General features: G+C 35.5%; 16 protein-coding genes and 4 pseudogenes across 19 annotated transcripts; 7 read left to right on the forward strand and 13 right to left on the reverse strand.

The window, feature by feature from the left end:
- The first annotated feature begins 3,299 nt into the window (after nt 1-3,299).
- On the forward strand, nt 3,300-10,003 carry LOC125193882 (CCR4-NOT transcription complex subunit 10-like). The gene is made up of 6 exons (XM_048091816.1): nt 3,300-3,802; nt 4,279-4,365; nt 5,569-5,733; nt 5,829-5,915; nt 5,998-6,069; nt 7,695-10,003. The coding sequence occupies exons 1-6, from the start codon at nt 3,608-3,610 to the stop codon at nt 9,621-9,623; spliced, it is 2,535 nt and encodes an 844-aa protein (XP_047947773.1). The 5' UTR covers nt 3,300-3,607; the 3' UTR covers nt 9,624-10,003.
- A 506-nt stretch (nt 10,004-10,509) lies between these two features.
- On the forward strand, nt 10,510-11,303 carry LOC125193883 (putative cytochrome c oxidase subunit 6b-like). The gene is made up of 2 exons (XM_048091818.1): nt 10,510-10,858; nt 11,055-11,303. The coding sequence occupies exons 1-2, from the start codon at nt 10,565-10,567 to the stop codon at nt 11,076-11,078; spliced, it is 318 nt and encodes a 105-aa protein (XP_047947775.1). The 5' UTR covers nt 10,510-10,564; the 3' UTR covers nt 11,079-11,303.
- Nucleotides 11,304-12,631: 1,328 nt separating this feature from the next.
- LOC125191886 (uncharacterized protein At2g24330-like) lies at nt 12,632-16,051 on the forward strand. Its single transcript, XM_048089314.1, has 6 exons — nt 12,632-12,798; nt 13,282-13,545; nt 13,749-13,893; nt 14,742-14,851; nt 14,999-15,416; nt 15,515-16,051. Exons 2-6 carry the CDS (start codon nt 13,285-13,287, stop codon nt 15,802-15,804), a joined length of 1,224 nt encoding a protein of 407 aa, XP_047945271.1. The 5' UTR covers nt 12,632-12,798; nt 13,282-13,284; the 3' UTR covers nt 15,805-16,051.
- A 1,061-nt stretch (nt 16,052-17,112) lies between these two features.
- Nucleotides 17,113-17,947, reverse strand: LOC125193667 (36.4 kDa proline-rich protein-like). Its single transcript, XM_048091508.1, has 2 exons — nt 17,276-17,947; nt 17,113-17,184 (listed from the first exon to the last, which is right to left on the reverse strand). The coding sequence occupies exon 1, from the start codon at nt 17,902-17,904 to the stop codon at nt 17,287-17,289; it is 618 nt and encodes a 205-aa protein (XP_047947465.1). The 5' UTR covers nt 17,905-17,947; the 3' UTR covers nt 17,113-17,184; nt 17,276-17,286.
- Nucleotides 17,948-21,345: 3,398 nt separating this feature from the next.
- On the reverse strand, nt 21,346-24,510 carry LOC125192110. The gene is made up of 3 exons (XM_048089566.1): nt 23,867-24,510; nt 22,358-22,542; nt 21,346-21,967 (listed from the first exon to the last, which is right to left on the reverse strand). Exons 1-3 carry the CDS (start codon nt 24,321-24,323, stop codon nt 21,497-21,499), a joined length of 1,113 nt encoding a protein of 370 aa, XP_047945523.1. The 5' UTR covers nt 24,324-24,510; the 3' UTR covers nt 21,346-21,496.
- Nucleotides 24,511-24,757: 247 nt separating this feature from the next.
- LOC125192644 (heptahelical transmembrane protein 1-like) lies at nt 24,758-27,068 on the reverse strand. The gene is made up of 4 exons (XM_048090268.1): nt 26,674-27,068; nt 26,471-26,563; nt 25,766-25,814; nt 24,758-25,674 (listed from the first exon to the last, which is right to left on the reverse strand). The coding sequence occupies exons 1-4, from the start codon at nt 26,964-26,966 to the stop codon at nt 25,006-25,008; spliced, it is 1,104 nt and encodes a 367-aa protein (XP_047946225.1). The 5' UTR covers nt 26,967-27,068; the 3' UTR covers nt 24,758-25,005.
- A 4,194-nt stretch (nt 27,069-31,262) lies between these two features.
- On the reverse strand, nt 31,263-38,951 carry LOC125193722 (probable sucrose-phosphate synthase 1). The gene is made up of 13 exons (XM_048091587.1): nt 38,627-38,951; nt 38,443-38,532; nt 37,397-37,638; nt 37,038-37,101; nt 36,172-36,867; nt 34,727-34,840; nt 34,459-34,590; nt 34,176-34,352; nt 33,517-33,570; nt 33,376-33,438; nt 32,348-33,274; nt 32,095-32,222; nt 31,263-31,815 (listed from the first exon to the last, which is right to left on the reverse strand). The coding sequence occupies exons 1-13, from the start codon at nt 38,807-38,809 to the stop codon at nt 31,557-31,559; spliced, it is 3,129 nt and encodes a 1,042-aa protein (XP_047947544.1). The 5' UTR covers nt 38,810-38,951; the 3' UTR covers nt 31,263-31,556.
- A 16,453-nt stretch (nt 38,952-55,404) lies between these two features.
- LOC125194425 (aluminum-activated malate transporter 12-like) lies at nt 55,405-58,265 on the forward strand. Its single transcript, XM_048092627.1, has 6 exons — nt 55,405-55,773; nt 55,852-55,992; nt 56,065-56,337; nt 56,423-56,538; nt 57,281-57,424; nt 57,516-58,265. Exons 1-6 carry the CDS (start codon nt 55,473-55,475, stop codon nt 58,131-58,133), a joined length of 1,593 nt encoding a protein of 530 aa, XP_047948584.1. The 5' UTR covers nt 55,405-55,472; the 3' UTR covers nt 58,134-58,265.
- On the reverse strand, nt 57,134-61,021 carry LOC125193648 (annotated as a pseudogene).
- On the reverse strand, nt 59,021-59,968 carry LOC125193647 (annotated as a pseudogene).
- On the reverse strand, nt 60,890-62,115 carry LOC125194429. The gene has a single exon (XM_048092631.1). The coding sequence runs from the start codon at nt 62,021-62,023 to the stop codon at nt 61,061-61,063; it is 963 nt and encodes a 320-aa protein (XP_047948588.1). The 5' UTR covers nt 62,024-62,115; the 3' UTR covers nt 60,890-61,060.
- Nucleotides 62,116-63,602: 1,487 nt separating this feature from the next.
- On the reverse strand, nt 63,603-67,029 carry LOC125194426 (bifunctional purple acid phosphatase 26-like). Of its 2 annotated transcripts, none has more exons than XM_048092628.1 (10): nt 66,927-67,029; nt 66,268-66,441; nt 65,919-66,119; nt 65,624-65,735; nt 65,168-65,394; nt 64,715-64,853; nt 64,404-64,624; nt 64,202-64,323; nt 63,953-64,114; nt 63,603-63,851 (listed from the first exon to the last, which is right to left on the reverse strand). In XM_048092628.1, the coding sequence occupies exons 2-10, from the start codon at nt 66,430-66,432 to the stop codon at nt 63,788-63,790; spliced, it is 1,413 nt and encodes a 470-aa protein (XP_047948585.1). In that variant the 5' UTR covers nt 66,433-66,441; nt 66,927-67,029; the 3' UTR covers nt 63,603-63,787. The 2 variants fall into 2 exon arrangements, with proteins under 2 accessions (XP_047948585.1, XP_047948586.1); XM_048092629.1 differs by having other exon boundaries at nt 63,603-63,842; nt 66,927-67,028.
- Nucleotides 67,030-67,678: 649 nt separating this feature from the next.
- Nucleotides 67,679-70,704, reverse strand: LOC125194428 (monogalactosyldiacylglycerol synthase 2, chloroplastic-like). Its single transcript, XM_048092630.1, has 9 exons — nt 70,475-70,704; nt 70,030-70,311; nt 69,351-69,523; nt 69,110-69,271; nt 68,888-69,029; nt 68,577-68,801; nt 68,439-68,501; nt 68,273-68,347; nt 67,679-68,193 (listed from the first exon to the last, which is right to left on the reverse strand). Exons 2-9 carry the CDS (start codon nt 70,291-70,293, stop codon nt 67,930-67,932), a joined length of 1,368 nt encoding a protein of 455 aa, XP_047948587.1. The 5' UTR covers nt 70,294-70,311; nt 70,475-70,704; the 3' UTR covers nt 67,679-67,929.
- Nucleotides 70,705-80,404: 9,700 nt separating this feature from the next.
- On the forward strand, nt 80,405-88,221 carry LOC125193191 (annotated as a pseudogene).
- Nucleotides 88,222-89,772: 1,551 nt separating this feature from the next.
- Nucleotides 89,773-91,878, forward strand: LOC125193189 (triphosphate tunnel metalloenzyme 3). Of its 2 annotated transcripts, XM_048090946.1 has the most exons (3): nt 89,773-90,514; nt 91,385-91,436; nt 91,688-91,878. In XM_048090946.1, the coding sequence occupies exons 1-2, from the start codon at nt 89,910-89,912 to the stop codon at nt 91,404-91,406; spliced, it is 627 nt and encodes a 208-aa protein (XP_047946903.1). In that variant the 5' UTR covers nt 89,773-89,909; the 3' UTR covers nt 91,407-91,436; nt 91,688-91,878. The 2 variants fall into 2 exon arrangements, with proteins under 2 accessions (XP_047946903.1, XP_047946904.1); XM_048090947.1 differs by lacking the exon at nt 91,385-91,436.
- A 1,345-nt stretch (nt 91,879-93,223) lies between these two features.
- Nucleotides 93,224-95,021, reverse strand: LOC125191885 (phosphopantothenoylcysteine decarboxylase subunit VHS3-like). The gene is made up of 3 exons (XM_048089313.1): nt 94,764-95,021; nt 93,806-93,852; nt 93,224-93,729 (listed from the first exon to the last, which is right to left on the reverse strand). The coding sequence occupies exons 1-3, from the start codon at nt 94,854-94,856 to the stop codon at nt 93,399-93,401; spliced, it is 471 nt and encodes a 156-aa protein (XP_047945270.1). The 5' UTR covers nt 94,857-95,021; the 3' UTR covers nt 93,224-93,398.
- A 1,758-nt stretch (nt 95,022-96,779) lies between these two features.
- Nucleotides 96,780-97,331, reverse strand: LOC125196032 (multifunctional methyltransferase subunit TRM112 homolog A-like). The gene has a single exon (XM_048094380.1). The coding sequence runs from the start codon at nt 97,329-97,331 to the stop codon at nt 96,963-96,965; it is 369 nt and encodes a 122-aa protein (XP_047950337.1). The 3' UTR covers nt 96,780-96,962.
- A 4,728-nt stretch (nt 97,332-102,059) lies between these two features.
- On the reverse strand, nt 102,060-104,840 carry LOC125196030 (putative F-box/LRR-repeat protein At5g02700). Of its 2 annotated transcripts, none has more exons than XM_048094377.1 (5): nt 104,530-104,840; nt 104,025-104,086; nt 102,813-103,664; nt 102,593-102,736; nt 102,060-102,523 (listed from the first exon to the last, which is right to left on the reverse strand). In XM_048094377.1, the coding sequence occupies exons 2-5, from the start codon at nt 104,064-104,066 to the stop codon at nt 102,167-102,169; spliced, it is 1,395 nt and encodes a 464-aa protein (XP_047950334.1). In that variant the 5' UTR covers nt 104,067-104,086; nt 104,530-104,840; the 3' UTR covers nt 102,060-102,166. The 2 variants fall into 2 exon arrangements, with proteins under 2 accessions (XP_047950334.1, XP_047950335.1); XM_048094378.1 differs by having other exon boundaries at nt 104,494-104,840.
- An 11,472-nt stretch (nt 104,841-116,312) lies between these two features.
- Nucleotides 116,313-117,642, reverse strand: LOC125196031 (multifunctional methyltransferase subunit TRM112 homolog A-like). The gene is made up of 2 exons (XM_048094379.1): nt 117,489-117,642; nt 116,313-116,888 (listed from the first exon to the last, which is right to left on the reverse strand). The coding sequence occupies exon 2, from the start codon at nt 116,850-116,852 to the stop codon at nt 116,484-116,486; it is 369 nt and encodes a 122-aa protein (XP_047950336.1). The 5' UTR covers nt 116,853-116,888; nt 117,489-117,642; the 3' UTR covers nt 116,313-116,483.
- Nucleotides 117,643-118,570: 928 nt separating this feature from the next.
- LOC125193661 overlaps nt 118,571-122,660 on the forward strand; it is a 4,707-nt pseudogene continuing 617 nt past the window's right edge.

Raw genomic sequence — 122,660 nt, forward strand, 5'->3', positions numbered from 1 at the left:
TATTAGTTTTCACTCCGATATAAATACAGTTCATTGTATAGATATACTTTACCAGTCCAGAAAGAGGTGCAATATTAAAGACGACATGAGTTTTGATGAAATGTTAGGTTTATATTTGGTTGGTGGAGAAAGTGTCGCGTCAAGGGCAAATAGTGAGTTAAGATAGTGGACCGTGAGTGTTATTTTCGTAAATCAAGTGTACTGCGAAAGGGCATGTAGGGAGGATTGAAAAAAAAAAATTACACTCTCTTCAAAAAATGGGTACATTTGTATAACGAATTCACTACATGAAAATTTGCGCTCGATATAAATACAACTCAAATAGGTACTTCACCCGTCCGCAGTGAATTAGCTAGATACATTTATATGACCAATTCACTATATAAATTTCACTAGATATCAACACAACCATTAAAAAAACATAGTTTATCAACTGATTTTTCAGTCGGTAAACATCAAAATTTTGTCGGTAATCATGATTATCAACGGGTTATTGACGGATCAATCATGTCAGTAATAATTCGGTGTAAATAGAAACTTCACCCGTCGACAAATAGTGTGTTGAGATAGTGGACCATGAGTAGTTATTTCGTAGATAAAGAGTAACGTGAATCGGTTAGGATTGCTCAGGAAGGAAAAATCTCATATGGACGAATGAAGTATTTATATACTGGTAACAAATTGTAAGTTATACAATTACTCATCATAGTATTTATTGATTTTATGAAATACAATCCCAACATTACAAAATATGGATGTAATAAAAGGAAGTAGATCGATGGAAAAATCATCCCATTTCCCCATCACATGGAAGCATGTGGGCATGCATAATCTTGGCACTAATTTATTTGGGCAAAAAGGGTATGGGGTGGTTTATGGCCCCCCAAATTCATGGGTGTTTTTGTGCATCATACATACTAATATATATTATCTTTGCTAAAAATAAGTGGGAGTGAGGTAGATGATGACAAAAATACTTCTTACATCTTCTTCTGAAGTTCTTTCTGTGTACACACGTTCATCTCTTTGTTTGCTTAGTACCCAATGTTGACGTGACAACTGGTCACACTACTACGGTAAAAAAAAAATACTACTCCATATAAATGTGGTGTGTGTCTGTGTTTAATTTTATGTTTTACATGTGGGTTTATTTGTTTTCATGCTTTTGTAGATATGTACTAGTTGAGATTGCATCGTGAGAGAATAATTTTTGGGCCTTCAATAATGGGGTAGGATCGTTTACGGAGGATGTGTTTAGCTAGAATATTGAAATAAATTACAAGAATATCTAAATCAAAATATCACTATGTATACCAAATGTAAAGGAGTATTAATTAATTAATTGATTGGGACCCTAGTCCTCTTTTTCAGTTTTATTTGTTTGTTCATGTTCACATTTTGCTTCGATTAGATATAGCAAGATAATTAACTTAAGATATGATTTTTGGACCCATTATCATAGATAAACATTTTACTATCCCACAAAATTTATGGACTAGTTAAATGACTGAAATAGAGGATTTTCGGGTTGAGGTATCAGGGATGAACGATGCAACATCTCACAAAATTTATAAGATAGTTAAATATCATCGGAGTAGTAGATTTTGGGTCGGGTTTATGCGGGCTTTTTCTTTTACTCGAGTTTCTGGTCAAAACTGTGATTAAGACTCTCTTGATAGCTAAAAAAAACATAGATAAAAACCTTTTACTTGACATACTCCAACAAACCAAACCAATAAATATTTTTAATAGTTTTAGTTTACACTATAGAAATGAGTTTTTACATTACCTCATCTCTCTTCTATCAAGTGGAAATGTTGTAGGTATATGACAAATGATAATTTTGACTCATTTGAATATTTGATCTTCTTGAATTGATATATTAGTGTAAAGGGTGGGCCAACGTAATTAACGCAAATGAAGGAGTAGTATTATTTACTTCCTGTCAATGGATTAATTACTTGTTTTTTTATTAATGAGTATGTTTTTCAGCACTTGCTAGAATAATGATTATAAAACTTGTTAGGTTCATTTAAGAAATTAATAAATAAGAGTGCAAATTTGTCAATGAACTAATTAACAAATCGTATTGCACATATGTAAACATTACAATGCAACGGTAAATCAAGACCCACTCGTTATTCAAACACACGTGCATTCCAACATCAACCACAAGCCTACGATACGTAACAACACAAAGATTACACAAAAATTCATTTTCTAGCTACATACTAACAACAAATAGTTCTTCTCCGAGCATTGTAGTCATATTAATCCACTTTGGTTAACATAACCACAAAAACAAATGACAACTTTGTGGAGAACTTTATCACACCTACAAATAAATGACAAAATCTTTTGTTAACAACACAAATTTGAATCTATTACATATTCCCAAATCCTCAGCCTATTTATCGTCCACCTTATAAAACACACCCTTATTGTTAGCGACTGATTTGTGTTCACTTCAGAAAATTGACTATTTGCATGTTCTTAGGTTTGTATTCATTTTGCTTTTGTTGATAGTGTACATGTAATTTCTTCTTTCTAAGAACCAAGAGAAATCGCGAGTTTTGAGATTTTTGGTAGGATTAGCGGATCACGAAACCCGTTTTATTAGTCGGATGAGATGCATTGTAATGAGGACGCATGCTTATATGACTATTTTAGCACCCGAGAAGAATAGGCTCACGATAGTGGCTGATCTACATAGCGACGTAGGCTGCTTTGACTGACACCAAGATTCATCCTCTTAAATAAAAAACTCTAGATCCCACATTGTTTGCCTTCACTGAATCGTTTGCCTTCACTGAATCACAACCACGTGACAACCACATCGCCGCTAGATCATTATCTATTTTTCAGCAGATTTGAATCGTTTCGTTTGCCTTCACTGAATCACAGCCACGAGACAACCACATCGCCGCTAGATCATTATCTATTTTTCAGCAGACTTGAATCGTTTCGTTTGATTGTCTTATCATGTCAAGTTCATATCATTATCAAATTGTTGTCGTGTCGCATCAACACAAATAAGATCGCATCATTAACAAGTCGTGTGTAAATTTGAATAAAGAAGATTAGGGTTGTGTTTGGATTGTTAATTTCAATTTAACCTTTAAGAGTTAGTAGGTCATAAATCCAATAATATTTCAATCAGCATCATTTGTAAGCTATTATTTCAATAATATGACCATTAAAGAAAATAGGATTCACTATTCTATGAGAACAAGTAATTGTGGAATGAATTTGTTGAGTATTAATGAAATTTAAAGTTAGATAAAGTGGCTCGATTTATCTTTCTAGATTTTCTCACTCCATCCCCAATTTGCTCAATCCATCTCTGCCTCCACACTCTCTCTCACTCAAAATCAACGCATCGCAAATCGCAATCGATACATACATCCACACTTTTCTCAATTCAAAACCATGTTTGTGTATGTATATCTCCCTCTCGCAACCTCCTGAAGCCCGCATTCATCGCTAGGGTTTAGTCGTTTCCAGCTCAGGCGCACTCCGACTTCAATTTCGAATTCGCAGCCGAATTCAGCAGTAGTGATTGAGGGTTTTTCACTCAGCTAGGGTTTGCTCATCGATCTGCGTGCCAATGGATTCCCCCTCAGCGTCAGTGGTATTGAATACTAGGGACGGATCGCCGTCCGCGGCGGTGGGTGAGGACGACGGTGCTCTGTTCGCGGAGGGTCTTGCTAAGGAGGCTGCTGTGCTTTTTCAGAGTGGAAAGTTCGCGGATTGTTTGAAAATTTTGAATCAGCTATTGCAGAAGAAGGAAAATGATCCGAAGGTTAATTACATTCTTGTGATTCTTCTAAGTTGTAGATTTTAGATGAAATGATTATCGCCTGACTGCTTGGGTTTGGGTTAACCTTCTGATTGCTTGAGTTTAGTTTTAAAATTTTCTTTATTAAAGAATGGGTTCGGTGCACTTAATTGATAGGAAATTCCTGTTCCCTTTGGTTAACTGAAGTCGATTTGAGAATGGAGGAGAAACCTTTTTCTTAATGGCACTAATAATTCGTATTGAATAGCCTGTTGTTCAAACTGTGGTAGCTCACCAGCTATCTTGTACTTTTGATAGTGGATTGCTGAATTTTATAAGAAATTATTGGAACACTTCTACCTGGAGATCATATGAAAAAGGAGTCCTGAGTTTGCTTTTAACAGATTAAGAAATAAAGTATAACCAAAATTCCAGTTTGTTTGATGTGCATTTGTATTTTCTTTTGTTATTTGCTATCTAATTTCGTTATTACATTTTAGGTGTGTCATAATGTTGCCATTGTGGAGAGCTTACAAGATGGATGCTCAGATCCTAGAAGGCTTATCAAAGCACTCGAAAAGATCAAGGTTTGTGTTTAAATGACACTTTCCACCATCCTCCTTGGTCCCTACAAAGTGCATGGGATCACTTGTGCTAAGGTCTTTGTTACATGAAGCGTGAGTGAAACTGACACTTCAGTCAGATGAAATCAGCATTTCTTTGTCTATTAATTTGGTAGCCATTAGTTAAACAAAGTGGGTTTGATTCACTCCTACCAGAATAAGTATGGTGTGGAAATTTCCCATATTGAAATGTACTGAAAATTCAGTTGGTATTGTCATACACACAAAACACGCCGTGCAATCTGGGGTTTGAAGTCCGTATTCAATAGTTAGAGACTTGGATGAAATGATTAGCCTGCATGCATGAGTTAAAGGCTCCAGCCATGTGACTTTCTGTATTTGGCTAGTCACCTTAAGTCTTATACAGTTATACCGCAGTGGTAGTGCTACAGAGAATTAGATGTTTGCCTGGTTGCTGTTTTTTGACCTGATAGAAGTTTGGTTACACATGCTACTCACTTCAATTGGACAAGCTGACTTCCTATGCTGGATATGGGGAGTGGGTGGGTTGGTGGATGTCTTTGTTGATATATTACTTCAGGGATGATATTTCATGGTTGCAACTTGCAACACTTTTTTTATGATATGTGATGGATGTGGTCAGGTGCCGAGATGTGAATTATATGGATGATTGATATGTTACTGGTCACCCTATATATATTTATGGATACTGGTGCGTTAGTTCATGCATGCTCTATTCTGAGTGATTTTGCTGGAATACTTATGTAAACATGAAAATGCACCCAACAGGGTGTTTCATCTGTCTATGTATTATACGCTTTGCATTTGTTTGTGGTGCTTAGATTGTCTTATCTTGCAAGAATATCATGTCAATTTATCAGAATTTATGTATGTGTGCTAAATTTAACAAAAATCACTTGTTACAATGTTCTACTATTATTCTATATAAAGTCCTGTGCTGCAGAATTTGCATTTTGCCATACTGGACACAATAACTCATCTTTTTAAACTTGTTACAGATCGTCATCTTCTCATATTGCAATAGGCGGTTTGGTCCCTTCTATATGGTGTTTTACTATAAATATAGAAGTTACCTCCATATTTTGGTTTTTATGATTTTATCCTTGTTCTTTTTTCTTTTTTCTTTTATCCTTGTTCTATTTACTTCTTTTATCTCCAATTGATTTTGTTTTGCCCTTAATTTAGGAACAAAGTGAAGAACTTGCTTGTGCATCTGGAGAACAAGAGGTTTCCAGCAACAATGGAAGTGAACACACTTCCAGCATTAGAGGAAATAATACTCCCCGGCATCCTATTTCGTCAATTGTGTACAATGATGGATTAGATACCTCAGTGGCAACTTTCAACATAGTATGTCTATGTTTATACTTCATATTGGCATTTTCTTGTTCCTTGAAGTTTAGGTTGCTTTAATTTCACCTATCCATCCATGGATCTGACTGCAGGCAGTCATCTGGTACCATCTTCATGAATACGCAAGATCGTTCTCATATTTGGACACTTTGTATCAGACCATTGAACCTATTGACGAGGTAGCACTTGTAAACTTATTGCAATTATCATATCTTGATGGCTTTTTTTTCTCCTGGTTAAGTTTTATGTTACCACATGCAGGGGACAGCTCTCCGTATATGTCTTTTACTGCTTGACGTCGCGTTACTTTCTCATAATGCATCAAGATCTTCCGTAAGTTTATCTACATTGAATTGAATGTGAACTCTCTATAAATGGTACAAACGTATTAATAAATAGTTTCAGTTTTTAAGATTAAAGGGGAATAAGCAACAAGCTGTGTTCTATGGCCGAGTGTTCTTTGATTTTGGAAAAAATGAATTAAAAAACAGAAATAGTCTTAATCAATTAATGTTTCATTTTTAGTTCAGAATTTTGTGCTTAATTATACATGTGTATATATGATTAGGCATTTCATTGATCTCAATTTGAAACCTATGTTACCTAACCCTTCATGGAAAATATTTAAGGTTAAAGGAATTTAGTTCGACCCTAAATCTTGCAATTCAACTTACTGACTGACTGTGAGAAATGCTCTGTATTTTATTGAACTTAATGCTTAATCATTTGATGTGCTGAAATTTGTTAAATGTAGTTGAAATGCCAAATGTAGCAACGGGCTGTAATGCTATGCTTTTAAACATCAGAATTTTCAAGTTTGTATAAACTAAAGTCTCTTAGATAGGGTTGTTCCTGTTGACCGCAAAGAAACCTAATATGTCTTATAAGTATATTAGCTGAGTTCTAGCTAGCTATTAAAACAAAAGTTACTGTTGGTATATCTGCATGATAAACTGGTTTTTTTTCCTTTAAAAATTGCTCTATCTGTGCATGCATGTATCTTTTAGTTGTTTCTTTCAAATTTCAATTTTAAAGTGCATCATTATGTTTTGCTTTATATCCAGCATCTTTTCAGGATATTGTTCATGGACATGGAGACTGTATTTTGTGGTTGGAAGATGCATATGAAAACATTTCTACATGCATTGTTGGGAAATGATAGTATATTTTTTAGGACAATTTTTTCTCTGTAGATGTTTCGAACATTGTTTAGATGTCTCTGAAGGTGCAATATAAGTGGAAAGATGCTTGTGTTTTTCTTACATCATCTGTCTATGAGCCCAGCAACTAGTATCTCCTACAACACTTAGTAAATGCCTGTTTTAATATTATGTATCTGCCTCTGATGTTTCTTGCAGTAATGCTGCAGTTGTTTTAAAACTTATAATCATGGATCAAAGATTCCCGAATATATGTTACTGAATTTAAGAACAGCTATGCCTATGAAACAATTGATTGTTTGTAGGTAGAGATAGAGGCCAAATGTAAACGTAGCTCTCTTGTTACAAGATTCTTTCCCTTTCCTTTCTGATGCTGAGGAATACTTACACTGTGATTGAATGGTGCTTAATGGAGGAGGAACATCTTATGAGCTGATGGCTTTACCAGTTGGAAATTCTTTGTTTGCAATATATGGCTATATGATAATTTGAATCTGCATGGTTAGATTATTTTTGTTTGGCCAATCTGCTTTTTTGTGCTGTATGGATAAGCCTTTAATTTAAGTTACTTTTTTGTGTAAATATCTGTGATGAGAATGCAGTATTTTTTATAAGAGAGGTGTAAGACATGCAGTCTGCCTCCTGATTTGTCAGTTTTCTGCAAAGTATGAATTCTTTTGGTTGAACTGGGATTTACCTTTTTAAATGGCACTTTCTCCCTTGGTTGAGCTGTCTTATTCGATACTCGTCTTTGCAACTTGATTGTGAGTAAGTAGGATTTTTTGTTTTTTTTTCCAGGATGTGATAAGCTACATAGAAAGGATTTTTTTTGTCAGTAGTCCGGGCAATCAAGCAGATAATGGATCCTCGGCACACCAGCAACCTCTATTAGTTTCAAAATCTACGTCACTTCCCAACAATTTGACCCTTCATGATGGTTCTCACCATGATTCTACTCCAGATGATTCCTTAACCAGAACATTATCAGAGGAAGCACTTGAAGATGAACCTTTGCCTGTACTATCCTCTCTTGACATAAGTGGACAGAATCTTCAAAGACCTGGCATTGTCTCTGCTAATGATCTTCAAAGAATCCAACCAGAGGGTTCAATATCAACTGCTGATTTAAGGCTTAAGTTACACCTTTACAAGGTTCGCTTTCTGCTCCTGACCAGGAACCTGAAAGCAGCCAAGCGCGAGGTGAAGATGGCTATGAATCTGGCTCGTGGCAAAGATTATCCCCTGGCTCTCTACCTAAAGTCACAGCTTGAATATGCTCGTGGAAATCACCGGAAAGCAATCAAGCTGTTGATGGCATCAAGTAACAGCATCGAGATGGGAATCTCTAGCATGTACTACAATGATCTCGGCTGCATCTACTACCGGCTGGGTAAGCATCATACATCAGGAGTACTTTTTTCCAAAGCCTTAAGTAATAGCTCAGCTGTGCGGAAGGAGAAGCCTCCAAATCTTCTCACTTTGTCTCAGGATAAATCCCTCCTGATTACGTATAATTGTGGTATTCAATCATTGGCCTGTGGCAGACCCTTTCATGCAGCTCGTTGTTTTCAAATGGCAAGCCTTATCTTCTATAACAGACCTCTTCTGTGGCTAAGAATTGCTGAGTGCTGTTTGATGGCCCTAGACAAGGGACTGATAAAGTCTTCCTCTGCATCTGCGATTTCTGAGGTTGGAGTCAATGTCATTGGCAAGGGGAAATGGCGACAACTTGCTCTAAGATACGGTCCATCCAATGGCCATGGAACATATGTTGGAATGAACAGTTCAGTTAAAGGTGATGGCAAACAGCCTGATCTCTCGATGGCTCTTGCCTGGCAGTCTCTTGTCAATGCTTTGTTCTTATTAGATTATTCGGAAGTATTCAAGGCTGATAAGGCTCCTGTTTCTGAGGAAAAAGAGTCGGGAGAGGCACCTTTATCGCAGAGTTCAAATCTCAAGAATGCCACTGGCGGTGATCCCAAAGCAGCTACTGGCTCAAGTCAAGCTATTGCCAATGGTGAAGCGAAAGAGCACAAGGGTGGACAAAATCTGTCTGGCACATTGGCCAACTCCATCCTTGATTACGAACATATTCGCATGAAGGAGAACCTGATGATAAGACAAGCTGTGCTGGCTGATTTAGCATATGTAGAGCTGGCACTAGGAGATCCTTTGAAAGCCCTTTCAACAGCAAGATCTTTACTAGAACTTCCTGACTGCTCAAAGATGTACATATTCTTAGGCACCATATACGCTGCAGAGGCTTTATGCCTGTTAAATAGGCCAAATGAAGCTGCTGAGCATTTGCTGGTGTACATGCCTGACGGTAACAATGTCAAGCTTCCATATAGCCAAGAGGACTGTGAGAACTGGACAGTGGAAAAAGTGTCCGACACTGAAGAGTCAAATGGTGGCACAACACCCGTTGTTACTCCTCTCTCAACGGCAGATGAATCCCTAGCCCCGGTGTTTTCCAGCCCTGAGGAAGCTCGGGGACTGTTTTGTGCAAATTTTGCTGCCAATTTTGCGCTGCTGGGAGACTTTGAGCAGGCTCAACGATTTCTAACCATGGCATTTTCTGATATACCAAATAGTCCCCAAGCTATTCTTACTGCAATTTATGTTGATATAAAGCGCGGTAACACTCATGATGCTCTTGTCAAGTTGAGACAGCACAGTGGAGTTAGATTTGTTCCTGGGAATCTGACGTTGAACGGAAGCTGTTGATGGGGTTGTATTTGTTGTTTTCGATTCGTTGTCGAATCAGGTAGCAGGTAAGTTTTGAGGATCCTTGGAATAGGGATTTGTACCATATATATAGTTCGAATTCAGCAAATAAGTATGTTATATTTTTTTTCCGATTTCTGAGTCGTCGTCTGGTAGAGTTTAGCCATGGTGGTGGGTGGCTTAGTTGGTCCGATGCAAGATCCTGCTTGATAGAGTTGAAGGTGTAGTTTTGTTGATTCATAGTGATGTGCTTTTAGAGGTAGATTTGGGTGCCTTAGAGTAACACAGAGAGAAATGACTCGAGCTCTTAATTTGGAAATGAATATGCAGAAACATTCTTACATAGATGCATGCTGCTATTTGCAGACTTTTTTATACCATAGCTTCTCTGATATTGGGTGGATTTTTATTTATTTTATCAACATCTTTATATACTGAAAATGTGATGATACTGATACAAGTAATTAAAAGTGGATAGTTGTGGTGATGATTAACCTTGATTATGGTGTTGGTTCATGTTTGTAGCAAAGAAGCCTTTAACTAAGATAGCTATAAACTACTCCCGTTCGCGAATAGGGTCCTGTTTTTCTATTTTACTCCTTCCGTGAATAGGAGTCTTGGTTTACTTTTATCATATAGGGTAATAGAGTTCCATATTCCACTAATATTTCATTTAAAACTAATACTAAGTGAGACTCATATTTCATCCATTTTTCTTCACCCACTTTTTATAACATTTCGTAAAACTTGTGCCGCCAAGAAATAGGACTTGTGATTGCGGACTAAGGGAGTAACTCCTTAGAATATGCATGGGTCTGGTAAGTGACACGTTTAAGATGGAAAAGGGCCAGATGGCTTGAAAACAAAAGAAATCATCATACACCTCCTCTCTATCATAAACATTAGCAACATTGAACGAAGAAAGTGAGAAGTAAAGAAAAATGTCAGGATCGACGATGGAGCCGCACGACAAGATGAGGGCGCGCGACGTGAGCAAAGTGGCGAGAGGCGAGCAAGCCCCTCGCCCCCCTCAGCGCACCCCCAACGTCTCGCGCCCCCCGCCCCCTTCCTCCACCACAACCCCTGAGGAGAAGGAGGCAGAGAGCACGTCCAGCCAGAGGCGGCGTTGCTACGAGACATACCACGAGTACCAGAGGTGCGTGGAGGAAAAGGGCGGTGGCGCGGAAGCTTGCAAGAAACTGGCTGACCACTATAAATCAACCTGTCCTGATTGGGTACCGAACACTCCCTTCGTCTAATTTAGTGGAACATTTCTTATTCGTCACGAGAATTTATGCAGTTTAATAATATTTTTGTTTTAGAAAATGTCTCAATTAAAAAGCGACCTTAGAAAAGGAAAATGTATCATTTAAATGAGACCGATTGCATACTTTCAAACCTTTTCTTATGTTTGTTTCAACCACACTGCAGATTGGGAGCTGGAGTATTAAGTAAAAGTATTGGCGGACGAATCGAAAAGGAAATTAATGTCTCGTAATGAGGGATGGAGGGAGTAATTAGTAGCGTTGGTGTTGCCTCAAAAATTAGCTTCACCTCCTTCATGTTAGTAATACATATGTGTTGGGGTGCAATCAAATGTCCCTACTTCTCTATCTTTTCAGTTTATTAGTTTCCTGGTATATATATTATCAAGAGTGGCAAGTCGACTTAAATTTTGAATTTCTTTTGTGACTCGAATTTTTTTTGCACCGATGTCCAATAATATATCGGAATTGTGTCCGGTCAAAGAAGTTTAATCTGACTATATGAATGATAAAGAATTTAATTTTGTGAAATTAAACCATAAGAGATCGATCTACGTAAATTATAATTGTAGTACATTCAATTTCTTTGAAATCGGTTTCCAATGAATAACATATATATGTAAAATCGTCGTACATTCTATTTCTTTGAAATCGATTTCCAATGAATAACATATATATGTAAAATCGTCGTACATTCTATTTCTTTAAATAGATTTTATTACTTAAGTACTTAGTAAAATATTCCATCAAAATTTGTAATACAAGTGATGAGCCTGTATACATGAGAAACTCAAAAGTAAATGAGGAACTGAAAAAAAATTTGAATCCAAAATACATTGAATGTATATTTAGTTAGTTTTCTGGAAAATCTAAAATAAACTTTGATTACTATATGTAATTATCTATTTAGTTAGAAATACTTAATATTATTTTAATAAAATATAATACTCCCTCCGTCCATAAAAAATAGAGTACAATTACTATTTTTAACCATTCACAAAAAATAGAGCACATTTTTTCAACAAATAATAACTATACACATTATTCTATTAACACTACTTCTCACTTACTTTTTCTCATCTCTCTTACTTTTTTATTTTTCCTTGTCATCTTACTTTATCAATTCTACAGTAAAACCATTGCCATACACAAATTGCTCTATTTTTTTTTTTTTTGGACGGATGGAGTATTTTTTAGAAAACCATATACTAGTAGTATATAGTACTCCCTATAGTAGTATCAAACAATTAATTTTGATATTCCGACCTTTAGGTTTCAAATAAATTATTTTGGTCCGAAATTTGAAATTAAAGAGAACGAAAATATTATCTGAAGATACAAAGAATCTTATTCAATTTTATGTACAATTCAAAGAATCTATCTCTAAAATAAAATCGAGTAAATTTTAGAATTTTGTAAATCTGAAAAGTTAAGCAAACGGATTTTATGAATTTATATAAATGGACCACACGGCGGTCTTGTATTAAATTTTAATTTGGAAATAACATTGAAAAATTATTACACTACTAAACTAGGAATTCTTCAATTCTAAGGTATAAAGTGATATCTGAACACATTTATTTATATGGAGTACAAATTTAAAAGTGACAACTCGAAATAAAAAGTGTGGGAAAGTACTATATATTTTAGTCATAATAATCATAATAATATTTTCCCCAAAAAGTATTTTAAAAATATTATTATTTTAATTAATATTGTTGATTACATGCTAAGCAGTTGGCACATGGTTCTCCTCCGATTTCAAAAAACAGGTTAATGCTGCTTTGAATTTCTCTCCGCACCGTTTCCATTGAAAGATCTTCAACCTAAATCACGCACTTCAAATTTCGCATCGATTTAGGCTTTTCTCTTCACATCGCAATTCAGCGCCAGCTCCAATCGCCGCAAAGGTCAGAATTCAGATTATCGCATTGATTAGGGTTTTTTGCTCGTTTTTCGCCTCGATCGGGACATTTTATGCGCGCCACTCTCTGCGTTTGTTTTATGATTAGTTGGGTTGGAATTTGAGTGATTGTGAAATTTACATTTCACGGAGTAGTTTGAATTTGGGGACTTGTTTAATTATTGTTGAAAAAAATTGAAATTTTCCTTCCATTTCTGTTTGATCCTGGTGGTATCTCTAGTTGCTTCTTCTTCCTGTGTTTATACTGTTTCAAATAAGTGATATTAGCTCAATCGTTGCTCTTACTCGGTTTTGTGTTTTGTGGATGAGTTTTAATTTTTTTTTAAATTTTTTTTTCTCTGGAGTGAGTGGTCGTGTATCGAATTTGTTGTTGAAATTTACTTTGGCTGGTCGTCTGTTTCTTTGTAATTGTTGCGGAAGGATATGAACAGTGACTTGGAAGTTGAAATTATGGTTTATTGTATAGCAGGGGATGGCTGCAGATCCGAACAACGATGTTAAAGAGTTTACCTCAGCGACAGATGCTGAGGTAACAACAAAACCGGTGAAGAAGAAGAAAGGAGTGTTATCAAGATTGTGGGGTGCGATATTTAGATTACATCGGGATGATTTTGAAAAGAGATTGCAATATATATCCAAAGAAGAAGCCACTATTCTTTCGAGAATTGCAAGACGTTCAAATAGCTGGCGGAGAATGACTAGGAACCTGATATTATTCTCACTTCTTCTTGAGGTAATTGGTTTTATTTGTTATGGTTATCAGTGTTATGGTACCACTGGGGGGGATTGTCTGGTTTGGAATTCTTCTATTGTTTGGGGTTGAGGTGGATTCGTTGCTGGCGGTCTGTTGTTATAATTCCTATGTTCTTTCATTCTAACTGGCAGTCTATTATTATAATTCCTATGACTTATAATGGACTCTCCATAACTTCTCAGGCAATTGCATTAGGTTATGCTATCATGACCACTAAATCTTTAGACTTGGACTGGAAAATAAGGGCATTGCGAGTCTTACCAGTCTTTCTGCTTCCAGCATTAGCTTCCATTACTTACTTCACTCTTAGAAGCTTCACAAGGATGTGTAAGCGTTTTACTGCTCTTTTCTCCCGGCATCTTTCTCTTTGTGTGTGTTTGCTTGCGTGTATGTGTGTTAGTATTTTCAGCTTTTGTTCTATGCTTGTTGGAAGTAAAATGGAAGTGTCCCATTTCAGATATCTGTAAATGTGTCCTACTGCTACATGTTAATATTTACAATGGCGTTATCGGCATGATTCTGGTAGACACCTGTTATAATAGTCTAGCTAATTGCAATAGTTGGCTTAAAGATTTACCATTGTATAATTGTTAATGGTTCAAGATTTCATTTGATGTGGTGGTCAGTTTAAGATTGGACAATAGCTTGTAGTTTAGGACTGTTGACCTATGGGTATGGTTGACCTATGTGCTTGCTTTTTTCAGTAAGAGGAATATATGTATGGTTTGTATGGAGTCATTGGCTAGGATGGCCTATTCCCTATTTTGTGTAAAACATACAAAATGCTCATCAGGTTGTGATGGATTACCAACTTGAGATTTATGCGGGATTAAACTAAAGCTCCCTGCATATCGTTTGGCTTAAGTAGCTTATGGTTTCTACTTTCCTCAATGATTAAACCTAGACACTTCAGGGTGCTATAAATCAAATTAACACCCTGATCCTTATGTTGATTTAGCTACAGTTCCAGGTCTGGTTTCAGCTTTTTCTGGTGTCCTGGCCACTATTACTATTTTGTAGAAACTCTTGCCTCTGTTATAAATAATCTGTTATTTAGATTTCACGCTTCACTTATCACTGATAGTGCTTCTACTTTAGTTTTCAAATGAGTATTACAAGCAAAAGTAATGTTGATATGATGTGCCTTTATTTACTGTTCTACATAAATCTTACAGTTGATCAGAAAGACAAAAAAACACTTGAAAAGCTTCGAGCTGAGAGGCAAGCAAAATTAGATGAACTGAAAGAGAAGACGAATTATTATACTACTCAACAGCTGATACAGGTAGGGTGACAGTATGCTGATTACTTAAACTTTGTTCACATAATCTGAGAGTTAATAAAAACTCAATTATATAATGGACTGCATGTCCATCTCCAATACTATCTCATCACATATGTGTTCCATCATTGTATAAATTCTTCAATGCAGAGGTACGACACTGATCCAGCTGCCAAGGCTGCCGCTGCCACAGTGCTGGCGTCCAAGTTGAGTGCAGATTCTGGTCTGAAACTATACATGGAAGATGAGTCTAATCAGATTGTTTCTACTGGAAGGGACAATGACATGGAAGTTGCAAGAACTAGTGGACTACGACATAGGAAACCATCCGCTAGGAATACCAGTACGGAAAATGCATCCACAGCCCATACCGGGGAAGAGATGTCCTACCATGGTGAACTTGATGGCACCATGACACCCCAGCAACACCAGATGGCTGTACAGCATTACACTCAAACAGGTTCAACGCACGATGGGGGATGGATTGCTCGATTCGCTGCTTTACTCGTGGGAGAGGATCCGGCACAGTCATATGCACTAATATGTGGAAACTGCCACATGCACAATGGTAAACAGCAACCACTTTTGTCTTTGCATGTAAATAGCATCTAGATTGAATCAATGTGGTGTTGTATAATGAGCAATCTTTTGCATTCCTACATTCAGGTCTGGCAAGGAAAGAAGATTATCCATTTGTTACTTACTACTGCCCACATTGCCAAGCCTTGAACCAACCAAGGCACTCTGAGCACGGCTCTGGTTTAACCACACGTACGACCTCTGGTTTGACCACACGTACGACCTCTGGTTTGACCACACGTTCAACCTCACCTACTGCAGCCTCCCCGGTTAAGGAGGAGGCAGATGTAGTACCAAATGCAGGTGGTTCAGTAGGGGGTACAGTTGCTACAAGCGGGGACGATGTGACTGCAGCAGATGCGACTTCCGGAAGCTGAATTTCAGATGAGTCTAAGCCCTCACTTAATGTGGATTTATATACATGAAGGCTGTTCAGGAACTATTTCACCAAAGCAAGAGGTTACCTTATTTTTCTCCCTTATATAACTAAGCGTGTTGTAAACGTAATTTGAGTTGTGCAGAATTATATACTGTACATTTTTGTTACCTGAGTCTGTGAAATGTCATCTTGAGACAACTATTTCTGCAAATGGGCGATCGAGAGTACAATTTTTTTTTTGCTAATTCTTCGTTTGCTTTATCGATACGTATAAGAGGTTTTCTACTTTTAGTGTTTCGTCCGTCTCAAGTTAATCGTTTCATATTTTTAGGGGACATCCCAAACTAAAAAGGTCATTTCATCCAAAATTCATAATGTTAAACTTCTATTATATTCTCTGTGACTTTATTATCTTCACTTAATATTTTATTCTCTCTTTAATTAATTCATTAAACACCATTTTCTTAAATTTTCTTGGCAAAATAACTGTCTTGATTAACTTGGGATGATACGAGTGTATATTTATTATATATTCTGCTGAAGGACAACGATAATGTGATAAATTCACTCATTTTTATTTTTATTTTTAAATTGATTACTTTAATTGGATGCATTTTGATTTGAATTCGATTTTTATTTTATTGAATTATATTAGTTGTAATGGTTTCAATATTGTCAATGATGTTACATGAATTCTAATAAATTGTTTGAGAGTGCGTATTTTACTTAACTTTATGATAATTTCTCTTTTTCCATTTCATAAAATTTGTAACAAGTCAAAGTGAAGTATTTAATCTTGAAACTGTATTTTGTGGACGTAGGGTAATAATGAGGGACATAATTAAGAGAACATTGTGGGGCTAAAAAAAGAATGAGTTAGACAGTTTATTGGACACCTAAAAATAGCAAATTGGGTCAATAGATCACGGATGAATAGAAGAAAGAGTAATAATCTATAGTATACTATTTACATGAAGTAAAAAATTTATTTAAAGTTGATTCATAGTATTTTCAATTATTGCAATTAAGACCCAAATTTATAAATTGTTGAAATCTTTAACGTGAATTCGAACTTTAACTCAATTTTGTATTGCAGGTTCAAATTTTCTAGTAGAAAAAGAAAAGAATAAAATGGAAAAAGAAAATCGAAAGCGTAATATTAGGCACCACACATGGTGAAGGGGCAACGACAAAGTATATATACCCCATGCATGTCTGACAATACTGATCCCTATCAATTTCATCACGATCAATCTTTCAATGAACAATTGCAAACTAAACAATTCAACAAACATACACCCAAATCTAGCAATCAACGAAATGGAAATTGATTAATGTGACATCCTCTCATGTCAGATACTTCAACATTCCCACAAATCTGCATTATTAATGTAAGTATAGAGATATTATTAAAAACATATATAGCTAAATTCATAAAATGGAGATTTTTATGTATGTGTAAATCTTACAATGGGATGAATTAGAGAGAGCAAGTGTAGCCGCGCGGCGGAGTCTTGCCGCAGGTGACCAAGAGCTCCACAGCTAAAGGAACGAAGATTTCGAGGTTGACCGCCTTCACCTTGAGGGTGGTGCAGAGGCACGCGGCGGCTTCTACCTCGGCCAGGCCGGAGATGATGGGGCAGCACTCGTTCACGGCGGGGTCTCCCAACACCACGTGCACCAGCCCTCCTAGAAGGTCCACGCATGCGCCCAGCTTCAATGTGTCGATGGGGCACGTGGCTCCCTTTGAGGGCGATGGCGTAGGGCACCCGCCCTTGCCCTTGCCCTTGCCCTTCGGCTTCCCCAAAACTGGCGGCAGAAGTGGCAGTTTGGGGATGCCGACTGGCGGGAGGGGCAATTTAGGGATTCCGACGGGCGGGAGGGGTAGTTTGGGGATGCCGACGGGTGGTAGGGGTAGTTTGGGGATTCCGACTGGCGGGAGGGGTAGTTTGGGAATTCCGACTGGCGGGAGGGGGAGGTTAGGGTCGGTGGTGGGGGAGGGCTCGGAGCAGGAACCGCAGTCGGGTTTGAGGAGGGAAGCGGAGGATGTGGAGAGGATGGAGATGAGGAGGAGGGATAAGATCTTCAAGGAAGCCATGGTTGAAGATGGAGTAGAGATGGGGATGATGAAGAGTGGAGTGGAGTGGTGTGTTACATATATAGTGAGAAAGTGTGAGTGTTTGGAGAGTACAAACCCTAAAAGCATAGCATGTGAAGGGATATAACCAATGCCAAAACATGCTAGTTGTCAAATGTCATGCTAATTCATTATCAATCAACTATATAGATCTCTCCTAATCCTTGTTTGATTTTCTAGTGTTGTGTCATAATCAGGAAACGGAACTTGTGGGGTTGAACACAGGTTGTCGCCGGCGCCAAAAGAAGGTGCGTGGGAGTGGGATTATAACCGATGACAGACGAAAAATGCAAGTGAACCTCAACCTCGAAGATTTGAAGTGGAGTTGACGACAAATTCAAAAATCGAGTTTTATAGAGTTTTTTTTATCCTTATGGGTTGACGGTGGAGTCTGTTAACCGTCAACCTCACCTGAATCTGCCATTGATTAGCATGTTTCTATTTTTGTGTAGCATGCATGGATCTTCGAGAACCATATTTTTTTTATGGTTTTTCTCACTTCCTCTTCTCTGATAAATTCATTGTCTTAGAGTTCATTTTGTTAGAGGATTATGTTTGATTTATAAGATTGGATTTCATAACTTAATTTTAAATGGATAATTATATAATAATAAATTACAATCACTCTTGCAACTAAAATAATCTCACAACTTAATCCTATATGAATAATCGTAAATACTGAATCATAGCAATCAAAAAACAACGAAGTCAGTTTATACGCAATCGTGAAGCCTTGTAAAATAAATTAAACGCGCGGCTATTAGCCTATTACCAATTTACCTAACAAAAAATCAACTCGTATCAACCAATAAAACTAAATCAACTCGTATCAACCAATAAAACTAGTTCAATAAATATATTCATTGTATCAGTGGAGAATTGAATATTTGAAAAGCTTCAAATTAATAGATTAGAGATGCATGGGTAAGGTATGAACGTGATTGCAAAAACGCATAAACACAAAAATTCGAAGTATATATATAGTTATTTGATTGACTTTGATTATTTGAATAATTGATCATGAGTAGTTATTTTCATGATTTAAATTACAAAATAGTAAGGTACCCATATTAGATAGGAAAAACAAAAGAAATTTATGATTGTTATGTGAAATGCCAGAAGGTATTATCTTGATGGTTACATCATACATTCCATCACAAATAATTACATTGACTCTATTTTCAATTTTTCATCATGTTCTAATTAATATCTCTTCGCTCATTCTATAATTGACCTTTAGTTTCATTTTTATCATTTTTTTTTATGTTAAAGTGAAGTTCAATTTGTTTAAATCAAATTAACTAATTAAGTCAACATATGGTATAAAAACCAGTTTGTTTATAGCATATACTATTATTTTAATATCTATTATAACTACATTTAGGAAAAATAATAGGAAAGTACTAGATATAGGAAAAATAAAAGGAAAGTATTTTTGTGTGCGTGAGTTGGGTTAGCGATAGAGTGGATGATGTGAGATCAAATGTCTCATATTTAAGTTCACCGTGATGAGACCCTTAAAATTTCTATTTATTTATCAATAAAAAGAGAAAACATTTTTATTCTTACAAATATATTCGAACAACTAAAGTAACAACAATAACAAACATCTAGTAAGACTTGGATGCTAGCAATTGATTCAATCTTTCTTGGATTTTGCTATTCTGATATAAGCCATCAACTCATAGTTTCCTTACTATGATTAATTAACTTATTACCCTATTTAATTTATAGCTTCTAGCTAGCTTTTTGGTTGTATGCATCAACTGATCAACATGCATATATTTGACATATATTGGGCCCTCATGAATGTGTATATAATATTATCTATCCAAGATATGCTAATATAATTGTTAAGATTATCAATCATGCATGATAAATATGACATGAATACAATTATTTTATTCAATTTAAATTTGCACTCGATAACTGTAATAGTGGTATTATTTTTTAACTTTTGTAGCATATTTTATTCGCTTGTAAATATATCTTTGTTATTTTATTGATAAAAAATATAAAATGCGTAATTTTATGCAAACGCCTATATGCTTCCTTGAATTAATACTCTCTTTCTATGTATGTTCAAAATTCTGCATTCTAAACCCTAAATCTTAAATCTCAAAACATATAAATGGAAATCAGTAATATTTTATGGAGTGGTATATTATATAAATGGAAAATAATAATGTATGCAACTTCAGTCCGTGACTATGCATGTGTTTGAGGCCCACTTACATCCTATGATAATTTAATACTATTGTATATGTATATATGTTCACAATAATACATATGATGATATGAAGTGTTTGATTAATTTAGGGTGGGGGATGCTAACAACTCATACTAGTGGTAGATCATCTGTCATTTTTGTAATCTTCTCTCTGTATTTCTATTTTTGTAATTTCATTTTTATTTTGTTCCATGTAGTCAAATCTATGCTATAAAATTCCCCATTTAATCATCTATCATTCTGTAACTATTCAATTTGTAAGTCCTAGTAGAATATAAGTCTTATTTTGATAGTAAAATTCGAGTTAGTACTATATTTCATTAAGATAATATTTACGTGTTTTATATATTTACCATTCATATATATAGTAAAAGTGAAACGAGAGAAATAATAGCGAACAAACTCAATAGTGAAGATTCCGTAACTTAAATTCCGGTGCAACGTAAAGAAACATACTCCCCCGTCACCAAAACAATAGGTCTAATAGAGGGTGGGATGAATTTGAATAAAAGTTGTTGGTCTATTATAAATGAAAAAAATATCATCTTATGGGTAATATTGGTAGTATATTGAGAGTGGAGAAAATGATAGGGATGTGAAATGATAAATAAATTGATAATAATGAAGATAAAATATGTTGTCGGACAATGTCTATAAGTTAAAAGAACGAAAATGGCAAATGTAAACTATATTTAGGGAGGATGGAGCAATAAAATGTAGAGAAATTTATCATTTCTTTGATAATTATTTATGTTTATTGATGCACTACAAGTATGGTGTGGAATTATTGATTTGACCAAATCTCACTTCGATAATGCACTACAATACAATAGTACTTTAACTTTCCAAGAACCTTAGCCTTGTTGTACATTTCCCTATATAGAACCTGAAATAATTTAAATGGTCTACCTCCCACTTATAGTCTGCAAATTTTTTCTAAGAAAACGTTGTTTTCAGATTTTTATTAGTATAATTTTACATTTTATTAAATTTAAAAAATCACCATTCCTTTTTTGTTCATTCATTTCTATTCTATGAAGTCAAATCAATTATCAAACTTATAATTTTTTGAAATACGTATACAATCAATCTACTACACTAAAAATTGATGATTTTATACAAATTTAACAAATACATATAATCACAGTTGACAAATATAAGCAACATTAAAATGATAAGAAAGAAAGAATCTGCAATTTCTTGACATGTATTGTGATGACACCCATCCACCTTTTGATTATCAAGGTAGCTAATTTATACACAAATGTAAAAGTTAAAAAAAAAAATAGGCAGGGAGAAACAAATTTACACATATGAGACGTTTCACACTGCTCCCAAGCTGTCGAAATCAGTATCATCCACGGTGAGCCAGTCATTCGAGTCTTCACCTTCTGATTCTTTATCTTTCGAGACACCTTGGCCTGCGTTCTGCTTAGGACCCTGAGATCCAGAGCTCTCGTCCAGTTGAACCCATGTTTTGTCGCTCGTTGATGCTCTGCGTGCAGATGATTGCTTCTGCGATGGATCATCATCTTCGTCATCTTCAAGATCACTAAACGAAACATCCTCCTCGTTTAAGGATTTCTTTTGAGCATCAGTTGGCGGATGTGTCTCAACTGCCTTAGGCTGATGGTCGGATTCAGGTTCAGGTTCTTCAACGGTCTCTCCCGGTTTAGTTGGATTTACAGTCTCGGTGGATGTATTCTTAGTATCAGATGATGCAGGGCCTTCGGAGGTTTCTTGATCATTCTTATTTTGAAGCTGCTTCAAAAGTGTCTCCCTTGCTTCGGCAACCTGCAGAAAACCAATCACTTTGTAACCGACAAATATGAAGAGAGTGTGTCAATGATGAACAACGAGCGTAATATAGGAAACGGAAGGAAGCTGACAGACGACGTATGAGAGCACGTAATAAATCACTCATACCATAATCCATATGCATAACAGCCAACTCAAACATCTCAAATTTTCTTTTCAATTACTATAAGACATCGAAACAGCTAAATATATAAACAAATAACATGGTTTTAATCTCTTACCATCACAAATATAATGAGTAATGACCCTAGAAACACAATTTGATGATAATTCTAATGGCTTAAACATTGTGATCATCTGATGTAGGTTCCATAGCTTTCAACAGAAAGTAAATCAATAGTACTAATTAACAACTCTAGGGCTTGCCTGTGGAGTCGAGAGAAGCTTCAGATCTTCTTCATTCAACCTGGGGAGAAGTAGAATAAAGTAGATAAGCCAAAACTTCTCCGTGCTCATTTGAGTGCAGATTATTTGCCTCAGCGTCTCAAAGTCGGGTACTAAATGTTCAATATTTTCCGCATGTTCTCTCTGATAATCCGACAAATGAAAATCTGTAATAGAGTATCTTAGTCAGCACAAGGATCATATTCCACCTTAGTAAATTAAAGTGGTAGGTTGAGCTTATAAGGTTAAGCTCCAACTTTTCAATACACACAACATACACACGCAAACATTTTATGACATTTGTGTGAGTACCACTAGTATAGATACCTTGCCATTGGTCTATTCAAATAATTATTTAAGTCACACACATATTCATCGATATCATAACACCACATAGCTGACACCCAAATATGTGTGTCCTTCCTAACTACATACCTTTACATAACCGCATCATCACCTTCTAAATCCCAGAAGCCAGATATGCTTACCATTTTCCAGCCCAAATAATTTGGTAAATATTCAATTGGAATTCATTTGTCCTTCCTAACTACTACAAACCTACTACTCCCTCCGTCCCATCCTAAGTGACACATTTTTCTTTTTGGAATGTCACTCCCTAAATGGCACATTTTTCTTTTTGGGATGTCTCACCCTAAATGACACATTTTTCTTTTTGGGATGTTTCACCCTAAATGACACATTTATTAAAATAGAAACATCACTCTCTTTACTTTTTCTACCTTTTACTTTATCATCTCTCCACTTAACTCACAAAACAACACTACATAAAATCTCGTGCCGAAAAGGAAATGCTCCACTTAGAGTGGGGCGCAGGGAGTATAACTAAATCATCACCTTCTAAAGCCAAAGCCAAATGGCACTAATATCCCAATCTATGTTAACCTATTACAACCCAAACACTTCGGTATTAATCCAGTCACCTAGACCTCAACAACTGAAACTCTTTAAGCTGAACACCAAGTTTCAATAACTACAAAACTGGCCAACATATTTACTCGTCAATCAAATGACATGTTTTTTTTTAACACGAACCATCATCTGTGACTTCATAACTCTAAATTCATCCGTGAGTTCACAATTCTAAAGTTCGAGAAAATCAATTACCACACGAATATCAAAATGCACGTGCCAGTTTCCTCCACAATGTATCTATATATGCTTATACACATAAACCGGCAATCTCTCACACTTTTCTTAGGACTTCTTAACCTTCGAATATCTCACGAAACAATTGAATAGAGACGTATTCGAGCAAGCTCAGCATCCATTAACCTCCCCATATCCAAACACACACATAAAGAAAGATTCACAAGAATAAACACATATCAATGTCCGACCCCAAAATTATCCAAAATCATTCCTCAAAGATTATAGGAGTAACATCAATAACAAACAACATAGCAGTTATAACCATGAAAACAAGTAAAAACCATAAAAAATTAAAACTTTTCCAAATAAAATTAGCATTACCATCAGGCAAGGAAAGAGGGAAATCAGTCCACAGCTCCCGCCGCCTCGAGATTTTCGAAACAAAATCCAAAATCTCATCACTAATTCCCAATCCATCTTCCTCCTCTTCTTCCCCATCATCACTCCCATCATCTCTATCACCGAGTTGATTCTGGAGCTGCAGCAGATTTGAACTAATCTTCGATGAAATCAACGACAGCCCTGATCTGAATGTGCCCTGAATTTCAGCCAAATCACTCTTAATCCCCTCAATTGTCTCCGATGAGGAAGCCGCCTCAGACGCCGCCGCCGCCGCAGGGGGAGGCGCAAGAAAGGCGGCGACGCCGCGGAACACGGCCGTGAGATCATCCCTAGCGGCGGCGGTGGGGCTTTTCTGGGGTGGGGGATGCTCAGGCGGATTGGGATTGTCATCGCCGTCGGAGAAGGGATTGAAGAGTTGAGGGATCCAAGATGACATTTTTCTTCAATTCTTTTTCAATTTCTGATCGGTTATTGCAGTGAGTTTTGTGATTTTGTGATAACTATTGAATTTTTAGCTGTTTGAATCGACGGATTTGAGTGTATCAGTGAGGAATCTGATCAAAGTTGAATTCTTTTTTGTGTTTTGTTACGATTGTGCGAAGATTTTTGGGGACTGTATCTCTTTTTGCTTTTTTTATCGGTATTTTTACAAACATTCGTGCCGTTTGATTTAATTAACTCATTATTATATGATTATCTCTCAAAAAATATAATCTTGCAGATAAAACGAATCATTGATATACAAAATAATCAATGAAATGAGCATGTAAAACACTTCTTTTTCACCATAAAATTCTAGAGGTATTAATTAGTGTGTTCTCGTAAGATAAAAATTCAATCTTGATCGTTGTATAAGATAAAAATTCAATCTTGATCGTTGTCGCTAGAATGTTTAACGACGAGAAAAAGTCCACTATTTAAAATTGCAACTCAAATACATTTGTCGCTAATCAAATGTGTTCCAACCTTACCTAATTGCTAACGACGATCAAATTATCGTCGCTGGCCCGACCCGACCCGATTCTCAAGCAACTCAAAGTTGCACTTTAGACCTTATAAGTTATAACCACATACATAGTAGTATATGGCAAATAATAAATAACACTAACAATAGTACATCAATAACCAAGTTTGTCACACCCCATTTTACTCCTATACCTCAAGAAAATATCAGCAGCACCATAATGTGCCAAAGCCCCCATCACCACAAACACATGGAATAACTGGTGGCTCTGCCCCGCCAAGTCGAACCACCCGGGCCACCACCGCTCGGGCGCCCGGCTCAAGTAAAACACGGTCCCGACCAAATACGAGAGCGCCATCACGCCCTCGTACGCGAGTATGACATTGCGGTGAGGATCACTCCAGTAGACCACCGCGGCATGGATGGCCGGGATGATGCCGAACAGGGCCATGGAGACGAAGAGGAGGACGCGGAAGGAGCGGCATTTGCCAGACGAGAGGGCCGGGGTGAGGAGGGTGATGACGGTGCAGGCGCCAAGGACGGATATCCCGGTGAGGTAGACGACTTGCCAGTGAGGGGTGCATTGGAAGATGTAGTACATGGGGGGGAAGTAGGAGGCGATGATCATGACGGTGATGCCCACGTAGTCGAGGTTGAGGAGCTGCGTGTTGAGGCGGCGCGAGTGGCAGCAGAAGAGGTGGCAGAGGCTGCTGCAGAGGAGGCAGAACATGGAGCCACAGAGGAAGACATAGAAAGGCCAGCTTGGTGTGGTTGATTTTGTTATGTCCATTTTTTGGTTCAAGTCTATTACATTTTTTGTCCCCTGCTATTGCAAATACAACTTTGTTAGTCTGCTTCTTTGTAAGAAAAATAAACAAGAGCAACAAATGGTGATGATGAAGGTGAAGGCTTACAGCTGAGAATTTGTTGGAGATGTTGGCTTCTGCACTTGATGGGAATTGCCTGTCATGAAATGGGATTACTAAACTTGGTGAAGGCATAAATTAAGAAACATAAACATTCTTGAAATTGGATCTTACATAAGTTGAGTTATCAATGTACATCAACATTTAATCAAGAATCTGACTAATTGATTGAGAAATTTGGGATGGAATCAAGCTTTCAAGTGCAAATAGTTACAACTCGATGAATTTAATAGACCGTTTCAGAAGGCCCTAACTTAAATGGCTATAGATCAAACCAGGGACGGACGTGAAAAAAAAAACAATGGGCTATGTTTTCTGAATATTATTTGAAAATACTATATCTTCTGAGCGATTCAGATCATTGATAGAGGATGTTAAGGGCTTAAGCCCCTTGACCCCTTACCTTGTGATCGAACATATCCTTTTTACAGTGCGATGGTTGGTTATTCATACCTCACTTTAGAGTAATGATCAACTTTATTTCGTTTTATCTTTTTTCCCAAAATCTTATATCTCGGTTTTCTAAAAGGTAATTATCTCGGTTTCGTAACACAAAATTCCTTTTCATCCTATCACCGACAGAAGCAAGAGTAACAATACAGTTTATAACGCTACAAGGGCGAGTATAGCAAGCAAAATCATACGAAAATAATCATTACAGATCCATCGGAAGGGCGTCACAATGGGACTTACATAGCAAACATTGTGATGAAATCTGCAACCTCATAAACATGCATAGCATTAGCAACAGTCAATCCCACAAACAACAACAGCCCAATCAAGTGCCTGCAACACCAAAACATATAAATCAAATCAACATTAATTCTTACATAAAACAATAAAAAAAGTAGTAGTAGTACTAATTAAGACAACAAAAAAAGAAAAAGTGTACTCACGTCCAGACATTAAGTGTCTCATTATGCCATCGAAACAAGCTGAAAAAGGCCAATTTAAGAGGCCACTCAGACCTGTAATACCTCAATATATACTGATTATCCTTCATATAATCTGGCAATTCATGAAAAGACAAGAGAGGGTATGATGTTTTCCCTTTGTTCTTGTTCTCATCTTTTTTGCTGTCCAAACAACATGTGATGATTCTGTCTTGATCCATAGTGGCTTTGGATTTTCTCTTCAAAACGCAGGCTTGTTGATTGCTTCGGGTGGTCATGGTGTTATTTGGTGGCATGAATTCTTGGATTCAGCCACAGTGTGAAAACCATATTCATAGCTCTTGAGAGAGATTGGGGGTTGGGGTGGTTAGGTTGGAGTAATAACTGCACAAGAGGCTGATCAGCAACTGTGCCAACAAGCATCATTTAAAGTATGAATTCTTTTTTTATTTTCTTTGTTTATTTATTTATTTGAAGTGTGAAATTTTGATGGAATTTTTGACTTAGTGGTGAAGTAGATTGGAATTTTTTGAGTGAAGGGGTTTTTGTAGTATTTGTTTAGAAATTCTATAGAAACTTCATAGTTGTCTAGCAATAGCAATCAATATTACATACATGAGATTGATATATAGGAATGAGTATGGATTCGTGTAAGACAAGAAAAGTTGCACATATATAGAGAGAAAGTTGTGTTCATGTTAGATCATTCTGGTATTATAACCGAGACTGGATATCGGTCTTTGGGTGTGAATTATAGACGGACGTGATTGTGACACATGGTGTCGATGCATATTTAGTTGGAGAGATGGGAGCATTTATTGAGCGTGGGTTGTGCTGAAGTATGATTTATTGTTGTATCGAAATATAGCTCATTGATGTGCTTGATTTATATTTTGAATAGTTGATACAGTCGGTTCATTTCGGAATAGAATAAAGGGACAATTAAAGACAATCAAATACAAATTCCCAGCCTATTACAATTCCAAATCACACACATTTTAAGCCAAAATTTCTTAATCACAAGACATAACATCCATAATCCATCCAAAATACAAATGAATAGACAGATCCTCAAAATAGTTAGGAAATAAAATAGTCAAGTAGCCAGGTCTGAACAAAGAAAATAATTTCCATAAAAGAGTGCATTTTTCCAGTATGAAAGATACATGATTAACCAATCTTTTTTGTCATCTAAGAAATCGACCTACTACCCTCAGCTCTTCCTGGAATAATTTGTTTATGAGTGGATATAACTGGAATAAGATTACCATGGTGTGACCATATTTGAAGTTCAAGAACCCATATAAATTTATATAGTTAACAGATAGTGACTTAAAATGAATTATAATTTTGAATAATTGGGTAATACCCGATAATTCTCACATCTCAATACCCGAACCAATACTCGATGCCCATTTTTTTGGATATCGGATATCCATTACCCAAAAATTTAGGATCGGGTCGGATTTATCCGATACCTGATATCCAAATTATCAGCCCTAATAACTATAGATATGGTTTGCTTGAAAGATGTAGGTTTTCATTTCATGTGATTAGGTCATCGATAAGATTCAATATACTATAATGTGTTGGTATCATCTTATTACATGTAAAAGTCATGATTTTGTTTGCTTTTTTCCATACCCAAAATATATAGTTATATACAAATAGATTGATAAGATCAATTGCTTCTATATTTCTTTTTATGTACATAAGTGAAGCTATTGGGATTCTCATGGTGGTTGATCATTTATGATTAGGAGAATTATTGGATCTAAGGTTTATTTGTTTCTTGTTGATTTGGAGACTATATCAAGTTCCCACTATACATAGAAAAATATATTGTTTCTTTTATCATTCGTTACAATATATGCTATTTATATTATGCTTTTGGGATCGATTATATCAATTATCAAGCAACGTATGATAAAGGGAATTGCTAAATTAAGTAGTATTCAATTATTTTGAAGGAAGAAATTGGATTTGGCTCTATTGCTAATTAAAGAGTCTTGAAAGTAATATTAAGACCAATTTTGGTTGGGAAATATATGCATTTTATTAATCATTATAAGTCTTAATTTTTTAAGTAACAAAAAGTTAATGAATTCTGTTGATTGTTTTCTGTCTGAGCAAAATTAAGTGGTAGTTGAGAATTGTTGATCTATTTAGTTAGGAAACTTAGTTGAAACTCTATTTTCGCGATTTAATTATATTAATTTAATTTGAGGAGTTGGTTTAGTTGTTATGATTGTAGATTTGTAGCTAAGTACTGACTTTGTACTTTGTGGTGCAGTTATTAATTAAAACTCGAAACAAAATAATTCTAGGATTTGGCAATTTGATTTGTTTCTTGAAATCATTATCAAACCGTCACGAAACCACAATAAATAAAGTCAGTCAACATCTAATTTGAAGTTCACAATTTGCAAATCATGATGGTTACAACATAATTACATATGACAGCTTTAGAAATTTAATTATTTAGAAATAAATCAGTAAAGTTACTTGTGTACGTATAGGTTTGTGATCAAATACTAGCTATTATGTACGTATAGGTGTGTGATCAAATACTAACTATTTTATAATAATAACTAATAACTAATATCAATATTGTATGTTAAAAATATCAACATAAAGACATAAATTTATCAATCTTCTTGTGTTGATAAACTTATGTCTTTGTGTTGATATTTAAATTTACATGTTGTATTGATGTAATTATGTCTTTGTGTTGATAATTTTAATACACAGAATTGAAAGTTATTAGTTATTATTGTAAATTAGTTAGCACACTAACGCAGCCCCGTACATATATCTTCTACTCATCTTATACGTAGACAAAAAGAATGCATTTTAATATTAGAGCATAAATAATTATTATTAATTTATAAAGATACTCAATTCAATACAATACTATATATGTATATAGAGGATAAAACATGATAACATCAATATTTGTAAAGTAATTTATACTATTAAAGAGGGCTAAAGGTTTTTAATTGTTGTGCATGTGCATTCATATGAAAAAAGATGTTCTCCAATAATTTTCATATTATATATACTTCATACCTTTTCAAAGAAAATAAAACACTTGATCAATATTTCAAGATAAAGAAAAACCACACCAGACTAAAGAACCACATTACTTGAATATATTTTGAAACATGAAGTTAACCTTATTCCTAGAAAATTTTGGTATTAGTAAAAAATATCTTTTTTATTCTAGAATTAGTAAAATCCGATGTTTTGTATGGAGCCAAAGGCCAAAGCTACTATAGATTATGAACATAAAATTTATAATATCCAATTTCCCTAGCAATTGCTAGAGCATCATTCAATTTTAATTTTAATTTATTTAAATTTTTGGTGGGAGGCTGTAATTGGAGAGCTATTATGAGCCATGAATGAATAGGGCAGGAATGCATTAGCTGTTGGGAGGATGTGAGTTACGTTGTATTCAAACAGCTATTCACATACCATTAATTGCTTTATTGCTCATTAATATCCATACCTACATTCATTATTCACTTCAATTTATCCTTTTTATTTAACTAAAAATAACAATATAATACAATCTCATAAAGGCATGTCGTGATTGACTAGTTAACCACTTAAGTTTAATTTTGGAATTTTTTTAATCGAAAATTTAATATTTTAGTAAGAAAATTGTGTTAAAAGCCACGAAATTATGTAAGAATAAATCGAAAATGAATAATTTTTTAAGATAGTGGTAAAAATAATTAGGGAAAAGCTCTCCTACCTTGCTACGAACAGTTATAATGACAAAAATAATGAATTTGAGTTGGTACAATAATTCAATCTACATATAGTATAACATTTTGCATATTTTAATTGATTACAGTAGTTGATGTGGTAGAGGCTATAATTGAGATTTAATTTCATGCCATTTGAGAGGTCCTCGGTTAAGACAATCATATTCTAACGTTTGGCCGAATCGAGAATTATGTTATTTATATTTTTGGTGATAATGTTGAATAGACATATTTAAGAAATGGGAATGCGTTAAAGTAAAGATTACATTGATTAGATTAAATTAATTAAATCTTACATTTATAGTGCCTATTGTGAACTATGTTAATTTAGTTTGGTTAAAAGAACTAAATTGTTATAGACTATTAACCCCTAGCCTTTCAACTGTACCTAGTTTTTCCAAAAAAAAATAATCCCTCCGTCCGCGAATAAGAGTTTTATTTTTCCATTTTAATCCGTCGGTGAATATGAATCCCGATCACTTCTACCATAAATGATAATAGAATTCCAAGTTTATTTAAAACTAATATATACATTGAGACTCATATTTCACTAACTTTTTTACACCCATTTTTCTCAACATTTCTTAAAACCGTGCCGCAGACGGATGGAGTATTTAGGTACTGACGTAATGAGATATAATTAACACGGTGGAATTGTTAATTGCACCACAATGTCCTTAAACTAAAATAAAACAAAACAAAAGAGCATATAAAAGTTAGTATGCATTTGTAAACTATGGGCAGGACAGTGCAAATACAAATTATACAATACTTAATTAACTGTAACTACAAAAAATAAGAAGAATAAAAGAAGCAACATCAGAAATTTGTGATTTAATAAGAAAATCGCAAGATCTGTACAAATATCACATTTGCTAGTACTAAGACTTGTACAACAAAGTAGCAAACGGGTAACTTTTTTTATGCTTCAATTTGATCCAACCAAAGAAGAAAATGTATTATTTCACGTAAGGAACCGAGTTATAAGCTCCCTCGCAGACTGGCAGCAGTGTGTATCTGCCATTTATCGTAAAGTAGCATGAACGAAAACATGTATGCTTAATTTATTTTAGATGGATGCGGTGCAACAGGGTGTGGTGGTAACTGGAAATCTTAGCCACTGAGGACTTTCAGCTCCTCCAGTGATGCTCGGAGATCGGAGACACTGGTTGTGGTGATATTAGGGCTGTCGTAAGCTATGACGTCCGTGAGTGGGTAGCTTCTGCTAGCATCGACTTGGCTGCTACAAACTCCGCTCAGAACTACAGATTTGTGAACACCGCCAAGCAATTGTTCGTAGTCAGTGTCTCCACTCTCCCCGACAAAAACCACCACCTTTGACAAGTCCATGCCCCAGCGAAGATACAGATACCTGAAGAGGTTGTTTTTCGTGTTAGGTTTCGCAAAATTATGATACAATGCTGCAAATCCGGCAGAAACTGGAGCAGAAACAAGTCTAATTTTCTAAATATCTTCTCATAACCTATTAGATTAATGTGTGTTGATTTAAAACAGAAGCTGTAGTTTCAACATAATAAGGTGTATGAAACTATAATAAAATACGTGTAATGACAAAGAGCAAACAATTATAATTATGATACACTAAATTGAGGAATGTGATAATAACTGAGAAGTGGAAAGGAATGACTACCTGAGTGCTTGGGAACGAGAAGCCAAAACGGGAATAACATTGATTCTACTTCCATTTTGACAATATATGACATGGCAACGTAGTGCCTGAATTCGCATCAACTTTCTTAGTTCCTTTGCAGCGGGAACCTGTAACAAATAAATTTATGTCACGTTTATAATTAGGATAACCGTAGTATACTTAAATACTACCACTCCAGTAAATTATGAGAAGTGGTAAACAGGTCTTATATAGAATAGAGATATGTGTTTACCACTCCAGGCTTCTGAATTTTAAAAGAATAGCAGTAATCTGCAGAAGTTTCTTCATCTTCAACAACAAGTTCTTCCTTTTGCCCCTTCTTATCTGTTAAAGAAGATGCCCACCGCACTAGGGTCTTCCTTAATCCTTCACTTCCCCAGCGGTATTCAATATGTGAATGATAATACAAGTCCACCACGAATGAGTTATCATCTGAATTAGCAGATGAGTAATAAAGATCACCACCACTATTGCAGATAAATGCATCAAAGTCGGTGGTGTTTAATCCTTCTGAAATCAGAAACGAACGTATTTCAATAATGTTAAATGATGTTGCTAAGATAAATCCAACAGAGCCTTCTGTCCTCTCCTTCTTAACAGCCTCGAAAATATTTCTAACAGTTTCAGAAAGATCAGCACTTGTATTATAATCCACAGCAATGACATATATGTGCTTCCTTCTCCTCAATGCTGGGAACTTTCCAGCATTGGAGTCTACCCTTTCAGTCGACCCAGGTTTTTGGGCATTCTTTGCCATTCCCTTAGACCATGAGAGCACAGCATTCTCTAGCTTAATTTTTCGATCTTCAGAGTCTACAGAGCCATCGACATTGTCCCGGCTCTCATTCTTATCTCCTTCAAAGGAGAACTTTAGGTTTAATGATAAATCGTGTATGTCCCTCAAGGAGTCACTTGGCGAATCTGATTCCGAGTTATCGTCGTCGTCATCATTTCTCAACCAACAGGGTTGTCTTGGTTTACAAGTTGCTATTTTGGAGAGATATGTCTTGCAATGTTCTGGCCATGAAAAAAGGTGAATATTTTTCAATCCGTTAGCTCTACATTTTGCCCAAAGATGCTTGTCTGCAACCAGCTTCAAAAGAGCATTAGCAATTGACTGTTGATCATGGGGATCAACAAGGAGACCATTGTCTAAAACCTGTCATTAACATGACCAACCAATGTGGGAATCAATCTTCAGGAGGTAAAAAAAAATCCAAATGGAAACATGAAATCAACAAGAAAAAGAAAGAGACCTACCCTCTGTATATCAACAGGACCACCATTTTGGGTTGCAACCATCGGTAAGCCATATGCTGCAGCCTGGTAATGGCAGAGAACTTATTTAGGTTGCATGAAAAAATATTTCAAATTGAAAGATTTTGTAAATCAAAGGCAAACCTCAATCAGAGTAAGCCCAAAAGGCTCAATGAAAGCTGGGTTAATGAAGACACCCTGTCAAGAAACAATAAGTTAATATGCAGTAAGTTAATAACAAGATTAGAGAAGGTTCATGGAAACTGTGGCCAAGTAGGATGAGTCATTGTCAGGTTCATATAACTATGGGCTCAAGCATTTTGTCAGTAAAATTTGAATGCTTCATGGAAACTAATCAATCTCCTGACTTTTCACACGTATGCTTATAAGTCAATGAGCCATAGCAGCACAACTCCTACTCCTGTCAAGAGCAGTAACCACCAACCACTAACCACTCACCAAGACAAATTAGCCTGCTAGGAGACAAAATGTAGTAAAAACTAGCAGATGTTGATTTATGGGTGAACTTACTATACAATATCTCTTGCATCATGCATAAACTAACCTAATTATAGCACAAAATGAACAACAGGAGCAAGACACCCATTCATCTAGCCATCACCACAAAGAAGTTCAAATTTTTCCTTAACTGGAACTGCAAATGGGCAGTTTAACAATTATTGGCATGTCCATTTTCAATAGCACTGCAGAGAGTAGTTTTTTATTAAGTAAAGAGCATAAAAGCAATTGGGAAGAACCACTTTCAAAGGCACCCATGAGCTGCAAGATAAACATGAGAGTACCTTGGTCTTTGCTGCTAGACGGTATATATCAGGAACATCAGTCTGCTTATGGTGCTTAGGATATGCCACTTGGCCATAAAGATCATACTTATCAACCAGCTTAAGGATTGACAGAAGAACTGAAGAATTTGTTCCCGACATTTCATCAATATTATCCCGGTTGCCCATTATTAAAGTCTGCAAAATATAAGAAGGAAAAGGCTTAGAACTCCAGCACCAGTTCTGACCATAAAATAAAAATGAAGTTCTTACCAAACATTTATGTTTTCAATTTGCAACTTACAAGATTAGCAAGCTCCCTTAGTGGCCGACATTCCCCAAATGCTTTGACTAAGGTCGTGAGGTTTTTCTTTGGATCTGGCCTTGCAAGTGCTAGAATCATAGGCTTCCTCGGATTTGAAAAAAAGCGCATTATCTGTTTATACATCAGTATAAGATACTGGACAAAGACTATGGGTACTCAAAAATCTTGGACATATTTCACAAAAGTCAAAATCTGTAAATTAAATCTTGTTATATTGATAACCGAGTATACAAAGGATTGGTGCAACCTCAGTCCAAATAGGCGGATCTGGAGCTTTTCCATCTTCGTTTGCTTCAGTTTCAGTGTCCATATCTCCATCATGTGGTTCGATGTGATGAAATTCCATCCCAGGTGGAATAACCTTAAAAAAAGAACCCATGGTCTCAATGAAACAGCTAGAAATGCAGCAACATAATCTTGTTTGAGAAAATGCAAAATAAAACGAGAAAAGTACAGCAGCAGCTATATTGTAATGACAAAAAGATAGACATCCTGATTTGTCTAAGTCTCAGGTGGTGGTTCTTACTTCTTTCGAAGAAATTTACCACAGTTCAAACTTAAAAGATAAAACAGCTCTTACTGGTCTTGGATGTTCTAACATGAATAAAAAGATTGGGACAATTACAACAGTTATCCTCATGTTCAAACGTTTTCACAGAAATAACCATGTGTTTAGAAATTGCATAATACCTAACTTTCGAGTATTTTAATAAAAAATTACCCCAGATCCCTTTTCTAGTCAATTAACAATGAGTTGATGACTAGACCTTTCGAGAACAAATTAAATTCAAAACTAATGAAAATCATTGGTCAACGTGGAATATATTCAACAAACAGGTCTAGCTGTGGCAAAATGGAGAGGCTAATGTGTTGCAAGTGAGAATTTCGATTTCCCCAGCAAGTATGCATGACCAAAACATGATCAGAGCTACACATTAAAGTGTACTTGAACGCCGGCTACTACAATGCAGAGCTACACATTACAGTGCAGGATCCACCAAGAAGGTTATGTAGAAGGTGGTGGAGGAGGGGAAGGAGCCACCACAGATGGTAAAGAAGGTGGTGGAGGGAGTGAAGGCAGAGGAGGAACAGGTAAAGCTGAGGCAGGACTGTGATGTGGAAATAGAGGAACAGAACCATAACTTCCTAGTAGGAATGGAGGTTCTTAATGATGTGGACAACGACTCGATTTTTATTATCTCGATTAATAATTCCAAGTTGGACCTGCGGGTCCAGTTAGAGAAAGCTAATTGAAGGTTATTTTGGTAAAATGCTCATATTTAAGGCATTTAACTGAATCTAAAATCTATGTTATTTCCTAAAAGGGTCTACTGGAATTATATTCAAATATTTCCTAAAAGATGTAGTATCGAAAAACATTCCCACTTACTAGGTGAGAATATCATCAACACAGAAGAGTTCCGTTTTTCATTGTACACAAATGAAGCTGGAACTAGGACTCTTTTCATTAGCCAAATAGGAGATCTTTGGCACCTCTAAGAATGCCCAAGTAAGCAGTTCTGCGAAAACTTTCAAAGAAAACCTGACCTAAATAATAGCCATCTTAACTTAGTATATTGCTCAATATAGAAAGAATAAGAATACATTTCGCATAAGCATAATTATGACTGATTTAGGAGCATTTGAATTTTTTGCATAGGTTCTTGTTTAAAACAGAAATGAAGTACTTACAGCTGTGCGAGGCATGAACCTTCCATAACAGCTCACATTGCGTTTAATTCTAGCACGTAGTTTGCGCTCTAGAATTGGATCAAAACCGTCGTATAAATTCCACTGCTGCTCTATCTCCTGTCTTGTGCTAGTTATGACGATTTCCGAGGCATCAATACATAATTCTTCTGCCTCTATCCTACGCATTATTTTGTAGGTAGAGTTGATCTCATCCCTTGACAATCTGCTTTGTCTTAAAAGTTGCTCTAGCTTATCACGACCTAGTGAATGACCAGTGAAAAGCATGGGAACATTCAATGCACCAGATAATAGGGCTGCAGAGTCACCTGCATCTGCATAGTGCCCATGAATAGCAACAGGCCAGACTGGCTGTCCATTACCAATTTGCTCACCAAGAACCTTTGACATTTGCATGATATGGCTAAGAGCACCATCAACAAATTCAGGAATATGAGGCCATAGAAGTTCTTTTGCAACATATTTGTCCTTTGGACCAAAAGGAATGCGAACTATGTAAGCACCACTACTTTCTCCAATCTCATCCATCGCGTCTGAGTTTAGTGGAGGTAGCATCTCTGTGGGTTCACCGTAGCTCCAGTCAACTTCTGGTGATGAAACTTGTCTCGTAAGCAAATCAACACGATAAACACCAGGCATAGAACCCAATGCCCTAGCCAGTTCAACAACATACTTCACCTGAAGGACACATGCAACCAAAACTGACAATATCAAAAGGAAGTCACAGAAATTACCATATGATAGTTTTAATTACCACTCTATGAGGCAACAAATAAAGTACTATCAAACAAGCTTATTACTAAGAGTTAGATTCTGATAATATGAAAATATTTGGAACCAAACACTACCTGACCACCGGTATCAGAGTCACGGCCAAGCTCCATATTTTCCCCTCGTATCAAGCCATGGAGGCTGCAAAAGTACTAGAGTCAAGAAAGCTCAAAGCATGCAATTAAGTTAAGGTACAAAAATGATTGGGTTATAAAGTTTGGACATGCATCAGTTAAACCATGCATGTCCAAATCCAGCTGTCTCAGCTCAAAAGCTTGGTAGACTTAATATGCAGAAGATTAAAGAAATCAATAGAAAAATAACTCTACAAAAATGGTTCCGCATTCATTTAAAGAGTTCAAATGCAAAAACAAAAGAAAAGGAGTGATTTAATTTTGTGCCAAATGTCATGTGAAATCACATTAACATGGAGTACCTAATTAATATGATGTACAACTTTTTCCCCTTCTGTTGATTAGTCCAGGCCTCCAAAGCATCAACAGAGCTAATTCTAGGTAACCGACCTCTTGTGCTTTCACCATGAGATGAGAGATCAGCAACTACATCTCCTTTTTCCCCCTCCGATAGATCTTCAGACATATCTGCAACTGCTTCTCTGCGACCCTTTTCACGCTCAAGACGGCGTTTCGCCACTCTTTGGGCTTCCTCGCTCTCAAGCTAGCAAGGTTATTCATCGTCAGGAAATTATGCATTTCAGCTAAAGTATTAGAAGGAAGTTCAATTAACCTTTCAGCCACTAATGGAACATGAGTAGGAGCCAAAAGTTCTAGGTATTTCGCATGAAATGTGTGCGCTATAATGCAAAATGTAAATAAAAAACCGTTCCATAGTCAGAACGTAACAAGTCAAACATCAAGGCAACATTTGATGAAGAATGACCATTAAATTCAGGGACACGGTCGACTACACATGGGAAAAAAAGGACTGGGAGAAAGTTTTACGATGGAACCCTAATCATATCGTACGAGCAGCCAAATAATCACAGTAATTTCTGAAAAAAGGCTTTGGCACTAGACTAGTGCAGGAAAACAGCTTGAAGCATAAAATGCAGTCAGCTGACCGTAGAGAATCAATGTAAGCAAAATGGAGGTATTGCATATAGGTTGCAGATAATACACATACAAGCATGCTACAATAATGTCACATTCCAGATTCCTCCAACAACTATTTTATTGAAACAGACAATATATCGACTCATATATGTTCCTGCCCCCAATATTTAGATATGATAAAATGCATGCAGATTTGCATTCAAAAGCACCACAACAACTATCAGTAAGATTTACACCAATCATTTTACACTGATTAATCAATCAAACACCAAAAACAATCTCAGATCAGCCATCGCATTTCATCAAACCACATCCTCATAAATCATAACACAAATCAAATCTTCAAATCTCCTACAAATCAACATCACTTGAATCGATCCTTTTTCCTCCGATTAGAGCACTAAACTACCTGCTTTTTCTGGCGAGCTAAATTCCAAATCCGCCAGCACATGTTCTCCAGCCTCGTGTTCCTCTCCTGCGGACTCCTCGTCGCTTGCGCCTTCACCAATCACACACAGAAACATCACGCACTCGGAAACACAAACAGTAACAATAAGAAGAATACAGATAGATGCATCCGCAGCGAGACATACTCGGATCCAGGAGCGGTGGAGATCGGTCTCATCGAATCCAGTGATGACCTCCTCCACGAAGTAGCGGGTAGGGCTGAACCTCCCCCTCTCCCTGAGCAGCAGAGACGACTTCTTCTCGTCGAGCCCGGGGCCGACGTCGAGAATCGCCTCCAGGTAACTGTTAATCCAATCATTTCCCGCCATTTCTCACCACCGATCTCGGTGGATTTGCGCGTGCTGAGTGACGCAGTGAGAACGAGAGGTAGATTTTGGAGGAAAGATTCTGGGAATATTAGCAGAAACTATGAAAGGGAAGGCGAAGGCAGAGGCGAAGCTGAGGTGCTAAATATGCTACAGAATATATAGCAATATTGTTTTTGTTTTTCTTTATTTATTCTTTTCCATTTCCACTTTATTATACGTGTCAATTTCCGTTTCCCTTTCTTCACTCTAAGTCAACAGTATTTCGTCACAGTCTAGGAATTTCTACGGCGATAATAATACGAATAAATATAGGTTAATTTTTATCTAACTCTCCAGGTGTCCCAAACTTTCGTATTCCAATTAAATAATTTTTTTAACCTCTTTGATATTTTTCATAAATAAAATTTGCATGTGTTTCATAACCTTTTCGATATTATGAACTTACGTAAAATTATTTTGACTCGTTCGAGTCTCACTCACTATACGAAATGACATTATAAGATAGGCAAGCAAGACTTTAGCGAGATCAATCAACTTTTCGCTTCTGAATGTTACGTAGACGACAATTGTGATAAATGTTACTGGTATTGAAATCTCTTTTTGTCCGATATCGACAAAATGATGATCCTGACTTTTTTGTATGTGTCAATAACCCTACTCCTTTTAAAATCTTTTATTTGAACGACACGTTTATGACATATTCTTTTGGAGATTCATAAAATAAAATATTTACACTTGGAAACCTTTTTAAGAGACATCAAGGAGTTTTGAATAAAGAATGATATAAGTATAAAGGATCAGTTTATTTATGATAAATTTAGAGTAATTTTAAGAATAACACTGAATTGAGGGGTTTAAAATAGAATCAAATTGAAGTAAATGAAATTAAATACACTACTAACATATGAAAGTAAATAAAATGTCCACTCCTCATGAGATTCGAACTTATATTTTAATACATGGACGGATCTATATGGCCTTTACAAGGGGCAAATGTCCCACCTAAACAAATTCATGTATTAGAATATCTTTACGTATATTTTTGCCCCACCTATGTAGAATTCCTGGCTCCGACCCTATTCTAATATGCAATGCGACCCTATTCTAATATGCCACATTGTTATTCAGGCACTAGAATTTTTTGTTGAGATATAAACGTGAATTTTCTAAAATGTTGAGCATTCATTTCCAATTATGATTATGTTAAGACATTGGCAAAGATTTATATTATGATAATTGATATACTAGTAGTTTTTATCAATATATATAGACTATAGAGCATAGTCATTAGTGTATAGATGATAAATGCTGCACAATGCAAGGTTGCTTGCCTAGCCAAAATTGGTACTCTCTTTTTCAATATGCTTTTTTCGTGAAATATTCGACCAGTCTAATTTTCGGACGTCAATTATTAACTCAATTGTTAGTTACTAAGTACTAACATAGGTGCGTGACAAAAATTATTTAATTTGGAGGATCACTATTAATTTACTTTTAACAATCCTGATATTTAATTATAAATCAGTGCTCACATGGGTCCCAGGCCAGTTACAATTCAGATCCTACTATAACATAATTTATCTGTGACTAAGCTCCAAACCTACATTATTATGCTTTAAAAAATTCAATAATTATTTTTTAATAAAGTGGAATAGGTATCGATACGGTTATACTTTTACTATTAATAGGAGAAAATTTCAAAAGGATCAATTCCCACAATGTGACACGTGGTGTATTGTTATCAATTCACATGTTTCTACTTTCTAAGCATTCTCCAACAAAGAGCTCTTTTTAAATTATAGTACTAGTAGAATATTTAAATTATTGCTCTCAATCAAAATAAACAATTAAGTTTTGATTGGACTAAAGCAACTTATTGATCCTATTTCGAATTGAGGAATAAAATAATAATATTCCAACCATGATCCTGAATTCCTAATATAATCATGATAGCGGTTTCAAAATATTATGCTAATTAATATTCGAGAATATTCCAAGAGACAGGTGGCATTTGACCTGCCAAATACATAAACAATAGAAGAAAATAGTTTTTGTATGTCGTTATCAATTTGTGTTAATTATAATTGGGTGTATTATCACTTCACCAGACCATGGCATTTGCTTTGTTTTCGTCGATGTCACGTCTAATTTTGATTTGGTAAGTGTCACATATCTGTTAAACACTTATAAATCATTGAATAAAATAATTATAGCACTTTGAAGTTGGGAAATTATCCTTTTGAAATCATAGTTATTTTGATTATTAGGTCGATTTTGGCATGTCAAGTGTGGTTATTGTTAGTATATACTACCACTGTGTCATATTGAATCCTAATAATTACAAAACTATATGTTATTTTAATAAAATTAAATTACACATAATGGTATTTTATGCAATTTCATATAATTATCGGTATCCAAATTTCACTTTAAACTTTCACCTAATTTTAATTACGGATACAAAAAAAGGGCTCGAAATCATAAAGCTAATATTTGAAAAAATGGGTTTGTAAAATCAGGTTGATTTGAAAATAATTTCAGTCCCTAAATTTTTTAAAGAAATGGACAGCATTATTTCAAACTACAGTTGACTTAACTCTGGCCATAAAATAAGTTATAATGTAAGCAAGCAAAGTTCTAAAAACTCTAACAAGTAACAATAACGCAAACGTTGCTTATAAATTATAAAAAACAAAAAAAGTGTTGATTCATAAATGATAAATACCATTTAGATGATATGTTGTCACTCACTATGCGTATACTATTTCCATAGTCTACATTCATAAGTTATTTTTATAATTCATTTTGACAAAATAAAGTGCAACACAAATTGGTAGTTGATGTTTACCCATTGGAACCAAAAGTAATGAATTTTACTTGAAACATTTTTAAAAAATTCTTTTGCATTCTTGTTTTCCAATTATATCATGATTTAAACAATTTATTTGGGTAATTTTACACGCTTTGATAGCTCATTCCTCAACTAAAATTGTTTTGTTAGTTTGCGTAATTTTTCTAATTGGCTAGATGTTAGTACATCTTTATTGCCTTTCCTATATTTACATTTTCATTATTGGGATATTGGCACCGATTATATCATGAAACTTTCAAAAAGTTTGATTTTTTCCACTATCTTTGAAATTGGCAAATAATATCATGAACTTTACCCTGAGTTTATTATTTTCCACCAATGAAAAAATTAAGGCAAATAATTTTATTTTATGATTTTTTTTTCATAATTTCTGGACAATAACTTCGAGAGCTTTAAAATTTTCAATCTTTGAAGATAGTTTTTCTTTAAGCACACCCTCCAAAATTGTTCTTTAATCTATTAATATAGCTGAAATTTTTTTATTGATGAGAAATAACAAACTCAGTGTAAAGTTTGTGATATTATTTCAATTTCAAAGTTCGTGGAAAAAATCCAACCTTTGTAAAGTTCTATGATATTAGGTATCAATATTCTTTATTATTCGAATTAGATCATGTCTAGTGATCATCTATTTAACAAGTCATTTTGCACGTGTTTAGTTAATGTTAGGTGTTTGCTTCTAATCATAAAACTTTATACTACTAGTTTATAAATCAATTAAGCTTATTGATGGAATTTATGGATCAAAACTCAACTATAGAGATCGCACTAATTTGGATCTGTCAAATAATAGTTTTTGTTTGGTCCAAAACCAATTATTTTGGGTCTTGCAATTGTAAGATCAAATAGTAGGTTTGGATATCGTTGGAGCCATAAAATGATAAAACAAATATATATGTACCCGTGTTAAATGTCATCACTCATCAGTCCTAAACTAGTAGGTTCATGAAAATGTGTTATGACCTAAACAAAATTAGGCTTTACCAAACATGGATATTATTATTTTTAGGGTTATATGCAGTAAATATCACAATATTAATTTAATGTTGGTTTCGTCTCTAACTAATGCCCAAATTGGCTGGTTCTAGTTCACTGTTTTAATTGAAAGTTAAAACCCTCTGATAAAAGTTGTGTCTAGTTTTCAAATTAATTAATTTCAAAAACTATAATTTCTATTTTTATGATTTGGGCTATTTTTTCATATAAAATTAATTTTACGAAAAATCGCAATTATATATACATAATTATTAAAAAAAAAATGGCCGACATAGAACGAAGGATTATTAATCAATCACATTATAATTTGTGGTCCATTTTGAGTTTAGTATGGTGTGAACACTGTGTAGTTACTGTCTTTGGATTCTTATTTGAGTTTATCTCTACTTTGTCCAATACAAATAAATTAGATTTGTAACTGTATTGGCTGTCATGGTCACAACTAACCAGCCATATATTTTGGATGTGGTGAAGTTATTAGAAAAAGGAAATAAGACAAATTTATCTTTGTTATTTCATGTGATGCATAAAAATAAGACAAAATTATCTTTGTTATTTCATGTGATGCATAACTGCAAATTAATTACTTGCGAGTTGTGACTCAGATATTTAATGATACTTTCAGTTCTATAAGTAACTTGGTTTCTTTATATTTCGCACACAATTAAATTTTGAGATATGTCAAATGTGTTGTATTATCATGTGTGTTATTTAAATGCATATAACATTTATTTGGGTGATGAAGTTGTTTAACTTTAGCTTTAAGTAAGGTTGTAGAAAAATTTATAATAGTTCGAAGTTTGGAGTCATCATGATTACCAATAAATAGAAATTGTTATTAATCCTACTTTCAAAAAATAAGTTTAAATTTTTTTTATCAACTTTGTATGAGAAATTGGTGGTTTTGTAACTATAGTAATGGCAGTTTTTATTTGTACAAAGCCCATTAAACTTCCTTGGGCCAGATTAGTTATTCATTTCCAGCCCATCCATAATAATTTTAGTTTTCACAATAAAAATGAGTTTCTTAGTAACTAATCCTATGTTGGTGTTCGTATAAAAATATATTGTTGGATATAAATTTGAATCTAACTTATCTGATTCTCACTAAGCTCCTTAAATTTAAAGGTGCTGAGGTTTAACTGAATTTTTGAACAACTTTGCTACCTAGCTAGGCAGATTTGGTAAGTTGCTAGTATTATTTACCAATTCATCAATTTGGTTATAATTAAGTAACACAAGCAATTTCTAATTAAAAAAATTATGCAAAATTCAGTCTTTAACTAATTCGCCACTCTCTTTATTCATCCATATCAATATCTTGCCCAAACAAATTAACCTTATAGATTATTTTGATGTTAACATTATACCCACTTCACTTTCATACTATGTTGATCGATTTTGATACTGATTTCTATTTGTAGCTATATTAACACTTTAGAAAATTTTGAACTACTGTATACGGAGTATTAGATTTATGCAAATGTTGTTTTTAAGGGTTTGAACTTTTAATTCCTTTTCTTTTACAAAAATTAAAAATGTTGCATTTAATTTGTAAATAGGGTAGAGTATTAATTGTGCTTTGGAATTCTTTATTTCTTCTTTTAAAAAAAAAAAAAAAAAGTTATAGTATGGTGAAGAAAGGACCTCTCTACATAGGACCACAGAAGGGTGCCCTTTAAATTTAAAATTAATTTATGACTATTTTGTTGGCATCCTTTGCCATTTCTATTTGCTTTAATATTATTTTCAATAAATTTATACTAATAAAATAAAATTAGATATATTAAATTTTATATAACTGAATTTAATTTTTGTTTTAATTTCTAAAGAATCTGTCAAGCAAGCTCTGAAATATCTAAATCGAAACAGTCAGATCAGCCTGGAACTAGACCTACTATTTCGATTTTCGAACCATAACAACCTCTCATGAGCTTAATTAAAAATTGACATACACGATCTAACCACTTTTTGCCAGGCCAGTTATGGTTCCAATTTATCTAGAACTGGGAGTCGGGACCGCCAATTATAGAACCGGCGGCATCCCTATCCCGGGGCAAAATATTCGACAAAAAGAGCAGAAAAATAAATAAATAAACCGAGATTTATTGGATTATTTAACGCATGAAGGCAGTAGTAGCATTTCAACGGTGGTTGATAATGATAGATAAGTAGCTACACTAGCAATTGTTGGTGCAGAAGCAGCGGCGGCGTAAGCCAGTGCACTTGCCGCCGTTAAAGCCCTCCGTCTTGCAAACGGAGCCGCAGTTGGTGCTGCTAACACAAACCCCCTGGAACTTTTGGCTCTGTGACTGGCAAATCCGAGCCTCTCCCACCATCGGACCTATATATATATATAATTATCGTTTCATTTATTTTTTCTAATTTGTAAAAATAATGAGAAAGAATTGAAGTAGGAGTAGTAATTAGTTACCAGTAGTCAACATGACGAGCATGAGCACCAACACAACAGCTGCGAAGCGAGCCATCTGCTAATTACTAAGTAGTTTTGTTTTGTAGAGAATAAGTTGAGTGAGTTATCAAAGGCTTACACAGCCTCTATTTATAATCAAATGTTGGTGGTGTAGATGTTGCTAACACTTTGGTAGAAATCCATGGGTTCCATTTTAAAATCAATTGGCGATAGGAGGAGTGGCCCATGGAATTTATATACTTCGTCCAAATTAAGAGTCACACTTCATTTTTACCATAAATAGTAAGTAGGTCTCACATTCCACTAACTCAATTCACTCACATTTTATTATAAATCAATATAAAAAATGGGTCACACATTCCTCTGGCTTTTTCAACCAACTTTTTTTATATTTCTTAAAACTCGTGGCCGGTCAAAGTGTGACTCTTAATCGGGGACGGAGGGAGTACTAGTTTCAGTTTTCTCTGTTTCAGTTTTCTCTCGACACCGATGTGGGACATTTATATGTTTATTTTTTTAGTTTCAATTGCCAACACTCTCCCTCAAACCCTTCAAGGTGAACCTTAGAGGGGTTGGACTTTATTTTAATCGTTTGCCCTTCAAGGTGAACCTTAGAGGGGTTGGACATTTTTTTTTATCGATTGCCCTTCAAGGTGAACCTTAGAGAGGCTGGACATTTTTTTTATCGATTGGACGATTGACCCAATATTTTTTTTAGTGATTGCCCTTCAAGGTGAACTTTAGCGATTGATATCAATTTTTTTGTTTGTCCCTAATTAATTGACATCCTTACTTTTAACTAACTATTAGTAGTATTTTTTGGAAATGGATCTTACATTCCATTAACTCGTTGCATTCATATTTCATTATAAAATTAATACTATATAAAAGTAAGACTGACATTCCTTTAACTTTTTTCCACCCACTTTCTACTATATTTCTTAAAACTCGTGTCAAATCAATCGGCAACAATTAATAAGGGACGGAAGGAGTATTATTTCTCTTTTACATAATTTACGAATTAGATATAGTTTATCAGAAGGAAAAGGTTTCTTATACTACAATCCAGACGCTAGGGCCAATTAAAAAGACAAAATGTTTATATATATAATATACGTATATATACGTATTGTTAAAATAAAGAGATGCAAAATCTTTCTTTTATTTCTATGTCTTTTTGCTTTCATTTTTTCTCTATGGATATGATGTGTGTGGGAGACCAGACGCTGCAAACGCCACATGCATGTATCACCTTTCTCAGTTTCATACTGTTTTTCAAACCCAACTCTTACATAATGCAAAAATGGTGATAAAATTTCTAAAGTTTTTTTACTTTTATTTACTCTTTTTTTTTTTTGCTTTTCATTCGTATGCATTAAAAATCAGATTGCTTTTGTCAAATTTTCACGGTTTTTCCATTCTCATAATGCAAAAGGTGATCAAATTTCTAAAGTTTTTTTAACCTTTATTTACTGTTTTTTTTGCATTTCATTCAAATTAATTTATTGAGAACTGGATCACTTGTATCAAATTTGATTTAGTTAAATGTAATGCAATGCTGGGTATGCGATAAGGACAAGTTTTCTCAAAATTAATTTGAAGTGCGAGTTCTATTGTCGCAATGTTACCATTTTTTATATTTTAAAGTAACATTAATATACTAAATTAAGCTGAGTTGTAGTACTATGTAGTATAAGTGTAGACAATATATTGGTGTCAACCTATGGAGATCTCATAGTGCAGCAACTCAGGGTTGATAAATGATAATTGATCATGCCAAAAGTATATAAATAGTAAAAAACTAACTTTGCTATAGGCCACAGTAGGTTGATAATTGATTTATCATTATGTTACAATGTAACGACAAATTATAGTGTAGGTGACGAAATGAAGAGAGCAGTAAATTAAATGTGTAGGTGTGTTGATTGGTCACTTGTGGTCTCACTTTTGTAACGTCGACTCTTCTCTACCAATCATTCAATTTTTTTACTGTGGTTAGTAATCGAAGGGATTGATATTTACTCCCTCCGACCCATAGAAATTGACCTCTTGGTTTGACGCGTATTTTAATATATAATTGGTAAAGTAAGAGAGAATGAGAAAAAATACTAGTTTAAATTGTGTAGTGGATTGTGGGCCCATAAATGATAAAGTAAAACAGAAGGAGAAAAAAGTTACTCCCTCCATCCCATAAAAGTTGAATCGTATTTCTTTTTAGTTCGTCCGAACAAAGTTGAGTCATTTCATTTTTTAACAAAAGACAAAACATTTAATCACTCTTACTTTATTCCATCATTTACTATACTCTCTCTTATCTTTCCTATTTTTTTCATCTCTCCTATTTATTTAATATAAATTCTTAATTTCCGTGCCCAAAAGTTGTCTCAACTTTTATGGGACGAAGGGAGTACCATAAATGAATCTGGACTATTTGTATGAGACGGATGAAAAAAGAAATACTCCCTCCGTCCCACTTAAAATGCAACATTTGAGAATCGGCACAAGATTCTATGCAGTGTTGTTTTGTGAGTTAATGAAGAGAGAGTAAAGTAAGAGAGATGTAAAAGTAGAGATAGAATTGTTTCCATATTAGGAAAGGTTTTATTTTTAATGGGACAACCAAAAAAGGAAAACGTTTCATTTTTAATGGGACAGAGGGAGTATGACTTTTTTCTATAGTACAGTTACACTAATTTGTAACCTGGACCATTTTACTTAGTGAATATAGTTATCTATGAAATTTAGCCAAAAATTTGAGCCAGTCCCACGAGTTTGAATATATTACTATAGTTAATTTCTACGAGTGAAATTGGTAGACTTGTATAAATTTCGATCTTCACACGTGATGATGACCATCCATCCGTACGCAATGAAAGGTGTAACACAATGCAACAATGTATATAGATAATTCCCTCACTTCCTTATTAATAGAGGTATTTTTTGAGTTTAATAATAATGTGTTAAATAGATGGTGAAAAAAGTAAGAGAAAATAAAGTAAAAGGAAGTATTATTTTTTGCCAAAAATATAAATGACTCAATTAACTTGGAATTTCCCAAAATAGAAAAATGACTCTATTAACACGGAACTGAGAGAGTAAAAGACAATATATTCATTTATTAGAATTTTACTTTATCATTAACAAAAGTAATTTTTGCCAACATGTAACAAAAAGAATTTCATTAGATATATGATGGTGAGATTCAATATAAGACTTGTGAATACCGAAGGTGGTAAGATGAATATTGGAAAAGGTTATAAGTATTAAGGATGTACAAAAGAAAAAATAAATGAGACTCGACTAAGTGACATCTAAAGAATACATACATATATTGAACAATAAATGAGACTCGACTAAGTGACATCTAAAGAATACATACATATATTGAACATGGGTTAGTATCTATAAATTGTAAGCTAGTGACAAATGTTTGCGCGTACATACTAAATTAGCATTTTTAAGAGACACAAACCATATCTGAGCAAAATATATACTCCATGAACCAAAAATAAATTTGTAACATCCCGAAAATGATATTAGAAGGAATTTACTATTCTGATAAGAAAATCGGTAAATTAGAGCTTGTTGCGAATAAATTGATATTAAAAATAGTGATAATTAATACTCCATATATGAATGATAATTTTTATAGGGTCGAAGGTGATGAAATTAAGGATTTATAAAATTTATAAATCCGAATTTTGACAATAGTTTGGAGCCGAAAAGGAGCGTTGGAGATTGGTCTCACCGAATCCAGTGATGACCTCCTCCACGAAGTAGCGGGTAGGGCTGAACCTCCCCCTCTCCCTGAGCAGCAGAGATGACTTCTTCTCATCGAGCCCGGGGTCGACGTCGAGAATCGCCTCCAGGTAACTGTTAATCCAATATCTTGGTAGTTTTTTCTATCAACTTTGTATCAGAAATTGGAGGTTTTGTAACTATATAGTAATTGCAGTTTTTATTTGTACAAAGCCCAGTAAACTTCCTTGGGTCTAGATTAGTTATTCATTTCCATCCCATCCATAATATTTTTAGTTTTCACAATAAAATTGAGTTTTTATTATTAACTAATCCTATGTTGGTGTTTGTATAAAAATATATTGTTGGATATAAATTTGAACCTAACTTATCTGATTCTCACTAAGCTCCTTTAATTGTGCTTTAGAATTCTTTATTTCTTCAATTAAAAAAAGAAGTTAAGTACGGCGAAGAAAGGACCTCTCCACATAGAACCACGTAAGGGGGGTGCCCATTATATTAAAATTAATATTTGACTAATTTGTTCGCATCCTTTGCTATTTCTATTTGCTTTAATATTATTATCAATAAAGTTATACTAATAAAAAAAAATTAGATTTATTAAAATTTATATAAACTGAATTTAATTTGTGTTTTAATTTCAAAAGAATCTGTCGGACAAGCTCTGAAATATCTTCTTCGATGCCAATATAGAGATGCATGGTTAAACCGAAACAGTCAGGTCAACCTGGAAGAACTATACCTATTGTTTCGGATTTCAAACCATAACCATCTCTCATCAGGAGAGTTACGGTTCCAATTTATCTCGAACCCGGTCGGGACCGCCAATTATTGAACCGGCGGCATCCCTATCCCGGGGCGAAATGATCGGCAAAAAGAGCAGTGAGCACTAGAGTGAAAATTAATTAAATAAAGAGAGATTTATTGGATAATTTAATGCATGAAGGCAGTAGTAGCATTACAACGGTGGTTGATAATGATAATGCATAGGTAATTAACAAGACTAGCAATGTTTGGTGCAGAAGCAGCGGCGGCGGAAGCCCCTGCAGTTGCCGCCGGTAAAGCCCTCCGTCTTGCAAACGGAACCGCAGTTGGTGTCGCCAACGCAAGGCCCCTTGAACTTGTGGCTCTGTGACTCGCAATTCCGAGCCTCTCCCACCATCGGACCTATATATATTAATCATTTCATTTATTTTTACTAATTTGTAAAAATAATGAGAAAGAATTGAAGTAGGAGTAGTAATTAGTTACCAGTAGTCAACATGACGAGCATGAGCACCAACACAACAGCTGCGAAGCGAGCCATCTAATTAATAAGTAGTGTTGTGTAGGAGAAAGTGAGTTATCAATGCCATACACAGCCTCTATTTATACTGAAATTTTGGTGGTGTAGATTTTGCTAGAACAAATTTTATACTTCTTTATTAAAGTCCCTTTTCCTTTATTAACTGATTTGTACCCTTTGGGATATCGAGATAAGGGACTCATTAATTTTTGACAAAACATAGCACTTCAATTCTCTAACCAATTTGATTCTCCTATTTCATTTTTACTTCACTTAACTAATTAAACATCACTTTTTTAAATTATGTGTCTGAAAAAAACATGCACCTAACTCACTCTACTCATATTTTATTATAAAACCAATATAAAAGAGAGAACCTCATATTCCGTTTACTTTTTCAACTTATTATTCTTTGTATTTCTCCCTTCTTAAAACTCGTTCTCACACCAACTGAAGAACCAATTATGAATTTATACTAAGTATTTTTATAAAATGAATTTATTTAATATTAAAAATAGTACTACTACAGTACATGGAGCTTCAGTACATGTAGGTCCATCCCTGGTTGTACTAGTGCCAATAATTTATTTTTATTTTCAAACATTAATGAAGGACATAGAGTAACTAATAAAGCGACTTATAAATAATATTCGAATCTGATTATACTAGTCCGGTCAGTGCACATTATATAACTAATGATAAGGTTATTTTTTTCCATCTTAATCACAATAAAATTCTAATTATTTAATTACATGGTTTTGTCATTTGTGTAGCATAGTATAGTAGTATATCATTTTTCTCTTTTACGTAATTTACGAATTAGTGCACAAAAAAAGTACTATAGTTTATCAAAAGGAAAAATGTTTAATTATAAAATCCAGATGATAGGGCCAAATAAAAAGGCAAAATGTTTATATATATACGTGTTCTTAATTAAAGAGATATGCAAAATCTTTCTTTTATTGCTATGTCTTTTTGCTTTCATTTTTTTCAATGGATATGATGTGTGTGGGAGACCAGACGCTGCAAACGCCACATGCATGTATTACCTTTCTCAGTTTCACACTGTTTTTCCAATCTCAACTCCTGCACAATGCAAAAATGGTGATAAAATTTCTAAACTTTTTTTACTTTTATTTACTATTTCTTTTCGCTTTTCACCTTTCTAAAGTTTTTTTAGTTTTATTTAGCTCTTGTCAAATTTGCTTCACTCGGTTTTTCCATTCTCACAATGCAAAAGGTGATAAAATTTCGAAAGTTATTTTACTTTTATAATTTACTGCTTTTTTGCTTTCAATTTAAATTTATTAAAAATTAGATTACTTATATCAAATTGCTTTAGTAGAAAGGAGTACTACAATGTTGTTTGAAGTGCGAGCTCTTTTATCACAATGTTATAAATTTTTTTTATATTTTTGAGTAATATTAATAAAAGAAATTAATGTGTAAATAAGGTAAACAATGAAATTGAGGTCGGGTATCAACGTTTGGAGTTAACGAGATAGTATCATAGTGCGGTTGCTCCATCCTAACTTTTCAGGGTTTATTTTGTTCACCCGCCATCCATTGTCTACAATTATTACCGTGTTTTCCAATATTTATTTTTACGAGTTTTGCTTTCTGAATCTGCTATTTTTAATAAACAATTCATGTGTACAATGCAATGCTAGTGTTCACCATCAATATATATTAAACTGCTACAAATTAAGTCACTTTTTTCTCATGTATTATTAGACTATATATAGTAATAAAATAGATACATTATCCTATAGATCATGCCAAAAGTAAATAATTAAAAGACTAACTTTGCTATAGGCCACAGTTGGTTGATGATTGATTTATGTCACAATGTAACGACAAATAGTGTAGGTGAAGAAATGAACAGAGCAGTAAATGTGTAGGTGTACTTGTGGTCTCACGCTTATAACGTCGACTCTTCTCTATCAATCATTCATTTTTTTACTGCGGTTATTTGTAACCAAAGGGGTTGATATTTAATTTCAATTCTATTTTTTTGAGATAATATATAGTCTTTTACATTATAAAATTTAGTCAAAAAATTGAGTTAGTCTCGCAAATTGTTTGAAAACATAATCACAATTTTTTTGTTTTTTTTCCTCAATTATTTTGTCTGTGTACAAAACGCCATCTCTCATGATGTTCAAGACGATGTTGTTTAATTTAATAAAAAAACACTTATTGCAATGAAATAGTACTAATATTGTTTTGAGCATCATCAAAATATGTTATTTTTAACTCTGATGAGATAATTGAAAAAAAATATTAAAACTTCGTAGTTTAATAGCTTGTTTTCAAACCTTATGTCACCGACAATAATTTGACCCGTCTTAGTGATTTAAATGTCTATTATTCATTTTATTTATAATAAGTAGCATTAATTGTTACTCTTATTTTTTCGTTCATGCAAAATCTTAGCATCATTTTGTTAATTTCAAGTAGTTGAATATGGTAGACTTGTATATTTCGATCCCAACACGAGGACCATCCATCCGACTCAATGAGAGGTGTTACAGGATGCTACAATGTATATAGATGATTTTTCTTGCTTATTTTTGAGGTTGTAAGAGACATTAGAGATATTACTATTAAATTATGATAATTTTACTCTAACATTATAACTCTAATTAAAAGGCCATTTTTCTAAACCAAGGATTGGTAAGCTTTAAGAGTTTTAAAAAAATTGTTTGAAAATAAAATGAGAAATGGGACAGCCCTTATTGCGAGTCTACATCATATAATTGATAATGGGCAGTGGACTAGTGGATGTTTTTGGGTTTGGCCAGCGGGGATTTGTATGATTGAAGCCCCCAAAAAGTAAAGAAATATTTTTGGATATCAAAGAATATAATATCAAAAACTAAAGTAATTTTTGCCGACATGTAACTGAAAGAAAATAATAAGTAGCAACCTTATAGTATTTGTAAGGCCATCGCAGCCCAAGCGATTTGGCTTCCCTTGTCACTCTGGAACCAATGTGAGACGGGTCGCGGCTCCTTGTCTCAAAAAAATGGGGGCTCGAGTTCGAGTGTCTCAGGGCGATTTTTGTAATTTATTTAAGATGACGTTCAGTTCGTTAGATATATAATAATGTAGTTAGATTTAAAAAAAGACTTGTAACCAAACAATTATTCATTTAATAATCTCCTCTCATATTTCAAAGCCTTTTTTTACTACATTATCCAACAAAAAATGAGGTGGATAAGATCACTTCACAAAATGCAAAAAAAATCTCCAAACTATCATTTGGAAAGAAAGATATTCCATAAAGAAATAAAAGTATTACTGTATTTGCTTCTGGAATCGACCATTGAGCTCTATATTTAGCGCAAATATTCACAAGAAAATATGCAATTAAACTATAACTAATATTTTGTTACCATTCAAATAATATTGGAGTACTATTTCGTAACCTCACCTATCTATTTGATGATTGAATGCATTAACATTTCCTTCTCTGTAAAACCCAATAATTTCTCAATTTCTCTTCTCTTTTGTTGATACACACGATCATTTATTCTAATTTCAACATTAATATTACCTTTGAATGGCTGAATGGCTAAACCATAGACTGAAACTCATAAACTACCTTATTGTGACAAATTTATGACACTAGCTATTGTTGAAATCTAAAACGAATTTATAGAATAAAGATAATATATTTAAAGTGTTGGAGATTGCGAATTTTAGATGGAAGAGAAGAAGCAATTGACAAGTTTGAGAAAGTTTTTAAAGACTTCATCACAACGTTTGGATTCAAACTTGAAACTTTTGGCTTCAAGTATTAACCACTCTTATATATATTAGACCAGTACTGCAAAACTTTCCACATTTTGAATATTGAGGGGAAGTGAGATTTGTGCAATAGATTTTTTGATATACTCTTGAAGGGCTCAAATTATGAACAAGATAAAGCAACCAGGTCCAACATACAAAAATCACTGATAAAAAAAATATATAGCAGGACGAAAGCTACTCGATAACCCATCATCAACAAAATGTCAGCAACCACATAAAACCAGCACACTTGCCCAACAACCATAAACTCAAAAACAACCCTTGATTCAACAACGCCCAAACAAAGTCAAAAAGGCAAAAGCAAAAAAATAAAGCGAGAGGAGAGAAGAGACAACAAAAAAACATCCACAAAACTAATTAACCGGTTTATCAAGTTCAGACTATTTTGAAAAATATATACAAATTGAGTTCATTAGTTTATATGTACTACTACTAATTGGTTTGTGTTAAAATGACAATCCCTCTTAAAATGACACCATGACACCGCTTATACAGCAATATTATAAACACTACACAGCAATATTACAAACACTACACAGCAATTTATAGATTGTTGTATAGTGTGTCGGATATTGCTGGACAAGAAATATTGCTGGTTAAAGACCAACATATTGTTGACCGTCTTTTTTCAGATTTTTTTTTTTGCCACGTGGCAGCTTATTATTCGTCCACGTGTACAAATGATTGACTAGGAATGGTGGTATGGTGTTATTTTAAGGGGTGGTGACACCCTAACATACCCCACTGCTAATTAGTCTCAATTATCTTCTCTGTTTAGAAACATTAAATCACACCGCATGTACTTAATTAAGTACTTCACACTAACTCAAATTAATAGAATTGTTTGTGGACATCTATGCAATTAATATCCTATTCTACCATATATCATATGATAAATATTGATATTGTATGAATCACTAACTAACAATGATCAATAGCACACACACAAAACCAACTTACATACCAACCAACATATTAATTAATCGGCACATAATTAATGCTCCCCAATCAATCATAATTCAATTTTATTTTTACAAACTCATGTGTTAGCTTGCATTGCTATAGACATGGCATTTCTTTGGTGTCTATAATTGGTTGCAAATATTGGTTGACTTCACGATCAAAAAGTGAGAAAGGGAATATCCAACACAAGAATAAGCATCCAAATTAAACCAGTTGACAATTGCCAAAAATATTGTTGTATAGTTGTAGCTAACCCTACTTAATTACTTCAACAAAGATCATGTGATTTCCTTCAACCATAAACATGTGAAGCCTTGTCACCACATATGTCTATACCTTCACTTTTCAAATAATGCTGAATTTCACTTCTCCAATTTCTTCAACCACATACATACTAAAGCTCACTACTTGTTTTTTCTATAAATATACCCTAACTCTTACTAAGCATAGGTTCTTCCACTTTTTTCCCATCACATACACAACAATAAATAGTACTAGTATTTTTTTTCTTTCTCAAGATTGATTTGTAATACACATAATGTATCATTTTGGAATGGTGATGAGGTTTTCTAGGGAAGACGAGTACGACGATGATTACGGTTGGACAGCCAAGATGGACATGATAAAGAAGCGTTCAACCGTACTAGCAAAATCGACATGGATGTCCGTGTGTCGGGTCGGGAAAGAAGATCCGTGCCGGGTCTTCCATGCCCTAAAAGTAGGGTTTTCTCTCACACTTGTTTCTTTGCTCTACTTGTTGGAGCCCTTCTTCAAAGGCATTGGCCAGAATGCCATCTGGGCCGTCATGACCGTCGTCGTCGTGCTTGAGTTCACTGCTGGTATCTAATTTCAAACCCCCTCTCTCCATACATACACACACAAAACACAAGCTTATAATTAAAGAAGAAAATTTTTAGGTGCAACATTGTGCAAAGGGTTGAATAGAGGCATCGGCACGTTGGTGGCCGGATCCCTAGCCTTTTTCATCGACCTTGTTGCTCAAGAATCCGGCCAAGTGTTCCGTGCAATCTTTATTGGAGCTGCGGTTTTTTTTGTTGGTATGTTTCAATCATCTTCAACCCTAATTATAAACCCTAATTGAACCCTAATTTGTTTAAATGTGTATGAAGGGACGGGGGCGACGTACATGAGGTTTTTCCCATACATAAAGAAGAACTATGATTATGGGGTGGTGATATTCCTCCTGACATTCAACTTGATCACGGTGTCGAGCTACCGGATTCACAACGTGCTGAAGATAGCACAAGATCGGTTTTATATGATAGCCATAGGATGTGGGATCTGTCTTCTTATGAGCCTTATAGTTTTCCCAAATTGGTCAGGCCAACATCTTCATAATTTTACTGCTTCTAAGATTGAGGGATTGGCCACTTCCATTGAAGGTAATGAATTTCTTTGTTAATTAAGATTTGAGAATTGACTTACAGATTCAGATTTGTTACTCGTGTTTGTGTAAATATATTGCAGCTTGTGTGGCTGAATATTTCAGCACCGAGGAATTAGTGAAAAAAGAATCATCAGAAGATCCTATTTACAAAGGCTACAAGGCTGTTCTTGACTCTAAATCCACTGATGAGACCTTGGTACATCCTCTTTCTCTCCATGTAGACATACATGTTACTCATATATCATATCTTTCATTTTCAGATGTATTATTTATATTTCATTTCATATTTCACTCACATTTTATAATAAAACTATTACACTCCAATTTGCTGACAACGTACGATTTAATGTGGAACTAGTAAAATATGAGAAAAAATAAAGTAACAGAAAGAAATAGGAAAAAAATTGCAAGAAATTTTCTATAAATTAAAATAATTATATTGCTGAACATAACAAAATAGTAAAAATTAAACTATTTTTTGTGGACAGAAAGAATATTAAAATAGGATACACATTCTACTGACTTTTTGCACACTTTCTTTTATAGTACTCCCTCCGTCCCAGCTAAGATGACACATTCTTCTTTTTCACGTGTTTTAGAAAAATGATAATAAATAGTTAAAGTGGAAAAAATAAAGTAAAAAAGATAATAATATAGATAGTAGCGTCTTCTACAATATTATCTAACTTACTTTATTTTTTCTCTATTGTAACTATTTATCATCATTTTTTCAAAATAAGTAAAAAAAAATATGTCATCTTAGCTGAGACAGAGAAAGTACTTAGAACTTGTTAGAATCAAAATGAGACATTTATTATGGACAACGAAGTTGAGTACTAAGTTATATACAATGGTTAACTGCCTTCAAACACAAAACTTTGCAATATATACACAAACTTTTGTCTATTTTAACTTCTCAAACCCACACATCCGGTTAGGCAATGCACGCAAGTTGGGAGCCATGCCATTCAAGCAACTGCGAGAGGGTGCCATGGCAGCACTATGTGAAGCTCGGCGACGTTCTCCGCCATTTCGGCTACACCATTGTAGCTCTTCATGGATGCCTTCGTACTGAAATTCAGGTATCTATCTATCTATCTATCTATCTATCCATCTATCTATCTATCTATCGCGTTAAGTAAGTGATAATAGTGGCGATGCATGGTTGATCAGACTCCGAGATCGGTTCGTGCTCTTTTCAAAGATCCATGCCTTCAGCTGGCCGGAGAAGTCGCCAAAGCACTGATGGAACTAGCTGACAGCATAAGGCAGCGCCGCCAGTGCTCGCCCGAGATCCTCTCTGACCACCTCCATCAGGCTCTCCACGACCTCGACGCCGCCCTCAAATCCCAGCCCAAACTCTTCCTAGGGCCCAGCTCGAACACCAACAACAGAATGCTGGCCATGGCTGCCGTCAGGCAGAACTCCTCGCTGCCCAGCGCGAAGACCGACTCATCCGCGCTGGTCCAGTGGAGGACCAAGAGGGCAGCAGCAGCAGCCAGCGAGCAGGCCAAGGAGTTTGCCGACAGGAAGTCGTCGCTACGGCCCACACTGAGCAAGATAGCCATCACCAGCCTCGAGTTCGCGGAGGCGCTGCCGTTCGCCGCCTTTGCCTCGCTGCTGGTCGAGACAGTGGCGAGGCTTGATCTGGTGATCGATGAGGTGGAGGAGCTGGGGAGGGTTGGTAACTTCAGGGAGTTCTGTGCAGGTGATGATAAAGTCTGCCGTAAACCTACAAAGGGAGAAGATGCATCATTACAGAACCATTTGCCTTCCCATGGAGTAGATTGATTTTACTCTCTCCTCTCTCTCTCTCTTTCAAACACAAGTTATAATCATTATCCCTCAAGAATCAAGGGATACTCTTGCTTCTCTATGTTACTATACTTCCTTTTTCTAATGTGACTTATTCTTATAGTACTATTCTACCTATTCATAAACAGAAAGTCCAAGAAATGGCAACAAGCATATTCTAACTAACCAAAAAAGAGAAAAAGGATACACAAAAGAAAACCTAAAACAGCAGAGGAGATCATAAGCCATAAAGATTTTGCAGGCAGAGGCTATTATTCACAAGCTTCAGTTCTCAGCAAGAACCTAAAAGGGCTTTGATCATAGCTATTTAAAGTTGCATAAATATAATTTCATAAATATGTTACATTTCAAACAATGTAAATGTAATCTAGCATTATAGGGGATGAAGATGATGAGGGGACGATGTAGTGACTGATTAAATAGAGTTAAAATATTCACCAAGTGATTATTTCCCTTAAGCCAGTTATAGCCCATTTGTCCAAAGCATGTTGAGTGCTCATCAGTATGGCAATGCCAAAAAATTTCTCTCTCATTGTACATGATTAGGTAAACTAAGCATCTCGCCTTCGACTTACCAGGTGTATGTGGATTGGTGAAGATTCCTTGCAGCTTTCTGCTCAGGGGGGATGGAGATAGTTCCGACTACTTCAGGTTCTTCAAATGAGATTCTTTAGTTGAGGGAACTCAGGGAACCAGCGGATGCAAATTCAGGACGTGTTCTGGCCTGAAGTCATGCTTTGTCAAAACCGACAACTGGATGTCTCTGCTTAAGAGTTAAGACAGACACAACATTTTCAGTTACATCAATTAGAGTTACAACTTAAAGACTAGGATATCGGAAGCCACAAACTAGAACAGCAGTGTTATGCGGAAACATATACACTACTATCTATCATTGTCAACAAAGTTCTCAAGGGAGAAGCTTTACCCCAGAATAATGCTAGATCTTCAATTCTATCACCTTGGCCCAAACCCCTTCTTTGCAAAATCATCAGCTGAAAACAGCGCAATGGTATCTCGGCTATCTGGTGACGGAGTTCTTGGGAAAGCTTTTGATCTCAACAATGTGAGTAGATGGCTAGATGCATCAGAGAATCAAACCATATAAGACTGGGAACTTGGAGAATGGGGGTTTGTCTATCACAGGAAACCGATTATGTCGTCTGGTTCTACAGATGTGCACAATACTAGCTACCTTATCGAAGCCATGGAAGATCTCTAGTGAATCTGTCACAAGACTCACAACATCCCCAACTGTCAATTGCCTCATGTATGGCTCAGCATAATCGTCCAAGTAAAGTAAGCCCTTCAACATCATTATGAGATCGTATACATTTTTGATGAAGAAATTAGTCAGTCTTCGAGATGAGAACTGTCATTATAAGTGGAAGCTACAATAGATTATGTGTCAACTCAAGTATGATGATGCACAACGAAATTGTCGTCCTCATCGATCCCCCAAGAGAAGCAGAACCAAGAACTGCAAGGAGTCCATGGTTTCGATTTGACTTCGAACCAAGTAACATCCCAACAAAATCTCCATAAGCAGCACCGGTCATTAGCACAAATAAGCCTGCTGGAGGCACAATGCCGTAACTAATTACCCTGAGAAAGAAGAATGCAGAAAATAAGATCAGCATTGATGGATGCAGAAACTCAAGATCAGTGCCTTTGCTGAAGAGTTTCAGATTGCATCATTTGGTGTTGAAAAAAGAGGCTAGTAAGATCATTATAGTAACCAGGAGCACCAGACAGACAAACGTAGGGAAAGATTCAGAGGGATCGGACGGACATGGACAAGAAGACAACATGAGTAGGGAAAGATTCAGAGTAACAGGAGGGGAAGATTAAGAGTATCGGAGGCAAGCCATGATAGTCCAAATAGAAAACAAGAAGTAAAAATTGATAGAGAACAAACAAGCCAACATGATTATTGAAGCAACTCCTTTCCTGGCACAAACGATAAGTACACGCTTCAAAATGGTTTGGTCAGGAAACTCAACTCATTTCATAAAAGTAGATACGAAGACTTATACATGTAAATTTTGAGAATTGTATTCAGTAGAGAGTGTATGCTTCCTAATACCTCATTGACAACTCAAACAGAGATCAATCAGATCCGAAAGAACTACAGCAACAACAGCGGTAGTAAAGAAAGTTTGCCACAATAGAGCACCTCTCCACTTGCAGGAGAGCAATTACAATCAGGTCTATGAGTACCAAGATGACATTGCTTCAAGAGCAAACAACACACCACCAACCGGAGCACGAAAAGCAGCTTTTATACCTGCCGCAGATCCACAAGATCTCTCATGTCATATTCATTTTATGAAAAACTGCAGCCACTTCCAGGTCAATCCAAACTTCTTCGATCCCCCCTGACCCACAGCAATGCAGCTATGCAAGCCCCACAGTGAACCATTGCCCCTGCCCTTCCAACATTTAGAGATTATGACACAGCACATATGCTCCCAACTATCTGTGTTATGCAACTTTCAATTAAGGTCTCAATATTCAAAAACTTCAAATCCTACAACGAAATAACCTTAAGGAAAATACAACACTACAGTAGAAGAAAACATTGAAAATGGCTTTCACTGGTCTCCAGTATACATGTTTGAGTCTTTGAGATGAGGGTTAATTGGTTATTTTAGAAAGTCCAAAGCTTTGTGTTAAAAGAAGAAAAGCAGAGAAGGTTTACTCATAATCAAGGCTTTCGATGGGGCAGAGGATTGAAAATTTTCCACATACATTTCAACTCTGGAGGCACTAACCAACAATATTACATGGAAAAGAAAAGCATCACAACAGAAATTAATTACTCCTAATCCAACAAACATCACCAAACCTAACCTTCTTCCCATTGAAAATTCATTCTACAAACCTCAATCCAATCCAACAACCTACACATTCTTCCTAGGCCTCCCCCTTTTCTTCGGTTGCGTCGCCGACGCTCCAACAGGCGTCACAGGAGGGACCGCGGTCACAGGGGTCGGATTTGCAGCTGGGGTCGTGGCCCCAAACATTGGGGGCATCCATTTGGGAAAATCGGCGGCATCCCCCTCAGCCGCAAACCCCATGGGAAAAAACCCCCAGCAGCAGAAATAGGCCTCTTTCCCCGGCACCGTGGGCGGCATGGATAAAATCTCCGCCGCCGTGAAAGCCCTCCGGCATTTCTCGTTATCGCAGCGGAGGCAGCAGTCCTCGTATTTGCGAGGGTACTCGTAGAGATTGTAGCAGTAGGGGCAAGTGGTCCACATATTATTATTATTAGCATTCCCCCAATTGTTACTATTAGGGTTATGATTCGTGGTGGCGGATCTCGGCGGTTCTGAAACATCCTCGTTCTCTCCGCCGGCGGTGCTTCTGCCGCTGCGGCGGACGGGCAATTTCTGGCCGGAATTGGGCTTTTTGTGGTTCCGTTTGGGGGAGACGAGGTCGACGCGGGTGAAGCGGGAGGCGGATTCGGCGTCGTAGAGGGATTTTTTGGAGGGATCGGAGAGGACGGCCCAGGAATCGGCGACGAGGCGGAAGGCGGAGTCGGAGAAGGGGAATTTGTTCTTGTCGGGGTGGAGGAGGAGGGCGAGGCGGCGGTACTGCTTCTTGATGAGGTCGAGGTCGGAGGTGCGGGGGGGGATTTGGAGGATGGAGTACCAGTCGGGCTGATTGGAGCGCTTGGAGTCGGAGGCGAGGAGGACCTCGGCGACGGCGAGGATCTGGTCGGAGCCGTCGATGAGGGGCTCGGTCTCCTGGGCGAGGATGGCGAAGTCGCGGGAGCCGGAGAAGTCCTTGGAGCGGAGGAGCTTCTCGGCGATGCCGAGGAGGCGCTCGGCTTCGGCGCGGCTGGTGGTGGTGTGGTGCTCCATTTTCAGATCTGAGAAAACGATGGGAATCTGCTGCTTTTCTCACCCCTCCCACACTTGCTGCTTCAGCTGCTGCTTTTGCTCTAAAACTGTGTCGTTTTTGCCTGCTTTAAACATTTTATCACTCTTACTTTATTCTTCACCGTTTTATTTTTCCTTTAATAGAAATATTTCTTTTTCTTATTCTTTTTTCTAGTTCTCCCTTCATTCCATAATAATAGAGTCATTTTTCCACTTTAGACATTTCATAGTAGTATAGTCATTTATCTTTTTTATAATAAAAATTGAGTCATTTTTCCACTTTAAACGTTTCATAGTAGTATAGTCATTTATCTTTTTTATAGTAAAAATTAGTATAAAACATTTTCTTGCTCTTATTTTTCACTCTAACTCTACTTTATTCTCTATGTTTTTTTCTTTCTTTTACTTTTATTATTTCATCCGTTCCATAACAGTTGAGTCATTATTCCATGTCAAACATTTCCATAGTAATAGAGTCATTTTCATTTTTAGTGGTAAAAAACAACATAATTTTCCACTCTTACTTTATCTCTATTTTCTCTTCTCTCCAACTTTAATAGTATCTTTTTTATTTAATATCTCATTCGTCTCAACTAAGTTGAGTCGTATTCATCTTTGGGATGTCTCAACTAAGTTGATTTATTTCCTTTTTTAACAAAAAATAAAACATTCAATTACTCTTACTTTATTCTATTATCTACTTTACTCTCTCTTTATTTTCCTACTTTATTCCTCTCTCCTACTTTTCAACACAATTTTTTAATCTTTGTATCCAAAAGCTATGTCTCAATTTTATTACACACTTATTTCTTAATCTTTTAGCCGAAAAAAAATGTCTCAACTACTATGACTACGGAACGGAGGAAGTATCTTTTTATTTAATAGATGTAATAGAAAGTGAGTTTAAAAAGTTAGTGGCATGGAGTCCTATTTTTAGTGAAAATGGCTGACATAAATGGAAATAAGTGATAAATTTTCAGAAACGGAAGAATATTGTACTACATTAGGAGTACACCTTTTTCTTAATATATGTGTCGAAATGAAACGTATTCACTACTATGGAACAGATAAAATTAGGAGTACACCTTTTTCTTAATATATGTGTCGAAATGAAATGCATTCACTACTATGGGACAGATAAAGTACAATTTTGCATAACTTTTACTTTTATAATTTTTTCTTACTTTTATTACTTTACTAATTTTGCACTAAAATCGGTGATTTTAAAGTTTCGAGACGAGAATTGTAGTACACATGCAGGATACATCTAATACATTAAAAAATACTCCACCAAATATGTTTCCTTGATAAATTCGTTTGAATTCAAATCTTAGAGGCAGCTAATACTTTTTAGAATAATAAATTATGCAGTGATTTCATTAATTTTATGTAATTGATGGATTAATAAATGTAAGTTGTACTTATACGACAATTGTAATCAACTTGTGCACGACTGTATACAACTCGCGAGTTGCACTAATAAATGTACAGTAGGTTTTATACGATAATGTATATAACTTGCGATAAGAAGAGGACTCATTTTAATCAATTTGTCTACAACTTTCGATAAGAAAGGGGCTCATAATCAATTTGTATACGATAATTGTATGTGCAATTTTGTACTGCTACAAGTTGCAACTTTGATCCGGCCACAAATATTATCAGTACCAAACTACTCATAAATAAATATTCGAATCAAAAGGGTGTCAATTGATTATTTCGATTGATAAAATGAAAAATCCAGGCTTAATTAGAATATAGATTGATTTTCCTCTTTGTCCTTCTGCGACCATTTGATCTCCTGCAACACCTCCAGCCAAAAATAGTTAAGCTTTTACATATTATCAGGCACAAACTGTAGTCATATGAATGCTGCAACAAAACATAAATATCATGAAACTATGAACTCACCAGTACTGGTTGTGCAGCACCATTTGATCGGTTGGAACTCGTTTCCCATCATCATTCCGATTCCAATGGTAAAGCGCGTGCGTTCTGTTTTTAATCTCCAACGTAGAATGTCCGTAGCTGGCTTCGCGAAACGCGCAGTAATTTGGCTGGGGATACTTGAAGCTGCAATGCATTGATGTTTCAGACTTTCAGTGAAATAAAAGTGCATATGAATGTTGAATGATGCATCATGATGCCTTGCAAATTTACCTCGTAGCAAGACCCCCTTTGTTTCCACCATCACCAACAGTGATGTAAACGGGAGCTGATTTGTCCGGTGCAGCATACGAAGTGCCACTTGAAACGTTGTATTTTATGTTTGAGACGCGGTACTGAGACAAGAAAGAGTCTGTTATTGCAAATTCGTTGTGTAGAAAGTTTTTTTTTTGTAGCACTTGGATAAGAGGCAAACCGATCTCTCATAAGCGTGGACGTGGCCAGCAAAGACGACATCAACTTTGTATTGGCAAAACCAGCTCTCGAACACAACTCTCATGCCTTCTCCCTCCATGAAATGAGAGTTATAGCTATTGTACATTGGGGCGTGCATCAAAACTATGAGCCATGGAGTCTTCACCCTGTCGACCCTTTCGAACTCTTCTTTTAGCCATAACCATTGAGGTGTGTATTTTACTGCAATCATGAAAATATAGGAAGATTAAGCCTTGCAAACAGAGATGGAGTTGGGAAGGCCAAGTGAGAATGATGAAAAGTAGAGATCACCGAATGGAGAATAGGTGGACAGGACGATAATATGAGCAGACGCCCGTCTCACTGCATACCAGAGGGGATTACTGCTTCCACTAGTATGATGAGGAGTAGGGTATCTGTAAACATAATTTCTGAAAGGAATAACCTCCCCCTGAACATCAGGAAAAGAAGAAGGTCACAAGCCGAGATCATCAAATCATGAACGTAGTTGTGTCTGTCCAGATCATGACTGCCACAGACCATAGCTGTATAACTATGACAGGAGAGTGCAGTGATTGGAAATAAGGTGACTGAAGGAATATTTAGAAGAACTAGCAGAGAGTGAACATAATAAACATTCTTCAGTATATTCATACAAGAAGCCAGAACCGGAATAGATGAAATCAGTAAAGAAAATACGCCAATCAGTTAAAATATCTACAATAGATTAGGAACAATTTGACAAGGCTTTGTTCCACGTTTTACCATGTAAGGGAAGTACTCTATTTCGTGGTTTCCAGCTACCCAGATCCATGGCTGATATGCTGCACTACGTTCAGCTAAACGGCCCCAAGAATCCCAGCGGACACCAACATCATGATATTTGTACCTATCAGCATAGGAAAGATCTCCAACATATAAGATAGTCTCTGCATCAAGCTGGAGGCTATGCTCGAGGGTTGAAAGAGAATTGTATGTCTGCCCAAGATCACCTGAATTGACAATAGATTGTGTAGAGTTGAGCATTTCTCGATCAACAATTTACAAGACATCTATGGATAATATCTGAAACAACTCACTCTAGAATAGTGCAAGTGCAAATATAAGTCAATGGTTGCTACCAGGGCAAACAAACATAGGTCATCACAATTTGAGATGATTAAAACTTACATGAATCCAATTATCAACCGCTACTTAAAATGTGTCAAAAGAAATACTGACCAATTATTCCAAATCTGTAAGGAGCATCTAGATCAATTGGTGGTGGTGTTCGGAACCAAAATCTTCTAGAAGAATTACCAGCTTCGACCTCATAGTAATACTTGGCGTCATACTGCAATGATTCAAAAGACCTACTTCAACTTTTTGAAGTCGGAACAAAATTTAGGGTAAGTACTTGTGTATCTGACATCTATAATATCAAGGCAAGCATGTGTATTTTCCTAGTCTAGCATCTCTGTGTCATTACTAAATATCCAACTGCCACCCGTAATTACACAACTTAATGTATAGCTACCTGAAGATCATCAAGTAGGCAGTGATGAATATATCCAGATGTATAGTTGTAGAAGGTATACTTTTGCATAACTCCCTCTGCAGTAAAATGATATTTTCCATCTGATAAGCCATACCGAACTTTGTTAGAGCCTGGCTCATCAGCTGTAATCCATGAAACGATCACAGCCTTCCCATCATAATCGCCCTGTGTGATGTGAACCTGAAGAAGGAAAGTGCTATCAGAATAGCGTAAACATGTCATGAATTTCAGCATCGACTTTTTATGCTTTTACGTACAAACTATGGAAGAATCAACTGTTTTAGGCACTAAACATTACACACAACAAATACAGAAATCCAGAGATTACCTGTTGAGGTGCATTGTAACCTTCAGGCACTGCAATAGCTTGATCGTCTAAAGCGACATCAACTGATGGCCACTCATTACGCACAAAAGCACTAGTCACACCAGCATTGCCATTGCAAATGCAGCTCAACAGCACTGATGAGAAAAGCAGCAGTTCAACCAGCATTGCTTGTTCCTGAAAACGGTCTTAATCATTTTTGCATGTGCAACAAATCCAGAAGCAGATTCTAAAACTCACCAACAAATACCGTACAAATGAAACAGCGACTATTTTTATTCGATGATCTGCTGATACAATCCCAATTCCTTCTCCAATTATAGAGTTATAGTCTTAATTAAGTAAGGATGACCTCATATTTAGAAAGTTGCATATATTCTTCAATTCAGTGTAGCTTCAATATTGCAATAAAACAATTCGCCGTAAACAAAAACGCAAAATCTTATAGATTGAAACCTCACTCTCTCACTGAATTCACATGACTCGGGCAGAAACTCCACTGATTTAATCAAGGATCACACATATTAATTCAAAAATGCACTAGTTTAGCTTCTGCGCAAGTAATTATTGATCGATTGAGATTTGAATCGGATAACATGTTTTAATTCAGAGATTAGACTCTATGAATGAATTATGAGATAAGAACGAGAATGTACACACACCTGCAATAGCTAGCTTTGAAGTGCGTTGATGATGAACTCTGTGCATTTGTGTGGTGAGGAACAGATAAATGTCAGCAGTTCACACTCCGAGGCGGGCGCAATTTAGAGGCGCACGTTAGGGAAAATGATTGAGACTGCAGAAACATCTTCCACGTGGCAAGACCATGCGGGGACATGGGAATGTTTCATCGATCCCATTATTTTTCGGCCTTCTTTCTTTCATACACATTACTTTCTCTTTACTATCTCAAAACATTTTTATTCAATTTTTCCACTCAATATCGACTTTCAGTTCAACATGTTCAATTACAATTATCCACTCAATTATATAATTACTACTCCCTCCATTCCAGTCACTCCAGTCACTGTGACCATATCTTTTAATAATACGAGATTTTAGATGGAATTGTTAAGTAGAATAAAATAAAGAGAAAAATATAATTGAATAGTTTAACGTAGAAAGAGATGAGATAGAGTTATTTTCAAAAGTAGAAACTAGAAATTTAACGTCACTTTTATTAAAACTCGTGTTATAAAGAGTGACCATACCCTTTATGGGGTGCATATAGTATTCGTCTGCTCTCTAATACACAACACACACACATATTCCATATATGTGCACAAACTTTATTATTAAATTTATTGTTGATAAATATATTTTTATAATAACTACTTGTATATTGTTATAAAGGGATGATGGAAGTAAAGAATATATGCACTTGATGGAATTTGACAAAGAAAGAGACATAGTATTGTGTTGTAATGATAGAATACTAAGATAGATGAAAGCAATTTGTGAATAAATGGAAGCTAACATTGAACCCCCAACTTCAACAAATCAGTAACTCTTCTAATAAGTACTCTATCCTAAAAGAATGTACACAACACTCATATATCCCAAACCACACCTACACACATTACCTATCAACTTCTTCTTCATCACCAAAGAATATCATCATTCTTGATGCAACTTAATTATACTGTACATTCTGCAACAATTCCTCTAACAGATCAAGCTCGACAGCGACGGTGTCAGCACATAGGGAGCGCTAGCTAGAGTGCCTCTCGGCCAGGCTAGCTCGTGCACGTCTCTAACAATGTCGAACACTGCATTAGGCTGCGCGAGTTTCAGAGCATTTCCCGACATCCTATGGAGCTCCTCCTTCTTCTCCCCGAACCACTCAGCCACTATCCTTGCAGTCTCCTTTGCGTTTCTGGTGAACACGCCTGCCCCATTCTCGACCACGTATGGCACATTGCCTTTCTCCTGTCATTGCCGAATCACCACTGAGAAATGGGAGATATTTTAAAAGAATACAAGAGACAGATGTTGGGGTTTTGTTTACTTGTCCGGGGATGTAGTCGTTGAGTATAATGGGAAGGCCTCGTATCAATGCTTCCGCGATGGTACCTGGACCGGCCTGTCAATATTCACATACACGTCGTGAGAATGTCAACTATCATGCTTGAATTCAGCATTATAAGGTAAAAGAGAGATGAATTTTGCAGTACTTTTGTGATAATGCAGTCACAAGCACCCATCCATTTCTGCATCTGCTTCTCAAAGCCTCTGATCTGAATTCAAGCAAGAATTTTGGCTCAAAAACAGTTACATTAGTTAGTTAATTAGTTAGTTAGTTAGTTAGTTACCTTGACGGGTATTTTCCACTCGAGTGATTGCAACGTGGAAGCTAGCGTCTCATTCCGACCACAGATGATGATCAGCTGGCCTATCGGCCTCTCAAGTTCTGTGTCGAACAGGGCTTCTGAGAGAGCCTTTGCTGTTTCCTTAACCGGCCCCATGCCTTCTCCGCCCCCCATCAGCAGAACAGCCGGCAACTGCAGGTCCATCTCGAGTTCTATCCTCAAATCATCCTACAATCATAAACAGGAATGTTTGAATTCAAGATCAAGAATGTGGCTTGAATTTAGCATGAGAAGGAAGCTATATTGCTATCCACCTTGGAGAAAACTGCTTGAACGAAAGAAGGTCGAATGGGCAAGCCAAAAACGCGGATTTGAGACTCTTGGAGACCATCAAGCAAAGCCCTCTTTGCCACCTCCTCCGAGGGGCAGTACAGTCTGTTCACGGATGGATGAAACCTTAACAAGGCAACGGCCTCCTGTCAGGGGATTTCGAGCACAGGTACTGAATACGTCCAAAATGAAACCTCGTTTCTTACCATGTACGATGGCAAGTGTTGAGGTCTGTGATGACTGTAGCAAAGACCACTTTCTTGTGTAGTTTTTGCCATTTGAGCACCCACAACGGGATGTGCTGCATCAGGGGATGGACACTGATGATGATATCCGGCTTGTACTCCATCAGACCGGCCTCAACCTCCCTTGAAAACAGAAATCGCGCGTATATTAGAAATGCTCCTATGAATTCCTAAATTTGAGAAGAGAAGAGACGCGACTTACTTGGCATAGAATGCAGCAATGGCAGCGAGATAGACGGAATGTATCCATTTTGGGGAGGTGCTGTGAAACGCTAGGCTCCAAAGCTGCACGTGTTTGACCATGAACTTGTACTGCCGTTCCATGTCATTCAACGGCCAGCCAGTGTACTCTTTCCACACATCCTTGATGAAAACCTTACAAACACACGGAAAAGATAAGCGCGAACAATGCTGCAAATGGATTACTATCAATTTTCTATCAGGCCTAACACTCAATAAGATCCATAATATATACTGTATGAACCAGGAAATTGCTGTGTGATCAGAACTGCGACAGCAGCGGATCAAGAACACGAGATCATCAATGTTTCAGCTTACAAATACGAAGTAAACAAGGGAGAAGGCTTCTATGGAAGACAAATGCAGCCACAATGAAAAGACACTAATTTACAATGTTCTTTCATAAAACAAGGCCTAATTGCCAAAATTTGATCTTCCAATTATGATACATAACTCTAATGTTCTTCAAAGATCCTAACCACTACAAAATTTGATTTTTCCAAATTATGACAAAATCCTCCTAAAAACATGTTTCAAAATTCAAGAAACCACCAATTTCAAACAGTGGCAGTAAACACCAAGGCTGCATTGTGATTGAGACAGCACATAACCATCAAATTAATCTGATTGAATCAACTCACCCTATATTGATCCCCGTATTCTAGCCGGAAAGCATCCTTGATGGCCTCAGCCGATGCTCGGTGGCCGCCACCAGTATCACTCATGAGAATCAGCACATTCTTGGTCCTCTCAGCACCAATCTGCTGCAGCTCCATTGTGCCATCTTCTTCTCCATATTCATGTCTACACCTCTTTTGGCTGCTCCTAACACCAAATCTATGCACCCCAACCCTCTCAAACACCTTGTTTATAGATTCCCTCGGCGAGGCAGCCTTCATCACCATATATATGCTCTATTATATCTACAAAAAGTAGTAAAAAGGGCTAATTGGATACACATTTCACATGATCACATATAAAAGAAGGAAACTTTCCAAACAGAAACTGCAAATAGCAAAATAAATGTGGCAAACCTTGGAAACAAGCCTAGATTTTGAGAACCCTTATGCAAGATTCAAACTTTACCTTAAACACAATCGAACAAAGCCAAGAACCCTAAGAAATTCAGTGAGTTGGCTTCCCAGCAGCACTTGCTGAGAGAGAGGGGGTGCTATTTTCGGTTAAATAATGAAAAGGGTGCCATTTGTGATGCTGGAATTATGCCAAAAGGGAATATTTTGGTGGGGATTATGAGCCATTAGATGAGCAAGTTGGCAGTTTTGTAGAAGAATGTTCATTGGCAGATTCGGATCTTTTTCTTAGGCTAAACAATGTTGTGTGATGAGGGGAAAGTGATTGGCTTTCAAGACATCAATACATTTTTTGACTTTCCAATTGTTGTCACACAGATGAGACTTGTCCTTTTCCTACCATTTTTTTTTCCTTTTTTTGTTCTAATTATAACAGTTTGCTTTCTTTTTCAAGAAATTTGTACTTCACTAACTAGTCACTACCATGCAAGGATATTGTTGCACTTTTAATAGAAAAAAAAATTAAATAAATAGATTTTGGGTGAATACTAGTACTATAATTTAGTGGATCCATGCATATAAAATAAACAAAATACACATGAAATAAAGCGTAAAGAGTTGTAATATTGGTCCAATTATTACTGCATTTATTTAGCTATTGTTGACCGAAGAGGAAGGGTTCATAAAATTGAAACTTTAGAATATCCTAAAACTATTGATAGATTCAAAGATTTGAAGTGACTGGCTAAATCAATTAACAAAACTGAATCCCTCCTATATTTATAGAAATCCTAGATATCGTGACAACAAATAACTCATTCGATCGTGAAGGTCTGCGTTTAATTTTGATGATAATCCAATCCTTGTATTATTATAAATGCACATAAGTTCTCTGGGTGATAAAACTGAATCCCTCCTATATTTATAGAAATCCTGGATATCGTGACAACAAATAACTCATTCGATCGTGAAGGTCTGCGTTTAATTTTGATGATAATCCAATCCTTGTATTATTATAAATGCACATAAGTTCTCTGGGTGATATTAGGATCCTCACATCTATTAGTATTGTGATAAGCTATATTATTAGACTAATAATTTACATTATTGGATGACACATGACATTAATCTAATTGTTAGATTACGAGATCGAATGGACTAACAAATATTTTATTTTTTAACAATATTTACCATATGAATATGAATATTTATAATATTGGTTCATTCATTGCAATGTATGGATTTGGCTACTCAGATTTTGGTTTGGGCATACTACACTTAATTTGGGTTTTGGTCCATAGAGAGACGTGAAGCACTGATTGAAGGCCCATACATATTATTGGGCTGACTCAGATGAAATTGGATAGGGTATAATGTAAATAAAGGTTCTTAATTCAATGACTTTAACCAATTGTTGCTATATTTTGAGCTGAATGAAAGTTTCACACTTTCACATCATTTCTGTCTGCAAAAATAGTCTTATTATTTTATATTCTCTAGTCATTAAAATTGTTCTTATTTGTTATAGTACTACCAGGTTTCTTTTTCGAACAAAGTGAAACTCATTTTCTAATAACTATATTTTAATTTTTTTTTTTTATCTCTTTTACTTCGCTAATTTTGTATTAAAACACTTACTATCAATATTAATTTTGGTGGACAAAGATAGCATATTGCCAATATAAAAGTCACATATTTATTAAATTAATACTTCATTCGTTCCACTTTCAATTACGACATTTTTTCTGCATAGAGATTTATAAAGTGAGTGTTGAGATTAAGTAGAGAAAATTGAGTGAGATGGATAGAGATAGTAAGAATAAAGTTTAATAGTACTAAAAAATGACTCAATTATTTTAGGATGACTAAAAAAAATATGACTCAACAAAAATAAACAAAGAGAGTAACACTTATAGGCTATAGCAGTTCTCATGTTCAATTTTACTACTACAAATATTTTGTGGACAAAATACTTAAACGACGTCGTTTAATAAATTTACTTAGTTGTGTCTTTATTATTTATGCATATACATATTATATTTGTAAATAAAGAAATATAGCATCTAAAAAAATTTACTATGAGACAACTAAGAAATATATTAAAAATACTAGTAATTGACTATACTATATAAAATTGCAGGATGGAAAATAATTCGTCATACTAAAAATAGAATGGGTTATTATGTTATTGGCACTGGAAAAACACTAGGGATTACAATTTTCAAAAGTGTTGTTGTGATTAAAATAAACTTGAAAATCTCAACAAATTTTGTTTGTATCATACAACTGGAAACAGAAAGCACCACCAACCAACCCAAGATTTGAACCCATTTGGTGGAAGACTGCCAATCAACCAATTACTTAATAAAATTAAATCGATTTGAGTAATACTTATTTTTATACAATTAAATTACAACCACGTAAAAGATACACAATTTAAAATCTTAGTTTCAAAGTGACATGCCTGTGATATATTGCTATCACACCTTTTATTTCCATGAAAATTATGGTTATAGAAATAAACAATAGTATATATAAATAAATAATAATAGACCGATTGGGAAAACAATTTTGAGCTTTTGATAGATACACAAGTTGGATGAATAAATTAATGATAGAGATGATTCTGTTTAGTTTGTACAGGTGGACTCGGCCCACTGTGATTTAATGATGTCTGGATTTTAGCAGCAATATTTCACGCATTTTAAGGTGATTTTATTAATTTATATTGCAACTTGACATACAGGAATTTTAGATTTATAAAATAAAATTATATTGTAAGTTCTTTGTCTGTTTATTACGCTTTATAGTAGGAGTAGTAAATAATTAATGACATGAGAATAAATAAATAGATGATTTAGACTTATAAAATAAATTTATCAGAAAGAATTAGACTTATTATTTATATTAAAATTGGTATCAGATAAATTATTGTTTTACATATATAAATTGGAAGAGATAACCAAATTCTCCTAAAAAAAGTTTTTGATTATATAAAAACCCAAAAGTTAAAATAGAAAAAACCATAATTTATACTCCTATAATTTATTCTTTAGGAGAAACCTTAATGGGATGTGTAGTTTAATTTTTATGTGTAGTCAATCAATCTTTATAATGACTTAGTGATTGTTATTTTCATTATTATTATCACTGTCATTGTTATGAAAATACTGATGGTTAACTTCATACTATAAGTTTTGTGATAAAATTAACCTATCAAATTAAATCCAAATAAAAGAGGACAAACCTGTATACATTGAAACACATTACTATGTCGTTGAAGACAAAACTATCTTACAAACTATATTCAAATAATTTATTTTTTCAAAAATAATATTATGCTACTCTCAATTTTTTCTTTTCATATATTGAAACTATAAAGCATATTGATATCTCTCAATATAGTCACTACACGTTTGTAAAATTCATATTTTTAAAATTTAATACACATGCTAGTGAAAATGAGTCGTTTATTGCGTACTAAAAGATAGGATAAATAAAATAATTTTACTTAATCTACACACAAGTAGTCTCTAAGTAAGAAGACCAACAAAGTTGTTGCTTCGATACTACACTTTCGAAATTAAAATTGCGTTCCATATCTATCTAAATCTCATGAATACAGATCTGAGAAAATATTATTATTGTGACATATAATAATAAATCTCGAAAATAAAAATTGGTTAATTAATTGAAAGCAACAGAATGTGTCCCAAAAATGGGCTCCACAGTGACCACTCAACAGCTATGATTTTATAAATTCACCTTTGGCACTTCCTTCTCACCATGAATGCGACTACTTGATAACACACCTAAACCCTAAAATTAATGTTATTAATTAATAAATTAAATTAGTTTTGGGATTAATTAATTGCCTTTTTCACCGTCGATTTATATAATTTTCGTTGATAATTCACATATTCATTGGCATTTTTAATAGAATAGTATTACATATTTCATGTGAACATCATTAGGAAGTGTTGTCCATTTTAACACTAATTTATTTTTGTTTTATACATTTTATTTTTCCTTTATTACCTCAAATATTGTTAATATTATTAATTTTATAATATGCATGAAACCAACGCTCAATTTGTTATTTTATTCAGTCATTTAAAGTTATAGGGAAAGTGAATTATAGTTTTGTAGAATGAATTATGTTAATAATAATTTTGAAGATATTTTAATTGAATATATGTATAAAATAAAGAAACAATGTTGTATAGAATAAAGCATATGTGATGTATCTATGTTATTGGGAAAATATCCGACACATGTCACCACCACGAAAAATATATTTTTCCCATATGCATTATTTTGAACTACATATTAGGTCAATATTTTTCCTCTTTTAAGCAAGCTTTTCTTTTTATAGAAAATTAGGTTAGTAGTGTTTCACCTTGTTTAAACAACAAAATTTTTCACTGATTCAACCTTATATTTATTTTTGATATATTCCGAACTTTGTACATGTTTACTTCATTTTTTGCAAAAAAAGACAGATACCGACACATCAATTTTTTAATGTGGGATAACGTTAGATAAATTTACATTATTTCAGAATAATTAAAAATAGGAGAGCTAAAAAAAAGGTCCAAAATTGAAATCATAATTAAACTATAATTGACTCTTTTTAATTTGAAAATTTTAAGCTTGACACGCGAGAGTAAAAGTATAAATTTGAAATAGAAAATAATTATGAAAAAAAACAGAATAAATAATATAGAAATATTATCTTCTCGTGAGATAAATAGTCTCTCTATCATCGAAATAGACCTCGTGAGAGCTACGAGCCTTTCAAATATTCCTATAATTCACCAATATTATCTCCTCGCAAGAAGAATAAAAACGAAAAAAGATTCAAAGTAATTTATTTTTTTAAAATATACAACTTTTTTATGTGGATGAAAGAGAAGATTCGGATAAGAATATCCTTTTAGATAAATTCGATTCCTAAAATTGTGCTTGACATATACATATTTATGGAATATAAATAATTGTGCGCTGGCTTTATTAAACGCATAGGATGCTTCTTTTTTTTATTCATGTCCAAGCACATTTATTCCATACCAACTATTTTTATTCCGAATTTATTTTAATTTACTAATATAGGGAGTAATATATTAACTAATCATCAATTGTTTATTGTTTAAATCTACATTAAATGTGTCTCAGCGTAAGCATAAGTGTAAGATACCCAATGTTTCAAAACTTCAATACAAAGGTAATCTATATTGAGTTGGGATAATATTTAATATTTACCCATTTATAAATTATATCCAAGCGTGCCGCATTTACATATTTAATAGATAGATAGGTAGGTAGTATTTAATTTTTTCATACTATCAAAGTCGTAGTTATTTATTTTCCATCTAATAGATTAACCGACTGGTAAATGGATTTTGGCGTCCCCTACTGTCACCATTGAATTATTTTCGGGTTGTTACTGAATATTTTAATTCAAGTTAATTCATCATCACTTGCATTACTTATAAGTTATAAGTTATATCCCTCAATTAAATCAAATAATTCAACATAAATATAATTAAGTTGCTTTTTAATGAAATGGCATGACCTCATATTTAAAATCTTCAGTATATTGGCTGAACTAAATGGAGTATAAATTTCTCTAAAATAATTAATCCAATTATAAATTTCAAATCACCAAATTAAATCTTTAAATTTTTTATTTACGATATTCTAAACTAAATATTCCCAATTTATATAGAAACATGCATTTGTTAACAACCTACACGTTTTCAAGCAGATCTAGTAACTAAAATCCAGCCTAAAATAATAAATGTTCTATTGTTATACTCCTATAAGAGATTCTCTGTTACTATTCACACGTTTTTAGACGAATCTAATAATTAAAGTTTAGCTTAAAGTTGTTGTGTTGTTGTCTTTTTCTCGTGATTAGTTATAACTACCTACATATTTTCGAAAGGATCTAATAACTAAAGTCTAGCTTAAAGTTATTGTGCTACTGCTGCCTTTTTCCCGTGGTTAGTTGTTACTGCCTACATATTTTCGGAAGGATCTAACAATTAAGTCTAGCTTAGTATTGTAGCGTTGTTGTATTTTTCTTGTGCTTGGTTGTTGGGTTGTTATAGACAAAGATACTACTATGGCATGTGATTTTCTATCATTATGTTAATTATATTGTTGTTTATATATTTTTTCTGTTAGTTGTGTTTTGTTTGATTGCTATTTTGTAACTGATTTTCATGCTATTCTTACTTTGTTAGTGAATTCTCTGTTGGCTTGCCGAGATATTTATCAAATTTGTATTTCATTTAATTTTATTGTTATTTTAATATACTCATAGTAATATGACAATTTATTAGCTAACAAGCCCTAGTATAGATGGAAAATGTGCAATTTGCCAATATTATATTGTTCTAAAATCCATAATAAAATGAACAAACACGATCTACACTATTTATTACACAAAAATATATGTACATGTTAACTAGTTATAGTATTTATTACACAAAAATATATGTAATGTTAACTAGTTCTAGCGTATTATGTATAGAACTATTTTGGATTGACCAATAGCAAAATAAAGAATAAAGTATAAATAGTTACTATAATGTATAAAGTGCATAATAATAATAATAATAATAATAATAATAATAATAATAATAATAATAATAATACCAATTGTAAAATAAAGAAAAAAGTTACAAACAGTATAATGTAATAAAGCATGTAACAACAATAAGATCAAGTAAAAGAAGAAAGAAAAGGCAAAGGGTGGAGAGTTAAAAGACTTAAAAATCAAATCGATTGCAGAATAATTTAAAGTAAAGTAGATGTTGATTTATATCATGCCAATTACCGGTCGATTAATTTTGATTGAAATATAAAATAGCTGCGGTTTAAATTCCTAATCATCGTGGAAAAGGGATTTGACACCTTTTAAGCATATATTCGTCGCTATTCTAATAATTAGGAAACATTGATTACCATCGCACGCGGACACATGTCGGATTAAGAATCGATATTATTGATATTTGATAAAGTTTGGTAGCTATTTCCATGAAAATAATTATTGTAATTTTGAAAATTAAAAAATAAACGTGTTTTACTAATTAAGTTGCATTTTACTATTAATAATAGTGATATATACCGCTAAAAAAAATCAATCTTTGGAATCTTCAAACATAGTTTGTGGATTAGATCATGTAAATGTTAACATTAGAATAGTTGATCGTGTATTAGTTTAATATTCTCTTTTTTATAGATCAAATCCATGCAACTAAATCTTCCCCTCAAGGTGAGACCATATCAAGAATATCTCATGTTCGACAAATTTAACGTTATTGATAGTCGACATCATATTAGTTTAATATTGTTTGTTTGGTCACTCGCTTGTCTTATAGTTTTTTGATGTGGTATGAATTTGCACTCAGCAAATTTACCCTCAAGCCGAGACCATATCAAGAACTTCGCAGGTTCAATGTCGGGTCATTATTGGTCCAACCTATAACTTTGGTCATCTTGGACCCGGCATCAAAACTAGGTCATTCCGGACCTGGATCAAATTTGGGCTCTAATAGTATTATAATCACCACTCATATACTATTAATTTGATGTTGTTTGTTTTGAACTAATCTCACGCAGAGGTGTGGTCAAGAGATGTAAACTCTTTAACTAACCTCACTAATTCATCAATACCTAATATTCATGATTGAAATATAGATTATTGGTGATTTAAGACATGAGATCTGGCATGGACGTTAACCAGTAAACAGAAAAGGGAAGGCATTGCTTTTATTATTGTTTCCTATTTTGATTGTAGAATATAAAGATTACATAATTATTCCTAGACACTCATTTTTAGAGAAGAAAGGATATGATGATTTTACAAAGATATGACTCCACGCATTTAGGTGTACTAAGAATAAAAAGGTTCTTAGATTCTATTTTAGGTTCTAGAAGGTGCAATAAGAGAGTTATAATGAAATGAATATGTTTCTAAAAACTTTATAGTATTTTATAATATGGTATGTGGAGCATACCGAATAAGGCTAATAATATAATGTAGCTCTTTGCCTTTTTTTTCCCTTTCTTTTTCTCTTTTTCTTTTTCTTTAATTATATTTACGAGCAATTGCATGAAAACATGAAATAAATTTTATACACAATCACTTGCACATAACAATTGTGCGATTTCCTTTAAAAAAAAAAAACCACGGATTTTTTATGTAAAAAAAGGCTAGTTCTACTAAAGATAGCGTGAGTAAGAATTTAACAAGCTAGTCGCGAATGACGTGCCATAAAAGAATAATAAACAACAACGAAGACAAATACTCATTACAAATTTTAAGCAGACTGAGAAGAACCTTTGGTAACGCATAAACACTAACACGGAAAACAAAGAAAAATGTTAACAAATACAATACTCGGCAGCAATCCAATCCAATCCAAGGTAAGACTCGCACCTCCCAAAAACGTAGAGAGAGATGAACATATATATGAAGTTGCGTTCACCAAGCTATGTTGCCCTCACTCATATGCAAAGAAAGTCGAAGCAGTAAGTTATCTTATCATCGATCTTGTAGAATTTTTTCTTAAATTTGCGGCAATTAGTTACGTTTTTTAAGGAATTTACACCATTTCATAAATGAAAATCTAAATAGCAATATTGACATTCTCTAAGAAAATTATTAATAAATATTATACTTTTTTATTATATTTTTTTCAGATATAGATTTTGTAAAAAAATTTAACTATTAATAACTAATGAAAATATCAAGCAACTTAGCCTGCTTCTAAGTAATTTTGATGAAAATATTGAGTGAAAATAAATAAATAGCCATAATTTCTATTTAGAATTTATGGGAGAAGATAAGTGTGTATAAATATTCTTAATTAATTTTATTAATTTATTTAATAATGTTATGGATACTTATTAAAATAACCTTGTTAGTTTCAGCATTATTTAGCTACTCCAAAAGAAAAATCCACTCCAAATTAATTGAGTCGATACAATCAATTTAAAATTAGTTTCTGAATAACCTTATCAATACCCTAAGCCATAATTTTTTGGTAGTAGTACTTCATTACTTCTTAATTTCTATCCATGTGTGTGTAGCATTAGCGATTTATTCACTTTCAACTTCCCCATATTCATACTTTATCATACTTCCTTAGTTATAATATTCAATAAACCATACTCTATGTAAATGTATTTTATTCAATAAAATCAAATTAATTAATACCGAAGACGAATTTTAAAAATAATAATAACATTAATAAAAATTTTAAGTGATAAAAATAACGGCGGTGTGCACATAAATATTTTTAAAATTATTATTTTTTTCAAAATGCAAGAAACAAACATTGAAACAACTGTGAAATAAAAAAACAGTAGAGAAGGAAAAATAAAAAAGAAAAAGGAAAATAAAAAAGAAAAATCCGGTGAATATAATCTGTAAAAAAAATCAATACTAGCACCAGATATATGTGATGAAATACTTACTTACGTTTGCGGTATTTTTACAATACTTCCAAATAATTTTGTTATTTTTCATTTTTTGTATCTTAAAGGGGTTTGAGGTATTTTTATAATACTTCCAGATTTTTTTGTCATTTTTCATTATTTTCTTAAAACACACTTTAACTTTATTTATTTCTTAATACCCTATTTCCTCTTTCTCAATGGAATATTCATATGTTTGTTAAATGTTATTAGATTTTTATTTGAAACACGATCATATTTCAGGTCACTATAATTTTAGTTCAAAGTCTATACAAAAACACTACTCCATTATACTATAATCGAATTAGATTGTTCATTCAAACAATACTATTATCATAAAAATAAACGTGTATTGCCACAATTAAAATCAAATGTCAAAAATTTAGTTCAGATTATTGCTCTCAATATTTTAGATGAATATTTTTTTACAATATGATTTAGTAAATAATAAAAGCAATCTAATGAGGCCAAAGTCCCTCCAAATCTCACCCTTTATCTATTTCCCTCACTCATAAATTACACTCTCTCTTCCCTCATCTTCTCTCCTCACACTCTTCTTCTCCACCAGATTTTCCTCCCCTTTTCTCCGCAGAGATGGTTGAGTCCACTCTCCTCCCAGATCTCGCCACTCAGGTCATCATCCCTCTCTGCGCCATAGTCGGCATCGCCTTCGCCCTCGTCCAATGGCTCCTCGTCTCCAAGGTCAAGGTCTCCACCGACAAATCCCACTCCGACTCCAAAAACGGCTTCGCCGAGCCCCTCATCGAGGAGGAGGACGGCGTCTCCGAGCACGCCGTCGTCCAGAAGTGCGCCGAAATCCAAGCCGCCATCTCTGAAGGTCCTCAATTTCACCATTTCTCCCAATTTTTATTCACTACTGCGCTTCTTCGACCTTCGAATCGTGCTTTCGCCTTGTGTTTTGCTGAATTTCACCTCAGATCTTTCAATTTTCGCTTATTTCTTATTCTGATTTTGTTTCCTGTGTTCAAGGAGGAGATATTTTGCGCTAGATTGCGTCAATTCTACCTTATCTTAGGATTCTATTTTTGCGATTAAAAAAATCTGCTCTGATTTTCCGTTCCGGTCGGCGTTCATAACATTTGATTGATTAAAAAATTGGCGTTGCGTGAGATGTGGGATCTCAAAAAGATCTCTTTTTCTCGCCCATATTAATTTTCAATTGTGACTGTTTACTCAGCTGATTTATTTAATGACACGTGTAACGGAGACTTCGGAATTTAGTTGTAGTTGGTGTGATTAATTATGCATTCACCATAGTTGAATTACATACTTAAATTGCACATACTTTTCTGGTTGGTGTGGAGTGTGGTATAAGCTAGAAGCTATTTAGTATAAATACATCACATGGGGGGATATTTTTTTTTGTACAGTAACTTTTTTGTGGTGCCACTATGAAAAAGAATGACATTATGTTTTTGTTTGTTTCATCTGTATTTTGCTTAATCATTGTGTGGCCTCCCTATCTGTATAATGATTGTGTATATGAGTGGAGGCATGAATGCAATAGTGAAATTGGTAGGATCGAGCTTTGTGCTCGACTATCTTGATGGTGGGTCAAATATGGAACCGTGATAAAATGGAAGGTGCTTTCATGTACTATTTTGCACCAAATTAATTTTGATATGTGTAATACTTTTCAACAAGTATTTGAAAATTCTTTCTTAAATTATCTCGGTATTGATTCCTCGGGCCACATTTTTTGCAATTAAAATTTTAACATGTAAATTATCAGCTAAAGGTTTTTTTTATTTCCCTCTTGAATGACTAATTTCCTTTCCAATTCATTAATGTATTATATATTATATTATTTCATTTCCCCCATTAAATTTACTTGTATAATTTTTCCCATTAAAGTTTTTATTTCCCTTTGAAATTACTGAAAATTCACTTTTATGTAGTTATGGATTTATTTGAGATAGCCTTTAAGGTTCTACGGTATCTTCTAAAATATTTGTATTTGTATAACAACATTTGTTAATTGTTTCTTTTTTAATTATTTTGTACGAAATTTATTCCACCCTTTTTTGTTTACACACAAAGTTGCATAAAATTTGATTCCATTACTGAAAAGATAGAGCTTATATTGACCAAACAATTCAACAATTTATTTGAAAATGACCTGACATTTGGTATTCTCTGAAAAAATATTATACTGTAGCATCTTCTAGAAAGCTTGACAAAATAAATTCAACAACTTATTAGCTTTAGAAGGAGAACTCATAGGCATGCTCAGTACGTTATATGCATCAGCATTGCTTCTAGTAGTTTCTCTTTTTAGGTATCAAGATGCAGTCTTGTTATAAAATTACTAAGTAATTTCTTTGAAGCATAAACAGTAATATAGAAATTTACAATGTTTAATACATTGTTCTTAATACCTTCAATGTGTTCAATGGGGGCAATAAGTTGGGTAACTGATGCATGTTATAAACTCTTGATCTTGTTAGTTTCCATTTTTTGTTGTCCCTGAATCCTTAAAAGTTAAGCTGGGCGAAGATCAATGTTATTGCTAATTATGTTATTAAAGTTTGAATACTTAATTGTTCAGCATTCTTGAATATGTCTGTCCTCATTTGGGGTGAGCTAATTCTGATGCATAGATGCTATTTCACAGGTGCAACATCGTTTCTATTTACCGAGTACCAGTATGTTGGTATCTTCATGGTTGCTTTTGCTATCTTGATTTTCCTCTTCCTCGGCTCTGTGGAAGGATTCAGTACAGCGGCTAAAGCTTGCACCTTTGATGCCACCAAGTTATGCAAGCCTGCTCTTGCCTCAGCTATCTTTAGCACTGTAGCTTTCCTTCTTGGTGCAATAACTTCTTTAATTTCGGGGTTCCTGGGAATGAAAATTGCCACCTATGCCAATGCTAGAACTACTTTAGAGGCTAGGAAAGGTGTGGGGAAAGCTTTCATTGTTGCTTTTAGATCTGGTGCAGTGATGGGTTTCCTCCTTGCCGCAAGTGGTCTACTGGTTTTGTTTATTGCAATCAACCTCTTCAAGCTGTACTTTGGTGATGACTGGGAAGGCCTATTTGAGGCTATAACTGGTTATGGACTTGGTGGTTCTTCAATGGCTTTGTTTGGCAGAGTTGCTGGTGGAATTTACACGAAAGCTGCTGATGTAGGGGCAGATCTTGTTGGCAAGGTGGAAAGGAACATTCCAGAAGATGATCCCCGAAACCCTGCAGTAAGATGACATCAAAATGAAATTTGTTAAATTATTTTTATTATAGTATCTTTTACTTATATTTTCAAAATGTTCAGGTTATTGCAGACAATGTTGGTGACAATGTCGGGGATATTGCCGGTATGGGGTCCGATCTATTTGGCTCATATGCAGAATCTTCCTGTGCGGCACTTGTTGTTGCTTCCATCTCATCTTTTGGGATTAACCATGAGTTTACTGCCATGCTATACCCTCTGCTAGTCAGCTCTGTTGGAATCCTTGTTTGTTTGCTCACCACATTATTTGCAACTGATTTCTTTGAGGTCAAGGCTGTCAAAGAAATTGAGCCAGCACTCAAAAAGCAACTTATAATCTCCACAGCATTGATGACTCTTGGAGTAGGCTTGGTCAGCTGGATCGCCCTTCCGTCCTCTTTCACAATATTTGATTTTGGATCACAGAAAGATGTTAAGAGCTGGTAAGTTAGATATCTGGTTTTCACTTGCTTATTATCGTTTGCGATTGTTGATCTGAATCTTATAAGTTAAGTAAACACTAAATTTTTTTCAGTCACTTTTCTATAAAGATAAATGCCTACATATGTATATATATACATTTATATCATTGTCTTGAGCGTATTCCCTCAAATTTTTGAACCAGCGTGAAACTCATATGACTGCAGGCAATTATTCCTATGCGTTTGTGTTGGTTTATGGGCTGGCCTTATCATTGGTTTTGTCACAGAATACTATACCAGCAATGCTTACAGGTATCTTTACAGAATGATTTGTCTAGTTATGGCAAAACTTTTGAATATATATGATTGTGACTTCATTTTTCTCCTTATTTTCAGCCCAGTACAGGATGTTGCTGATTCATGCCGTACAGGAGCAGCTACCAATGTCATCTTTGGCCTTGCATTGGGATACAAATCTGTTATAATTCCAATTTTTGCCATAGCCGTTAGCATTTTTGTCAGTTTTAGCTTTGCTGCTATGTATGGAATTGCAGTTGCTGCTCTTGGAATGCTGAGCACTATAGCTACTGGTCTGGCTATTGATGCTTATGGACCAATCAGTGACAATGCTGGAGGTATCGCTGAGATGGCAGGCATGAGCCACAAAGTCCGAGAGAGGACTGATGCCCTTGATGCTGCAGGAAACACCACGGCCGCTATCGGAAAGGTGATTACATTCCACTCTATGTCTCAATGAAATGATTACTTTTAAGTTAAACCACTCCCACATGCATATTTGACATATATTACAGTTTGCTGCATTTGCAAATTTTTATTTTATTTTTGCACTATCATCTTTAATGAGCATGCGACAGATATGCAACTTTGTATCACTGGTTTTTGTTTCATTTATTCATTAGAACTGCTGCAACATTTTGTCGACTTAAACGCCATTTAGGGCCCTTCTTGTAGGTAAGCTGTCTTACCCTTTTTCTTGCCTCTCCCCAAAACTGGTTAAACTAGCACAATATCTTTTGAGGTTAATAAAGTTCTTTTCAACAATTTCTGGGCTTTGTTCATGACCTAATTTGTCATCAACACGCATAGTTCACTATATTGCTCTTATATTTAACAGTGCATTCATGCTTATGCTTGTGTTCTCAGGGATTTGCCATTGGATCTGCTGCTCTTGTGTCTCTTGCCCTCTTTGGTGCATTTGTAAGCCGTGCCGCAATATCAACCGTAGATGTCCTAACTCCTAAAGTATTCATCGGATTGCTGGTTGGTGCTATGCTTCCTTACTGGTTCTCGGCCATGACGATGAAGAGTGTGGGCAGTGCAGCTCTAAAGATGGTTGAAGAAGTGCGCCGACAATTCAACACCATTCCCGGTATCATGGAGGGAACTGCTAAGCCTGACTATGCAACTTGTGTCAAGATCTCCACTGATGCATCTATCAAGGAGATGATCCCCCCTGGTGCTCTTGTCATGCTTACACCCCTCATCGTTGGCACTCTTTTCGGTGTCGAAACTCTCTCTGGAGTCCTTGCTGGATCCCTCGTCTCCGGTGTCCAAGTAATGCCACTAAACGTTCTTATAATATTCTATTCCAATGTTTATATAATGCAACACTAATCGTCTCCCATCTACACAACGCAGATTGCCATCTCCGCATCCAACACAGGCGGAGCTTGGGACAATGCCAAGAAATACATCGAGGTATAACTCTGACAACTTCTTTCATTTCGATGCAATTAAATTTTCATGAACTAGTAAATTTGAATGAAAGGTTGACTGACGATGATGTTGATGATGGCAGGCTGGTGTATCTGACCATGCACGCTCACTCGGTCCCAAGGGATCAGACGCGCACAAGGCAGCTGTGATCGGGGACACTGTGGGGGATCCCCTCAAGGATACATCCGGGCCATCGCTGAACATCCTGATCAAGCTGATGGCTGTGGAGTCGCTGGTGTTTGCCCCCTTCTTTGCTGCCCATGGTGGTTTGCTCTTCAAGCTTTTCTAAACTAAGCAGAGAGAGACATGGAAGAAGGCCTCTCCCCCCATTTTGTAATCTCATGTTGAAACTATGATGATATAATACTTATTTATTCTCTGCTTGGGGGCTCTGCTCTCTTCTATTAGGAGATTTTTCCCATTAATCTTGTCATATCACCTCTACATATTCTTTCACTATTACTGAAGGACCTCTCTAAATCCTCTTTTGCCTATTTTGGATTTTATTTTTTGCTACTCAGTTTTCCTCTCTTTTTCTTCCCAAGTTACTGTGTGTATTCATTACTCTGAGTCTTGAAGAAGCATAAATTAGTGGTTTTAACTAATTGGTCGAGATTTCTAGTGTCTTTTCAACTTACCTATATTCCTTATGACAAATACATAATGAGCTTGTCCATTTTAAGGTTTAACTGTGGTTTTTATATCTTGTTAGTCACGATTCATTATTATATTTTGTTTTAACTTAACCAATGAACATTCGTTTGAAAATAAATACATAGATGCTTTCTAAAAAGTGAACATTTGCTTGAGAATACATAATTGCCTTTCTAAAGGAAAAAAAAGAAAGTAATAGTGTTAAATGAGGTTTAATGGAACGTACTCCCTCTGTTTTTTCATAGTTAAGACGAAATTTTTCGGCACGGAGTTTTAGAAATGAATATTGAGTGTGTTAAATAAATAGATAAAAAAGTAAGAGAAAAGAAAAAGGTAGAGAAAATAAAGTATAAAGTGAATAAAGTAGAGAGAGTAAAGTAAGAGAGAAGAAAAAGTTACTATATAAGGAAACGACTCAACTATGAAGAAACTTCCCGAAATAATAAACTGACTCAATCATGAAGAAAAGGAGAGAGTATCAATTATGAAATATTTAGACTTAAAATTTTTTATACTAAATTATCTCCACCTTTTTCAGTATTTATTTTTAATTTTTTAAAATTCATACTAAACTCCATTGGAACTCCTAAAATGGAAAAAAGGAATAACTCATTATATCGGGAAGTTTTACTTTTACAGCAATGATTGAGCACAGCTAAAAATAAATGAAATCAACAACTATTCAACGCTAAAAATTGAACTGAATAAAATCTCAGCCCTCAACTGTGGAACAAATCGCCGCAGCTAAATCGAAGCGCCTCCGCCGCCTTGCACCGCCACACCCTTGCGCCGGCCACGCTCACCTCTCCTTGCATTCCTTTTTCAATCATTGAAACTAACGCCACAAGTCACCGCCCATGATTTCGTCCATATCAATCCAGTCAACTCCCGCCGCGCAATCCGCAATCGCCGGAACCTCGCGCCTCCTCCACCGCAATGTCCACCTCTTCTCGCCTCTCCAGCATCCCCACCGCCGCCATCACCACCATTCCCGCTGCCGGAGCCTCCGCGTCCGCGCAATCGACGCCGCGCAGCCCTACGACTTGGAGGCGCGCCTCGTCATGCGCCTGAATCAGTCCACCAGGCTCAAAATCGCCATCATAGGGTTCGGAAACTTCGGCCAATTCCTCGCCAAGGCGTTCGTCCGCCAGGGCCACATAGTCTACGCGCACTCGCGCTCTAATCACCTCTTGGCTGCCGAGTCGATCGGCGCCGCTTTCGTCTCTGATCCGCACGATCTCTGCGAGCTGCACCCTGACGTCATGGTGATCTGCACCTCCATCATCTCGACCGAATCCGTGCTCCGATCGATTCCCCTCCAGCGCCTGAGACGGAATACTCTGTTTGTCGACGTTTTATCCGTCAAGGAATTCCCCAAAAACATTTTCCTCCAAGTTCTCCCGCCTCATTTCGATATTCTCTGCACGCACCCGATGTTTGGACCGGAGAGTGGGAAGCACAGTTGGAAGAATTTGCCGTTTGTGTTTGATAAGGTGAGAATTGGGGGTGAGGATTCGCGCCAGGCTAGGGTTGAGAATTTCCTGGACATTTTCAGGAATGAGGGGTGTAGGATGGTGGAGATGAGCTGCGAGGAGCATGATAAGTACGCGGCTGGGACGCAGTTCATCACACACACGACGGGGAGGATACTCGAGAAGCTGCAGTTGGAGAGCACGCCGATCAACACAAAGGGATATGAAACATTGTTGGATTTGGTGGAGAATACGTCCGGTGATAGTTTTGATCTGTATTACGGGCTTTTCATGTACAATGAGAACGCGATGGAGCAGTTGGAGCGGCTGGATTTGGCATTTGAGGCATTGAAGAAGGAGTTGTTTGGACTCTTGCATGAGGTTTTGAGGAAGCAGTTGTTTGGGAAGTCGGAGGAGGGAGCTGTGAGGACGGTGCTGGAGAAGCTGCCCAAGAAGGCGAGCCGGTTACTGCCCCCTGGTGCGCCTCAATAGGAGACTGGGCAATAAGGAAAGCGTGGGTGGTTTCTTTTGGTTTAGGTATTCCTATTTCTCAAGGCCATATTTTCAACTAAAAGTATTCATAAGCTTTGTTTGGTGCTTGATTGGTGGATTTTTTTTGTAAGTTGTCAGTTTTGTCCTGTCCATTGTTGTTATTTGTAACATTCAAAGACCAAATGTTAGAAATGTGAAGTTCCTAAATGTGTGTGCCTAGAAAGGTGGATCAATAATCTAAATGCTTTTGTTCCTTATATCAACAAGGGAAACATTTGTTTAGTTTGAATATAATTTGAATTTGGTACTGTATTTTGAATTTTCCTTCATGTGCCTCCAAATTGTCTCTCTTGGATACCATGGGATAGGAAAGAGCTATGCATCAATGCATGACTGGTCACAAATGCTTCAAGGCTGGAAGGGACATCTCTTCTAAATTGATGAAGTTTGTTCATTTTTAGTATAGTGTAAATTTGATTTTTTTTGCATGAAACTCCATTCCTGTCTCTCTTGGGTACCCAAGTGAGCATGATGCTAGAAGGTTGGTAGGGGCATCTATCCGAGATTGATGAAGCATGTTTCTGTTATTTATTACTTCTATGCCTGTAGCATTTGTGGTGAAGTGAATAATCTATTTCCATGGAGTATATATTATGAATGCTTCATGTTGTGTGTGTCAGTGTGTGTAAATATTAACTGATACCGGAGCAACAAATATCCTCTTGTAATGTAAAGATACTAGCATCTGCTTGGTATGTTCTGTTGAACATCGGCTCTCATGGAATAGACCAACACCACATGAGACATTATTCCTTATTCTCAATAGGAGTATTGGATCTGCAATAAATGCACATTAACGAGACTTCAATCTTCTCTAACTTACTGCTGAACTTCTTAGTGTTTTATGCTATTCTAATCAGCTGAAGAAAATAGCCGTTGATGTGTTAAAAATGTCAAGTAATGATCTTTCTGGCCATATGCTTATTTCTGTGAGTGGACTCTAGTTGTAATAGCAAGATCATTTACTTTGCTGCACTTCTTTATTGTAATGCTTCAGACCCTGCTAATTGTACTATGGAGCAATAGCTCATCTGAGTCCTGGAAGTTTACCAGCTAGAGAATGGTTCATTTGTTCTTAAAGTCTTTTCATCATTCATTGTGTTTGTTCCCTGTTTTGCCATCTCTTCAGTCTGTGTTTAGATACAGATATTTTTCACTTCCCAGCCACCCTGCATTGATGTCAGAGGGAATCAGTGGTTTTAGTTTCAATCAAACCTTGATCTCATTAGCAGAAAATTTGAATCTATTTGGACAGTGAATCTATTTGGACAGAGGCAGCCAGCCATGAGTGTCTTCCGTTGTGCCTCCTACTTTTAACTATATATTTGAGGCCGATTGTTCATGATGCGTTGCACATTTTTTTCTGAAACAATGCCAATTCGATCACTTGAAAATTGAGAATCAAAGAGATTAGGAAGATTTCTTGATTGTGATTGAAACGAAAGTATAGCAATGTAGCCGAACCAAAACAACCAAGACCAGATCAAAATTGAGAATTTTGTAATTTGATAATCGAAAATCAATTGCGTATCTAATAATCCATTGGACTCTATATACCCGTTACATTATGATGAAACATTGTCTACCAATTCAAATATTTTATACAGATATGGAATAATATTAACACAAAAAATTGATTTGTATTTAAAGCAAATGTGAGTAGGGAATTCCACTTCCAAAAGCAAAGAGAAAGAAATCGAGAGATGCTTCGGCGAAAACCTACAAAAATCGAAGTGAAAGTGGAAGACAAAGAAGAACTCGAAGAAGCCCGCAAACAACGCGCCGCCGCTTCATCCTCCGCCGCCACCACCACCGCCGCCTCCTCCCTCCTCCACCACTTCGATCGCTCCGCCGTCGACCCCACCTCCAAATCCCACCGCATCGGCCTCTAATCCACCCACCAAAATCCCCAAATCACGGCTTCCATTTCTCGATTACTGATGGAGGTCGAAGTGAAGCTCCGATTGCCCAACAAATCCGCCCACCAGAAGCTCCTCGCATCCCTCTCCCCGTTCCACGCCGCCACCCACCACCAGCACAACACCTTCTACGACGGATCCGCCGCCGAGCTGAGCTCCCGGAGAGCCGTCCTCCGCCTCCGCTTCCACGAGGAGCCCGACCGCCCCAAATGCTTCGTCACGCTCAAGGCCAACGCCGTGCTCGCCAACGGCGTCAGCCGCGTGGAGGAGGACGAGGAGGAGGTGGACTACTCGGTCGGGAAGGCGTGCTCGGAGAATCCCCAGAAGCTGAAGGATGCCGATTCTAGGGTTTTGCGGAGGGTGAAGGAGGAGTTTGGGATTGAGAGCTATGTGAGTTTGGGGGGATTTAAGAATGTGAGGAATGTGTTTGAGTGGAAAGGGGTGGAGCTGGAGATTGATGAAGTTAGCTACGAATTTGGGGATATGTATGAGATTGAGTGTGAGAGTGTGGAGCCTGAGAAAGTTAAGGGGATGATCACGGAGTTCTTGAAGGAAAATGGAATTGAATACTCGGATTCGGTTAAGTCTAAGTTTGCTATTTTTCGTGCGGGAAAGCTACCGGCTTAGTAAGTGAATTGCACTTCTCGAATGCTATAATAATTTTGCTATGCCTTTTGTTCTGGTTTGTTGTTTTGATCGGCTGTCATTCCGAAGTGATATACATTTGTTTTGTTGTAAAGTTGATAGCTTTTGGCTCCGTTTATGAACTTTCTTGATAAAATATGCCTCTTGAATGTGATGTCATGTATAGTAGTAGCATACTATGTCCTATAGCTTGTTGTTCATGTTGCAGTTGATTTGGAATTATATATGTTTAATTGTCTTATGAAATGCTAGTAATCACTTTTATCTTAAAATCATGTGTTAGATTAGTTCAGAGAGATAAAAAAAAAGCTCTTATTTTTCAAAATTAGTTTGAACAAATTTTGGGAGTTCTGGGAAGTGTTTTGTGAGTATATTTTGTACAGATGGATTTGAGCATGTCATTTGTTAATGGTAGATATACTAATAAGATTGATGTATATTTGGTTCTTTACTTCTTTTTGAATATAATGTAATGATATTAAATGGAATTTGAAAATGAGAATGTTTTGTGCAAACTAATAATGTCTCATATTTGAGAATATTGCTCAACTTTCTTGAGGTATTGGGTAACCACTAATTTGCCTTGTGAACATTTTTCATCATCTTACATGACTAAATCACGCACCAAGTCTTAAACTTAGTAGCAAGATGAGCTGATTTCAAAGTATGGTTGTTAAAAGTTCGAACTCTCTTTTGGTGTTATGGGAAGTGTTTTTCGAGCATATTTTGTAAAGATGTAGTATTTGAGGATGTGATATATATTCTAATAAGCTTGATGTGTATCTGTTTTCTTTAAATATGATGAAATGATATTACAAATGGAATTTGAAAATAAGAATATTTTGCTGCAGCCTAATAATGTCTCATATTTGAGAATGTTGCACAACTTTCTTGAGGTATCGGGTAAGCATTGATTCGCTTGTCAAGCATTCTTCATCATCCAGCATGGCTAAATCACTACCTAGTCTCCATCATTAGTGGCCTAATCTGTATTTCTAACATACTATTGAATTGCTGGGATTTTATGATCTGGATCATGTTAATCAACTGTATGATCTATTTTGACTCATTGTTGTTACATCCTTTCCTTTTCTTTTTCGTGTTGTGGTATTGCTCGATCACCAGATGAGAAGGCTTTTGTTTTCTTGTTTCAGGTCTTGTGTCTGGGATAGAGGCAAGCTGCTTCAGTCTTTCTAGTCGGCCAATATTGACAACTCTGTAGTTTGATGTTTGTCTTTTTGCCAGTGTTTAGATACTTGTGGAGACGATCCAGTTTTCCTTCATTACTTTACTTACCATTATTGATGGTTAATAATTAATAAATCCATCTTGACTTTATATAAAATTTGTGAAGTAACATTTCAAATGAAAATGGTCTTACTCCATTGAGTTGTATGATTAGGTCTTCAATACTTGTCCTCCTTTATAAATTACATAGTCTGACCCAATAAATTACTGAAAATCTGTATGAAGGTTGCTAAAAAGATTTGTGAGCAGTTGAGGAATTTGTTTGAACCTTTTTTTCTCTTTTTAGCTTAGTGGTAATGAGTAGTTATTTGATGGAAATAGATAGTATCTTCGGGCCGTTCGGTTTGCAAGATTATATTTTGAGATTGAATATATGGGTTTTGTTTGGTTCATGGGATTGAATCCCCCAACTTAATTCTCTAGGGAGGTATTCGGTTTGAAAGATTATATCACATGATTAAATTTGTAAGTTGCATGGTTCATGAGATTAAAACTCATGACTTAAATTCTAGACGTAGTCATGTGATAATTAGTTATAGTCAATCTCCTCCTGCTAAATAATTGCACAACTTAATCCTAAATTATATTTTGGTACTATTTTATCTAGTAAATCAAATACCACCTAGATGGGTAATCATGCGATAATTAATCATAATTATACTTATTCAATTAAAATAATTCCATAACTCAAAACTTTAATGAATTATCATCTTATAATTAGTTATGACAACTGAATGATATCTTGTACTCCCTCCATTCCATAGTAAGAGATAATAAAGTAAGGGCCCCCAGGGGCTTAGCGCAGTTGGTTCCGGGGGAGCAGATATTGCTACAAGGAGCTGGGTTCGAATCCCACTACTAGCGTGTGGGAGCTTCCATCTCTCAGGCACAAGTGTGAGGCCTTGAGAGATGGGCTCTGGTAAGGACAGTGGGTTGAAGGTCTCCTCTCTAACGGGCCGCTGTGTACCCTGATTGAACCCATTCACAAACTGTCGGGCCGGAGAGTGGGGGCGGCTGGGGTGACCGCATCACCTTTTGCTACAAGAGAATAAAGTAAGTGACCATTCTATAATAAGAGAAAATAAAGTAAGTGAGAAGAAATGTGTCTCACTTTTACTTAATAAATAAATAACTCTATTATTATGGAACGTACCAAAATAGCAAAATGATTCAACTAGTAAGGAATAATTCGTACATATTTATGTTTATGAAGTCAAAATAAAGTTCATTTAGTAATTTAAACAAAGTTTCAAGAAATCTCCAATGTTTTCTAAAATGTACTTCTATGTCTTGTGAAGTCTAAATAAAGTTCATTTAGTAATTTGATCGAAGCCACAAGAAAGCTCTAATGTGATTATAAAAATGAACTTGAACTCACTTGATCATACTATGAAAGTTGAAATGAGCAAGATAATCAAATTTGAAGCATACAATGTAGTAAATGATTAAACAGAGATCTCACATAAGCTACCATAAATCCAGAATTCTCATGGGAGCATGTTACATTCCATCTAAGTCTAATGATGAAAATCCATTCTCACAAACCATGGTCAAATTCCCTAGATTAACCTCATTCTAATACACACTTCCCAACCAAACCAAATACAAAAGTCTCCATCACTTCCTCTTCTTAGCAGGTGGTTGATCCTCCTCGTCCTCGTCTTCCTCCTCGTCCTCATCATCGTCCCCGTCCTCATCGTCGTCATCCCCATCATCATCGTCGTCGTCGTCACTTCCTCCGTCACCATTAGCCTCGGCGTCCTCTTCAGGATCGCCTTCATCATCATCATCTCCGCCTTCTTCGCCGCCTGAAAAGTCTTCATCACCAGCATCATCATCAGGCTCGGCATTGTCCTCATCTTCATCCTCGTCATCATCCTCGGTATCACTTCCATCTTTGTTTTCAAGTCCTGGCTTGTTCACTCTATGAAGCTCCTCCATCGGAAACCTGCTAACAAAACAATTATTAGTTTCATAGTACTACATAAGATTGTTGTGACATGATAGGGAGAATTCAACATTACCGATTTCCTATCCAAGCGGGTAGTTTGTCATTCAGCAACGAGCTAGTCTGTTAAGACCATTAAAAGTTTTTTCATCAACAACAAGACAAAACATGACAAGTCCGACTAATAAATAGAAAAACAAGATAAAGAACAAGCAAGCAAGACGAAGGCAGAACATTCTAAGCAATATATCAACAATAACCAAACAATAAAAAGGCTCAACACAGTATCTTCATAGCAAAACAATATTATTTCAAAACAATATTATTTCTACAGATTTGAATGGTCAACTAATAACATGAATAGTTAATAGAAAACTCTACAACAATTTTAGATTTCACATATTGGAATAGTCATCTATACTTCATCAGAACCAAATGGTTAATATTCATAAGCAAATTTCAACAAGTTACCACAAGTTTACTCAAAACAGGCCTCAATGAATCAATATTCATATGCACACCATCAAAGTGTGATATACAAAGGAAAGTTAACATAATATAAACCCTATGTTGGAAACTTGGAAACATATAAGTTTGTGCAACCAAAAATTCACTAACTCTGAGCTATTACACAACTTAAACACCAACCAAAGTCCAAGTGGCAAAAGTAAGACATTCTACAATAAAGCAGTTCCCCAATTGGCATAAAAGTTCAATGAAGATTCAACAACATCAAATCAAAAGTTCCCATAGCTCCAATGCAGCAGTATTCCAACACTACCTCAGTCTCAATAACAAATCATTCTTAAACACAACATATTTCACAACATTAATACACCATAACATTAGACACAAATCCTTCAGTTATAATGTTGGACTAACCCCAAAAAACCACCAAATTCAGAATAAACATGACTAGAAGCAGCAAACAAGTTACAAAAAAAGTCAAAATCTCAAAAGCCCTCAAATAAATTTGCAGTCTTGGACACTAAAATCAAACAGAAATTGAGCATAAAGAAAAGGTAATAACCAACCAGCATGAGAAGGCAAGTTTGAGCAGCCAAAAGAGTATTAACCACAGCAGCCTCAACAAGCTTCACATCAGAGCTCAGCTTTGCCCCCTCCATTTGCAAACCCTCTAAAGTTTCTTGCTTTGAAAATGGAAAATGTCGAAAAACGAAAAAGCAGAATAAATCACAAGTCTACAAGTGAGAAGCTGGGGGTAGGAGGGTTAGAGAGAGGGGGGTTTCTTGGGTAGGGTTGAATTCGGGCAGATGTGTCCAAAATAGGGTAGATGGAGAGGAAAATTAAGGAAAAATCATTATTAAAAAAGGATAATATTTTTGACTTTGACGGGAGAAGTCTAGGGTTTTTTTGGGGTGGAAAACGATATTTTCAGTTTTGTGAGGGGCAGCTTGCAATGTTTTTGAATTAGAATTTAGGATCCATTATCGGAGTGATTGGGGCGCGTCATTGGGCCGTTGAGTGTTTGATATAGGCACACGCGCAGTTTTTTGCCGTGCTGGACACGCGTTGTCGTCATATTAGGAAGGAGTAAAACTTGTCAATTTCATGAGATATTTTAGAGTAGATTATTAAAAGTAATTCAATTTTTTATGATTTTATCAAATATATTCCAACTTTTGAATTTATCAACTCTATTTCCTATTAATTTTATCAATTATAGATCTATAGTAGTACTATCTCCGTCCCATTTAAAATATTCATCTTTTTGTTTTTAGTTTGTTAGATTCAAGATATCCATGTTCTATATTTAGAAATAAATCTCTCTCTTTTCTCCTCGTTAAAATATCTAACTATCTTTTTCTATAAACTTATTCCACCTAACAATTCCTCGTAAAATGTCGTGTCACTCAAGAATGTGGATATCTTGAATGAGACGGTGAAAGTACCATATGTAGCTTGTTGAAGTTTCCATTTTTAGCATAGTTTTTGCAATTTTTATTGATTTTATTCAAAATAATTTTTTAGATATTCTTTCTAAAATAAATTTAAAGTGAGAATATATTATATATATTTAATTTTTGAAGAAAAAAAAAGTTAGTACTATTTTCTAACACGTCATGTCACGACTCAACAGTTGGAGTGAAAATTTACTGATAGAATTTATACAAGTTAGAGAAATTTAGAATAAAATAGATAAACTGGATAGAGGTAAAACTGACACAACAACATTGTTAAAAGTTGGATTGGAAGCACTATTTTCTAACACGTCATGTCACGACTCAACAATTGGAGTGAAAATTTACTGATAGAATTTATACAAGTTAAGAAATTTGGAATAAAAATAGATAAATTGAATAAAGGTAAAACTGACACCAACCCCCTTGTTTAAAGTTGGGTTGGAAGCAATAAAATCATTAAAGAGCAGAATAAATTCGATCATTAACTTTGTTATATTATTCAGGTGGGTACTAGCTAAGTAGCTATGATATTTATACCACATGGAACTTGTTAGGTTAGAGTTTATAATTTGAATTTCAACTGTAAATTTGCATGTCAGAACATTTGAATTAACCCTTACTAGTTATGCTCCTCTGGTCCTCCTTGTTTTGTCTGTTGTGAAAGATAGCTTTAAACTGTAAACTTTTTGTCTATTACCTTTAAGAGCTTCTTAATCCAGTTGGCTTGTTACAAAAATATTGAGAAATTTATGCATAAAATTCCAAGGATAAGCCAAAACACATCAGCCTCCAGTCTTTGAACAGTAGCTAAGATTTCTAAACAAATAGTAAGTGGCAAGGTTGATCTGAGAAACTAAAACACTAATACAAGGTCCTGATGTTCTTAGTGCAAGGAAGCTTTTTTATGAAGTTAATGTTTTTAAAGTGAAAGTATGAACATTTTCTTCTTTCTCACCTAATGCAACCATAGCTGAGAACTGGCTCTCATTTTATTGGCAGATCCGTCGCGAAATCCATTCATTCATTTGCTTTGTTACCTCTATATACTTTTTGTTTGATTAAAGCTTTTAAAGCAAATTTGGTTGAACAATTTGAGTTAGAATGCCACTAAAAAGGGAAGGAATTCAAGAAAGGAAAGGTGTAGTATTACTGAAAAATCTGAAAAGCAAGCAGGCTAACAAGAACTCATTTGAGATTTCTCAACAAGTACAAACCAAATCATTTAAATCATCAGTCATGTTTCTACTTGCCCTTAGATTCTGACATAGGCAGACATATATTTCTAAACACAACCGCACACGGCAACAATCAGACCTCGTCTTCATGTAGCAGCATATTAGGGATCCCCTTGTTGACCGGGAACTTCCGGCCAGTCTCAGGGCAAACCAACGCGCCTTCCTCAAGGTGGAGCTCGAGGAGGGCGTGGTGGAACCTGTTTAAAAACTCATCAGAGTCGAGCATGGAGGGCTCAACATTATCGGGCAGCTCAGTATACCCCAAGGTTTTGGAGGCCTCCACGAGCGCCTTCCACTCAACCTTGGCAAACATGTTCCGGAGGAAGTCTGCGTTCAACTCCACCTCCTTCTCCACCACTTTCTCCACCTCAATCCGAAGGGGGAATCCGCTGGTCACGCCTTTGATGTTTGATGATAGCATATTATGAGTTAGGAGCCTCATTCTTGCTGCTTTCGGTACTTATCCATAATCTGCAACTCTAGGAGTTCAGAGTTTCCTTGTGTCACCTAATTTCCAGTATCCATCACAATACCCATTATATCTGTGTCAATAAATAAATTAAATCTTATATAATTTGTATAAAGCTTTAACAAAAATAACCAAAGGTAAAAGGAATTATACCAAATAGTGGCTCCTTATCAATTCTTTTTATCTCTGCCACTTCCTTGAAATTTTTGAACTGTAAGACATGTTCTGGGAATTTCAGGTCTTCCACTTCAAGAACTTCAGTTTTTGGGTTCATAATTAGGCGGTTTTCATTTGTAGTGGCTGTGTTTGATACACGGTTTCTATTCACAAAGAAATTGCGAATACATAACACTTTGTTTTCTTTGATTTGGTCTTTGAATTTATGCATTATATCACGTGGGAAACTTGCATGAATCTGAGTCCCCTGCAATAAAAATATGTAAAACTTTAGAATATCTTTTTACTGATAATAAAACTGTAAATTTAGATGCATACCTCCTTATCTTCAAGAACACAATCAAGGGAGCTTATATTTGTCTTGTTGCTTCCTCCAGAAACTTCATATGATCTAACACATCTAGTTTTGATTACCCACTTGGAAGTGTATGGTTGAAGATCTTTGAGCAAAGTAAACAGAGGCATTGTTGAAATTTAGAATCTGAAATGGTGAATGCATTTGGTCCTTGTCTTCTGTTCTATATATAGAGGAGTGTGTGTGTTTTGCCTCATTTTTTGAAATTTGAATTTGAATCTGATATTACATATATCCTTTGGATAATTGGATTAAAATTAGATTTTCAATAGAATCATGTGTAATAAGCACTATTTCATGTTGAGCTCATAGTTTAACTTCAGATTTAGTGATGTTTGTGGTTTTGCTGCAACTTGTCCCCTTATTATTTATCATGTACTCCTTCCGTCCGCCATTAGGAGTCTCATTCATGGGCGGCATGAGTTTTAAGAAATGTTAAGAAAAGTGGGTGGAAAAAAGTTAGTGGAATGGGGGCCCCACTTGTATATATTAGTTTTAAATGAAATGTAAGTGGAATGAGTTAGTGGAAGGTGAGACCCTATTACCATTTATGGTAAAAGTGAACCGGGAAGCTTATTCGCGGACGGACTAAAATGGAAAAACGGGGCTCTTATTCGCGGACAGAGGGAGTAAAACTTAGTGTTGACTACATACAATTAGTGTGTGTACCTGTCAACTTATTATTCTTGAGATTTATTTTTAAATATATCATTGTATTAGTTAATTAAAATAAGGTCTGTACGTTTCTTATTACTCCATACCAATTGGAGAAAGTATTTGTCTCTGCATTCTGTTCTGTTTATAGAGGAATTTGAGGATTTTGGTTCTTAATTTAAAATTTGAATTTCTGTACAATTTTTTAATTTGATTTGTGATTATTATTCATTTGTACCAGATAGTTTATCCTTTGGATGAATGAACTTAATTTTATTTTTCAATGTATTCATGTCTAATAGTCATTGGTTCTTGATATGTTTTTGGTTTTGCATCAACCTGTGGCATTACTGTTTATCATGCAAAAGTTAGTTAAAGGTGTGGACATTTAAACTTAAGAGTTAACTTACAGCATTCATATTTCTTTAGATTTATTTTAAATACTGATATTAGTCAATCAAATAGCAGATTTCAATAAACTTAAAGTTATTATGTCATTGTATTCATGTGTAATAGGTATTTGTTCTTGAAATGTTCTTGGTTTTGTTGCAACTTGTAGCAGTATTATTATTTGTTATGCAGATGTTAATTAAGGTGTGTGCATGTCTAACTTTAAGTGTTAATTGTTTGCATTTTGTGAGAATTTTGTTTGGTCCATGTTATTCAATAACCATTCTTAATTGTTTTTTGTAGGGTATATAATGATCAGTCAATTTTTCATGTACAGAAAGTGTAGAAGTTGTCTTATCTAAGAGGCATAGCTCGGAATATGAAATATAACTCCAGTCTGTTTCATGTTATGCAAGATAATTAGTGGATGTTTACTTGTTTGTGTTAGATAACCGTTGAATATTTTATTTGTATCTTGAAATGATCAAATTGAAAGTTCCAATTTAATCACAGCCGCCTGTCTTGCTATAAAATGAGAATTACTTGGAATAATCTATATCTATACTAATATAAAAGGTGAGTTTTGGCCTTATTTTGAAATATTCATAAGTTGTGGGATGAATTTAGATATTTATAATTTTTAAGAAATAGGATTAAAATGGAGGTTACAAATCTTTATGATTATAAGTTATTGAGAATAATAAATGTAAACATAATATAAAAATAGTGGCATGTTTAATTTTTTTAATATAGTTATAACATGAGAATTATTCAACTCTACATAGTAGTATTAATTATTAGTATGGCTCCATATACGGCTTTTTATACATGCCCTCTTATAATCATAAAAATTTATAACCTTCATTTTAATCTTATTTCTTAAAAATTATAAATATCAATTTATCCCACTAAAGAAAGTAACGTAAAGGTAATAAAAATGACATTTAAACAAATCAAACAATTTTCAATGTAAATTTAAGGCAGTCAATCATGTTATAATTCCATCAATTTATGATTGTTTCTTCATACTTTTTACCTATAAATACGTATCATTGGTTAGATAAAATTCATTCATCTTTATCTTTTCTCATTGCATCACGAATTCTCTGCAAAAAGATATTTTTACTTCCAATATGATTATTACTCTTTATCGATAGTAGTACATTTCTCTTTTTATTATTATTATTATTATTATTATTATTATTATTATTATTATTATTATTATTTGTTTACTAACATTGTCTCAGCTTTTATTTTTTTGATGCCATTGGTGTTATCATTGACCCTGGCAAGGTTATTATATAATCTAATTTTCGGCTCATTGAGATTAAAATTGTGATTCGCAGTGAGTGTTGATCGTCATTTTGTTTTTATTTTCTACTCCAATTTAACGTTTAAGACATTTGAATATATCAAGCTGATTGATAATGTAGTTGAGGAGACACTATTTGACATTTTTAAATATTACTCTCAACTATAATATTGTTATTTGTTTTTTTAACATTGTTGCTATTCTATTTTTTTAGATATTATTGGTGCAATTGTTGACCCTAGCAAGATTATTAAACGTGATAATTGTTGATTTATGGTGAGTGTTGACTCATTTTTTTTCAACATTGTTTTGTTTTTGTTGATTCGTCTAAAGTTGTGTCAATATAGTTTGTATATATTATTTTGCAGAATATCAGAATATTGGTGATGCTTCATGGATAAGTTCTTATTGTTCCTATTGGGATGCATTTTTTTGGCATGAAGAACATTGGGGAAATCATCTAAAACCAAAAAACCAAAAATTTCAAATTGTTGTATAAGTGGAATATTAAGCTTCCTATGATGTATGCTCCTCATGTTGTCTTTCAAGATTTAATATTCTATAATGATTTTTAATGTTTTTGTTATTTAAAAAATATTATATTTCATATAGTTGAGTTCACCTCGATGGAAGATTGGATTGATAATAGGTTGAACACTGGTCAATCACTATATGTGTACAATTGCATAGTCAATAAACTCTTTTATGTTGTGTCACTATTTAATTTTTATTTCATAAATATTATATATTTTATAAAGTTGTATAATTTTATTTGGGATCTATAAACCATGTACTATAATTTTATATTTTCTCATTTCATTTATTTAATTGACTATTTAATTTAAAATTTAATAGGTCGTGCAACGCACGGAGTTGATACTAGTATTTGATAATGTATGACTCATGAATTATGTAGTATGGTTAGCAAGAATTTCAGTAAGTTTGGCGGTAAAAATGGGCCCACAAAAACTGTGGCTTTATATAAGTATTGATATTGATTGATTGATTGATTTATATGATGGCAACATGCTATATCTTACGTTGCAATTACTGGATGCTATATCTTACGCTGCAACATGCCTGTTATATGATATTTTCAGGTTTTGCATTCTTGTTACACAAAAGTATCACCATCTGCTGAGGTGGATACAAGAGAGTAAGTTTAATCCTCAGCTTGTCGCATGGTCTGGTTCAGTTGCAGAGTTACTTGATTTGGATGCAAGAGAGTAAGTTTAATTTTATGCAGTGATGCCTGGCTTCATTAGTTATTTCTTTGCATCCTGTAAAAATTTATGCATATTCACAGTAGATAGTTGTATTTTATGGCTAACTTGTTTAACTCTCAGATTTGAAAGGCCTGATTTTCCTCAAATATTTTCTGGGGCATCGCCTTTATCTGGAGGGTGAGTTTTAATAATATTACACTCGCAGTAGATAGAATTACCCTTAAAGCAATAATTTGGTAATAACCAAGCAATCCGTACTCTAATTTTACAAATCAATCCCAGCCATCTAATAAAAAGATCGGACGGCTATAAATGGTGTTATATTGTGCGCTTGGAAGATTCTTGTGTTTATGAAATTTTAGGATCCACGATTCTTTTAACATAAAGTATTTTGCTTCGACAAAAAGGCTAGTAGTATCATGTTTAATCAATTAATCCAAAACAACCCAATCTACTGAAAGGTTAAAACAAATAAAAACAATAGCATTAACCATAAAAACAAAATAAAAGTTAAAACAAAAGCTACCTTGGCTAAATTGAGCTTCTAACAATAAAAATAGAATCGAAGTAGTTGAGCAAGTATATCATGAAAAACAACTGCAAAGTTTATAATTTAATACCAAGTGCCAAAATCTAGATATAGTTTTCATATATTTTGAGTGTCTCAAAAAATATGAAATTCACGAACACTAGTCTAAAGAATGTTGACATTTATTCTTGAAGTAGCATAGAATTTGAATTGTTCATTTGCTCGATTCCTGGCACATATTTCATCCTCCATTTGGTTTCGAGGAATGTAATCCCACGGTATATTCTTGCAAAGCAAGAAAGACCGTGGATCCACAATTATCTTCTCTAGCGCAAGACTGTATGTCACCAATTGTTCAATCATTTGAAAATGATTACACACACCACGATATCCAACAAACACTACTTCCTTGATGGGAGAATAATCCCTCCGACCTCTACACAAGCAACAATACTGAGAATAGCAGTTTGGAGCATATACCAACTCCTCCTTGTCTACTTCGCTCATCTCTTGGTGTGACGCCTATACAATCATTAATCAACAGAAATAATTCATCTCAAAAGATATTGGAAATAAAGAGTAGACAGTTACCTCTATCACAAATCTCTGCAAGCAAGGTGCTACACTGAACCAATGTATTATTTGGAAGAGAGGACAAGTGTCCCTGTAACCACTCCCAAGAACCACCACCAACTCCTTAAGATTAGGCATCATCTTATCATCCGACAAAGTGTTCTGTACAATATATGCATATCATAAGAAATTAAATATTTTATAAACCCAATTTAATGAAAATCAATCAAAAGTATACCATGCGGGTAAAATTGGGCATAGCGTATATCTTGAGTGAATGTAGTTGTGGAAGCACATAATCAAACATGCTTAAAATGTCTGCGAGTGCAGAAACATATTGTTGACGAGCATTCGCCTGAATCCAGAGCTCAGTAAGGAGGGGAACATCGACGAGCTCGAAACGACAATGTGGTTTACCCGAACCATTGTACTTGATGCAGACAACCTTCGATTCACGGACCACAACTGAGTTGAGAGCACTGCACCGGCTGATTTCTAGGCATTTGAACACGGGCGAGGTCTGAATAACCTCCAGAGACGAAAACGGGATTCCACATAGGGACAGTTTCTCAAGGAGACGACAGTTCCCCAACAAAAACGCCACGGCCTCACAACTCACATTCACATAACTAAAACTCAGCTTCTTGAGCAACTTAAGATTGTCAGGGAAGTTGCCTTGTTTGTATGGGAAATGGTAACAATTTATTGGTAAAATGGCCTTCAAGGTCAATTCAATGCTCTCGACCTTTCTACTAACAGCGTAGCTAAGCCAATCATCGATCCGATCACTAAAGTATGAAGATAAATCGAATAAGACTCTGAATTTAACAAGATTAGTGGTGGAGGCCTTGGGGAGTTTGGTGAGTAGTATATCAACCCATTCAACATACTTGCGTCTTAACTCATCTATGTCATAATTTCTCAATGTATCTATCCAATCGACATGTAGATCTAATGTAGGTGTGAGAGTCCACAAGTACCTCCATCGGGAGCAAAGAGTGCTAGTCCTTGCAGCTTCTTTCAAGGCCAAGGAAGATAATATTAACACTAATATATCATCCGGAAGCATGCTTATTCGATCATCCTGAAACTGAAAACTCAACGTAATTCAGATTATTTCTTTTATTAAATCATGAAGTTTGATTCTATTTTTCTCAATTGTCTCATACACAAATTTTAGTATGGTGATGTTAAAAATGACAATGTTTTGTTAAAATGAGAAAAGAAATATAAATAATAAAAAAATTATTGTAATGAAACATGTCGTTTTGATCATCATTAAACAACATTTTTAAAGTTGGAACAATTGAAAATTCATGATTTAATATTCTAATTTCAAAGATTATGGAACCAACAAGAACTTGAACATTGATTTAAAATTGAAATGATTATCGTCCCTAACATAAACAAAAACCAATAATTAGGCAGCTCAAGAATTATTTAATTTTACCGTGTAGTTATCCTCGAGGCGCCTCCTTTGCACTTTCGCCATTGTTAGTTGTATCCTCAACCCTATATTTGGTGTGCATAGAGAGTCAATTTGTGATATGATATTATAGGGGAGTGCATTCGGGTTTCGGTTGGTTTTTTCGTCCAAACCGAACCGAACCCGAAAAACCGAATTTAGGCTAAAATTGAAACCGAATCAAAAACCCGAAAATCGAAAAACTGAACTTAAAAAACCGAACCAAACCGATACCGAAATTTTATGAAAAAACGAAAATTCTAAATCCGAAAAACCGAAAAACAGGGGAAGAATAGCATACAAACTACAAAGTGACAAATTTTTAAGTACAACCATAAACATGATTATATCCACAATTTAAAAGAATCTAAAATTAAATACTTAAATTGCTTCTTAAACAAATACAAAATTATACTCCACAAAATAAAGGTAGAGAGGGAGGCAGATGGGTCACATAATTTTGCAATTGAAGGTTTGGGTAGAGTTTTGCCTGGAGCAAGAGCCGTGAAGACGTCTCTGACGGCGTGGAAGGGCGACGGGCTGAGGGTCGACGTCTCTGACGGCGTGGGGGGCGCCGTGGCGGAGCTGGCCGCTGGAGGCGATGGATTGGTGAATCTCGCACATAGAATGGAAGAATCCACTCTGAGGTGCTTAGCAGCTCTTTGTTGAAGGAAGATAAAGATCTAATGCCATTCTTATTCTTACAGAATTCAGGAGGGGAGGAAGGAGGTGGGATGAGAGGTGGAGAGATTTTGGGTTTGAGAATAGAGAGGAGGGGGGAGCGGCGGTGATTCACGACTGAAACAAACCGAAAAATCGAAATTTTCATTTTTCGGTTTTTCGGGTTTTTTTCCGTCCGAAACGAACCGAAAAATCAAAATTTTCAAAATTCTAAATCCGAACTGAATCGAATTTTAAATTTTCGGTTTGAATCGGTTCGGATATTCGGTTTTCGAGTTTTTTTCTCACCCCCAGTGATATGTGGTATTTCAAGTCAATAGCAATAATTTGTGCATAAAAAAAATTCTATAAGGATACATTAAATCTTTCTTTTTCTAAACAGAATATCAAAAAGGACTGGAAACGAGACGGCTATATGTAAAATTCAAACATATGTAAAATTCAAACATATAGAATCTTTCTTTAATTACTTATGTCGTACTTCTAAGAGAGCCACAATTGCTGAATTTAAGTAAGAAAGTGCAATTGTAATAATAAGCCTCCATAATTTGAAACACATAGTAATTTTTTATCATATTTTGGTAAACACTCAATATTTTCCAATAAATCAACCTTCTTCCATCAGCAGCACACTTCATCAAAAAAATCACCAACTTCAAATTTCACACAATTTTTCAAGAATGCAAACAATTAATAAGTCCATAATCAAATTTAAACAAAGCTTGGAGGAAGGAGTTTCTACCGATGACGAGCGTGGGTGGCTGTTTGTGGCGGAGGAGCTGAGAAAAGAGAAAGAGTTGGCGAAGAAAAAGAGCCCGATTAGGATTTAGGGCTCATTAATAATTATGTCGTACCTCTAATAAATATGTTGTACAATTCTAGTAACATAGAATCTTTCTTTTAATTAAGGTTAAAGAGATCTGCTGAAATCAAAATAATTATGTCGTACCTCTAATAATTCCTTAGTTACATTCAATTTCCAATATAAAACAAATCTCTATAATTGATCGTGATTCATTTAAATTCTCCAAAAAGAGAGATTTCGGAAAAATGGGCTCAATACGTAGGCCTTTCGAAATTTAGGATTAATTTCGCACGCCTTTCAAAATATGGGATCGTGGCATGCGAATTTTTCGGAATAAGGGATTTTTGAATTTTTATCTATTTTCTTGTCTTTTTTCTTATTATTTCTCTTATGATATTTATAAATTGGCTAAATTGCCCCTAATTTATTCACTGCAATTTTTTATTCCAATTATTTTCACCCAAATCAAAAAAAACGTTAGCTCCAAAGTTTAGCAATTGTCTACCCTCACGCGCAGCCTCCAATTTTCAGTCTTTCTCTTTCTTCTTTGTTCACATCGTCATCGAAGCGGCTGCTGCGCACCGTTATCCCCTGCCCACGGACCAGCCGGAGCCTCCAGTCATGCTGTTGCAGTCGCATGTCTTAGCCACTGTCGCTCGATGCAACCACGCGTCCTCGCATCACCAGGGCGCCGCCTCTTCTGGTTACGAGACCGTCCACCGCCGCCGTCTCCGGAGACTCCTTAGCACCTATCGTCTATCTCCCTCGGCATCCTAATTTCAAAAGCAACTGGACACCTCCATCTTCTCTCATTGCAACCCTCATCCATCCTAAAATTTAGAGAGCTAAAATCCGTTGACTATCTCTTCTCTCTCTTGTTGCACAGCCAAACATTTCCATCGCTCGCTTCAGGCGATGTCATCGCGCCTCGCTGACAACCAGTGTCATCCTCTCGGTGCTCAGCGCCGTCAGCCCTCTCAAATTCGCCACGACACAGCATCGTCGCTGCTCGAACTCCCTCGCCAGCCGCCGTGCCTCATCGTCACAACGTGTCGTCTGATGTCCGGAGATCCTCGAACCTGAAATCAGTCTTCTTAGGGCTCATGTTCTCGTCGAGCATGAGGTTCTCGAACTTCAGGTTCCCATGGGTAATCATTTGGAGGCGGCGGTGTTTTGGGTGAAAACAGGATTGTAATAAAAAACAGTGTTAAAATTTTAGTGAAAATGATAGAGGGCAATTCGGTCAATTTATAAATATCATGAGAGAAATAATAAGAAAAAAAGAAAGAAAATAGACAAAAACTCAAAAATCCCCTGTTCCGAAAAATTCGCATGCCACGATCCCATATTTTGAAAGGCGTACGAAATTAATCCTAAATTTCGAAAGGCCTGCGTATTGAGCCCCTTTTTTCGAAATCTCTCATTCAAAGATGATGATAAATTAAATTAATTAAATTTTTGGTTTAATTAATTTATACTGTATTATTTTTTTTTTTATTAATTATGTCATTCCAGATAGTGGCCTATTGCACGCTCATTGGAGGGTTTTGGATACATGGCCCCAATTCTCGTGTAATCTTTTACTTCTCGCACGGGAATTTCTACTACAAAAAAAAAACATGTATAAATATGATTAAAAAAAAATTAACATAAAGAGTATGAGAAAAGGAGGTGAAATTGAGATTTACACAATTTGGTAGTAGTAATTACTACACAAGGGGGTGATTTTGTAGATCTCTTCCTCCACTGTCTTGTCTTTTAAAATTTGTGTAGAATTGTAATTAAAAAAAAATAAAAATTTAATAATATATTATTCTTATGCATCATTTTATATTTACAGTCTATACCTTAAAATGAGAACTTTGATTGTAAATGTTAAATGTAGAAAGTGATTCTTTTTGGAGTGTAGCACATTTATTCTACTCAAGCTATTTTAAGCCACGATATTTTGCTCACTACATCGAATCAAGCCAACTTGAATCTCGAGAACTATCAACTTTTTTGAGCCACCGGTCCCGCGTCCTAACTCATATAGACAGAGTCGCACCGAGCCTCCAAAGACTCCAATCTAACCATTTATATTTTTCGTAATATTTTAACTTGTGACTCGTCAAATGTTCATTTTTCATTGGACCGTGCGACTTTTCAAATACTCATTTCTCATCGGATTGCCATTCTTGGAGCAATGTGAGCAACCTATGAGCACATAGGGAGTATCCAAAAGGCTCAGCATATTCATCTTATCTAATAGAATGATGCTAAATGACTATAATGTGACCAGCCACACAAATAAAAAATAAATAAAGTTTAACACTTCCTTTGTTCACAAAATAATGTCCACATTTGGCGTTTCGATTCGTCCATATTTACTTATTTTCATTTTTATTAAGTTGGCCTCACTTTTCAATAACGCATTACATTCACATTGTATTATAAAGATAATTGATATAAAAGTAGGATCTACATTCCACCAACTTTTTTCATCCACCCTCTTTTATACTATTCATCCGTCCCATAAAATAGAGACATCTGGGACGATATAGGAAATAATGCATAATTGATAAAAACAAGAGAAATGATGAGAAGAGTAGTTAAAATAATGTTAGTAGACAGGGGCGGATCCATGTATAACTGATACGCTCGGATTTTGCACTATTTTATGGCCATTATATGGTCCATTTTCAATGTCAAACTCACAATTCATGTCTATATTTTGTATGTTTGATCTATTTTGGTACTTTGACGTGTTTTATGAGAAATATGCACATTTGAGCCTAAAAAGATAGCTAAAAATCGAAAATGAAAATCAGGAGCATTCAACCCACCCAGCGGTCCGCTGCAACTCTAACAGCAACCGCTGAGTCTGTGGCGTGAAAGAAAAACACGCTCAGAGACCGCTGGGGTGTATGCAGCGACCGCTCATAAGAGTCTAGTAGCTACGGGATGACAAACAGTGACCACTGGCCAAGGTGCAGCAGCCCGCTGGGAAAATGCGGCGCACAGAAATTGCCCTACTTGCAGCCCAAGATTTACCATACTTTGCTACCTTTTTCCTTATTTGAGGAGCACGAATTAAAGGCTACAAAGACCCCCTCAAGCTTCATCATTGAAGATCTTCTTTTTGCCAAATAATTCCTTAGCCTAAAATTGAGAGTTCTTCAAGTGCAAGGGATTGAAGAAGAAATCAAGTAAAGATCAAGGCTACAAGATTCAACATTTGGGTGTTATTGCTTTAGTTCTCATGTTCAATTTGTTTTCCCCACAATCTATGTTTTTAGTTTATTCTATCATTTGTAACTAAACTCATAAGATTCTAGGGATGTGTTAGTAACGACTTTGGCTATACAATTCCGTTTTGTTCTTAATTTGTTTCATCCCCAAGTAATTGGATAATGCTTCACGTTTGAGTGACACATTTTGTGATGATTTAATATAACTTGCTACATAATCGTGAGATGAGGTTAGCGAGTTAGATCCACTTAATAGACACTACAATTAGCTTCTCTTAAAACGGCATTGTTAATTGAGAGCGAAGACTTTTTAAGGGTCCTAGGAGCTTTAGGGAGTTACGGATCTAGGTTTGACAATCCTAGTCGTAGTAATCTACGTTTGTATCGCATGAGCATAACTTGAGTGACTCGTTCTATCAAAGTAAGAATTGTGCTAGGATATTGTAGTTGGATTTTGTATAACCATGACTGTGAATGCACATCCCTGGAATTTTCTTATCTCTCATATTTTATCTACGTGATTTATTTGCAATTACTCCTAGTTGTTTATTTGCTTTCTAAAGTTTTTATTTTCAAATTTCCCAAATCTTTCTGTTTTCCAAATAGTAGAAGAATTTTAGTAGAAGGTAGACAGTTTGTGATAGTTTTCCCCGTGATAGATATCCGGTACTGACCTTTAGCTATACTATGTATACTCTTTATAATTGCAGGTTTATTTAGTGCTAATAAAAAGTGCATCAATAACTAGGGTGGGGCTAAAGCCCTTAATGAATTTATTTTCTAACCTTTTTTCTTTTATAAATTATTTAAATTTATTCAAGTTTTAACACAAATTATTATATAAAAGCCCCGATAAATTATTCTAAAATACTAAAAAACATACTTTAAAACAAAATTTAAAAATTCCAGCCCTTATTGTTATTTATTTCTGCGTCCGTCCCTGTTAATAAATAATATGATCCATATTATTGTTAGTGTTTAACGGTGGGTCCTAGTGGTGTAAGTGGTAATAAATTGATATATATGGATAATGAGTTGAGGAAAAGTTTTAACAAATGGAATTGGGCTATTTTTACGGGACAGACATAAAATGAAAGAATCCCTATTTTTATAGGATGAAAGAAGTATTTCTTAAAATTCGCAGCGAATCAAAGTGAGACTTTAAATTGTGGACGAGAGGAATACTATAATTAATGTTGATTATGCAAAATCAATTTACCTCAAAAGATCAAATGTTATAGGACTATTATGTCCTTAATCCTTATACACTTTTGTAGTGGTATTCTTTAAAATTTATTCTTTTTATATTCTTTAGTAGCACTCTCTCCGTTCCGGCTAAAATGACACATTTAGTCGATACGGAATTTTAGGAGTTATTGGTTAATGTGTATAATTGGAGAGAGAATAGGTGAGTGTGAATATTAAAATAGAGAGAGACAGAGATATGAATATTACAATTGGAGTGAGAAACAATGGTTAACTATATTCAAAAAAAAGAAATGTGTTATTTTACTTGGGACAAACTAAAACGAAAAATGTGTCATCTTAAGTGAGACAGAGAAAGTATATTTTTATTTATTATTACTATGTTATTTTTTTTTCTTTTTAACACAAATTTTATTGCATGAGTTAAAGTATGATATAATACTCATTCTCAATCGAATCAAATTTTGCAGAAAAAAAAAATTTAATCAAATAATAAAAATTTAATTCACATTGAATACTGATAAGGCTAATTTTATGCATCGGTTATGTGATAAAAAATCACCAATTACTGGGTCTAACACGATTTTAAGCCAGATGTGTGAAGGAATTCGCTAGGTCCAGGAAGAACTGAAGGCAATGGACCAGCGAAGAAAGAAGACGGAAAGTGAGCACAATCGAGGAAGAAAAGGCTAGACGAAGGGAGTCCAAAACTAAGGGCAAAGAAGACTATTCACACAAGAGAGCCCTGCTGGACCCACTCCACGCCTATATAAAGAGGAGCATGCAACACACGATATATAGAGGATTTAGCTCTCAGCTCACACACACACTCACACTTGGGAAAATGGGGATTCTGGGGTAGTTTAGAGGTTCTTTTTCGAGAAATTCTGTGGTAACACCGTCCTCACGGAGGGCGAAGATACAATTGTTTACGTTTCAGCTTTTGCGCTTTTATTTCCGTCGAACTTCACCGTTTTTTAAGTCGATTGCTCATTGCTACTTATCGTTTATCTATGAATTTTATTTTACGTCATGATGGTGTTGATTTTGTGCTGATTTACGTTGATTCTATGTTATGAGGTTTAATTTCGGAGGTTGATTGTTGTTCTATGTTTGGATGTTTCTGTACTTGATCTGGGAAATTTGTTGTTGATCTGTGGTGAATCGGCGAATCTGCAGTTACGGTGATGATTTTAATCGGAGTTTGTCTCGGATGCTTGGATCCGGAGTGGATTTAGCATCCAAAGTGTGGATCTGAACAGGGGAAATAAGTAGTGCATGGATTTTTGATTTTCTGCTTTCATTTTTACTTTACTTCGTCTAGTAGCCGTAGATCTGCTTTGGTTTTAACTGTTCTTCGTTTTGTTGTCTTTAATTCCGTCTGCTTCGTTTCGATTTACATTCTCGCTTTGTTTTTACTGGTTGTTCATGCCAAATGTTGGAGAAGACGATGTCGCTGTTAGTTGGTCCTTTAGTTAGTTATTTTGCAGCCTTTCATCCGTACTTTACCTCTTCAGTAAATGGTCCCCACCTTCAGTTGTTTTCCCAGGTCTAGGTAAATTTAGGAAGTAGTTCTTTCGATCCAGTTGTTAGAATAGCATATTTTAATTAGCAAGTCTAGGATAAAAAGCTCAACTCTAAAATTGCGTGGCAGCAGCCAACACAAAAATAGTCCCCAAATCCTTGAACATGTTTACTTGCACATTCATCTCTGTGGATTCGATCCCTACTTCCACGTACTAGTTTCTTTTAGCTAAACGGGTTGAGGGTTTTTGAAGAGGGGGTTAAGGTTGCGATTGTGTGCCCAACGACAGGTAACTTAAGGTTCTCTGAATTCCTAGACCCAGTGTCTAGCGGATCCTCTGGACCGAGGGTTTTCTTTATAAATTTCAGAACACTCTTTCGCTAACCAACACATTCTCAGGACTCTTCAAATGGCGCCGTTTCCGGGGATGGATGGCGTGAATTGTTTACGTGTTTGAGAATTTGGTGTATATAGTTTAATTTCTGTTATTTGTTCTTTTGGCAGTTTATGAACGCGGGCTTCCATTTCGGAAGTTGGGCTAGTTCATCTGGGTCAGGGAACGGCCGATACAAGTGGCAGGTCAAGGAGTCTACATCCACTGTCACCACCAGATCAGGGTTAAGGACAGTAGACCCATTCCCATTCGAATCAGAAAGTGAGAAGGAGTGGAACTCATCGGGAGAAGAGGACCCGAAGTCATCTATAGAAACAAAGTATTCCGAGACCGAGGGAGGAGAATACGTAAGCATGGCACACTTGGAGGATCCCGATCCGGAGATAGGTTCACTCACCCCGCATCTGGACGGTGAGCCCTGATGGGGTTTGGTGCCCCTTGCACAGCGGAAGACTTGTACAAAACAAATAAATCAGATAAGGATCTATTTGACCGATTATGCGATTAATCAATTCACATGTTAAACAGATAATTGCATGCTAGAACACAAATAATTCATGCTTAGAAAATATAAATCCTAAAACATGATTTCTACGGTTTAGGGTTACCGATTTTGATTCTCCAAAGAATCGTCGATTGCTTGCGCCTTCTCCACGATGATGATCTTCAATACTAGACCACGGATCTTCTCTCTGGTTCCCGAACTGTATCTCGATATCGGGGTGGGCTGATCTTATCAAAATATTAGGACTCGAATAAAGAAGACAGAAAAATTCCTCACGGAGGAGAGCTGAAGAATTTTCGAGCTCCTCTTAAAACAGAGGGGGACGAAAATTTCAATGAAATAATTAATTATTCAGTCTCCTTTATTCTCCTATTTATATAAGTTCCTTATGGGCCCAGACAAGGATCTATGGAAGGTTTTGGATATGGGCTCGCCCAATTAGCTTTTTACTAATTAAATTGAACCCACAATTTAATACAAGCTTATATTGGAATATTACGAGCAGCCACTACAGAAGTAATATTGAACTCTCCCCATCCAAATCCGAAATTACAAGTAATTCGGGTTTCCGTTATTTATATTATTTATTGATCAAAACGTAATTTGCAACTCTTTTGTCAATTTCATGAGTTATTTTAGAGTAGATTATTAAATGTAATTCAATTTTTTATAATTTTATCAGATCTATTCCAACTCTTGAATTTATCAACTCTATTTCCTAAAAATTTGATCAATTCTAGATTTATAGTAGGAATTCCTTTATTCCAATTAAGTTGGTATGAGGATTAAGAAATTTGATAAAAAAGTAGTAGCAGAGATGAATAAAGTAAAAAAAATAAAGAAATAGTAAAATATTTGACAGAATAAAATAATAGTGATTAGATGTTTTGTTTTTAATAAAAAAATAAAATGACTCATCTTAATTGGAATATTCTAAAAAGGAATATGACTCAATTTAGTTGGGACAGAAAAAGTAATACTCCCTCCATCCCATAAAAGATGTCACACTTGTGAGACGGCACAAGATTTTAGGAGGTTTTGTTTTGTGTGTTAAATGGAAAGAGAAAATATAATTTTTATATTCATGTGAGAGAGAATTTTTTTTAAAAAGGGAAATGTGACATCTTTTGTGGGACAAACTAAAAAGGAAAGTGTGACATCTTTTGTGGAACGGAGGGAGTACAAGTATATTGTTAAACTTTCTATTTTTAGCATCGCTTTGCAATCTATATTGATTTTATTCAAATCATTTTTTTAGATAATTCTTTCTAAAATAAATTTAAAGTGAGATTCTCTAGCACGTCATGTCACGACTCAACAGTTGGAGTGAAAATTTACTAGAATTTATACAAGTTAGAGAAATTTAAAATAAAATAGATAAACTGGATGGAGGTAGAAGTAGAACTGAGACCAACACCATTGTTAAAAGTTGGGTTGGAAGCAATAAAATCATTAAAGAGCAGAATAAATTCGATCATTGACCTTGCTATATTATTCAGGTGGGTACTAGCTAAGTAGCTATGATATTTATACCACATGAAACATGTTAGGTTAGAGTTTATAATTTGAATTTCAACTGTAAATTTGCATGTCAGAACATTTGAATTAACCCTTACTAGTTAGAACATCCGCAGCGGTGAGAAGGACGGTGTTCGTCCGTCCGTGCCGCTGGACAAAGCTCGTCCGTCCGTCGCTGGAGGTCGTCCGTCCGTGCCAGCGGCACGGCGCTGCTCTTAGCTAAGAGCACGTCCGTGCCGCTGAGCACAATTACGTGGAAGCTTCTGATTGGCCAACGGCATAGCCGTTGGCAATTTCGTTTTTTTATTTTTATTTTTAAAAAAAATTCGAAATATATTTTAAAAAATGTTTTTAAATAAAAAAAATATTTTCCCACTTCCCAAAAAAATATATCCGTTTTCTACCCACTTTTAATTTATTTTTCAATTTTTTTTCCCCTAAATTCACATTTTAATCTATAAATACCCCAACTCCAACATAAAAAAAATCACATTCTCATCTATTATCTATTCTATCATCATCTACATTCTCTCATCTTTTTTCCTCATACTCTCTCATCTAAATTCTCACCACACTACACAATGTCCGGCTCCGCGATCATCCGCTAGCCAATCGCGGTTGGAACCACGATTGGTTCGACTCCGAGGCCGGATATAGTCCGGAAACCCAATTTACGGCCCCTCCTCAAACCCAAGGTTCGCAAGCTCCGGTGGCTACCGTCCTTACCCGTTGCACGACCTAAACGCCCCCGGGTTCGGGTGGGCACCCGAACCAGGATCGGGAGGGAGCAATGCTCTACTCCTACTCCTACTTTTGTTCCTCTCCTCCTGTTCGTGGCACCCGCACCCCGTACACTCCGGGTGAGATGATGGTGATGTTCAAGCCTACTTGGCAGTCTCCGAAGATCCGGACGTCGGCACGAACCAAACCGGGGATACGTATTGGTGGCGCATCACTCGCCTCTACAATGAAACCCGGCCGGCGGAACCATCTATCGCAATGATAGTATGGTTCGCAATTGCATCTACAGATGCAACGAGGCAATCGGGAAGTTCCAAGGGATTTACCTCCAAGAAGAGCGGTCGGCGGGGAGCGACACGAACGAGCTCGACATCGTCACTGCCGCCTTGGCGGCATACCAACGGGAGGAGTTCAAACCGTTCAAGTACCTCGATTGTTGGCAGGAGAGGGGCGCCAACATCCGAAGTATAGGGGCGGCATAGCAAAGATCCTCCTCCAGCCTCCTCCAAAGAAACGGTCCAGGCTCGGTTGCCTTATCCGACGGCGCCTCCGATGATGTGGCTACCTAGCTTGCCGGAGCTAACTTGGGTAGCCCGACGCCTGGGCCCGAGCGGCCTCCCGCCCGCAAGGAGAAGAGAAGAAGACGGCGACCAACCGCCCCCGCCGTCGCGCCTCGACTCCATCCGCCCCCGCCGCCCCCGCTCTCCTTTGTGCCTCCTCCACCTCCGAACAACACGTTGTGGGCCATCTTGAGTCAACTCTATATGAACTATACGTCTCGGATGACTCCGGATCAACTTGCAACACATGAGCAAATGATCCGGGGTCTCAAGAGGCAATTGGGGTTAGAGGAGTAGTCTTCCACGTGTGTAATTTTTAATTTGTAGGATTTTAATTATGTATTTTTTTATTTTCTAGGATTTTAATTATGTATTTTTATTTTTTAGTATTTTAATTATGTTTATATTTTTTAATGTATTTTTATAATGTAGAAATGTTTTTAATAATTGGAGTATTTAAATTGAATAATAGAATGGTGGGACCCTTGAGCTTGTCCTTAGCTAAGAGCACGGATGTGGGTGTTGTGCTCTTAGCTAAGGACAAGGAGTAAAAGTGGGTCCGAGCCCACCTCCGTGCTCTTAGCTAAGAGCACGGATGGGGATGCTCTTATGCTCCTCTAGTCCTCCTTGTTTTGTCTGTTGTGAGAGATAGCTTTAAACTGTAAACTTTTTGTCTATTACCTTTAAGAGCTTCTTAATCAGTTGGTTTGTTACAAAGATATTGAGAAATTTATGCATAAAATTCAAGGATAAGGCCAAAATACATCAGCCTGCAGTCTTTGAAAAGTAGCTAAGATTTCTAAACAAATAGTATGTGACAAATTTGATCTGAGAAACTAAAACACTAACACAAGGTCCTGATGTTCTTAGTGAAGGGAAGCTTGTTATGAAGTTTATGTTTTTAAAGTGAAAGTATGAACAATTTCTTCTTTCTCACCTAATTCAACCATAGCTGAGAACTGGCTCTCATTTTATTGGCAGATTCATCGCGAAATCCATTCATTCATTTGCTTTGTTACCTCTATAACATATTTTTTGTTTGATTAAAGATTTTAAATCAAATTTGGTTGAACAATTTGAGTTAGAATGCCACTAAAAAGGGAAGGAATGCAAGAAAGGAAAGGTGTAGTATTACTGAAAAATCTGTAAACAAGCAGGCTAACAAGAACTCATTTGAGATTTCTCAACAAGCACAAACCAAAACCATTTAAATCATCTGTCCCTTAGATTCTGACATCGGCAAACATATATTCCTAAACACAACCGCACACGGCAACAATCAGACCTCGTCTTCATGTAGCAGCATATTAGGGATCCCCTTGTTGACCGGGAACTTCCGGCCAGTCTCAGGGCAAACCAACGCGCCTTCCTCAAGGTGGAGCTCGAGGAGGGCGTGGTGGAACCTGTTTAAAAACTCATCAGAGTCGAGCATGGAGGGCTCAACATTATCGGGCAGCTCAGTATACCCCAAGGTTTTGGAGGCCTCCACGAGCGCCTTCCACTCAACCTTGGCAAACATGTTCCAGAGGAAGTCTGCGTTCAACTCCACCTCCTTCTCTACCACTTTCTCCACCTCAATCCGAAGGGGGAATCCGCTGGTCACGCCTTTGATGTTTGATGATAGCATATTATGAGTTAGGAGCCTCATTCTTGCTGGTTTCGGGCTTCACACGCTCAAGAATACCTGATTTCAAACTTCAGCTATCACTTCTAATGATTCTAATAACAATTAGACAGTTCAACAATATAAATCAGCAAAAGATATCGTAGTTAATCACAAAAATTACACTGTTTTTTGCTCATTGTTTCTCTAAAAACATAGTAATAAGCAGATATGTATAACACATCTAATCAAAGATAACTAAATCAAAGCATCATTCTTGCTCTTTTCAGGATTCACTCTCAATAATACCTAATTTGAAACTTCAACTATCACTTCTGCTGATTTTAATAATAACAAAATGTAAGTATTAGACTGTTCAAAGTTATAAATCATCAAAATACAAGTAGCTAATTACAAAAGGTACACACTTTTTTTGCTCATTGTTTCTCTTGAAACATAATAAGCACATATGTGTAACACATCTAATACTACAAGATAACTAAATCATAGAGCATCATTCTTGCTGTTTTTGGGATTCACTCTCTCAAGAATTCCTAATTTCAAATTTCAGCTATCACTACTAATTCTAATAACAACAGTAAGCATTAGACTGTTCAGCAATATAAATCATCAAAAGATATCATTGTTAATTATCGGCGAACAATAATACACGACAATTACCTGCAACAATTCCAACAAAAAGTAACAAATTAATTTCTTATTGGCACGGAGGTGGGGCGATGTCGAACGGCGGGAAACAGAGAGAGGAATGAGGTTCAGACTTCGGAGTATGAGTGGGGAAGATGAATTAGTCAATTAGGGTTGCAACCTAAATAAAATATTTGTATTTATGTTACTCCTACTACATAACTTTCCTAATCCAATCCATTTACTAAAAAAGAAAAAACAATTGATTATATAGGAGGAGTACATTTTAAAAATCGATGGGTCTAAGATTTTGAATAAATTCTCTACTTTTTGAAAATATAGATAATATTTTATTAATGCATCGCATAATATAGGAGGAGAAATAGTTTTATTTAGAGATGATTATGATTTATATTATAAATTTTTATTAATTCTTGATCAATAATTCATATCTAAACAATATTGGAATGGACTTTGATTTGATTGAGAAGTCTTCATCAACTAATTGGGCCATAAAAACCACAGTTGTATTTGGGCCGAATACAAAAGCATACACTGAGACGAACCTTCTCATCACTCTCTTTTCTCCTTGTTTAAAAGCACAAATGGATAATCTTCTTGTGGCCGACAGTGTACATGGTTATTGCTCCATTTAACATCCCTATTAATTCGAATATTATGCTCTATTTTGGGTAATTTCAATATCACCATACTTTAGGTTATTCAAAAGGTAACTTTGATATACTAAAGGCTTAAGATTTCATTCCGATTTCCACTTCGGAATTGGATCCCCTGCTGTGGCAAAATGCACACAGCAGGGGATGCTGTCTCCTCCTTACACTTTCATTGCACCGACATTCTCCTTCAATTATGAAAATTAGCACTCTACTCAATTTTAAAAATATCTCAACATCATACACATATCAAGATATCGAGAAAAACTTTGTTACACGTTATTTTATCGTGTTTATAATTTGAGTTGAATTTCCAAAAATTGCTAGGCTTCCAATATTCATTGACATTTCATTTTCATTAATTAATGGAGTAGCAAATAATAATGAGTTAAATAACAAAATAATTTGAATAAGCGAATAATTAGGAAGTTTGATCTTGTTCCGAGAAAACCCCTAAATAAGAAATGGTCAAACATAGAAAAATACATTCCTATATACCACCCAGATTTGTTCATCTCCTACACATTCGCCATTGTTGATCATCAATTCGATTCCTCCCTGATTGATCTCCGCGCGTCCGATCCATAATACCCGAATTTCGTATTATGGCGTCGGAGATCGAAATTGTGGAGGAGGTGGAATCGAGGGATCACCATCCGACCAACTCCTCGGCCTCCGCCGCCGCGCCGGAGGATGAGAGCTTGAGGAACGATGTTTACACTGCCGCTGCCTACGGGGATATGGAGAAGCTCCAGAGATTAGTCGAGACTGAGGCTTGCTCCGTCGCCGAGCCCGACGCCCTAGGCTACTACGCCCTCCAGTGGGCGGCTCTTAACAATCGAGCCGCCGCAGCTCAGTACATTATTGAGGTGCCTACGAATTTCATTTGCTCTTTTGCGCCTCACATTTCCGTTTTGACGAATTCTAGATTTGGATAATGTTGACTGCTTTCATTGTATTGGGGGGAAATTGATTGATTAGGGTGGATTGCATCCGCCTCTATCGTGATTTGGTCAAATTATGCAACTCCTTCACAAACTTGATGGTCTAGCCGATAGAAATGCTGAACTACTATTTCATATCAGAGTAGTAAATTAGGGGCTATAACTCAGCATGTTAAAAATTTAGTGCTTTTGTTTGTTTTTACTAGAAAAAACTCATAGGTTTGGCTGGCCAGGAGGTTTGGTTGTATGCTTGCCTAAAGCTTTATTTTTAGATAGATAATTGGGGGTGGATGTGTGACGTACTTACTTTCGCCATTATGTTGTGTATATTGGAAGCTTTTGTACTCATCTAGTTTCTACTTTTTGTTTGATCTTAATATGGATGTAGCAGACATTAATGGCATGCATCTAATTTACAAATTTGCCATCCCTTATACTAGTATGTATTTTAGTTTTATAGCGGACTGTTACGAGTTATCTGATTGTGCTATGGTTTGTTGTTGACAGCATGGAGGGGATATTAATGCACGTGATCATACTGGACAAACAGCTCTGCATTGGAGTGCAGTTAAGGGTGCAATTCAGGTTGCTGAACTTCTTCTGCAGGAGGGTGCACGTGTCGGTGCAGCTGATCTTAATGGTTATCAGGTTTCTTTTTACATTCTTCTGTTGCTAATTGCTAATAATTTATCAAAGTTATAGGTGAACTATTGAGAAGAGTAATTAGTCAGATATTTTTCCACAAATATGGCATTTTGTTGCAAGGTTATCTGGTGTTTCAGACAGGGGTTGAAGATGTCTGATGGTGACAATAAAATTTTTAACCCCTATTTCTCTCAATGTTATCAAATAGCGGATATAGCGGCGCTATGGCATGGCGTTCGGTGGTGGAAACGCCATAGGACTGCCATAGCACCGCCATATCCGCCATTTGACAACATTGCTTGTGTACTGCATTTAGGAATGGGGCATTATGCAAGAAACATGGATGTTAGAGTTGTATTTTATGCTTTATTAATTGTTTTAAGAGTTTTAGATGATATTTTTTATTATTTTCTATTTTTTGAATTATATATAAATATATAAGTATTATTTTATTAATTTAATTATTGACCGTCATATCCGCCTTACTAATACGCCATATCCCTGTGGCGGTTTTTAGGCGAACCGCCATAAGCCGCCATACGATATTGATAACATTGATTTCTCTTGAACCTTGACAATCGATAAACTATATTTGGCGTTTGTGATTGACATTTATTATATGGCTCCGGAAGTACACATTGAATTACCACAAATATTCCATTTCCAAACAACAGAAGTATCATTAAATTACAAAGTGAAGTCCTGGTAAAAGATTTTAGTTATTCAATATTTGTTCTATTTATGTAATCACAACTTGCAAGGCCCAAAATAGTATACAAAAGTATGTTCGTTCCTAGAAGCCCTTAAGGTTTTGATTTGAGCACTGTTGTTTTGTACTGAAAGTCAATGCCTCTGGAATTGGTAGAACATAATTTTTCTAGAAGTTAAGGATTCTGAGAATAATATTATCAGCCTCACTCTTGCACTATCGCCTATTGGATTGCACTCAACTACTAAAGCATGTTCTGTCATCTCATTTCCAATTCCGTTCAATTTAGTGATGTTTACCAGTCTAATTTTGTTGCTCCTGCAAATGCAAGGCTTCAGCATTTCTGAAACATTAATTTTCACCCTGGCTCTGGTTGCAGACAACACATGTTGCAGCACAGTATGGTCAGACGGCTTTCCTTTGTCACATTGTCACAAAGTGGAATGCTGATGCTGACATTCCTGATAACGATGGAAGAAGCCCATTGCACTGGTACTTGACAAATGTAATTGTAATTTTCTGTTGGCATGCACAATTATTTTCTTTATCCTATCTTAGGAATTATCTTTTTTTCTTTATCTGTTTAACCTCTTTTTTCCCATTTCCTTTACTTCAAATTTTTAATTTAAAATCGGGACTAATTTTTGGGATGTGTTTCAGGGAAATCTAGAAGGTTGTTTGAAAAACGATGGGATAACAACAGTTTCTCGGCAAACTTTCAAAACTAGGACTTGCTCCTTTCTTTGGTGTATAAAATATTTCAACTTTTTTTCTTATTTTAATATTTTTACAACTCACCTTTTTTTTCCAATTTTAAAATTTAACCAAAAACTCCAAAACCCCGCCGGTTTAACAATGGTTTTTCTTTTTGCCGGATGGGGGGCATAAAACTTTTTAAATCCGGGAAACCAAAATAAGGCCCATGGGTTTTTTTTTCACTGGGTTTTAAAGAGAATTGGAAATTTGGAGAAAAGAAAATGGGTAAAATAATAAAAAACTTTCCTTTTTGGAAAGGGAACCTTGGTATTTTTATGGGGGAAAAAATGGAATGAGTTTAACTTTTCGTGTGCAACTAATTTGCAGAAAGGACCCTGGCTTTATCAGAATGAATGTACATGATCCAGCAAACATGAAAGATGATGTAAGTATGCTTGGGGATTAGTTTAGTCATTCATTTTTTCATTCGTGGCTCTTACCTTTAGTTAAGTGCATTAGTTTGCCTTTTCAAGTAGGTTTAGTTTTTACTGTACTGAATGTATTGATTCTTTGTAGGAGCCTTTGCTGAAGATCGAAATAAATAATCCTGCTTTAATTAATGGAAATTGGTCTCAGCTTTGTGCAACTTGCAAGGTATTAGTTTTTCACCTTGCGTGTTGTTTGTATCCATCAGAGAAAAAAGTTATCCTGTCAAAAAATCTATAGTAAGTACAATTTTTTCTTCTCCTTCATGAGAGGTTCATGTTTTTCTTTCAGATTGTTAGACCTCTTCGTGCCAAACATTGTTCCACCTGTGATCGTTGTGTCGAGCAATTCGACCATCATTGCCCATGGGTGTCCAATTGCATTGGCAAGGTGCTTTTTACATATATTATTTCTCTGTTTCCTTTGTTCTCGAAGTTCTGGCATTGCTGATATCTGGCTCTGTAGCTTTGACAAGTGAGGATACCTTTTCCTTTGGTTTTTGTTTTAACGTGAAGCTCTTTCAATATTGTTGGGACTTGGGAGCATCTAAATATCTTACCATCATGTGGATACTTTCATGTATTGCAGGGGTTCTGACAGACCCAGTGGCCCCATCTACCTTTGGTGCCTGGTTGAGCCATGCTGCTAATCAGCATGTTGGCCTTTTAGCATTTTTAGCTGCAGATGCTTTCCTCCTTTCTGCTGTCGGAGTTTTGACTTGCGTGCAGGCTTCTCAGGTAAAGTTCCAGAATCTTCATCTCCTCTTTTTATGATTTCTTACAGGTTGATTTGCCTAAATAGGCATTTTAAAGACATAGTTAACACCTCTTTCAAAATCTAGTTTGGTAATGCATATTGCAGAGGTTGCATGATTATTTATGAGAAAAAGCACTAAGGGCTCTAATATCCTTATTATGTTGTTTTATTGGCTTTGTTGGCTATGTATTTGGCTGCCTGAGGGCCTTAAGTGTTCTCTAATATGTGGTATGCATTCAATAGGGGTTCCTCTTATTTCTTCAAGGTTCTGAATCATAAGTGATTTTTTCTTCTT

Source organism: Salvia hispanica, chromosome 6 (genome assembly GCF_023119035.1).
Source record: "Salvia hispanica cultivar TCC Black 2014 chromosome 6, UniMelb_Shisp_WGS_1.0, whole genome shotgun sequence".
NCBI classification, from domain to species: Eukaryota; Viridiplantae; Streptophyta; class Magnoliopsida; order Lamiales; family Lamiaceae; genus Salvia; species Salvia hispanica.

Excerpts from the sequence above, each read along its gene's own strand:
- LOC125191886 (XM_048089314.1), top strand. The coding sequence starts at position 13,285 with ATGGCTGCAGATCCGAACAACGATGTTAAAGAGTTTACCTCAGCGACA. Across the intron at positions 13,894-14,741 it reads TAGAAGCTTCACAAGGATGT|TTGATCAGAAAGACAAAAAA; the intron begins GTAAGCGTTTTA and ends TAAATCTTACAG. Across the intron at positions 14,852-14,998 it reads CTACTCAACAGCTGATACAG|AGGTACGACACTGATCCAGC; the intron begins GTAGGGTGACAG and ends TCTTCAATGCAG.
- LOC125193883 (XM_048091818.1), top strand. The coding sequence starts at position 10,565 with ATGTCAGGATCGACGATGGAGCCGCACGACAAGATGAGGGCGCGCGAC. Across the intron at positions 10,859-11,054 it reads AATCAACCTGTCCTGATTGG|ATTGGGAGCTGGAGTATTAA; the intron begins GTACCGAACACT and ends ACCACACTGCAG.
- LOC125194429 (XM_048092631.1), bottom strand. The coding sequence starts at position 62,023 with ATGGAGCACCACACCACCACCAGCCGCGCCGAAGCCGAGCGCCTCCTC.
- LOC125193722 (XM_048091587.1), bottom strand. The coding sequence starts at position 38,809 with ATGGCGGGAAATGATTGGATTAACAGTTACCTGGAGGCGATTCTCGAC. Across the intron at positions 34,841-36,171 it reads GGTTCATGCCTCGCACAGCT|GTTATTCCACCTGGGATGGA; the intron begins GTAAGTACTTCA and ends TCTTTTTTTAAG. Across the intron at positions 33,439-33,516 it reads TTGGGCTTACTCTGATTGAG|GCTGCAGCATATGGCTTACC; the intron begins GTTTGCCTTTGA and ends TGCCATTACCAG.
- LOC125192110 (XM_048089566.1), bottom strand. The coding sequence starts at position 24,323 with ATGTCATCTTGGATCCCTCAACTCTTCAATCCCTTCTCCGACGGCGAT. Across the intron at positions 22,543-23,866 it reads CCCTCTTTCCTTGCCTGATG|ATTTTCATTTGTCGGATTAT; the intron begins GTAATGCTAATT and ends ACTCTATTACAG. Across the intron at positions 21,968-22,357 it reads AGCTTCTCTCGACTCCACAG|GTTGCCGAAGCAAGGGAGAC; the intron begins GCAAGCCCTAGA and ends GGTTTTCTGCAG.
- LOC125193667 (XM_048091508.1), bottom strand. The coding sequence starts at position 17,904 with ATGGCTTCCTTGAAGATCTTATCCCTCCTCCTCATCTCCATCCTCTCC.
- LOC125196032 (XM_048094380.1), bottom strand. The coding sequence starts at position 97,331 with ATGAGGCTCCTAACTCATAATATGCTATCATCAAACATCAAAGGCGTG.
- LOC125196031 (XM_048094379.1), bottom strand. The coding sequence starts at position 116,852 with ATGAGGCTCCTAACTCATAATATGCTATCATCAAACATCAAAGGCGTG.
- LOC125196030 (XM_048094377.1), bottom strand. The coding sequence starts at position 104,066 with ATGGCGAAAGTGCAAAGGAGGCGCCTCGAGGATAACTACACG. Across the intron at positions 103,665-104,024 it reads GCCTCGAGGATAACTACACG|TTTCAGGATGATCGAATAAG; the intron begins GTAAAATTAAAT and ends TTGAGTTTTCAG. Across the intron at positions 102,737-102,812 it reads TGCCCAATTTTACCCGCATG|AACACTTTGTCGGATGATAA; the intron begins GTATACTTTTGA and ends TATATTGTACAG.
- LOC125193189 (XM_048090946.1), top strand. The coding sequence starts at position 89,910 with ATGGAGGTCGAAGTGAAGCTCCGATTGCCCAACAAATCCGCCCACCAG. Across the intron at positions 90,515-91,384 it reads GCGGGAAAGCTACCGGCTTA|CCTAATAATGTCTCATATTT; the intron begins GTAAGTGAATTG and ends ATTTTGCTGCAG.
- LOC125194426 (XM_048092628.1), bottom strand. The coding sequence starts at position 66,432 with ATGCTGGTTGAACTGCTGCTTTTCTCATCAGTGCTGTTGAGCTGCATT. Across the intron at positions 64,625-64,714 it reads GTCCACCTATTCTCCATTCG|TAAAATACACACCTCAATGG; the intron begins GTGATCTCTACT and ends TCATGATTGCAG. Across the intron at positions 64,324-64,403 it reads TCCACGCTTATGAGAGATCG|TACCGCGTCTCAAACATAAA; the intron begins GTTTGCCTCTTA and ends TTCTTGTCTCAG.
- LOC125194425 (XM_048092627.1), top strand. The coding sequence starts at position 55,473 with ATGTATCATTTTGGAATGGTGATGAGGTTTTCTAGGGAAGACGAGTAC. Across the intron at positions 55,774-55,851 it reads CGTGCTTGAGTTCACTGCTG|GTGCAACATTGTGCAAAGGG; the intron begins GTATCTAATTTC and ends GAAAATTTTTAG. Across the intron at positions 55,993-56,064 it reads AGCTGCGGTTTTTTTTGTTG|GGACGGGGGCGACGTACATG; the intron begins GTATGTTTCAAT and ends ATGTGTATGAAG.
- LOC125194428 (XM_048092630.1), bottom strand. The coding sequence starts at position 70,293 with ATGGTGATGAAGGCTGCCTCGCCGAGGGAATCTATAAACAAGGTGTTT. Across the intron at positions 68,502-68,576 it reads AGTGGAAAATACCCGTCAAG|ATCAGAGGCTTTGAGAAGCA; the intron begins GTAACTAACTAA and ends GCTTGAATTCAG. Across the intron at positions 68,194-68,272 it reads ACGACTACATCCCCGGACAA|GAGAAAGGCAATGTGCCATA; the intron begins GTAAACAAAACC and ends CGGCAATGACAG.
- LOC125192644 (XM_048090268.1), bottom strand. The coding sequence starts at position 26,966 with ATGCCACCAAATAACACCATGACCACCCGAAGCAATCAACAAGCCTGC. Across the intron at positions 25,815-26,470 it reads TTCATCACAATGTTTGCTAT|GCAATTCCCATCAAGTGCAG; the intron begins GTAAGTCCCATT and ends ATTTCATGACAG. Across the intron at positions 25,675-25,765 it reads TCTCCAACAAATTCTCAGCT|GGGACAAAAAATGTAATAGA; the intron begins GTAAGCCTTCAC and ends TTGCAATAGCAG.
- LOC125193882 (XM_048091816.1), top strand. The coding sequence starts at position 3,608 with ATGGATTCCCCCTCAGCGTCAGTGGTATTGAATACTAGGGACGGATCG. Across the intron at positions 3,803-4,278 it reads AGAAGGAAAATGATCCGAAG|GTGTGTCATAATGTTGCCAT; the intron begins GTTAATTACATT and ends ATTACATTTTAG. Across the intron at positions 6,070-7,694 it reads ATAATGCATCAAGATCTTCC|GATGTGATAAGCTACATAGA; the intron begins GTAAGTTTATCT and ends TTTTTTTTCCAG.
- LOC125191885 (XM_048089313.1), bottom strand. The coding sequence starts at position 94,856 with ATGGAGGGGGCAAAGCTGAGCTCTGATGTGAAGCTTGTTGAGGCTGCT. Across the intron at positions 93,853-94,763 it reads AAACTTGCCTTCTCATGCTG|ACTAGCTCGTTGCTGAATGA; the intron begins GTTGGTTATTAC and ends TGGTCTTAACAG. Across the intron at positions 93,730-93,805 it reads CCCGCTTGGATAGGAAATCG|GTTTCCGATGGAGGAGCTTC; the intron begins GTAATGTTGAAT and ends TTTTGTTAGCAG.